Source organism: Euprymna scolopes, chromosome 6, assembly GCF_053919585.1.
Source record: "Euprymna scolopes isolate OS-2025 chromosome 6, ASM5391958v1, whole genome shotgun sequence".
Taxonomy (NCBI): Eukaryota; Metazoa; Mollusca; class Cephalopoda; order Sepiida; family Sepiolidae; genus Euprymna; species Euprymna scolopes.
In genome coordinates, this window is record NC_136487.1 from 136,403,234 (window position 1) to 136,547,412 (window position 144,179).

Genomic DNA, 144,179 nt, shown 5'->3' on the forward strand with positions numbered 1-144,179 from the left:
TGTTTCCTGCTCCCCTTACTGTACTGGCATGCAGAGATTAGAATATAATGTGAACAGACATTCCCCAGCCCAACTCTCTACATAGTGTCCTTTTAGACACGATCTAAATAATACCTTATTATGTCCAAGTAGCAATATAATGTGAACAGACATTCCCCAGCTCAACTCTCTACATAGTGTCCTTTTAGACACGATCTCAAATAGTACCTTATTATGTCCAAGTAGCAATATAATGTGAACAGACATTCCCCAGCTCAACTCTTTACATAGTATCCTTTTAGACACGATCTCAAATAGTACCTTATTATGTCCAAGTAGCAATATAATGTGAACAGACATTCCCCAGCTCAATTCTTTACATAGTGTCCTTTTAAACACGATCTCAAATAGTACCTTATTATGTCCAAGTAGCAATATAATGTGAACAGACATTCCCCAGCTCAACTCTCTACATAGTGTCCTTTTAGACACGATCTCAAATAGTACCTTATTATGTCCAAGTAGCAATATAATGTGAACAGACATTCCCCAGCTCAACTCTCTACATAGTGTCCTTTTAGACACGATCTCAAATAGTACCTTATTATGTCCAAGTAGCAATATAATGTGAACAGACATTCCCCAGCTCAACTCTTTACATAGTGTCCTTTTAGACACGATCTCAAATAGTACCTTATTATGTCCAAGTGGCAATATAATGTGAACAGACATTCCCCAGCTCAACTCTCTACATAGTATCCTTTTAGACACGATCTCAAATAGTACCTTATTATGTCCAAGTAGCAATATAATGTGAACAGACATTCCCCAGCTCAACTCTTTACATAGTGTCCTTTTAGACACGATCTCAAATAGTACCTTATTATGTCCAAGTGGCAATATAATGTGAACAGACATTCCCCAGCTCAACTCTCTACATAGTGTCCTTTTAGACACGATCTCAAATAGTACCTTATTATGTCCAAGTAGCAATATAATGTGAACAGACATTCCCCAGCTCAACTCTTTACATAGTTTCCTTTTAGACACGATCTCAAATAGTACCTTATTATGTCCAAGTAGCAATATAATGTGAACAGACATTCCCCAGCTCAACTCTTTACATAGTGTCCTTTTAGACACGATCTCAAATAGTACCTTATTATGTCCAAGTAGCAATATAATGTGAACAGACATTCCCCAGCTCAACTCTTTACATAGTGTCCTTTTAGACACGATCTCAAATAGTACCTTATTATGTCCAAGTGGCAATATAATGTGAACAGACATTCCCCAGCTCAACTCTCTACATAGTATCCTTTTAGACACGATCTCAAATAGTACCTTATTATGTCCAAGTAGCAATATAATGTGAACAGACATTCCCCAGCTCAACTCTTTACATAGTGTCCTTTTAGACACGATCTCAAATAGTACCTTATTATGTCCAAGTGGCAATATAATGTGAACAGACATTCCCCAGCTCAACTCTCTACATAGTGTCCTTTTAGACACGATCTCAAATAGTACCTTATTATGTCCAAGTAGCAATATAATGTGAACAGACATTCCCCAGCTCAACTCTTTACATAGTTTCCTTTTAGACAGGATCTCAAATAGTACCTTATTATGTCCAAGTAGCAATATAATGTGAACAGACATTCCCCAGCTCAACTCTTTACATAGTGTCCTTTTAGACACGATCTCAAATAGTACCTTATTATGTCCAAGTAGCAATATAATGTGAACAGACATTCCCCAGCTCAACTCTTTACATAGTGTCCTTTTAGACACGATCTCAAATAGTACCTTATTATGTCCAAGTGGCAATATAATGTGAACAGACATTCCCCAGCTCAACTCTCTACATAGTATCCTTTTAGACACGATCTCAAATAGTACCTTATTATGTCCAAGTAGCAATATAATGTGAACAGACATTCCCCAGCTCAATTCTGTACATAGTGTCCTTTTAGACACGATCTCAAATAGTACCTTATTATGTCCAAGTAGCTATATAATGTGAACAGACTTTCCCCAGCTCAACTCTTTACATAGTGTCCTTTTAGACACGATCTTGAATAGTACCTTATTATGTCCAAGTGGCAATATAATGTGAACAGACATTCCCCAGCTCAACTCTCTACATAGTGTCCTTTTAGACACGATCTCAAATAGTACCTTATTATGTCCAAGTGGCAATATAATGTGAACAGACATTCCCCAGCTCAACTCTTTACATAGTGTCCTTTTAGACACAATCTCAAATAGTACCTTATTATGTCCAAGTGGCAATATAATGTGAACAGACATTCCCCAGCTCAACTCTTTACATAGTGTCCTTTTAGACACAATCTCAAATAGTACCTTATTATGTCCAAGTGGCAATATAATGTGAACAGACATTCCCCAGCTCAACTCTCTACATAGTGTCCTTTTAGACACAATCTCAAATAGTACCTTATTATGTCCAAGTGGCAAAATGCTTTGTTTTTTTCCAAGAGATATTGTCTTTATTTCGATTTCGCTTCGAAATTTTTCAAGTCCTTGTTTTCAATGTGAATAACCCTAACAACTAGGATTTTATTAAAAATCGCTCAACCTCATTTTTCACTTCTATGACATTTGTCCAACAGATGATACAATAATAAATGCCTTCATATCTAGGTGTGAAAATTGCCAATAAGCTGACGGCTAAGGAAATTTTTTTTTTCACGTTCAGACAGAAACGCATAATAGGAAAAAGCTGAATGGAGTGTTTGTGTTTTTCTGAACTCTTCCTTCGATTCTGTTTACATCATATAGAAAGTGCACAGTTGGTCAAAACTACAAAAAAATAAATTTCATATTAATTTTATCTCATTATGTTATGGACACGTGGTGTCATGGATAAAGTACTTGGTAAAATTTAGTTGTAAGTTGCACTCTTCTGCTGGTTGAAGATCCAATCCTCCGTGCGGGCGAATTACTTAGGACTTCTACCCTATCATGGCTGACAGAACGAAAGCATGATGTCTTTGTTGATTAAATAAAGGGTTCCGTTTGAAATTCGGTGCAGATTCCTAAGTTTAACAAAAAGATTCTCGAGTTCGACACGATACACCAGAAGAATGCCAGAGGTTATATCGGCTGAAACGTTGTGAAAATAACACTCAATATGAGAAGAATCCAAATAATGCAAATCCGATCTCAATTCTGTTAAAAATTCTACCGTACCAAATGCTTTTACGATTCTGAAACTAACTGAAGAACGAGACGCATCTTTAGTTACACATGAAGACAACGAAAGGAAGCCTCATTTTAATATTTAAAAAACTACTTTGTTTGTCATCTTCGTTAGTAGCGTGTATATAAATGAGAAACGACTTAGTAGCTTAAAGTGTTCCCGTGCGTAAGGATATTATATTGAATATTATACCGACTTGTTTAAGGGGAGAGAATTGTTCAGTGTACACGTGTTGTAGTCAGTAGTAGTCGGGACAAAGGATTAGACCATCCCGAGACATAGATTAGATAGGCCGGTTAATGGAGAAAGAAAGAGAAAAGTATTCAGTGTGTTTACGTGTTGTAGTGGGTAATAGGAGTGCGTGTCTAGTCTATGTATCGACGTGAGCAGTCTTGTAGCATGATAAAGAAAGCATGTGTGTGAAGCACCTATGGACAAACGATTAAAGAGTCCCATAGCATGAGAAAGAAGGTTGTGTGTGAAGAAAGCCATGTTGGCTTATGGTACCCACGTTAGCCTAGGGCCAAAGGACCCAGCCAGTGTCTGCTGCCAGCCAGCAGGGAGAAAGAGAGAGAGTTTGTTACTGGTTTCACGTTTTATACACTCGGCCATGTGACTGAGAACTGACTTGTGATTGGACAAGCCAAGAAGACGGGCGATTTAAATCTCGAGTCGCGAGATTTCGCCCCTGCCTGCTATTGTAGCAAGTTTTGACTGCTATACACATGATATTTTGAGCGAAACGGGTTGGATATAACACTACTACTGAAATCACTGAAATCAATATATAATTGAAATGTAACGGTATAGTTCTTCTATCTTTATAAAGTTAGATATGCTTACATTTTTATATATTTTAATGTACAGAATTCACCCATAAACTAATTAACCAATCATTATGAAATTTGAAACACAGCATATAAGAGTGGGCTGTACTCAGTTTAATTTATGTTTCTGAATTTTTGTGATGAGAATTGATAATTTGAATTATTTGGATTATTTGGCTTTATCTGGAGTGTTATTTTCAGAATGTTTTAGCCGATGTAATCTCTGACACTCTTTCGGTGTATCTTGTTAAACTCGAGAATCATTTTGTCGAGCATGGGAACCTGCAATGAATTTCGGACATAACTCTTTATTGATTCCATGAACGGGTAGAAGGCTTTAGTCACAATTGTATTATCATTAGGTTGGCAAGAAGGTTTTGCGAAATTCATAATTTTGATTTCAAATGATGTATTTTCAAATAAACTTTCATTATAATGCATTTACTTTATATATCATTTTAAAGAGTGTTTTTAGCTCTTTCTAATCGTTTAAATTACAATCGTTTTAAAACAATTATGTCTTCTTTTCAGAACGTCAAATACAAGATAGAGAAAAAGCAAATTCGCACAATTTTCTTATTTCAATTCAAGCTATGCCGAAAAGCTGATCAAACAGCACACAATATCAATGAAACGTTTGACCCACTACTGAACACACAGCACAATGGTGGTTTAAGGAATTTCATGGCGTCGATGAGAGTTTTGAAGATGATGAGCCTAGTCATCGACCATCGGATGTTGACAACAATCAATCAAGAGCTTTAGTCGAAACCAATCCATGCACAACTGTTTGAGAACTTGCTTCTGAATTAGACGTAACGCATACGACGATTTCCAACCACTTGATAGAGATTAAAAAAACAAAAGAAAAACTTGATAAATGAGTGCCTTGCGAATTGAATGACAGCCAGAAGAAACGCTGTTATGAAATGTCATCTTCCTTTCTTGTACGCACAACCGGCGATGCTCAGCTCAGTGGTTAGATGCCGACAAAGCTCCACGAAATTCCTGAAGCTAGTTTGGTGGTCTGCGACTGGTCTCATTCATGACAGTTGTTTGAATGGAGGCGAAACCATTATGGCAGAAAAGTAGTCAACAAATGGATGAAAACGTATCAGAAACTTCAACACCCAGTATTAGTCAACAGAAAAAGCCCAATTCTCCTCCACGACAATGCCCGACCGCATGTTGCTAAACCGACACTGTAGAAGGTGAACGAATTGGGCTACGAAAGTCTGCCTCATCCTTTATACTCTCCAAACCGCTCACTTACTGACTACTACTTTTTAAGCATCTCGACAACTTTATATATTAGAAATGCTTCAAAAACCTAAACGATATCAAAAACGCCTTCAACGACTTCATCGCCACCAGAACGCAAGATTTTTTTGTTACTGACATAAATACACTTGTTTTGCGTTCGCACAAGTGTGTTGATTCTGATGGTGCTTATTTCGATCAATAACTTTTTGTTCGAGCCGAGATATGTTCATCTAAATTTAAAAGTCAAACATCGGAAGAACTTTCTTGTCAACTTGATAGTATCGCCGGCACTAAGAACTGAACCATTGTTTGGGTCGAAAGGTGAAGGATGCCAATCGACCATACAACTAAGAAATTAGAAACAAAACAAAAAAGTAACTGCAATAGTAAAGAGATTACAAGCACAGGTGATCGGCTAAAGATGATGTGTATCGTGTTTTATTTGCCACAGGAAAACGGTAAATCGTAAGACAATGGAAATCGTGTATCTGGATCGTTCGGGGTGAGAAAGGGTGCCTCATGGCGTTGAAATTCGTGCGTTCCTGAGGTAGAATTATGTGCATCAAGTTGGTCCGAGTCATGTAGACAAGATCTAATACTTGAAAGAGTAGCCAGATGTTAAAGGGGAACTGGACATTGACGACCACTGGAACAGGAAGCCGGATTTCTTACAGGCAAAAATATCTGCAGTATTTATTGACTGCATATATATATTAATCTTGGTCCATAATTAAAGTCGGTTGTTTTTGCTGGATGAGCGAGAAAAAAAGAGAAATTTGATTACTTTTCTTTATTATCAAAACAAACAGAAATTATTGCTATTTTTAGCACGCATGTTTGGAATGAGTTTGAGGAGTGTGAATCACGTATCTGTTTCTGCCGACAGGTGTATTTTTGACTGCTTGTAAACAAATGACACCGCTGCACCTTTAATCACCAGAAGATCTTCACATAGAAATTAATTTTACCAAGTACTTTATCCGTTACGCCATGAGTCCTTGCAGCTTTGGTTCCAATTTAAAGTTTAAAAGATTTCAGAATTGCATTTGTATTTCTATATTTCTTCTTGTATTTTACTTCAAATATTTTGACCTCTTATGCACAAATAATAACAAACTTTAGCTTCCCAAACAATACATGTTGTATATAACAATATATTCCGCACAGCAAAACAAATTGCAACAGCATGTATTAGGTTATAATTTTGCTGCTAGAAGTATTACTTCTATTATAAAGTTTAATGCGTTTTTACTTCCTTTCACTTTATTTGTTTTTACTTGGGAGTCACCACTTATAAAGGCCCAAAGGCTATTCGAGGATAAGAATTAATGCGTGTAAGGTGGTAAATGTTAATGGTGTAAATTCGGTAGAATTTGATTATTTGTGGAGCAGCTTAACAAGAACTTTACATTGGATTTGAAGGCTACCATGTTGTATTCAAACCGGAAGCAGACCAGTGGAACAGTGTTCCAAACGTGAGCAGTTCTGGGAAAGAAACTTTGTTCCTGAATCTGCATTTAGATTTATGCACAGATAATGAGTATGGGAAATTGTTTATACTGGTTGTAGCTAGTCGAGTGTTTTTTGTGAAAGTTTGGCAAGGGGGAACCATCGATTAGAGTTCAGTCGAGTGCTTGCCATGAAAATAATGATAAAGCAGAGACAGGCTCGCAACGTCTCTTCTGTGGGAAAGGGTTAGGGTTAGGGTTGCAGGAAAAGAAAAAGTTTATCACCTACTATGTTTTGAAGCCGATTTTGAACTCTATCAAGGCTGGATAGGGTGCGCCGACCAGCTCCTGCTCAAATGTGGCAGTAGTACTCCATTTTAGGGAGTACCTGGCTCTTATACAGACAGAGGATTGCATCGGCAGTGAGATACCTTATGGAGCGGTAGAGTGATCCAACCATTTTGCAACAGATTTAATGTATGCGTTACATTTTAGATCAGGAGTGAAACTCAATACCAGAAACTTGTCAAGACATGGAGCTTCCCCAAGACGGGAGCCATTCATTTCAACTGGGGTCAATGGGGATCAGAGTAATTATAAAAGGAGAGAAGCTTGGTTTTCGATTTATTAAAACTTTTTCCCCATTGCACAACTCAATTAAGATCAGAATCGAGAGAATCAGAAAGATCTTGTATTATACAATTGTGAAAGAATTACATGCAATATGAAGTTAAAGCAAAATAAATATTTTTGGATAATGAAAATAATTTCCAATGCTGTCGATAATGTTTACCCATTTTTATTTATTTTTCCTAGTTTTATTGCCGCATATTGGAAGCATACGTCGGTGTGAGAGTAACTTTTAAAACAAGATGTAATCCGAACTTTTAACAAAATATAATCAGACAACTGTTTGCCGTGGTGTGAGCTGCAGACATAGTAACTGGTTGTAGCTGCAGACTGGGAAACAGCCATGCACACCAATTTGATGTAGTGTGACGTATGCTCTGAACACTAACAGGCTGAGACCCAACCTTCTATAATCTCTGCAGCAATGCTAACGGCACTCCTACGTCGATCTTTCAAAGAAAGCATTTGGATGTGATGCTCAGCATGTGCGATCAACTTTTTTGGATGGCCTACCCAGGCCTGTTCTGAATGGACCCTGCTTTTTTAAAATACTGGATGATCTTAGCCACTGTGCTGCAGCTCAGTTTCAAGGTGTTAGCAATTTTCTTGTAGCTTTGGCCATCTTTATGTAGCGCAGCAATATGTTTTTTAAGATCCTCAGAGAGTTCTTTGCCATGTGGTGCTATGTTGGAACTTTCAGTGACTGGTAAGAGAGAGTGTGAGAGCTACACTACAAATTTGAATACACCTGCTCCCTATGAACACATGGCATAATTACACAAATAAGTCATGTGACATTTTGGAGGAAAAAAAAGCAGTACTCAATTTAGACGTTTAGGGGTGTAGGTTTTAGGATTGTACTCACTTTTTAGAGGTGTAGTTTCTTAGGGGTGTACTCACTTTTTTGCCAGGGATTTAGCTTTTAATGGCTATATTTGGAGTTATTTTGAGGGGAAAATAAATTAACTCTTCTATATATGCTGCAGACAGACTACTTTTCATTGTGCAAAAAAAATCATTTTTTCAACATAACACGATGATCTAATGGGAATCGGTGTCTCAACATTATTACGCCGTATATGCCGGCTCTGTAACAATCAATACGAAATCTGCATAAATTAAAATATGTTAAGCATATTTTATGACCAACAAGTTCGGACAGTATTAAATCTATCTAATATATAAAAGACAAAATGTGTGTGTGTCTGCATGTGTTGCAAAAACTTCTGACAGACGCGTCAAAACATGACAAAATATCGTTTTAAAGCTCAGTCTCTCAGATGACAAATATAAAAAAATTGGCCAAAAACGTTAATTCTCTCATTCTTAACTCGGCCGTTTTTCACAAGGAGGGGTTGCTTTTTTTGTAGACATCTTTGAAAGTAATCGTCTTCTTTCAATTGACTTGCCTTAATTCCAACGCTCGCGACTTCTGGTTTCGTGATGAACGCATCAGCTAGTTAGACGTTAGGTTTTTTCACCTTCTTTTCACCTTATGGGTTCAAGCCTGCCTGCTACCAATATTTTTTAACAAATCTCTCCACTCGGGCTGCCTACTGGGGTTTTGATTTCCCCCAACACCTCTCTCCACCTGATCTGCCAACCGGGTTCCTTACTACACCACCTCACAACACCCGGGCAACGCCAGGTACTCCCGCTAGTATATCTATAAAAGTGAGAATATGTGTGTGCTTGACAATATTTCTCAACTTATATACTCAACGAAATTTGGTATATAGGGTATTCAGATATGTGGAAAACTTTTTAATCAGCTTTCATCCGGAAAATGAGCTGCCTGCTAAAGGGTCAAAATTGGAAAATTGGTAGGGGGGGGGGTCATCGGATTTTTATCTGTTTGTCAACTGTTTCATGAATGCACATGCATGAATAGTTCATGTGACAAATTCCTTACGTAAAGAATAAGTAGGTTTGAAAACATTTTTGGGGAGCGTGTCAAGCTGGTCTACTTGACTCATTGTCTTTAGATTTTATTTTCGATCTTAGCTCGAGTATATTCTTTTTACTTACAAGAAGTGAACTGTTTAAAAAAATGTAATACTCACATACACATGTTTCAGTTTCTTTGCGGGTTTTTTTTTTTTTTTTTACATCATTTTATTTTTAAAGGAATTTCACGTTACGTTAAGTTTAATACCTACGGTATTTCTGTTTTTGATAAATACGAATTCTGCATTAATTAAAATATAATATTTATGCATATTTTACGACTGGGCAACGTCGGGTGGCCTACTAGTGAAAAATAAAGAGACATATTATTTTATATATTTCAAGAATATTTAGCTTAAAATAACAATTATTTTCATGGTTAAAGGCAATGGTTACTTAGAACAAGACTTGAACGCTAATATTAAGTTTATAACGTCTTAAGGTGCAAGGGGAATAACTCTTGTCAGCTTCGAACTCAAATGCTAAAAATGAATCAGATGAGTTTGAAAATATAAGATTTTGGTCAATGAGAAATTATAGAGAAATCTTTGTATTTACCTAAAATTCAGTTCTTTTGTTGGTGCTGGGAATGGCCCTTTGAAGTTTCTTCCGGCTTGAATGCCATCCTAGAAACATTACTGGAGTTCAAAGAATCGCTAGCTCCACAGGTTAACAACTGTTTGTGAAACGGACTCGATTGCGAGCTCTGCGGCGCGTCCTTTTATACAGAATTTTCTGATTATTTTTGATTGTATCTTTTTAAGTTGAAAAAAGAAGAGTTTCGAGTTTTCCAGAGCATCTTTTTAGATTGGTTTTAACATTAATTAAAAAGAATATTTATCTATTTATTTTATTTTATTATTTATTATTATTGCCGGTGTGTGTGCAGGTAGTACGGAACCACCACCACCACCCCACCCACACCCGGGGGGGGGTTAAAATTAAAAGGTGTTTTAAAAAAGTGGTATAGTAGCGGGGTTCCTCAGCGTTGCTTGAGTCGAGTAAGGACCTCCGGGGAGGGGGCGGTCATTTAAAAATTGGTAATAAGGGGGGGGGGGGAACAACAGCAGACAGTTTGAGTGGAGAAAGGAAAAAAAAGTGGTAGTAGGCAGACTGGCTCGAACTCGCAACACGAAGGAGGAAAGAAAAGAAAAATATGACGTCTTTGCCGCTGTCTCCACAGTTCAACCAAAAGTTCATAACGTTGAAATTAAGTGAAGTCAATCCCACCGATATACAATGACTTGCAAAAATAGCGACCCAAAAACTGACCCCCTCCTTGTAGAAAATTGCCCAGTTTAGGATGAAGGAATTAATATTTTGGGCCAGTTTTTGACAAGCAGCTAAATCCAACCCCTACATAATAGAGATCCCTAGATGCAAGAGACTACAGTAGTTTCTTCCCCAGAACCGCTAGACTTTGGAATTCCTTTCCAGGTCCCTGCTTTCCCAACTGTACTGACTGCAGAAGTTCAAGTGTAACGTGAACCGACATCTTGCTGCCCAACTCCCTACATAGTACCCCTGTAGCTTATGTCCCTGATAGTAGTCCCCTACAACAAAGTGGCAATGTGCCTTGTTTGGGGTGAAAATGTAATAAAAAAAAAATTAAAAATTAATAACTACTTATTTATTAATTATTAACTATATTATTAATCATTATTTTATTATAAAGTAAATATTTTAATATTTTATTCATTTTTTATAAAGAAAATGAAATGTCATAACAATCTTTATAAGGGATATGCTCGCTCACTCTCTCTCTCTCTCTCTCTCTCTCTCTCTCTCTCTCTCTCTCTCCCATGGCAATTGTTATTTACATGTTTCGTCCTTTTTACCTGGAATCATCAGATGCTCTACCGGTTACACGATTCGAAACCCTCAGTCCCAAATCAACATTTTTTTTTTTTTTTTTCATTCACCACCTGCCCAATTCTGTATTTTCTCTTTGTTTCTTGTGAGAAAATACATAAAGAATACATGTTCCTATTTGCTTTCCTCCCCACGAGGGCAAATAAAGTTAAATAGAAAGTCGGTTTTTTATTTGGAGAAAATCCAGCTCCTCAAAAGAGGTACTTTAGATCGGAACAAAAACTAAAATGGCTTTGGTCTAGAAGGGTTTCTTTTTTTTTTGCTGACCAAGAACAGAATAGACTAAGTGTAGCATTTTTTTTTAATTGCATTTTCACCCCAAATAAGGCACAGTGCCACTTTGATGTAAGGACCTACTATCAGGGAGATACTATGTAGGGAGTTGGGCAGTAAGATGTCGATTCACGTTACACTTGAACATCTGCATGTCAGTACAGTTGAGGAAGCAAGGACCCAGAAAGAATTCCAAAGTCTAGCAGTTCTGAGAAAGAAACTACCGTAGTAGAAAGGTCTCTTACATTTAGGGATCTCTACTGTGTGGGTGGGTGGGGGTTGGGGATTTAGCTGCTTGTCAGGTTTATCAGGGATATTTACAGCGAGGGTGTACAAGTGCTTGCAGTTTGTCAGAGCAGTCACCATTAAAATACTTGTAGAACAGGCAGAGGGATGCAACATTTCGTCGATGGGACAGAGGCTGAAGCTTAGATGACAGTTCAGGATTTATCATGTTAGCGACTCTCTTTTGAACCTTTTCTAGGCGCAAGAGACAAGCAGCAGATGCACCAGCCCAAATATGACAACAATACTCCATACATGGGCAAATGATGGCCTTACAGAGGTACAGTATACTTTCGGGCGTTAGTAGCTTTCTAGCACAGTTTTAAAACAGATACTATGCTTTTTGCAATAAAATTGAACAGATATCTTAAGAAATTTGGAAATTTAATGTAAGATCCACATCCGGGCCACTATGTTCGACCTAGTGTGGCATAAGATCATGACTGGTTATAATGCCGGAAAGTTAGATAACCATGCTTCTTTTATATTTAAAACCAAATAGCCCAAACAGATAATCATACTCATTTCCCTGACACAGTATATTTCTTCTTCTCTCTCCCCATCACTCTCCTTATGCCATCCCTCTTGCCGAAGGTAAAGTGAAAAGAAAAAGATATATTTATATATAGTGGATGTTAGCTGTAAGGGTTATGGCCCCTTATGACCCGTTGTTTGGTTCAGATCGGAGGTCCTGTTGCGGACCAGGATATAAATACCCTAACTCGCTACAAGAAAAAATAATTAAACAAATTGAATGAAGGAAACAAAGAAACCAAATGCTGGAATAAAATAAACATGTCATTTATTTTCTGTTGAGAAATGAAAGTCTTGGGTGTACACATGTTCATTCGGCCGTTGACGACTACACGCGTGGAAGGAAAGGGTAATGCAATAGAGAAACGTGAAGTGGCAAGCCGGCCTTTAGAAAGAGAGGACTAAGCTCAGTAGAGAGTCGCGCACATGTCTGTGTTGATGGACCAAAGCCGAAGGGGAGATAGAGTGAGAAAGACAATCCAGTTCATGGAGAGAGAAAGCGTATAAAGTGTACGTGCGCTTATCCCACATTACAGTAGCAGGGAAAGTGACGTTAGGGCATGCGGTCGGTTCGTCGACTCAACAGGTCGAACGCTGGTCCGAACGAAAAAAGGGAAGTTGACAGGTTTTGTTGACTTTTATACTGGAGTTAGTGTTCTGGGTGCGCATGTCTGGTTTTCACTTAAAAGGAAGTGACGTCACAGCTCGGGTGTATGTATGCGCATGAATGTGAGTGTGTGTATGAGGCTGTGTATATGTGTGCGTGTGTGTGTGCGTACGTGTGTGTGCGTACATGTGGGTGTGTATATGTGAGGGAAAACATGTTTGAACAGTCCTCATAAAATAATTAAATGAAACACACAGATGGAAATGACACCCACATTAAATGAAGATGAAAATAAAGCACACAGGTAAAAATGACCGAACACATTAACAACCAAGGGTTTATATATATAATACTTTTATTACAGAAGAGGGTTCAATCTTCCACCTTTTATATGCATACTCAGCAGGCCGAGAAGGGGGAGGGGGGTAATACAAAGGACCAAAGAAAAAAAAAGGAATATCATTATGATATTATGAGAAGTCATTGATTAAGCCCAGAAATAAAAAGAGAATTTAAACATGAATGTCATCGTAAAAATTAGTTTGGCTGTCCAACAGGCTTTTGGAAGGACTGGATAGGGGTTGGTTGACAAAAATATAAAGCACTTAGCTGGTTGGTGTAAGCCAAAATCAAAATACTTGGCATCCCAATAAAATGTATTCACTCTTTAAATGACCATAAAACCAACGTTTATTATAAGAAAGAAAAGTTTCATGCATCAAAATACTGTGGACAAATATAGAAACCAACTAATTATCAAAAGTGTTCAAATTATTGGCCATTGTGGTCCATGAACAGCTGACAACGCTCACTGATTGAATCGAAAACGTTACTAATCAGTTCAATTGGTATGTTGACACATTTTCTTTCAATGGTTGCTTTCAACTCATTCATTGTTGCTCGTTTTGTGGTGTGAACCCTGTGTTTAACATGCCCTCCCCCCCAAAGTGACTATCAAGATATGCTTTTACATCATGATGATAGTGGGGAAGTGCTAAACATCTCTTTAGAACATGGCATAGTGTATTCATGTAGCAAGTTGAGATGATTATATATATGTGTATACATTTTATTGGGACACCCTGTATTAAGAGGAAATAATATCTCCAATCTCGAAGTTTCCAATAAATCAAGATTTAGTGGTATAATCCAATTTTAACAGTCTTTTCTCTCGATTCCCCTTTGGTCAGATTGGTACAGTTTCTCCCTCATAAATATTCCATTAGCTTTTTATTCAGCAATTAGTCCCTTGTGGAAAATAAACAACATGTTTATTTTATTCCAGCATTTGGTTTCTTTGTTTCCTTCATTCAATTCGTTTAATTATTTTTTCTTGTAGCGAGTTAGGGTATTTATATCCTGGTCCGCAACAGGACCTCCGATCTGAACCAAACAACGGGTCATAAGGGGCCATAACCCTTACAGCTAACATCCACTATATATAAATATATCTTTTTTATTAATACCTTGCTAGGATTAGAGAGATATTGCCATTTCCTAGAATCATAGATTGTCTGTCTTACCTCAACATTGTTTTCAGTTGTCCTGAACTTTTTCTTGTCATTGGAATCAAGCAATGCTGACTCAAGAGACGAATGGTTAGGATTTGCGCAACGCTTGCTTCAAAATTCAGCTCGTGTCATCCATCATCCTTCCATGATGGTAAGATGGTTCTTTTCGTTCCGAGAGACAAACATCCTATGTCTTCAATGAAGCTAGTTTTGCTAGGTATCTAACCGGCAGAGATAGGAGATAGGATTGTCTTTCTTCGTGGGTGCCTGGAAGCTCTCTGTCTGCTCTGCAATACCCTAAAGGTCTTTAGAGAGTTCTTAAAAAATCCGATTGAAATTAATTTGCCCAAGAGCCTAATTAGCCACCAGATGACCAAACAACCTCGTCACTGTGGATGCTCTCCGCCAGAGGAAAAGAAAAGACAACATTTATGACTAATACAAATTTCCACTCATCAGTGAATGGGCAGCATAATTAATAGTAGTAGTAGTAGTAGTAGTAGTAGTAGTAGTAGTAGTAGTAGTGGTAGTGGTAGTGAAGATGATGACAATGACAAACGTAGAGTGGTGATTTTTAGATCATTTGATATTTGCTTGCTTTGAATGCTTAATGCTGATTGGATCAAATATTCAATTTCAATTGGTTGCTTATGTTGGACTTTAGCCAATTAGAAACAATCTCAGTGGAAGCCGGACATCTGCTCCTAAATCCTATATAATCAATCATGAATTGCCCAACGAACCACTATCACTCAGAACACTGCCAACACTCCTTCTTGTCCCATGATTGAATGCCGTTTTTAGCCTCTGGCTACTGGCATTGACATGTGCCACTTCGGCACATAAACTTACTTCCTAGTAATAATAGCACAAAGCCTGCTGGTCTCACAAACTCCTTACTCCAACGTATGTACGGTCTTAACGTTTTCCTCATCTAGGTTTACAGGAACACAAAAGGAAATTGAAAGATGTGGCAAATTAAAGATCAGACATAAAAAGTAAATATATTTAGAGTTGGTTTATGTGCAGTTTTGGGTGTGGTCGTTGGTTTTGCAACATTTCACGACAGTTGGGAGCAGTTTGTGAAGTCTGGGGTTTGCGGCAGTTAATGACAGTCAGAGTTGAGGACAGTTGTGAGTTGGATACAGTTGAACGCAGGTTGCGGTTTGGAAAAACTTTAAGAGATTGAAAAGAGATGAATTCATCAACCGAACTGACAAAATAGTGTAGACGTGAACGTTGGCATTTAGAGAGGCCATGGTGTCTCTTTCACACATGCTCAGAGTGTAACCGATATTTGTAGAATACAGAGTTTTTTTGTTTTGTTTTTTTTTGGGGGGGGGGGTTATACTTGTGAACACATGCGCATCCTCCCGATGGCTGCCAATTCGAGAAAGGACAACACAACTAGAAGAGAAGAAGAAAGAGAAGACTATGGTATAGTGATGGGCTCCAGTGATTGTCCAGCAGGAGGGAATGCACGTATTATTACGTTAAAACAAGATGAAGAGAAAAAGAAAAGTTGACCACACGGAGACAAGTAAAGCAAGAAACTCAAGGCAAGATGCAAAAGAGAAACAGAACTTTGATAATTCGTATTATTTGGATTATTCAGACTACTGTTCTCATCTTGACCGTTATTTTTCAGAACGTTTTGGCTGATGTAACCTCCAGCCTTCTTCAGGTTTATTTTGCCAAACTCTGCACAGAATTTAAAACGGAACCTTTTATTTAATCCACAGGGATAGCATGTTGTAACTTCACCAGCCAGGACCCGGTTACATAGTAGATAGAGTACTTGGTAAGAATTCAGTTGTAAACTTGTAAAGTTACACTCTTCTGGAGGTTGAAGGTTCCATCCTCAGTGCAGGGGACACTCAAAATACAATTGCGAATTATTTAAGACTTCTACCCAGTCATGGATTAAATAAAAGGTTCCATTAAAAATTCTGTGCTGACTCCCGAGTATGACAAAAAGAATTCTGAGTTCGATAAAATATACCTGGGGAAGGTGAGAGGTTGCATCGACCGAAACATTGTGCTAATGGCACTCAAGATGAAAATAGTAGTCCAAAGATTCCAAGTAATCTGAATAATCAATCCTCATCTCAAAAATTCAGAACCATAATATCTGATAGAGAGATAGACATAGAAACAAACAGGCGGGAGAGAAAATATTTGAAAGTTCAATTTACACAGATGTAATTGGTTTTCAGTTCTGTAACCAACTCCACATTTAGGATGTCTGTATAGGTATGACCTTTAATCAGGTTGTACCATTATATCTCAGTGGCAATGATTTACAAAGATTTTTTAAACCAAATTTATTCTCATTCAAAGAAAAAGAATTCATATAAATAAAACAGTAGATGTATGTATGTGTGTATGTCTAAATATTTAACCGATAGCACTGAAATAATCAGGAAATAGTAATCATACACCAAGGATGATTTAAAACGAGTAAAATCTTTTTTTGTATGGATGAATAGAACGTACAGAAATATATTGGCAAGTTGAAATGCAAAATGTTTACTTCAATTTGCACGACATGTTTCTATTACTTTTGTGCATGCGCAAATTCATTCATAGCTTAAATCTTTATAGCTCAAACAATAGGGAGCATGGTTAGAGCGATAAATGTTTTGGTTTCGATTCTAGCTGACAGCACCCAAATCATTTTCCTTTCTTTTTTTTTTTTTTAATCTTTTGAAATCATTACTATATATTGGGTACAATGTAATAATCAATAGATAATTGGCTCTGTAATAATAAATATGAAATATGCATAAATTAAAATATATTTAAGTATTTTACGATCAGGCAATCCCGAGCATCCCACTTCACCTGCTCATATGAAATAAATATATAATATACAGCATAATTACGTTGACCCACCAGTTCTCGCCAGATCACTGAAGTTAAGCAATGTTGAGCCTGGCCAGTATTAGATGGGTATTAATTTGGGAATCATAGATGCTGTATGTATAATACCTCGGAGCTGAACACCTTTGCCTTGCACTGTTCCAGATCACACTTGGGCAAGGTGTAGCACCCGTTAACCTTCCTTTGATATTCCAGAGGATTACCATGTAGGGGGATAGATGGAGTTCCTCAGCTGTGATGAAGGTAACCCGTCTAAGAGAAGGAAACTAATGGAAAAAAAAAATAAATAAAAAAATAGGAAGAGTGTCAACCTTCTAATGCAATCTTCTAGTAATAATGTCATAAACGAAACAATCACTTCCAATGTGTAATAAACCAGTACGGAAGTAGTTAGGTTTAGAAAACTGTCATGAGAATGCTTATGTTAGTGTGCAATATAGAGCAACTTTAAAATGGTCCGTTGGAAAGAGGAAAATTATGTTCTCAACTTATTTATTAACTTAGTGTCCGAGAGGTAAAGAACAATTTTAATGGAATATTCGAATATCTTGATGTCTCATGCTCGCCCCAGGAAAGGAGGCCTATCAACTTGAGAACTTGATGAAAGCAAATTAGAAATTCTTTTTTGTTTCTGCTGTTAGTCTAACATCTTTAATGGTCTCATATCTGCATTCCAAAAATAATGAGGAGGGGGGGGGCATGTCATATTTTCATCTTTGAATTGGCCATCCTCATACGTTATCTGTTTACTAGCATTACCTACACAAAATTGCCCGGGATTCATAATATCATTTTAAAAGTTATACAAGAAAATAAAATTAAACTTTTTTTTTTTTTAAATAGTTTTACTAGCAGGCCGCTCGATCTTGGTCAGTTGCAAAATACGCTAAAATATATTTTAATTTATGCTAATTCTTCTGTATTTATTATTATACACACAATTCTCTATTGATCATTATATATATAGCAGGGATTTCAAAAGTTAAAAATATGATTTGAGTACCATCAGCTAAAATCGAAAACAAAATATAGCTCTACAGTATCATTTGTTGCCATCTGGCCTAACTTCCTACACATATAGAACCTTAAAAAAAAAAAAATAACATTGATAAAGATATAAATGTATATTTGCACATGTGTAGAAGTAATATGTTTAGTGGACTTACACCTGCCAAGTTCCTATTTTTCAATTTTGATCCTTAGCAGCTATTTTTACCAGCTAAAAACCAAATTGAATTTGTTCCAAAAGTCCAAATCTCCTACATATCAAGTTTGATAGAGTAGTTTGGTATAGATAGTTCTACACAAAGACATATATATATAAGAGAAAGAATAAAAGAATGACAATATAATATACGAATACATATAGATTTAATCATTTATTCAATATGAATGTTACATCAATTAGGAGTGTAGGATAAGTAAACTCGTACCATGGTATTTCGAAGCCTAATGCTTTTCATCAGAAGAGGACAGAAGGTGCTAGGTAACATAAGAAATGCAACGTCTAGTGATAACTACATTAGGAGCGAAAATGAAACAATGATTAAATCTATATGCATTCGTATATATTTTCATATTGTCGGTCTTTATTCTCTATAAAAGCTCCACCTCAATTTGTTGAGTTTTGCATTATCCCGATAAGTCTCTTCTTAAAGAATTTCTAATTCTTTTAACTCTCCTCTCTATATATATATGACTTTACTAATTATATCAACAAAAGTCAAATGATGTGCACACCAAAAACAAACTAAATTGTCATAGAATGTTATCAATATACGAAAGACATTACAAAAGTAATGCCTCCTAATTTTTTTTTTTCCACCCGTATGGATCAGAGGGGATTGCATATTTAATTATACAATCATGACCTGAAGATTTCATCTGTTGCAGGTAGTGATGGTGCGAGACAAAGAAAGCAACCCGTTATGGATGTGCACCAGAAGCAGAGATGTATCATCGAATTCTTTTATGTGGAAAAAAAATTTGAACCGACCAACATTGACAGTGCCTGTTGAACATTTTTTAAGCCAATGCAGTTGATATCAGTACAGATGGGTTCGTTGATTTCAGAGTGGAGACATGTGAGTGATAAAGCACACAATGTTTACGAACATGGTATCGTTCATCGCCGGCAAACGTGCATCGAGAAGGGTGGTGAATATGTAGAAAAACAAATTTGGGGTGCAAAAGGTCACTTCTTTTAAAATGGTACCATTTCCACCTTTAAGGTTTTAGTTAAAGTTAAAAATTAGATCTTATTTTGGGAGAAAAGGTGTAGATATTTTTAGAGAAAAGGTGTAGATAAAAAAAATTCTCAATAATAAATCAAATGTAAGGGAACTAAATCATACTTAAAGTTGTTTATCTCCCCCCCCCCCCCCGTTTATTCCTTTGATTGATTATTTTAAATTATCTCCATCCTAACTGGAATTTTGTTTTTCAAACTCAATGGAAACATTTTTGTATTTTAAAACAGGCTTGGAGGAAAAGAAAATGGTTAGCAGAATTGAATATAAATGCACCAGATGAAATGCTATTTAGGTTTTAATTAAAAGATCAGACAAGATGACTATATTAGATACCTCACCTATCATTCGATCAAGTTGACTGATCAGGAGCGACCAGCTGGAACGTTGTTCTGTTGAAGTTAAAATACACCCTAAACAAATAGTTATTTCCCTTGGACTGAAGAGTTATCGCCCTTGGGAGATAAAAGCAGATTTTTGGAGGTAAACAAAATGTATTTCACGTTACAAACTTTAATAACCATTACACATCTAGCGGCTTCTACCTTAACATTTTATTCTACAAGTTAAATAAATTTAAGGATTTCATTTCATCCTCTGCTCGTTTCGATCGCATCATTACTTCTCAGCTATTTCTTGTTTCCCATTACATGAGAGTTCTAACTAGATTAAGTACAAGTGGAATTAATCTAGTCTATAAATCTAACAATCGAAAATCTATCAACCTTTAACGATCCAAGGAAAAATAAAATAAAATCGATTTTAACATATTCAGTTAAACATTCTACACACTGGGGTGTATGGGATAACTAAGAAATTGACTTTCAAAATGATCCCTCAAGCCACGTCCTTTTTTATCCCCCTTATCTATCAGGATCATTTCTATCACTTCCTACCATGTTTCCTTGGTCTTTCTCTGTGAACAGGACCTTCTACTAACCCAACAACTCGTCTATTCTTACAACACGGCCATACCATCGAAATCTACTCTTCTGCCTATATCTCCCTATACTATCCCAATTTAACTTCCTTTGGGGTCGGTCCTGGATATGACCTTAAACTATATCCAGTGGTGAGGCGCCAGCTTGTGGGCTTTGGGGAGCCACCCTTTAATTGCCATTGCTCCCAGGTCCACTGACCCGGAGTGGTAGTACCTGTTAGGGTCCCAACTATGGATTAAATAGAAACCGACTTTAAAACAACAAATATGTCCTAATAAATTTTCCTTCAAAATCTTTGGATTCGGCATTAAATAACCCGAAAAGGGTTGATATGCTGCAAAACAACCAACCAACCTTTGAGGTCATTAGAACTAACCTGGTCTTTACTATTCCACTATGCATCCATCGTATAACTCTTATTTTTCTCCATGCAACATGTTCTTAATCCTCACTCTTCAGGTTTTACTTTCCTAAATCACACTACATATACATGCCTTAATCACAAGTGGTAACGCTCTGCTGCTTAATAATGATCAGCAAGATCAACTTATTCCATCCACACCCCATTTCTTACAATCACAATGACACCTGTTCCAACTATTCTTATATCGCAAAAAAAATATATGCATTTCTTATTTGCCCCTTCCAATATATATCATCGGTTGTACCTAGCTGGTACTTTCTACTAATGGTGAAATTTGCAATTTGTTATTAAAACTAAGCTGCTTTTTTTTTTTATCCTAAATATTTTTTGTTCAAAGAGAAATAGCTTTATATTGGTGAATACAGAGTTATGGCCCTTTTTTTTTTTTTTGGGGGGCATCCATATGATGCTAATTCTGATCTAGTCAAAGTATTTTCCGGGAAAAATTAAATCAAATTAGATTTTGTTACGAGGTAGTGATCTATGAAAAGAACCAACAACTCAAATGTCAATTTTGTAAGAAAAATCTATCAATGAGAAAAAGACTTTATATGTTAAAGTTTTTAATATCACACTTCTATGCAGATAACACATCCTACTGATTAGACGAGCATCAAAGTGTGGCCCTCTCACATCACTGAAGAGCAATAAAAAAAATTATTATTCATGATCGAAATTGGAGCAGGTCGATGAAAATTTATTAGCACCAAATATGGTTGGATTGCAGAACAGATTGTGCATTTTTTTTTTTTTTTCCACATGGTAGTCGTCACTTATCAAGGCTCGGAAGCCACTAGGGGATAAAGGTTATTGCGTGTACAATAACCAATGGGATAATATTGTAGTAACCATTAGTAATGGAGATTTGATAAAAGGTCTTACTTAAGGGGCGGTTTATCAGGAATTTGTTTATGTTGGCCTTGAAGACATCCAAGTTGTAGTCAGGTGGGAAACAGGCAAATGGAAGAGTTCTACAGGCATGCACTTCTAAGAAAGAAGCTTTGTTCATGGAATCTAAATTTTGATTTAGGCACATGTAAGGAGTGGGGGAAATTATTGACAGTGGTTTCAGCTAGACGGGTGTTTTTGTGAAAGATTGGCGAGGGGGGAACAGAGATTGGAGCTCAGACAAGCACATGCCATGGAAGTAATGATAAAACAAAGACAGGATCGCAACGTCTCTTCTGTGGGAGAGATGTTGTAGGGAAGAGGAAAGGACATCCCCCACTAAGCCACGAAGTCTATTTTGTACTCTGTCAAGGCAGGAGAGGCTGTTTTTAGCATCTCTTGCCCAGATATGGCAGCAGTACTCCATCTTTGGACGTACTTGGCTTTTATATAGATGTGCTCAATATTTTTCAAAATTTTTCTAAATACATATTTGCATCAAATTACTTTTAAAGATTTACTTTAGAGTAAATATCATGCATGCATGCCCAGCTAAAAGTCGAAAACTATAGCACAAACAACCGGTTATTTTGGTTCCTTTACGCTGAATCATTCCCAAGGTTTCAATATAAAAGAGTTATGTGCATGCCCAAAAGATAAAGCATGAGCTGGACGGAGGGGGAAAGAGATAGAGAGGTAAAGGGATAGAAGTATGCTAACCGCCCCCCCCCCCCCGGGGCACAACCCTGCTTATATTTATATAAAAATGTGGGTTAGCTAAACGGCCAAAAATTATTTTGATTGGATATTAAGTGAAACTATGATTCCACACTAGAGTAGAACCCCTTGGTACGGTGGCCCTAGGATACCTTTTTTTTTTTCAGGTTACGATGTGGAATGCGATGTTCTTCCAGCCCCTGGTTATGGTATTTGCCCCGCCTTACAGTGTTATTTGATTATATACATGTGCATTATATACTGTAGTGTATTTTGTTATTAATTTTTAATGCTGTATCTCAGCGTTCTAATGTATACTGAAAAAAAGAAATATCAATGATGCTAGTATACATATACAGGGTTCGTACAAGTTTTCAATGTTCATTTTTCAAGGACTTTTCAAAGTTTTTCAAGGCTTTCTCCAGACAAAATTCAAGTTTTTAAAACAATTTTGGGTTTGTGTTACAATCCACGATTCATAAGTGGTCAAAATTTAAATATACAACAAATAAATGTTAATCATAGCCAATAACGGTTACTTTGCAACCTACCTGGCTCATTTTTTGGTGTTTTTAAGTAGTTTTAAATGCTTTGTTTCATCTCAACTCTTTACGGCTTTTATTTTTCAACTATGATGGTTGCTGTCTTGTCCATTTTGTTTTTAGCCGGCCTAATTTTAAATTATCAATTTTCTTTTTTTTTTTTTTTTAAGGGGAGAGAGGGGAGGGTCGCCCTTGGAGCGTCCTGTCCACACAAGGAAAGTATTTTTTAGAGGGCGGGGGGAGTAATTTTATTTATGGTGGTTGCCACTACTACTCCCACTTTGTGCTCCTATAAAAAAAATTAAAGGAAAATAAAAATCAAGAGATTTCAATCTTTATCCAGAAACTACCCAAGGTAGTTTTGTGATAAAGGGACATCACTTGGATCCACAATAATATGCAATTTCAATGTATTTCGATTTTATTTCAATAATTAGAAAATAATTTAATGGTATTTCTATTAAGAATTAAAAATTTTAAATTAATAGTATTTATTTCAATTTTATTTTTAATATATGTCAACAAATTTTTACTGGATAAATACAATTTTCAAGGCCTTTTCATGAAAGTATTCAAGACATTTTCAAGAAATTTTCCATACTTTTAAGGATTTTTCAAGGTAATAATAGAAATAAAGCCTTTTTAAAGCAAAAGCGAAAATGCAAGGACTTTTTTCAAGTCTGTACGAACCCTAATATATTATCAAAGAGCAAGTGTAATATTCGAGACAATCTTTCTAACTATAGATATCCATGAAAAATAGAGTTAATAATGATACTAAAAAAGAAAAATAAATAAAGGTCATGGGCACTTCATGGATTTCTTTTAAGGATTATTTTATCGAAGCTTCAGAATTTTTGAATTAACCTCTATTGTCACATCCAGATTACTTCTCCAAGAATTTTGGTTGGACTATCTTTAAATTTTTTCTCTGCTCATTTTATTATATGGGTCTATTTTAGTTCCTTTTACATCTTTTCTTTATGCCCTTGTCTGCCACCACCCTCACTAATGCTCCGTGTTTCTCAGCCTCTTTAATAGTCCATTAATTCACTCCATATTCTTTTGACTCATTTTTAATCTAAATGTTCAAGCGCATTTTATTTTTGTATACCCAAACATGATCATAAAGCTGTATTTTACCTCCTGATGAGAATTTAGCTTGAAAATGCTATGGTCTAAAAGAGGTTCCGTTTCCATTTTCCTTCCATTTTTATTCTTGTTGGCTTGACGATTTAATAAAGTTCTATGTAACTTACTCATCTTTTTAATTATATATAGGGTGTACATAAAGTCACTGAAGGGTTTTTTTTTTTTTTGTTTTTTTTTTTCATGGGTGTCACCACTTATCAAGGCCCAGAGGCCACTCAAGGATAAGGGTTATTTATTTTTCTTTTTGAACTTAAACAGATTATTTTTAATATCTTTCTCACTAAGACATTGGGAAATTTATTTTAAAACAATGCAAAATTCAAACAATCTTTATGAAAAATAATGTCTTAAATGTTGCTCATATTCGGCTACGTATATTTGCGCTCTTTCCAAAACATTCATGATGAATTGCAGAATTTTTGGATTGCGATTTAACTCGCATATTATTCCGCAGGCTGGCAGACCTCATAACCCCAAACCCTGTAAGAATTGAAGGAAAACATCAGAAACAAAATAAGGGAGTTAAATCGCATCCCAGAGATTCTGCAATCTGTCAGGTTTTGAGCACAAATATGCGAAGCAACATTGGCAACAATTTAAGGACACTTTTTATAAAGATTGTTTGAATTTTTTTTTATTTTTCAGATAATATTTTGGAAATTAATTATGGATAAGCATAGTCTTAAACAACCTACGCAAATTGTGAAATTGTTTTATCAAAATAAAAGGTCAATTTGGTGACAACATTATCTCTCGCTAGTGGAATGTCAAATGGCCACCACATTTGCCAAACTTGATTAGCACCGACTTTTCCTTGTGGGAATATCTTAAAGAGTCTATCTTAGCAAACCCCAAACCCTGCAAGAATTGAAGGAAAATATCAGGAACGAAATATGGGAGTTAAATCGCAATCCAGAGATTCTGCAATCTGTCATGTTTTGGAAAGAGTACAAATATGTGAAGCTGAAAATGGGCAACATTTAAGACATAAATAAAGATTATTTGAATTTTACAAAATTTCCCAATGTCTCAGTCAGATTGTGTTAAAATTACAGGAAAATAGCATCCAAAATAAAGAATCTATTTAAGTTCAAAACCTTCAGTAATTTTCTGGTGTGTGTGTGTGTAATATATATATATATATATATATCTAATAGGTAAACTCTTAAACTACTGGTCACATAGCACTGAAATTCTCAGGAAATATTCATGCACCAAGGATGGTGCATAGAGAGTAATATCTTTGCTTACATGCATGTATATCCCATACAGACATCGGCACATGTTCATTAACCATTAGCTGACATTGTTTTTTGTTTTTTTTTGCGCATGTATGTACATTTGGTTCATTCCTTCAATTTTTTTTTATCAGGCTGGAACGCTCTTTTTTTTCTTTTTTTTTTATTTCAATTCTAACTGATGACACCAACTCATTTTTTATGTATTTGTATTAAAACAAAAACGAAATCATACATAAACTTTACTCACGGTTTGAAATTTGTAAATATGAAAACAAAACCTATGTTTTTTTAAGATCTCATATTCACTTCATTTCATATATTTTTTTAAGACAGGGATGGGGAATAACACAGAATACAGACCATGCTGAACTAATAACATTTAGAAACCCATTCTTAATATAGGGAGGGGAAGGTATTATTTAAACTATTTTGTACTTTCACCGAACAATTTATTAAATAAGAAACCGACATATTTTCTATTTTTGTTTAGTTAACATTAAGTATGTTTCTCAATCCAATTTCTTGATTAGTTTATTATAAAGCAAGTGTTGCCTAATCACTAACTGCACTTTGAAATATTTTTTTTTAAGTGGCATGAATTTTAAATAAGGTGTTTCTACAGTGTAATACCCATATTAGAAAAAGAAAAATTTTATGAAATCATGTATAAAAAAAAAAATTTAAAAAAAGCAGTCATTTTCTGGAAGTGATGTCATGTGTTGATGCTGATGGGGTGGGGGTGAACAAGCACGATTATGTTGCTTTTAAAAGTACTTTTTTTTTTTTTTTTTTTTTTTTTTAGGTAAGGTTGAGGTGTAGTAAATTAGTGCCTGTTCATTCTCCCGGGCATTACCACCACTTTTTCTCTTTATGGAGAGGAGGCCAGTAGATTACACTCAAATTCTGCATCACATCAGAACAGATACTACACTTTGATTTTAGCAAAAAGGCAAAGTAAGCGTAATATAGTTTTCTACCAGGCATTACTTCTCTATATGATAAAAAAAAAAAAAAAAAAAAAAAAAGACAGCATATATTATAGAGGTGGGGAGAGGAATATGGAGTAAGTCCCGGAAATGGCTGAAGCAGTTTACGATCTCAAAATTACTTTATTTCACATATTTTTAACAGTGAGGAAGGGGGTGGGGGATATGGTGTCAGTCTGGGGAAATTGCTAAAACAGTTTATGATCCCAAAATTACTTTATTTCATATATATTTATAAGAGACAGGGGATATGATATCAGTCCTAGAAATGGCTGAAGCAGTTTATGATCTCAAATTTCCTTTATTTCATATCTATTTTTAAGAGAAGGGGTGGGGGGTGATATGGATTCAGTCCCGGAAATGGTTGAAGCAGTTACGATCTCAAAGTTTCTTTATTTTTTTTTTTTATCGATTTTTAAGAGAGATGGGACGGTATGGAATCAGTCCTGGAAATGGTTGTAGAACTTTACGATCTCATATTTATTTTATTTTATATATGTATTTTTTATGAGACAGGGGGGGGGGATGACATATGGAATACAGACTATGCTGAAATAACATTTAGAAAGCCATTCTTAATATGGAGATATCTTTTTAATTATTCTGTACTTTCACCTAACAATTTAATAAAAAACTGACATGAAATACGAACCGTGCTGAAATGTAATAATTTAGAAAGCCATTCTTAATATAGGGAGAGGAGAGTATTTTTGTAAACTATTCTGTACTTTCACCTAAAAATCTATTAAGAAACTGACATACAGAATACAGACTGTGCTGAAATAATATTTACATGTTTATTTGGAAAAACCTGCTGAGTCCTATTCTAGAACTTATATAACTTCGCTTAAAATTATAGTTGCCGTGGTGATTGTGATGGAAAAAGAAACACAGTAATGATAAATTTTCTGTTGAAGCAAGCGTTACCTAATCACTAACCAAGACAATGCATCTATTTGGAAGTTCTAATGATACATTTTCTAACAGTGAATTCATTTTTCTTAAAATTATGATGGCCTTGGTGGGAAGAGAAATAAGTTCATATATGTTATACCTGTCAAGTGTTTCATATATATATATATATATATATATATATATATATATATATATATATATATATATATATATATATATATATATACACACACACACACATACATACATACATACATACATACACATTACCCATCAGAGGCTAAGAAAGTTATTTAATGTGTTGTACACTATCTGTCTTAGGAATTGTAAAATTTAATATTCGTGCTGTTAATCACATGTCCTAGGGAAGTTCAAATTATTTTATGCATAATTTTTGTAATTCACGTCCTAGGTTAAGTAAAAAAAATTTTTTGCTCGAGATAGCAAATGATATATAGACATAAAAATACCTAAGAATGACATGTTCAAACTTCATTTTTATTGTTTTATATGGTCCTGGCAACGCTGGGTGGGCCTGCTAGTGTGTGTATATATATATATATATATATATATATATATATGCAAATATTATTGAATAGCATGGAGTTATTCTGTTTTACAATTTTCCTTTTTATCTTCTCCGAATAGTCCTTTTTGTGTTCTTGAAATTGTATAAGTTGGATCCATAATCGCAAGCACTTTCGACAGAACGTGACTATGAAAAAATGTATATACATGTAATTAAAAAATAATTTCTACATTTATTTCTGCAATATGTCTGAGGATGATAGAAGCACTTCCGTCGAAAGCGTTCACGATTATGAATCCAACTTACACAATTTCAAGAGCACAAAAAGGATCATTCGGAGATTGGAGAAGATAAAAAGGAAAATTGTAAAACAGAATAACTCCGTGCTATTCAATAATATTTGAATAAATGAGAAGATACTGCCTAAATATACACAATTTAAATTGCACGACGCAGCTGCTCAAAATGAAACCAACACTTGGAATTCCAGAGTCAACTTAATTAAGCGGCAAATTGCCATTGCCCATGAACAACTATAACTCTGAAATCCTCAATCTAGAAAACCAACTTAAAAATATGATCACCACAGATTAATTTACCTATATCCAACACAATCTCTCAGAAATTCTTAATCAATTTGAACTGTCACATAGAACAACTTTACAAAAGCAAGTGAACACGTTGTACAAAGGCAATATATTACTCCCCCAGCAAACGCAAAGTTATATTAATCTTTCCAACCAAGAACTAACGGAGCATCAAAAAGAATTTCTCGCACTCGGACCTAATTTTCATTTATTTAGCACTTACAACCACCAAAATAAAAAGGCCGAAATAGAACTCCTATATGAAAATCTTGTTAACCTAAAAAACGAACAGAAAATCACTACACATCCAGGAATTAAAGATATACTTAGGGCAGATGCTATGAAAAATAGATTCCAAAAATCTAAAACTATTTTAACCAATAATTTAAAAAAGGCTGCCAATGAACTAAGAAACCAACCAAACTTAATTGTTAAAAAAGGGGATAAAAACAATATGTATTACTTAATATACTGAATATTTTTGTAAACCTCAATCAATTTTAGACGATCCTAGAAAATTTAAGAAAGTTAAAAAAAGCTGTTAATGATCAAGTACATAAACTTATTACTGCGAATAATGCTGTAATAGACAATCTAAAACTCCCCCTAATAATAGACCCGGATATTTATATGGCAACATAAATATGCATAAACCTAATTTCCCACTCCATCCGATAATCTCACAGGTGACAACCCCAATATATAACTTAAATAAAAAAAAAAACAAAAAAAAAAACCTCATTGAACTCATCACATCATCACACCATATTTACTTGCAAATACAGTGTAAAATCTATGGAAGAACTTATGCAGATTCTACAGGCACTAAAATCAACAATAAAATCACTGCCTCTCTAGATGTTGAAAATCTTTTTACAAATGTTCCAGTAAATGAAACCATTGACATTATCATAGAGAACATAACAATCCGACCCTTCCTCCACTTAAAATGAGTTCAGAAATCCTAAAGTTATACAAGTATGTACAACTAAAGTTCCATTTTATGATTATCTGGGAAATATACACACACACACACACACACACACACACACACACACACACACACAGGTGGATGGCGTAGCTATGGGTTCCATATTGGGACCAACATTTAGTAACTTTTATATGGCTAATCTAGAAAAAGTATTTAATTTAATAGAGAAGCCTTCTATTTATGTTCGATATGTGGACAATATTAATTCTTGCCAATAACAGAGGAAATAGAATATTTAAACGGTATATTTCAGAATAATTCCATTCTTAACTTCACGTATGAACTAATAAAATCTCGTTTTTAGACGTTCTCATTGACTCTTGTAACGAATTTATCTCCGTTTTTAAAAAACCTACATCCGTTAATTTTTGTATTTTAAATTTTAAAAGCGAATGTCCATTCCGTTATAAAACGAATATAATAAGGAATCTTATACCTTGTGCAAAGGTGATTTTCTCAAACAAAAAAATTATTTAATGAATTAAAAATATAAAACAAGTGTTAGTAAATAATCAATTCCCAAACTCTTGTAGATAAAGAAATAAAACTAGCCATTAGCAATTTGAATCAAATTAGTAATATCCAAGAAAATTATCAACCTGTTAATATATATTACAGTAACCAGTTACACAAGAACTCAAAAATCGATGAAAGTATTCTTAAAAATATAATTTGTAGATACGTGGCTCCCAATAATAAAAAATAAAATTTATTATATATTATAAAAAAATACAGACAACAAGCCTTGTAATGAAAAACATTTTGCAGGCAAGTGACCTGTTGGAAAGGACCAATGTAGTTTACAAATTTAGCTGTCCAATAGGATATCTCCAATACTAGTAGTTACATTGGTTCAACAACACATTGTCGCGAAGATTGACTCTCCACCTCTCTGACTAGCTCCATATCATAACATTTGAAGGGACATGGCTGCCATCATTCGGAATTTCAAAGAATTATCGTAGAAAATACAAAAGTATTGCAGAGTGAGAGAAATGTAAATAGGCTAAGAATACTTGAGGCATTGTACATTAAAACAAAGAAGCCTAAGATAAATATTAATTATGAGTGCAGCCGAAACGTTTTGAAATGTTTGGGATAAATTTTGAATATGTGTGTGTGTGTCTGTGTGTGTGTATATATATATATATTATACAACGGGAAAATAATGTAAAAAAATTAAAGATTCTTGAAGCGTCGTACATTAGAACTCTTCAACCTAATATAAATGACATTGCATTTCAAAAAAGCAGTAACATTCTGAAATGTCTTGCGTAGTCTGTGTTGGACGGACTTCGTACATGGTGTCTACGAACTTGCTGGTTTTAACACTCGAATTTTTAATCGACTTTTATTCTTAATCGACTTTTATTTTAACTCATCACGGACTATATATATTTTAGTTTTCATTTTTAATCCTCATTTTTGCAATCCTGTATTTTTAACACCTGATGATGATTTGTGGACGAATCGAAAGCGCTCGTAACTGTAACATGTATGGATCCTTTATTAATATTTTTGATTTTGAAACAAAAAAGACAATACGAAAAATTGAAAAATTAAAAAAAAGAATTATAAGACAAAATGTCTCCGTTGTATTTAATAATATTTGCTTGAATGAAAAAATGCTGCCTAAATATACCAATTTCAAACTACATGATCCAGCGGCTCAACGGGATAGTAAAGTATGCAATTTTAGAATTGATTTAGTAAAAAGGCAAATTACTAACGCCCAAGAATTAATTCTTAAGCATACAAATGAATTAAATCAACTCGAAGAAAAACTGAAGGACCACATTACCAACGACCAATACACTGAACTCCAACAACGACTCACTGACATCACCACGAATTACGAACATTCTCATCGACTGATCATCCAAAAAAATTTAATTCTCTATACCATGGATCTATCATACTGCCTACTAACACAATTTTACGTTAACCTTTCAGACTACGAACTTACAGACGCACAAAAAAAATTCTTAAACCTTGGACCTAACTGTCACCTCACACCACAATTCAACCATCAAAACAAAAAAGCCGAAATTGAATTACTCTATGAACGCATTACTAACCTAGAAAAAGAAAACAAAATCACCACTCACCCTGGGTTAAGAGATATCCTAAAAGCGGAAGCTATAAAAACCCGATTCTATAAAAAAACACAACTCGGTACTCACTACCGATTTAAAAAATGCTGCCAAAGAACTACGTAACCACCCTAATATAGTTATAAAAAAAGCTGATAAATCCAATATTTTCGTCATTCTCAATAAATCCGATTATGATGAAAAACTTAAAAATATTATTAATGATAATACGAAATTTAAAAAAATTAGTAAGAATCCTACTAATACACTTAAAACGCAAGTCAATAAACTAATTACAGCTAATAATGCACAAATTGGTAATTATCAACTCCCTAAAATAATTGGAGACTATAAACCTGGTTACTTATATGGCACAGTCAAGACACATAAACCTGATTTCCCTCTCCGACCTATTATATCCCAAATTCCGACTCCCATCTATCGCCTAACAAAAACACTAAACGAACTTATCAGCCCATATATTCCTAGTAAATATAGCGTTAAGTCCACACACGAACTAATACAAATATTAAAATCAATGCAACCGGAAAACAAAATAATTTCTTCCCTTGACGTAGAAAGTTTATTTACAAATGTACCTGTAGTAGAAACAATAGATATAATTATCAAGAACATTTATAATAATCCATCACTCCCCCCACTTAAAATTAACAAAAGAGTTTTAAAAAAATTGTTACTAATTTGCACTACAGAAGTACCCTTCTATGACCACAATGGTAACATTTATACTCAAATAGACGGTGTGGCAATGGGATCAGTCCTCGGACCAACCCTAAGTGAATTCTACATGGCTGACTTAGAGAACAAAATATTTAAAAACAACATAAAACCCCCAATTTATGTACGCTACGTGGATGACATTATTTTAGCTGAAAATAATGAACAGATACACCAATTACAGCACCTCTTTCAAGAAAATTCAATTTTAAAATTTACAGTAGAGTTAAATAATAATAAAATTCCATTTCTTGATGTCCTTATTGATACGTCTAATAACACTTGTAATACATCTGTATATAAAAAACCAACTAGCATAAACTCTAGCCTCCTGAACTTTAAAAGTGAGTGTCCACAAAGGTACAAAATAGCCATAATAAAAAATTTACTAAATCGCGCTAAAATGATATCCTCCACAAAAAAAGCATTGCTAATTGAAATAAAAAACATTAAACAAGTACTCATCAATAATCATTTCCCCAATTACATTGTTGATGAACAAATAAAAAAAATGCTACAATCTTCCGATAACCAGAATAATAATGTTAGCCAACACCGCAATGCAAACCCCATTAATATATTTTACCAAAATCAAATGACGCCTAATTTCAGAATCGAAGAAAATGCAATAAAAAATATTATACGAAGATACTTGACGCCTGTCGACAGTAATTTTAAAATTAAATTTATTATCTATTATAGGAAATTTCGAACACAAAACCTTGTGGTTAAAAACAACTCTTCACCGGCGATAAAAACGTTGGAGCAAACCAATGTAGTGTATAAATTTAAATGCTCTATTGGAGAATGTAACTCCAAAAATAATACATACATTGGGCATACAACAACAACGTTGTCCCGACGAATAACTATGCACCTTAACGACACAAGCGCGATTTACAAACATTTAAAAAAAGAACATAGCTGTCCCCCCTCCAATGTTAGAAAGGTCCTCGTTGACAACACAAAAATTATACAACGGGAAAATAATGTAAAAAAATTAAAGATTCTTGAAGCGTCGTACATTAGAACTCTTCAACCTAATATAAATGACATTGCATTTCAAAAAAGCAGTAACGTTCTGAAATGTCTTGCGTAGTCTGTGTTGGACGGACTTCGTACATGGTGTCTACGAACTTGCTGGTTTTAACACTCGAATTTTTAATCGACTTTTATTTTAACTCATCACGGACTATATATATTTTAGTTTTCATTTTTAATCCTCATTTTTGCAATCCTGTATTTTTAACACCCGATGATGATTTGTGGACGAATCGAAAGCGCTCGTAACTGTAACATGTATGGATCCTTTAATATTTTTGATTTTGAAACAAAAAAGACAATATGAAAAATTGAAAAATTAAAAAAAAGAATTATAAGACAAAATGTCTCCGTTGTATTTAATATTTGCTTGAATATATATATATATATATATATAAGTCCGCCCACCTAACTTGTAACAAAACAAATAAATGAATAAAAATACAGAACCCAAGATGCCACCCTCTACCCCTTAAGTACCCAGTATAAACCAGTTAGGACGACTAATTCTTCCCTCTTCCTCGATATGAACTCGAGACCGCATGGTCAAACTCTTCCAAAAGCTAAGTTATGTCATTTTCTATCTATAATTTTGAAATCCACCTGTCTTGATATCGCAAAAATTTATGTATTGCAGGTTTGACTAAATTTCTGAACATTTCAACTGTACTTATCTTTCTTTTGCTCTTTTTTTCTGTTGGTTTTTTCTCCGAATTATATCTGCACTATTAACTAAACACTTTTCTCAGCAGTATGCATTATTTCTTAACCAGTCTAAACTTAGTACCTAAGCCAAATTGTTCTACTCTTAACCAGCTTTTAAACGGGTTCTTCCAAACTAAATTAATACAAAAAACGACCTCACAAATTGAAAGTTCCATTACGGTATCTTATAAGGTAAAGCTTGAATGCTCAAATCATTCTCTATTAAGGTTAAAGCAAAAAAAAAAAAAAAAAAAAAAAAAATATATTCACGCATAATTATGGGGAGGGAAGATTATTCTCAAATATTCTCCTAAACTGGGAACGGAGTAATGGACTTATATTAAGTAGATATTAATAAGTTTGTTTTTTTTTTAAATGGAGAGTAGATAATACACTGTGATTGTGTTATTGGCAGCTCCAGTGACACTCGCTTCTCCTTTTTTATCCCTCAGTCCTCATTTCCAAGGAGTGATTTTTCTGACAAAGGGTGAAGAAAAAGCTGCTTTCCAGATTGGTAATACTTCATGAATAGTAGCCCGAGATGTCGGAAATTTTTCTGTTTCTATGTCTATCCTTGTGGCCACGTCACTAGTAAGGGTGCTGGAGGTAAACGTTTTATCTGGGCTGACGTTACCCGCCTGATAGTCAGGGACCCAAACCTTGGTTAACCACTAAGGAGGCTGTCCTATCAGCAGGTGTAAAGTACTGGGGCTGCTGTATTGCCATTTGGTGAATGGATTCTGGACCATGCAGTAGTCTCTGGTGGGGCCTCTTGATGCCATACTAGTAGGTAATTGTTATGGCTTTACCTTATCCTGTGCTACAATAAAAAAATTTTCCTCTTTCTCTCCCTCTGTCTTAATCTAACTAAGTCTGTCGACTTGCTCCACAAACCCCAAAAACTCAACATGAAATATCTCAACACGAATAAACCTAGAACCCCATCCTCCAACATGGACCCCTACTACCATTCTCCTTCAACATCAGGGGTCTACGTTCCAACCTTCCAGAGATTGAAACACAATTACAGGAGACGAAACCGGACTTACTCTTTCTAAGCGAAACTGGCATAGGGCTGACCACTTCCCTAGATGAGTTCATAAAAGGATACTCTAACTTAACATCTAAATCTGACCCCCAAGATCGCCATGGACGTGGAATATGTGCCTAAATTAAAGATGGCTTCCCGTGTGGCAGGGATATCTCCAGAGAAGACTAATTTACCCTATATGTGCTTCCAGGTTGCACTTACACCACCGCATTTATATTTATTTGCTCTCTATCGGCCCCATAACAGCGGGGTTAGTGTCCTGAAGAGTATATCTGAGAAAATTGACGTCATCCTGTCTGCTCATCCTTCGGCTAACATTCACATTTGCAGGGACTTCAATGTCCATAATGTGGAATGGCTGACCCACTCAAATAAGACAGATGATGAGGGGAGGTTCTGCCATGATTTTGCCATTGCTTATGACCTCACCCAGATTGTTCACGAACCCACTCGTGTGCCCGATACTACTGGTCAGTATGCAAGCCTTCTAGACCTTTTTCTCACAACTTCCCTTGAGCTATGTTCATGTTTTGTTCTATTAAGTTAAGATAAAAATGAAATATAATAAGTCTTCAGATGTACCTCTCCACCGTACTGTATAGATACTCTTTGGCTAACTGGGATAGCTTCCGTACATTCATATCTGATCTACCTCTGCATTCCATGCTTAAAAAGGATGTATCCTCTATAGTATCAGACCTGACCTAATGGTTAATTGTAGGCATAGACCGATTCGTACCCTCAAAAAAATTCCAATAAAAACCTACCAGCCAGCCATAGTTCTCTCCAGAAAGTGTTGCTGCCATTGTGAACAGAAATCACTTTTTCCATAGTTACCAACGTAATAGATGTACCGAGACTAAAGCTGTTTTCAGGACTGCCAGCATCCACTATAAAAGAGTAATAAAAAATGCAAGAGAGCTATATGCTCAGTCAGTCAAATCCAAAGTAGCTGAGCAGCGGCTTGGTTCCCACCAGTTTTGGCAAATAGCAAACAGGATCCTGAACAGATGTGTGTGTTCTATCCCAACCATCATCAATGGACCTGAAGTCATCTCATCAACGTCAGACAAGGCCAAACTATTTGCCAAGAACTTTGCAGCTAACTACCCTCTGCGACGAAGGTCATCAACTCCCTGTATTTCCTCCTACAGACAACACCCTATATACAAATATTTGTGCATGAGGTCGCCAAACTAATCAAGAACTTCGATTCCAGTAAAGCAACTGGCCCTGACGGCATTCCAATTATAGTGTTGAAAAACCTTCGACCAGAACTTGCCCCCATACTTACAAAACTCCTTAAGCGTTGCCTTAAGAAGTGCTTTCCAACACACTGGAAAACCTCATCAGTATGCCCTGTATTTAAGAACTCAGATGATAAGTCATCTCCCTCTCAGAAGAGACTTATTGGTCTGTACTGTCATGAGTAAGTTACTGGAATCCATATTAAATGAAGTAGTCAACTACTTCAGCAGAAATAACCTCCTTAGTGACATGCAATATGGTTTCCGTTCTGCTAGATCTACAGCTGATGTGCTAACAGTTATATCTCATAGGATTAGTGAATCTCGACAAAGGCTTCCTTTCTAGGGCAATTGTTCTTGACATATCAAAGGCCTTCGATAAGGTTTGGCATAAGGACCTGCTTCACAAGATTTCCAGCTATGGTATAACCGGAAATGTTTTCTCAATTAAATCATTTCTCTCTCTGATAGGTTCATAATAGTGGTTGATGGGCAGAAATCAGAGGCCAACAGTATTAATGCTGGAGTCCCCCAGGGGTCCATCCTGGGCCCAACTCTTCCTGATCTACATCAATGATCTCCCAAAACATATACTTAAATCATTTGTTGACATCTATGCTGATGACACGACCATCTATGGCAACACATCAAAGGCCGTAAATGAAAAAGCTCTGATTCCCTCTCCTCTGATCTTGAGCATGTGGTACAGTGGGGGAAGAGATGGCTGGTTACTTTTAATGCATCTAAAACCAAGCTCCTAACTTTATATCATCAACACTGTTCTTCATCAATTGAAATGGATGGCTCTCGTCTTGGGGAGGCTTCATGTTTTGACAAGCTCCTGGGTTTGACCTTTACTCCTGATCTGACATGGAACACGTATACCAAGTATGTTGCCCGGGCCGCTGGGAAAATGGTGGGACCCTTCTACCGCTCCAATTCTCTATCTTTATAAAAGCCAAGTACATCCAAAGATGGAGTACTGCTGCCACATCTGGGCTGGAGCTTCAAAAACAGCCTATCCTGCCTTGACAAAGTACAAAATAGACTTTGTGGCTTAGTGAGGGATGCTCTCTTCTCTTCCCTGCAACCTCTCTCCCACAGAAGAGACCTTGCGATCCCGTCTTTGTTTTATCGTTATTTCCTTGGCAACTGTTCATCCGAGCTCCAATCTCTGGCCCCCCCCCTCGCCAATCCTTCATGATAAACACTCCACTCTTTATCTGTGCCTAAATCAAAACGTAGATTCCATGAACATAGCTTTTTTTTCTGAGAAGTGCATGCCTGTGGAATTCTCTTCCGTTAGCCTGTTTCCCCACCTGGCTACAACTTGGAGGTCTTCATAAACAAATTCCTGATTAATCCCCCCCCAAAGTAAGACACTTAATCAAATCTCCAATACCAACTATTACTACGATATTATCCCATTGATTATTGTACACAAGATAACCCTTATCCCCGAGTGGCTTCCGGGCCTTGAGAAGTGATCCTCATGTTAAAAAAAAAAAAAAAAAAAAAAAAAAAAAAATGAATTTCTACACTATACCTAAGGATGATAGAAGCACTTATGTCGAAAGCGCTCGCGATTATGTATCCAACTTATATAATTTCGAGAAGAACACAAAAAGGATTATTCGGAGATTAAAGATAAATAGGAAAATTGTAAAACAGAATAACTGTGCTATTCAATATTTGTCATATATATATACATACATGGCAAGCTAATTTTTTTCCTCCTAATTCCAACAGAGCCTTTGGGTCACATTTTTGTTCAAATGTTTCCATAAAAAAATTGTTATGAAAATTCAGATTTTCTTCTAAATGTATCCATAAAAAAAATTCCTGCAACTCCTTACACCATAGTTATTACCATTCAGATTTTATATTAAAGTTTCAGAAGTTTTGAAAATATTGAGGCCATATTTCACCTACCTTACTTGTCTTTAAGAAAGTCTTTTCCAACTACCGACAGGACGATGGGAAAGTTTTAGTCTTATTTCTGATTTAAAAGGTTTTTGCTTAAAAGTTATTTTTTTTAATATTGGTACTAATGATTAGACTAGTGATTTTAAACTTCCAAGAAAACTAACATCTACTGCTGATCATAACTAGGGCTGTGACAAGAGTATATTCTTTTCATTGTTTTGATTCTCGAGTATATATATATCCAACAGTTAATCAATCGAGAATCACATCACTATCTAAAAACATAAGATAGTAACTGATATGTACTCGAGAGTCAAAATAATGAAAACATTCTTTTGTCATAACCCGAATCATAACACTTAAATTGTACAAAATCTATATAAATAAAGCAGATGTATGTGCGAATACATGTGTAAATATTTTACCGATTAACTCAAACTACTGGACACTTAACACTGAAATTAACAGGAAATAGTAATCGTACCAAGGATGGTAAATGACAATTAAAATCTGCTTGGATGGATGTATAACGCATATAGTACCAGGCAATTTGAAATGCAAAATGTTCATTTCAACTTACCAACATTTCTATTAGTTTGTATATGCGTATATAATCACAGCTAAAAATCGTTTAAGCAATGATCTCTTTGATTAGCTCAAAAGGTAGCAAATGTGGCTGAGAGCTAAATGTTTTGGCTTCGATTCTAGCTGATGGCACTGAAGTGATTTTTTTTTTTTAATTAATTAATTTTTGAAGAGAGAATTGGTTCTTTGATAATACTAAATCAGCATGAATTATAATATATTAAGCATATATATATATATATATATATATATATATATAAAGCGTAGTTTACAACCAACAAAGTTGTAAAGATGCCCCCACCCCAACCAGTGAGAAATAAATCTTTAGTTGCCTGACTATTTTCAATCAAATATGCAGAGAGGAAAGAGGGGAGGGGGATTAAGAGCTGTGTAATGTATGTACTGAGTATTTTACTTTTGCGAAAAACATTCACACAACCTTTTATGATAATCAAGATGGGGGAGATTTATAAATTAAAGAATCCAAAATTGTGTCTGAATCAGAAATTTAGAATAGTATCGAAAAACTTATTAAAATTGGGAAAAATATTTGTATTGTTCTCTTACTTGAACTATCCATTTAGATCTGCTGTGTCCTTCCAGTTGATGTCTGAACTGAGCTATCCCATAGACTTTCTACCATTTCAAAACTCTACATGTAATTTCTAGTGAAAACCAATGTTGATGTCATTGCTCTTATTAGCTTCAGAAAAGTAAATGGTTGAAGTTTCTTTTGCTTTTAAACAAAGCAACATAATATAAAAGTAAAATAAAAAAATTGGTTCAAAATTTAAATTAGTCCTATACAATGCCATATTTCTTTCCTAGAAAATAGCTGTAAAACAATATAAAATGTACAAAATTTTATCTTAATTCAAGTAAACGAGTTCAAGTAAAAATTAAAATTGTTCTTATATCATTTAAATAAAAAAAAATTTTAAAAAGAGGTGGGATAAGGAGCAAATGAGAGAATTTTCTAAACAAAATGGTTTCCTTTAAGTTTGCTTTGCTAAAAGCTTTGAAAGAAAGCTTTCAACACATTGCAAATTAAGAGGGGAAGAAGAGGAGGGAACTTTGTGTGTGTGTGTATATATATATATATACACACACACACACAGAGTGTCAGTCTATTTAACAAATAGCAACAATTTGGTACTCTTGAGTTTTTATTCAATATCAGAATGTTAACTGTGTACACTCTAAATGTTCCCTTTACAGATATCCACCTGCATTGACTTAATATGGACTAACTTGCAGTTCAGATAAAGCATTATTAGAAATAACAAAGAATGTTTAAGTGTGTGGGTGTGTGTGTGTATATATATATATATATATATATATATATATATATACATACATACATACACACAAGTTAGCCACATATTCTATAGTTATAGATATTAAATTTTTCATGTTTAACACCTGCATAATCACCTTTATCGCTGTGCATGCTTAAAAATTAAAAGTAACTTTATAGTAAGAGAAGAGGGAAGCTTGCTTGAATCAGATACATAAAAAGGAACATTAAAAGATTGATGGATTTACCCAAAAATCCAAAAGAACTTAGACAAGTTTCATTTACAGGCAAAAAATAAAATTAGTGATCATCTGGGTATTTAACTTTGTACACTGGACGCTTAAGCTGATAACATTCATTAATCTATGTGGCTGGGATATTTTGCAGCACAAATTGAAACTAGTAAAGCTATGCAGAATTTTCTAGTTCAGTTTAAAATTTTTTTTTTTTTTTACACAAGCAAAAACAATTTATATATCTAAGATTTTCCTTCATATCTAATAGAAAGATTTTTTTTTTTCAATAAAAAATAAAAATAAAAATGTACAAACATTTCATATTCAGTTTGGGAAAGTACAGGAAGAGTTGTAGGGGGTAGTAAGGACAAGTAAATTTTTTTTTGGTTTCAGTTTCTTAAAAAAAAAAAAAAAAAAAAAAAAAAAAAAAAAAAAAAAAGTAAAAATAAAATGTTATTTGTATTTATTATATTTAATCTTTTTTCACAATGGCAGGATGAATAGTCAATTATAAACGACCCAGAAGCTTAGAACAAAATTGTTGCTACTTTTTTATAGAAATAAAGTCAGGTTTTTAGTACTCACTAGACACATACATTGTTTTTTTTTTTTTTTTCTTTTTCACATAATAGGTTAAACATTTATTCCAGTCTTGTAAAACCTCCAGCCAAGTTTTTTTTGTAAGTAACTACTAAAATATAAAAAATTGATTTTTTTTTTAAGGAAAAAAAAAAAAAAAAAATTCTTTGAATTGTATCACAAAGGGAAGGGTGTAGTCAAATTGGCAGGGGAATAATCTGCTGTACAAACTATTTTTTTATGCATTTCAAACTACTTTCTCCGAAACTTTTGACATCTTGCTTTGTATTTGAAAGGTGCCAAATCTCAAAGATTTCAAAAAGAAAAAAAATTATTTTCTTCAAAAATATATTGGTTAAAATATGCAACCAAAGCTTCCAAATTTGTTCCGTTTATCAAATGATTTTTTTTTTTTTTTTTTGATCAGAAGCAATTTTAGCCTCTAATCTAGTGGCATCCTTTCAGCAAAAATTCAATCGAGAAGAATCGTCAACACTTATTTGGGATTTCTCTCCAGATCTGAAGAAAAACAAAATTGAAAGTTCTAGCAAAATGGTATTCTGCTGGCAGGCACAGTCTATGATGAAATGGAGGAGTTTTTTGGGGGGGGTTTTTTTTTGACCTCGCTCAGTCTCAAGTTACAAATTTGGGAAAACTGACAAAGAAAGATTTCTCCAGACCTCAAGCATTTTTTTTCTGGCCGATTCCAAGACATGTTTCAATTGCTTTGTACTTACCAACTAATATTCTTTCATGTAGGGATACATGAAAGATTTCAGCGTTTAATAAGACCTAATATTTAACGTGCATCTATTATAAGTCTGGACCCATCATAAAAATAGTTCAAAATATCTACAAAGATTATCGTTTCAAAAACATGCATTGTATAAACATCAAGAAATGTGTGGTTATTCATAAAATGCCCTCACAGTGACAACTGCATCTTCATTTTTATGTTGGAACTTTGAAGAGATGATGCACTGTAGTAAATATTTGGATTATTTTGTAAATAATCATTATCCTTTATGCATCAAGACTCCCAAGACAGCACCGTGTATATGGCAATGACCATGCCATACTTTTCAGGACTTTTGTTTGTTTTTTCCAGTTCTTGTTGTAGCAATCAAATTTGGAGAGGACGAACTAAATTGTTTTTGATTTTTTTTTTTTTTTTTTTTTAAATGATCTTTGATGTTGAATCATATTTACAAGCGAGCAAACCCAGCAATCCATCTGAAAGTCCTATTTAGGACATATCAACCCTTTGTAGTTGATTAAATGCCGAAACAATTGTAAACAATTATTTTAATATAAGTTGCTTTTTTTTACCCATAGTTGGGAGGAGGGTCAATACCTTTCCTAATACAGATGAATATTATATAAGTGATCCAATTGGAATCAAACTGTTTAGATAGTTTAATAGTCTTTTATCGTATCCATTAAACCACTTATGCCCCCCCCCCCCCAAAAAAAGTTAAATTTACACTTTAGCATTAAAAAAAAAAAAAAGGAGGGGCACAAATCATTTCAACATATATTTACAAGTTAGAAATACTTTTCGCTACAAAATTTTTTTTTAAATTGTTACATGGTTAACTTTTTACATCAGCAAATTGCAAACATGCAACTTTTCAAATGCAGAAAGACGATAGATCATTTTTCTTTGCCATATCTATGTACTGATAATAAAATATACATCATTCAAAATAAGTTATGAAATTTTTTTATATTTCGAGATATGTCTATATTCATTTTTGAATCAACTTATCAGAAACCATTGTGTGGGCATATACATGTGTGTGTGTGTACATGGGTGTGTGGTTTATAAAGAGACCCAAATTTTAAGCGTTCAATATGTTTATAAACATTGAAAGACATGTTCCTCCTCGTTAATATTTTATCACAAACTGAATAATTACTTGATGCCTTCGAAAAAAATTTGTAAAGAAAAAAAAAAATGTAGAAATTGTATAAAAACTAGAGAACTAAAAGTAGTTTTTGTTTTAGCAAGAGATGTATGAACAGAAAAAAATGCTTCATAACCATATGCAAATGGTGTCGGTTAAGAAAAAAAAAAAAATTGTAGTTTGGGGTTTAGTCCCAAGGATTTTGGTGTTCATATAATTGTTTATGCTTCGTTACAAGTTTACTTTTGTTATCTTTAGAAAAGATGCAATGATTTTATTAGAAATTGATGAAACTCAACTGAACATGTGAAATAGTTGCAATCAAAAACGTATAATCCAGCAGAGTTTTATAATTTAAGTGTTGAAAGGAAAAGAATGGAAGAAAAAATATATTCTAACTAATCAATCATTAGAAACCAAAGTAGTTTTTAAAACAAATGAAACACGTGAAAATTCAAAATTGTGTGTCCTCTCCCAGTTGAATCTTTGCATTACTGTGACAGCAGACCTTATTTTGCTTTTTATTTTTTTAAATTTTGTCCTTATTCCAAACTATGTTGCACGAATAACAGACTGCCGACTTTCCTCGCTGCTATATTTCATAACTTCATTTTGGATAGAAAAGCATGGAAGCAGAATGGAGAGCAGATAGTGGGAGAAAAAAAAAAAAAAAATTGTTGAAGAGGGTATCATGAAAAGATTGATACACGCACACACATACACACAGATACACACATACATGCAATAGAGATGGATCTGCCCTGCAGCACGTCAGCTGAGATCACAACGCCTATAAAACAATAAATAGGGAATTCGATTGGGGACAAACTTCAGGACATGGGAAACTGGAATCTGGCGGACAATGCTGTCATCATAACGCACCCAACCATTTAATCCACTATGGTAGGCATCGGTTGTGTAGTGACCACCACTGGCAGCTTTGCCATGATGAAACAAAACTGGAAAAAAAAAAAAAAAAAAAAAAGTCGTCAGATTTAAATTTAAAATAAAAAAAAATTGAACATTTACATATCAATATCATCATAATACACACACATGTGGAACAGAGCACATACGAGCAAGTGAGAAAATCAGCAGCAGCCAAGGGATAGCTGGTTAGCGAAAATAGTAGCAGCCGTTAAAGCATGTACGCAAATATAGGAAAAAGAAAAATACAGCATGTGGTAGAGGAAGAAGCAAAATGCGTGCCAGAGAAGATGAACGCAAGAGTCTAGGAGAAAGATTTTTAAAAAGCATGTGTGTGCGAAAAGACTTGCCAAATAATGAAATGCGTTGTTTTGGAAGAGTCACAAATAAATCCATTTCATTTGCGCTTAAAAAATGTTGCACTTGATTTTTTTTTTTTTTTTTTTATTTGTTCTCTTGCAACGGTGCCAAACAGAATGGATGCAAGAGGTTTGCAATGCAACAGTTAAAAAGTAATAGCCACATTACATATGTACTGATACTGTATAATTTGTTCATGCATTAAGACGAGAATGTTTATTTTTGTACAAGCAAAACACACAAGTAAAATTTAGAACAGTTTTGCAAATTTTACAAAGATTAAAATCAATATACAATTCTAGTAAACCTTTTGTCTAGAATCCTTAATTTAATTTGGATCAAAATTCCTCACACACACATTTAATTCTAGAAAGTCATTCAGCTTAATAGGTCTTAAATTGAAATCAAGAGAATCTTGCTTACTTCATGTCTCATAACTAGAAATAAAAATTCAATGCAAATCTGAAATATTTAAATTTTGAAATGGAAGATTGTGCTTATGTGCCCTGAAAACTCTTCAAAATACTCAAATATTTAATTTGAAGAATTTTAATGTCATAGAATTTGTTAAATTTTAACAAATCGAAGGTATCTGAATGTTCACAAATGGTTTTCAACTCTTTGCCTCCCCCCTCTTTACAGAAAAAGGAGTTAAACAAAATAGAACCCACATTTGGAGCCCCCAAGTCTATTAGTTGTGTTCCAAAACCCATAATGATCAATTAGCTTAGGAATGAATCCTGTACATGCAAAAACACACACACACATATATATATATATATATATATCTCCAGCGCTGCCCGGTATTCAATGTAATGTTAAATTCCTATAAAATATAAAATGGAAAGAAACGGAGAAATGTGTATGATAGTATGTTTTTTTTTTTTTTTTTAACAGTTCACTTCTTGTAAATAAAAAAAAGTACAGGCTACAACCAAAACCTAGATAGAGAGTCAAGTAGGATAATCATTAGACCAGCTTGCCCCAAACTAAAAAGAAAAATAAGGTTTCAAACTCGTGAAACAGTTAACAGATGAACATCCGATGAACCCCAAGTAACACTATTTCGATTTTTACCCTTTAGCAGCCCTTTTTTTCAGCTGAAAAACGATTAAAATTTTCCACATGTCTGAATACCCTATATAGCAAATTTCAAACTTGTAAATCAAAAATTTGTCAAGTATGTAGGTTGAGAAGTATCCTCTCACACACACATTCACTTTTATAGATATATAGATTAAAAACTGCAATGTGAAATCCAAGTGTTTCACCTACTGTTGTACAAGCTTTATCAAGAGAAAAAGTGACACATTCAGTTTTTAGGTCTTCCCTATTTCCATTTTTAGTTGCTACATCTGATTTATTAGTCGCGTGCAAGCGACTATAAGTCACCTCGTCGATCCGTCTGTAATACTTTTGCTTGGCCTTTTTGGTTAAGATCAAAGATCTGTTAATAGATGCTGTTCTTAGCTTTTTAAGCTTTTCTTGACCTTTCAGCCAAGATCAGTAGTATCTGTTCTTACTACATGCTGTACTTATGTTTGTAACTTTGTGATATAAAGTGGGGGATCACTTTTCTGTATTAATTTAATGTAAAATAATCACCCACTTTACAACCAGTCAGTCTCAAAGCCATTCAAGTCATTCTCCAGATCATTCAAGTTGTTTTTGAAGGATTCCAGTTATTTTTTAAGCATTCGTCATTCTTAAGGTATTTCAATTCATCCTTTAAGTTCATTCTAAATCATTTACTTTTTATTTATTTAAGTCATTTCAGCCCATTTTTCGGTCATTTCAGTTTATCTTTAAGAATTTCATGTCAATCCTACATTCACGCATTCATTCATTACACGAGACCATGTGACTAATGGCTATCGGCCTTGTTTTTTATATCGTCCACTATTAGGATTAACATTTGTATCTATAAATATCTATCCAGTAACACAAAAGTAAAAACTAATAGTTTTAAAAAAGGTTGATAAATCAGAATATGAATATAGAACACTAAGATGGACTTTGAGGAATCAAGGTAAATTAAAAGGGGAGATAATGCAAGTAAAGAAATAATTATGTTCCTTGCTTTCTTTAATTTCTTAACAGGATCTTAAAAGCAAACCAACCCCATTTGATCTAAATACATAAAGTTAATTTAATAGGTTGTGCATCAATAAAAATGTGTCATTAAAAAAAAACAAATTTATATTTTCCATCTACACACCGAATTAAAAGTTGGGTGATGCAAATATACTTTGTTGATTTGCTCAATTTTGAAATCGGACAGATTGGTACAGTTTTTTTTAAAAGATATGGTTGCACCTACATGGACAGTTTTTTTACGTTTATTTTAGCTTTGCTTATAAGTCAGAGTGTAGGGGGCTCTGGGTAGCGGTACCTTTGGCAGCTTGAAATGCTGTGTGCTACCTGTTAGGGCAGATGAGCACCACTGGACCCCATCCATCTAATTTCATGTGTTGATTCCAAGCACCACACCCCCAATACCCCCACTTCAGCTGGCAAGCTAAACCACATGGGATGGAAAAGGGGGAGGGGACACTGTACCACTAATCTAGACGGAGAAACTGCTGCAAATAGTCAACAGCTAGAACCTACCAAAAAGGCGAACTGGTGCCAAACATACTACTCTGCTTTTCTTTGGAAGACACTAGCAAGGTCGAGAAGTGGTGATGGAGGGGGGGGGGGTACTGGGCAGATTAGAACACCCCATACACTTTGCCCAGGCTCGCGCCCTGGAGAGATCACTTTGACAACCTTCAGGCGCGATTCTCCATTTATCGAGATGGAAAGACGCCAACAAAGTCATTCAAGAATATTTTCTTGGAAAAATTCCAAAATAATACATATTTACAAAGAAATTCTATTTAAAATATGCCGTTTCCATTTGACAAAGTCATTATGTCATGACCTCTGTTCAATCTTTAGACAATAGATACCATTTATAAGGGTGGCTACATAGGTAATTGCAAAGCCAGGGTTGTATAATCTCCAGACGACTGCAAACAATGTTAAGATAAGTTAAGATTTGGTACTGCCAACTAATCTATTTAGTAGTGACTATGCTCAACATCGCTTAATTTCTGTGATTTAACAGCAATGTGTCAACACATATGCTGTGTCATTGTAAATTTAATTCAAACAAGTTTTCATAAGAGATTTAGAGAAATGTCTTACAAGAATTAAAATCATGCTGTTTCATATATTTGCTAAACGCATTCCTTAATTGCTAGGATGATTAGAACGTTACAATTTACTTTGTTTTAATTGTTATAACTGAAATGGTGCATGAAATTTAAATAAAAATTATTTGTTTTGAATGTACTATCAAAATCTAAACACTTTGGGAAGTTAAATTTTTTCACTCCAAATGAGGCATAAGGACTGCTGTGATTAGGTGTCAGGGGACATGTCAAGTAAAGAGGGAGGTGGGGGAGTTGTGCAACAAGATATTTGTTATTACATTTAAATTTCAGCCTTTTGGTAAAGTCCGAGAAATTTGGAGGAACAAGTTAACTGTTGAAAATTTTTTTTTAATACAAATAGAATTTTTTATTGGAACAGAGGAAGCAAAATCAAATCTAACTTATTTTAAAATTTTTAAATAAATAAAACAGCTTACCAGCAAAAAGTCTGTAGTTACGTTGGTTTGCAGGTAGTCTCGATCTGATTGGTGACAACAAATCTGGAGTAAAACAAAACCAATAATATTGATACCATAAACAAAAACTAGTTTTTATGTTGTTCAATACACAAATAGAACATTAAATTATATAAACATTAGAAAAAGTGTACACAGATCAACTAATGTTTTAGTATTAACACACCCATTGATTGTAAACTCTTCCTATATTTGCATTACATGTGTGTGCCTGTCCATCCGTCCTTGTCTGTGTCTAGTCACACTGATTAGTTGTAATATAGCTAAACAGGATAACAGCCTTTGTTTTCTGGGCTAAAGCTTCCAACTGTACCACCAAGCTTTGCTACTGTTTAATGCATCTTTCTTCCATGAGAGGATTGCACACTAGCCATGGTGACACACGGCGTTTCTTTCCCCCCCCCCCCTGAAACTCAACTACATTGGTTTCGATGCATCATTTGTTGATGTCATCTTTGACCGAATCCTTCATTTCAAGGATTTCTCAACCTGCAACCATATTTGTAATTGAAATATGTGTACATACATGTTGAAACACTATTCTTGGTAATCCTCTATCTTGATATATGAAAAGTGATAATGTATGTACATTCAAAAATGAAATGTTTAGGCATGAGAAGAATAATAGCATTCTTTGAAACTCTGCGGAATAAGGACGTTGTAAATTGTTTTTTGGAGTATTCAGTTGAACATATATATATATATGAGAAAGAAAATCAAAACCAAGTTGAACTTTACAATCAAAATTTATTGTTCAACTGAATACTCCCAAAAACAATTTACAACGTCCTTATTCCGCAGAGTTTCAAAGAATGCTATTATTCTTCTCATCAGAGGACATAAAGATGTCTTTATGCCCTCCGACTTTACAATAAGCTCTATTCTATTGTGTATTGAGCTTTTAATTTGGTTGGGATTACATTTTTTATATATAAATACTGTTATTTATATTAGTTTGAGGTTTACCATTGTGCATATCAGGTAAACACTACATCCCTTTGTTTTCATTATATATCTTCTATAATATAAAGCTGTGTGTGTGTGGTCACGAATAGGCTCCTATATGGTTGACTATTTTCAAAAACTGATTACATATGATAGATGTATTGAGACACAGGAATGGGGATGTTTGATCTGGCAGAACGGTGGTTCATTAAAATTGTGGGGTCTGCGTTCGCGCCTGGTCCACAAAGTATGGAAATAAATAATAAAAAAAAAAAAATGTTTACAAGTGTTTTTGATATAGATGTACAGAATACTTTAATAAGTATGTTTTAACTTAAATAGGGATGGTATAATAAAATTGTGAGGTCTGCGTTCGCGCCTGGCCTCCATAGAATGGAAATAGGCACAAACTTTAATAATAATTTTCATATTCATCTGCGTAAGTATACTTTGATAATTATGGTTCAGTTTGAAGAAATATGGTATAATAAAATTATGGGATCTTCGTTTGCACCTGACCTCAATAGAATGGAAATATGTCACAAAGTTTAACAAGGTTTTCTATATATAAATCCACAGAATATTGTGATAAGTGTTTCAGTGTGAACAGGTATGGTATAATAAATTATGGGGTTTATCTATATTATTTTTACTTTCATCATATTTTGCTTTGGTTTTGATACCCCCAAATTCAACCCAAATTTACAACCCTTTCTTTTAATAACCTATTATACTTTCATAAATCAGCATCCATTTTCTGTAGGCTGTTTTTGAACCCAGTCAACAACAGGTACTTTTGCTTTTATATATATATATATATATATATATATATATATATATGAGAGACAGACAAGGTACATGAAAAAAAAAAAAGGAAAGTAATTAGTAAGGGTAATTTTTTTTTTTTGTGTAAAAACAAAAATTGTAAAAAGTTTAGAATAATTTTTTTTTGTAAGTGAAGGCAGATTACTGAATGTAACAAAAAAAAAAAAAAAAAAAAAAAAAAAAAAAAAATACTTGTTTAGTGTTTGGCAATAATATTGAAGTATTTCACAAATTAATTCACATCAGTCAATCAGAACGCAACAAAATAAGTTCCTAAATCTGCGGGACCACTGTATTTACTGAGGGAAGTTGTACATGTTGAAAGAATATATAATGGAATAAGAAAAGAGAATTAATGACCTAAGCCTGGAAAAGGTATACAATGAAGGAGAACTAATGATTGATGGGAGAGTGGAAGTACATATTTTAGAGAGTAAAAATTATGGCACTTCCTCTATGACCATTTTGAGAATCAGGATGGACAGACCTCGTATAGAAAATTATGAAATCTAAAATTAAACAGGCTTAATTTCTGGAAATCTGAATTGATTATTGGTAGGAATCGGAATATTGGAATTATAGTTAATGTGTTTATAAGTCCTATGATGTCTGAATTTAGAGTGGGGGAGTCAACTATGTTTTGACGAGCAATTATTGTTCACTGTTATGCATATTGAATGTATTCAAAAATAAAGTTCAAGACCGTATACATACCTTTATTGATATCAAGATCAATTGGATAATCAATCTTCTTCAAAACCTTTTGAATGCCTCCATTTTTGTCGTAGATGAAACATTTCAGATGAAGGATGAGAACGGGTGGTAATTCTTCAAGAGTTAATCTCTTGGTAATCTCCACCTGACAAAGAAAGGAAAAAGTTTTTGGTAATTCAACATTCGTATGGTTTTATATATCCAGTTGCTTGATGAAGCTAAACTTTTGTTGAAAATCTGATCAATTGTGACTATTACTTATAGTGGAGTTCATGTTTTGAAACCTGACAAATCAAACCTATGATGTCGCACCAAAATTATTTGTTATAGCAATATTTTAAGCTCTATAATAAAGAGTGAGTGAATGAGTGTGTTTTACAGCATTTCAACCTCTAAGGGTCATTTAATGCCAAAAAAGTTTTGTTGATATAATAGGTCTTCAGTTTCTTGTAAAAATATTTTAAGTTTCTTGAAAAGTTTATCATCATTTGAAGCAAGATGTTTTAGGTTTTCCGAAAAATTGTTTTAGCTGTAAGAGGTTTGTTTTTCTAAAAATGAATTTTACTTTATAGGAGTTTGAATACATTTGTTTCTTTTAAATAGTTTGATTTGTTGGGGCTCCACTTCTTGGTACACTTTTCTAATGTTTGTTGTTTTAAAGTATTTCTTCCGAATGTGTTTGTTTCCTACATTTCATCAGTAGATGTTTGTTAGTTGCAGAGTGTACAGTTTGGTGTGTCCTCCCCTTTGATTAGGTAGGAATGAGTTAATTTTGTATGTCCAATTTGTATTCGGTTTAGTACAATTTCTTCTCTTCCCTTAAAAATTTGTCTTTCGTTTTTAATTATTGGTTGGTGTTTGTGCAATTTGTTTGCAGTGCATTTGTTCCATTCCTCTTACCACTTGTTTTCTATATATTCGTTGATTTTTCTTTTTAGGTCTGTGTGTGGTATTTTAATTTTTTTCATTTGGTGGTTTGTGGCTTCTTTAACCAATTTGTCTGCCTTTTCATTTCCTGGGATGCCGACATGGCTTGGTATCCAGGCTATTATAATTTTGTTTTTTTATTTCGTTGTATTCTTGTATAATTTCTGTGATAAAAGCGTGTTTAGACTTTTCTTCAAGGGCCATGATACAGGATAGGGAGTCTGTATATATTATGAATTTTTGTTCGTTGATGTTTTTGAGAGCTATTTTGATGGCCTGCAGCTCGGCTGTATATATTGAAGCCTCGTTGGGCAGTCGTATTTGATATTGATTTTGTCCATCTGTGTATGCTGCACTTGTTCCATTTATAATTTTAGATGCATCTGTATATTTCTATGTATTCTACGTATTTTTCTCTTAGTTCTCCGAAGTTGCTTCTGTTATATTATTTGTTTTTCTTGTAAGCAGTTAAGTGTTAGGTCAGTTTTTGGTTTGTGTAATGTCCTCTATAAAAAAGAGGACAAATACCTTAGCTGGTAGAACTTCAAAAGATTTCGAAATTTCAGTTTCAAACCATGGCATTGGTTTTATTTTGTTGAGAATTTATCTAAATTTACTTGTCCGGTGTCACATAAAAACATCGCAAACATTAATTAATGAGAAACGAATTACCTCCCTTTATAGTTCTTTTTAAAACCATTTCCTCACCAAATATTTTCAAACCAAAAAAATTTAACATGGCCGCTTTTTATGGTTGCAATTTTTTTTTTTTTTTTATAATTTTAAAGTTATCTTGAGAGATAACTAATTTTTTTTTTTTTTAATATATTATTTTTAAAATAAAAAAAGTAAAAATGAATTAACATTCTCCTTTATAATTTATATTAATTATTCAGAAGAAAAAAAAAATGTTTTGAATTTTCATTGTCGTACCAAAGTTATTGTTATAGCAATATTTTAAGCTCTAAGAGTAAATACCTTAACTGGTAGAACCTCAAAGTAAAGATTTTGAAATTTCAGTTTCAGACCATGGTATTTGTTTTATTTGTTGCAAATTTATTATTTACTATTAATGCAATATTTTCTATTTCTAAAAGTAGCTAAGATCTGATATTTCAAAATAAGACAAATTTCACAATGTATAAAATTCAATGATTTTAAAGAAAAGTTTAATCAAGACAAAAAATCAAAATAGCGAAAAGTTTATATTGTATATATCTGTTATGGAATGAAGTTCTCTAAAAAAAAAAAAAAAAAAAACTTCACTTAATTTCATCAAGTATTTTTTTTTTTTATTTTTTTTTTTTTTTACAGAAAAAAAAAAAGTTATATCGAGCAAAAGGTTCAATTTTTAGAAAGAAAAGATCGTATTAAAGTGTCGGCGCTGTAAAAATTCAAAGATGTCTACTTCAACGTGCTGTCATGAAAACGTTTTTCTGCTGTAAAAAAACACTACTATCAAATTAAGTGAAATTTTTCAGAGATCTGCAGTCCAAGACGGATACATACAATATAACTTATTTTTCGATATTTTCATTTTTTTTAATGTCTTGATTAAACTGTACAAGTACCAAAAAAAAAAAAAAAGAAAAAAAAAAAGGTGACAAACCGAATTTCATATAAGTTAATGTAAACAAGTGATACATGTATCTATGTTGCAGTTGAAACTTATGGAGTTTTGTGAAACTTTTGCAGGGAACCTTCTATAAATTTTACATCAACCAAAAAATATTTTGTTAGCAGTAAGTGAAAGACTTGCTGCAAAATAAAATTTGGGAAGAAAAATCGCATATATCGTCTATTTTTGTTTATGTTTCACACATACACTGCATTGTATACAACCATACTAAATAGCTATATCATCTTATTTTTGTAGTATCATATTAACAAAGACTGCAAGAATACTAACCTCACTGTTTGTCTTTGAGCAGGTAAAACCATGTACAGCTTCTCTGCTGACAAGACCTTCAAGAGCATCTTTCACGGTTAATACATTAGACGACTGAAAAAAAAAAAAAAAAAAAATTCATGTAAATTGATTTAGTAGTTTTATTTTTAAAGTTTTACGGCTAAACAACTTGCAACACCATTTTGAAAATCATCCGAAGGAATGGTGGGGGACTAATTCCAATTTTTGGAAAATCTAATTCCATTAAAAATGAATTTAAAAATAGAAGTATCTGATCAATTTATGTAATTTTTGGTGTACAATATTTTTTTTTCACAGGTATGTACACTATATAGCTTTATTTTTGTTTAGTTTTTTTGTTTTTTTTTTGGGGGGGGGGTCTGGATAATTGTCGATTTTTTATTTAAATCTCATATTCCAAATGAGAACAACATTCTTTCAAGACAAAAATTGCAAACCATATTTGAAGTTATCTTCAAACAGCAATAGATCTCCAATGATAAATACCAGAAATATAAAATAAACAGTTCAACTGCTCTATAGTAATATATTATACAAATAAGCTTTAATTTGATGTTATTCTTAATAGATACAAAAATAATGTAGAGTTATTTCCAATAATTAATGGGGGGGGGCCTTATTCACATTGAAAATGTTTTTCACTTGCAGATTTCCAATTTAAAAACTTGTTCTATAACCATTAACAGATGATCAAATCATTCAAAGCAGGAAAAGGTAATAAACAAAATTAATATTTTTAAATAAAAAGAGAAAATTACTTGAATATCTAACTGCAAAGTGAAGAATGGCTCCAGAGTAGCTGATTCTCTGGAAGCAGTTTGGTAGACGGCTGATCGGATCTGGCCAGCAAAGATGTCTGCAACTAAGGTCTTTGAAAAGCTTGCCTGGAAAAAAAAAAAAAAAAAAGTTTAAATATTAGATCAGATATAGCATTTGGGGGGGGGGGAACAATCTGAGAACTGTCAGTATCATGGAAGGAATCTATCACATTGATGAGGAAAAAAGGTGCAAAACACCAAGAACCGATTGAGAATGTTGAGAAAAATGAAAGATCCATAATTTTTTAGAAGTTAGTTGTAGGAGGTTTTGTGAGTTAGTCTATGCAGAGCACTGAAAAGAAAGGTATAGTGGGAGTAGAGACGGCCTGTGCTTTAAAAGGAAAAAAAGTTTTGTGTCCAAATGGATTTAGAACCCGGGAAAAGAATTTAGGAAATAAAGCAATGGACAAACTCAAAAGTAATTTTGAATTTATTTTGTGTATTCTTCATTTACATGTTACATTGTTTAAGCTGATTGATGTTTGCCGACATGTTAAAAGGCAGAAGATTGTCAGAACATGTTTTTGTAGTGTTAGCAAACATAGTTGATAGCTTTTTAGTAGTTGAAAACTGCTGAGTCCTTCAGCCTCTTTCTCACTTTGAGCCGGAACTTTTTAGGGAAGGACTTTCCTCTCCTCATTTTCTCCGCTTGAACAAAAAGCACAGTCGCCTATCCGTCCGAATCCGGTCTTTTATTCCTCTCAAATCTCTGGAATTCTTCCAGTTAGTCTCGCCCTCTTTCCCATAAAACCAATCACTTCTACCGCTGCTTCTTCCTTTTCTTCCCCTCCCAGCTCCTGTGTATTGAAAGCAAACAGAACAGGCTTTCTGTCTTTAGGTTGAGTACATTAGAAGAATTACTACTACAGTAGTCAGGCCAAAGTTGCTTGCTTTCTGGGCAGATATGAAAAACCAGAGATTGGCAACACTGAAGATTTCCCTTAAAACATTTTATAATCCTATTTCAAGATTAAACGTTAAGATGTTAAAAATTGCCAGTTGCTGAAATTTGGATTTTTCTTACAAAAAAGGTATTTTCGTTAAAAATGTGATATTTACCAACATTAAAATAAATTTATTAAACTCTTAGTCAAAGTTTTCTTTTCATTGGTTACTACACAGATGTAGGCGAAAGCACCACTCCTTTTCCTGGATTATTCCATTTACCCTTAATCTTCAATTCATAAGTTTTTAACAAAGAGGCATCAAGTACCATTCCATTTTTTTTGTGTTTAGTAGGATTCCCAGACTATTAGCAAACACTTATGCTAAGCGAATCCAATATTGGTAAATGTCACAGAAGCATACAGATAAAAATTCAAGCAAATGATCATTGCAAAACCTTCTAAAGAAAAAAGGAAAAATTAAATTTATTTCTAAGCACATAGAAAATGCAATGTTCTAATATACATATCAGAAGTTATTCCAGTGTTGCCGCCTCTTCAATTTGATGACTTTTTGTCAGGTAAACGCCAAACACAGGGTAAAAGGTATTTATTCAGTTATCTGTTTATCTGTCTATTTCTCTAGCGGAGTAAAAATAACAGATTGAATCGTGGGAAACAATAAGTTGAGCAAGCACGTAGGTGCAGAAAAGGTCAAAAGGTCATGTTGTGACATGTATCGAACTTAGTTGACCGATCAGTTTGCACCAGAAGTATCCGAATAGGGATCCACCGTTAAAACTTCAAATTGTACTTGCATTTTGAGAAAAAAAATAAACAAGTTTAATATTTTGACAATTGTTAGAGTTCCTATTTTACTAGGATCCCTACAGATTTAGACATTTTTTTTGTGTGCAAGCCAGAGAAAACTCAGCTTCCCAAAAAAGGGATACTGAATTGAAGCAAAAATAGACTGCAGCACGAGATCTATAATTAGATAGATCTGCAATGTGAAATCTGATCAAACCCAACACATTAAGTCAGTAACAATATATTGATCCTGTGAAGTCATTTAATGCTATGAAAAGTTACCTATTGTAGATTCTTATGTGTAGGTTATTTACTATAGTATTAGGTCATGTTTTTTTTTTTTAAACATCTAGTGATATGAATATTTGGGATATGTATAAAGAGATCTTGTGACTTTTAGAAAATTGAATATGTTGTTTTCATGAACTTTGTTAAACATTTTCTATTTAGTAATACTTTTGTCTAATTTGGAGATCTTTACAGGCAATGAGTACATATTTAATGAAGAATGATTGGCATGGTATGCATGTTCGTGGTTCTTCTCCCTTAAGATATATGCTGAAAGCATTACATTTGCTCAATAAAAAAGAGTTGCACTAGTACAGTCATGTGGAGTGCTCAGCCTCCTTGATAAAATGTTGCAGATGTTTCCTGCCACAACGAGAAACATTATCAAGATAAAAAACTTGAACATATGCTATCGCTTACCCTTCTAGTAAAGACACTTTTGTTCTTAGGCCCAACTTGCTCCCAATCATCAGTATTGGAATCTTCTTCTGGATTACAGTTCTCATCAAGCAGAAAACCATTAGCTGGGTGGCGTTTGGTATCGGAATCTGAGATTAAAGTTAAAAAATTATATTCATAGTAAATGCGTTTTAATAAAACTTCCACTTTTTTTTAATGCATGAAATTTAAAAAAAAAGGTCATAACACATCTTTATACTTAAAAAGTTAAAAATTTATTGAACCCATCATGTACAGTTTATAATTATTGGATTAAGTTCTGAGAAAATTTTATAAGATTTTGTTACGTCTGATAAGTCAGTTTAATAACAGCTCAAAAATTGGAAGATAAAATAACTTAGACATTTATTCAACAGTAAGAAACCACTGGATTTTGTTTTCTTAAACTAATGGCAGATCTGACCATCAAGGTGATAACTTTTTGATTCAAGGGAAATACTTCATTTTTTTTTAGGTTATAGCTAACAAGTTTAAATATGTTGAAAAATATAACTTACCATGTTTAGAGTTATTTCCAGGAAAATTCATCACACCCAATATTTCCTCATGCAATCGGTTAAGGACAAAACTCAAAAATTCCTCAGCATCCTCTTGTTTACCAAACTGAAATGCAAGTTATTATAGAAAAAATAAAAATGGTTCAAGTCAGAAAATCAAAGATATTGCAGCTATGAAAATTAGAAGTGTAGCTTTGCACAGAAAGAGATTTAAGTCTAAAAATTTAAAGATTTAATGTTACAGAAATCAATGCATGCTAAAAAAAAAAAAAAAAAAAAAAAAAAAAAAAAAAAAAAAAAAAAAAAAAACTCTGCATTGAACATCACCTGCCACTAGATCACCTGAAGCTTACCAACCTGTACCTCCTCACGGACATTGCCTATTTAAATTAGAGACGGGAAGTTACCAACTGAGTAAAGATCACAAAAGCTATCAGTATCTCCTTCATAGACACAACCTTACAGTCCGACATTAGAAGTAAAATCTTCCAAGCCATGTTAAACCCCTAACAACATTTCAGGAAGATAATAGACTACTAAAGAATGTCACCATCATAATCTCATTCTGTCCTCTATCCCCGTTCAGGAGCACCCTGGTTTCAGTGGAAACAATCGCCCAAGAACAAGTGTTGAGTGTTGTATGTGTGTGTGTGTGTGGTGATGGGTCAAAAGCTACAAAACTGACTGAACCATCTGTAGAAGGTGGTGAGAAAAACAACATTGCCTTATCTGCCATCTACTAGCCAACTGATGCAGCTTGAAAAATTTTCAATACATGTATGGATTCTATTCTAAATTCCTGATTGCGATTACACATTTTTAATTAAAAAAAACAAAAACAAAAAAAAACACATGTAATATCTACATTTATTTTTGCAGATGTAAAGAATACACTTGGGGAAGGCGACGAGTAAATCTTTCTATATTTAAGTCCCCCCCCCCTCTTGTAATTGAAAAATGTGAAACTAAAGATTACTTTCAAAAACAGCAGATTTTTCGTTAGTTGAGAAAATGCTATTTGAATTTTCATAAGCAATCGAAAATAGTTAACATCTAATATACAAAATGAGTGTATAAACAGAATAGTTAAAAGACTTTCATGTAAAGGAGTTTCTCAAACGTTACTATTAAATAAACTCCATTTTTAGCATGAGGGCAAGAAGAGGCTTTAACTATTATGTATTTACTATCTCAGATTCATATTTTTATATTTAATTAAGATTTGGTCAAATACTTCTACTATAAATATAACATACGCAGTAGATCAATTTATTTTACTGTAAAAAAGATATAAATAGTACTGATACTGAATATTTGCAGATTAATACCCCCAGCTAAATCATTCTCAAATTGATTTTTTTCTTTTTGAGGTGATTGTGTGAAAAACTTGGCAGAAAGAAATTTTCGAAATTAGAGTGGCCAAATTATTTTCATATATAAATGAAAAAATCATTGAGACATTTTAAACTTTTTAGGAATGTTTACTAAAAATGTTATCAAGTCCAATTGGCAAGATAAAACTATGCACAAATCACTGAAGTAGACCCCCCCCCTCCAATAATTTAATACAGAACTTATTTTGTAGAGAAAATTAAAGTTAACCGTTCTAAAATGCAAGGATATTTTTGAAACCCTACTACTAGTATGCGAAGATGGAGAGTTAAAACACTTTAATATGTTCACCTTACCTTGAAAGACATGGTAGATTCAATCATATGCAACATTTTATACACATATGAAGGTTCAAAAGAAGAACCAGCAGTCAATTCATACTGATGTGGACGTTTCTTTGCATTAACTGAAAGAGAAAACAAATAAACTTTAACATTCGTTATAAACAATATGATTGTTCTAGTTAACATCAACCAAACTTAAAATGAAATATTAACACTTTTTAATAGTTAAAATATATATATATATATATATATATATATATATAAAAGCAAAAATGTGTGTATGCATCTGTGTTTGGATGTTTCACAAACACTTTCGACAGGCGACGGATTTTCACGAGATTGGTATCATTTTGAAGCCCGACATCTTGGACGACAAATATCGAAAAATTGGCCAAAAACATTAATTCTTTCACTATAAACTAGACCCTTTTCTACAAGGGTGCTGAAAAAAAAAAAAAAATCGTTCTTTCATTTTCTCTCCTCCTGCACTACGACAATGACGTCATGTTTGACCTAGAAAACATTGACGTTAGTTTAAATCACCTGCAGGTGTTTTTAAAGGTTTAATTTTATCCGTTCTCAATTGTATGTCGCTTTAGCGTAGGAGTAATGTGTCAGGCTTCTTTTTTTTTTTGCCCTAGCCTCGATGCTAGCTTCCTCCCTAAACTTTTTTTCCTCTTTTACACCTTTCCCACCCCCCTTTATTTTGATTTTTTCAATTTTTTTTAATTAAAACAGGGTCACCCTCTCTTACACACACACACACTTCCAAATACCTGGGCAACGCCGGGTAACCCCACTAGTAAAAAATAAAATGCAAAACAGATTTTAGTTGATAGAATTTCTAAGTCACCATCCATAAGTATAATTTAGTAATTTATTAAAATTACAAAACTTCACTTTACTAAGTTCTTAGAAATCAAGTTCCCTTCCCTTGAGATACAAGCACTTGTACACCCCCCCTCTTCGACGTAAATACCCCCGACAAACCCAACAAGCAGCAAAACCCCCACCCCTACACAGTAGTAGACATCTCAAGGTGTCAGAAAGCCTACTCCAATAGCTTTTCCCCCAGAACTGCTAGACTTTGGAACTCCCTTCTGGGATTCTGCTTTCCCAACTGTACCGACATGCAGAAGTTCAAGTGTAATACGAAAAGACATTTTGCTGCTCGTCTCCTTACATAGTATCCCTGCAACTCATGTCCCCGATAGTAGCCCACTACATCAAAGTGGCACTGCGCTTTGTTTGGGGTAAAAAAAATTAAAAAAATAATACGAGTTTCAGATTCTTCTTGGGCTAGAGTTTATATATATTTATAATTTTGACAGGACACACAAGTGCATGTTTTTCCCTGAAATGCATTTGTTCGAAAATGCATGATTGGATTGGACAACACACTAAAGTTGCAAATACAGTTATGAGTGACTCTTCAGTGATACTTTTTAAGATACATGATAATCGTAGGAAGACATGTCGAAAGGATGCTATAAACATTCTAGTATACTTCACGCTAACCATATAGTCAGCTTTCAGCAATGGTAAATATCCAAGGGTTTTTTTATTCTGTACTATATCTACAATATATTTTAAAACAATGTTTTTAAACATTAATGTTGTATTAAGTTAAAATGGTAATATAGAAGCAATCCATGAAAAGAAATTTTGCATTCATTTAGATCATGCTAGCTTTATGCATTTTAGGATTTAAATTAAAATATAAATACCTGGAAAATGAGACATCACATGGAATTCATTCACTAATCTGAACCTGAAAAATTAAAAACATTTGACCATCAATTTTTGTGCCATGCCAAATGTACAATCTTTGTTATTTTGACCTTTGTATAAACAACCTTTCAAAATTGTCAAACTGAACTAGTCATTTAATCTGCAAGGTTTTGACAGAAACTCAAACGTCTACCATGGAAATACCAGTAGAGTAGTAATAACTAGCACTAGGACAACAGCATTTCATTGTTTTGACTCGAGTGTATCCGTTGATATCTTATATACTTTTATATAGCCATATGGTTCTCAATTGATTAACTATGTTGGATATATCCTAGAGAGTCAAAACAATGAAAAGAATATTTTGTTGTCATAGCCCTACTCAGAACATCACTTTGATAAAGAGACAGTTGAGGAAAAGATAAAGACTGATATGAAATACATTCAATGTTTATTAGAGATGATTGCATTCAATTAGTAATCATGACTAGATATTGGCCTTTTAGCAAGCAACAAAGTATAATAACTGTTCTTGTATTACACTGTTCTTGTATTACACTTCTGTTAAACTTAAAAAAACTAGTCCTAATTCATGCTTTTGTGAAGAAGCAAGTTGAAAACCTGAAATATCTATGCATGTGTGAACAATATAGACGTAACAGAAAAACAATACTCACCCATGAGAATATCTAAACTTGAATACATACATGGTTGCATGGACAGTAAATGTACTTGTTTTCCATGTCATCTTTTATGAGAATTTACAAAAAAGTTTCTTAGGAGTTTCAATTTTCGTTAAAAAGCACAAATGGATAGAATAACAAATTTTTTTGAAAAGGGTTAATCCTGCTTTTAATTCACAATCATGTGGGAACAGAAGTCCAAAATCATACAATAACGCTTCCAGTCTCAAGCCTTTTATTCCCAGGGAAGATAACCGATTTCAAGAGTATGAAGAAACAGCAGCATGCATTTTTTTTTTTTAATACTTAACTTACTGGAGTTAAATCAGTATGTTCAAAGATTTTTCCCTAAACATGAAGGCAGGATTGGCTTTTTTTTTTTAACAAGAGTTAGAGTCGACTATGACATAAATAAAAACTAATTCTAATCTTAAGTTCTTTAAAATAAAGCTTACGCAGAGCACAAACGATATACCAATAATTAAGTGAAGCATGCATGGTCCCCCATGAGTGCACAGTGAATGAGGCATAAAAAATAGTTCAGCATTTGCCCCCACCCCATTTAGCCCCAAAAGTCCCCAGGGGACATCAAATCTTGGTGAAAATGAATAAATGGTGTAGTTTTAGGCCTTAACATATGTAGATGTGGTGGGGGGTTTGAAATAGACTTCATTTGTTTTTGCATGGTGCAGAACTCAAATTTAGGGGCTAGGGATGGGGGGGGGGGGGCTAATTTAGCCCCAAAAGTCCCTAAGGCCTTAACATTTAAATTTGAGTTCAGCAGCATGCAAAACTGCTAAATAGAATAGACATACAGAAAATTTTGGACAAATATGGTTATAAAAAAAAAAAAAAAAAAAAAAAAAGGAATGTTTTTATTAGCTTTAAAATAGCCCCTAAACACCCAAGAATTACTGCGAAGTATAGACAAACAAAATTATATAGAAATCAGTTATAACTTTTCGGAAAGTTTTATAAAAATCCAAGGCATCAATTTTTTTTTTTTTTTTTAATAAGCACAAAAGTGTCACTTTTAGCCATTTTAACCCAAAAGGCACCCTTGGGGAGGGGGTGGGAGCTTTTCCCGGAAAATCCGTTCTGTTACTTTTTTACTCATATTGTTCAATGTTTGTGCAAAATTTTTAAAAATTCCAAGGCGTAGTTATTGAGAAAAGTGCGGACAGACAAACAGACAAGAGTGAATTTACAGGTCCACCTTCCTTTTGTTGGGGGGACAAAAAAGTAAAAGTAAAAAGGTTAATAATTACATTGCATCCAGAACTGGTGTTGAGCTGGGCCCACGGAGATCAGGTGTCCTAAGAGGTAATTGCTTTATTAAATGATAGAAAGGAGGACAAGCAACCAAAGCTTGTAATGTCTGTAAAGTCAATTAAGAAAAATCCACCAACGTACAAGAAAAAAAAAAAAAAAAAAGTACACAAATGTTCATTTAAAATTTTGATGCACACAAAAGGTCAATTTTGATAAACTATCAATGGAAAAGTTTATTTTAAGATTTTTAAATACTTTTAGTGTAAGAAAGTGTTAGGCACAGGCCAAGATAATAAAAATATTACAGAGTTATTTTTTGTGTTAGATGATTAATCAGAATCTAAAAAATCAGAACGTTGGTCACTAATTTGGGAGCCAAAAGTAACTCATCACCAACTTCATAACAAATCGAGCAGCTCCTACATTTGTTTTTACAAGAGAGCCATCACTAAGCAAGGCCTGGAGACCACCCGAGGATAAGGTATTGTTAAATTATGTTAATGGTTATACTTAGTCCTTTGATCATTTTTTTTAAGTTATTAAACCAACCACATTTATTAAAATAACAATTGGAATTTAACAGGTCCTTATTACTAGTATCACTAGTTATGCCCATACGTTTTTACTTTTAATTTGTTTTGCTTTTAAACTAATTTTGTGTTATTTTATCAGTTATAATTATTACAGTATCATTTGATTAGATTAATTGAACGACATCATTATAAAATAATTTTTTTTTTCACTAAAATAATTTGGTGCAACTTCTATTTTCTATCTTTTAATGATTGTTTGCTAAGATTTTTAAAGACAAATCAATTTCTATTCAGCAGTTAAAATGCTTCCAAATTCCTTTAAAATTTTGCAAGTATACAAAATTTGTTTTTCTTTCAACTATGCCAAAAATTGGCAAACCAAAATGCATTTTGGTGGATTAAGATTTTTATTGTGTTTCTAATAAATCTGATTAAAAAAAAAAGAAAATGCAAACTTGTTACAATCAGTTTATCAAAATTATGATACCGCTTGTTTGTAGTTGACCTTGTTAGACTTGCTATCAATTATTAGTTAATAAAACCATACCATAATTTTTAGAACAAAAAAAAAAAAAAAAAAGCTGCGCATGCATGGTCCCCCTGTGGTGCTGCATGTGAGGAGTTGACGCCACAAAAAACTAAAGAAATGATGAATGTGAGAAGTGTGAAGTGCCAACGTTGCCTTCACATTTTTGCCAAGTTTCATAAAAATCTAATGGATGGGGCAAAAATTATGGGGTAAAAAGTGTCATTCTTTGCAATAGGTGCATTTGTGACCCCTTTTCAGCTCCTGGGAATGCAGAATCCCAGTGAAAATAAACGGTGCAGTTTCACGCCTTAAGATGTATATTTGAATTCAGCACCATGGAAAACCACTATACAGACATACATATGAAGTTTTTTTTAGTAATATGAAAAAAAGAGCTCCAAAAAAAGCATTTTTTAACCCTAAAAGTCCTAGAGGGATGTGAACCAGAATTTTGCCAGGGTCACCCATACTGAATTTATATTAACAATGACCTCCACATTTTGGACAAGTTTCAGGAAAATCTAATGGATGGATCAAACGTTATGGGGCAAAAAGTGTCATTTTTTTTTACCCTTTGAGCCCCTGGGGACAACAGGAATTTTCGGAATTTTTTTTTTTTTTTTTTTTTTACTGCGCACATCTATTTAATGAAATACAATTTGCGGCAAAATTTCAGGAAAACTAATGGACGGTTATCTGGCAATCGTCTGGAATAACAGACACCACTGAAAACAGATCCCTCTACAATAAATTGGGGGGGGGGGGGGCAAAAAAAAACCCTTAATTCAAATGGCTATATTGGGTTGCTGGATGAAGAGAGTGACCGAGAAGGAAGTGGCAGCAGGACTTCACTTTATGTTACACTTTCAGGAACACTAAGAGCTTCCACAGCTTGCCCGACGTTAATCTCCTATGCAGGGTGCAGTTGAGAAAGACGAATGTCACTAGAAACACCAAAGAAACTGATTGCCACATTCAAACTGATGGTCAGTCATCTCTAAGGACCCATGAAAATAGTCTGCTCCAGATTGAAGTCTCATCTGGAGTGTTAGAGGTTAATGGCAGCTTCTTTGAGCATGTTGTACTCAAAAACATCTGACAGTTTGACTTTTGAGAATATGCTAATAATTGGCCTTTTAATTTCAAATTCATCCCTAACACCTATAGCATGGAGTATGGTTTTTAAACTGGTTCTTCATATCAACCATTCACAAAATTATAACACACAACATAACAGCATACATCTTTAAAAAGTTCAAATTCTTCAAACTATCAAGTAATTTAATATTTAAATTACTTTTGTTAAAAGGATACAGCATTAATATAACACCAATTGCCTTTGTTGATAAGCCCTCGGGGCTGCAAAGAGACTGGTTTATAAGTCAATGAAATTTTCCTCAGGCTATCTGAAATAGAAAAAAAAAAAAAAAAAAAAAAAAAATACAAAATTATTTACAAGCAAAGATAATGATCTATTTTAACTACAATAAAATTTCCATGATTAAATTGACCTAATCCATCATATATATATATATATATATATATATATATATATATATATATCATGTGCACATACATATACATCCGAAAAATTAAAAAACTGCCAGACAAAAACCTATTTCAAAATGGTTAAGGGAAGGGAAGGAAATAGCAAGTTCATTATTAATATATTCGTGGTGCAAAGCAAGGCAAGTTAAAATATGACAGAGGAAGTAAGAAAAACAGGAAAAGAGAAAGACAAAATGAGAAATAAAGACAAACTCAAACCAAATTCTGACAAGAAAATTATCAAGGGGAGAACTAATGCCAACAATAGAATCGTATTCATGTCTCCCTATCTTTCTAAGCTCATTAAGTTTCTCTAAGACTCATTACACATCCAATTAATCCTCATGCAACATATCCTCAGCACTTACTGACCCAGTTTCATTTCCATACACCATACAATATACACATGGTAACTAGAAAATTATAAAAATTTAAAGATGGAAATATTTCTATTAAGAATAAAAATAGATTTAACACAGGTAAAAAGTAAACATTAAGTAACCAAATTGCTTACCTCCAAGTGTTTTTGCCAAGCTGTCATCGGCAGGGCTGACAGGTGCTGGTATCGGTGTATTCTCTTTCACCAACTGATGATTTGGACTAGTTCTCCGAGACGAAGGAGTCACTGACTGGACCGGACCAGTATTAGATGCTGGAGAGGACACTGGCATTGCTGAAGATACTTCCTTGTTTTGGGACGACTCTGAGTATACAATAATACTCCTTGATGTAGACAAAGTGTTCTTGAACAGACCCGCCCAGGACTTCTGGGGTTTGGGTTGTTGGATTAGGTAAGCCGAAGCCTCTTTAGGTGTAGTAGTAGTAGTAGTAGTCATAGTTCTAGCAGTGGAAGAAGTAGTAGTTGTTGCTATTACAGTGGTAGCAGTGCTAGTCACCGGAGGAGAAGCATTCTTTTGGTTTTTGGCTTCAGTCTTCACCGTTTCTGCTGAGCTCACATTGTCTGCATCAATTTTGGTTTCTTCATCAACACTAGATTCAAAATGTTCTTTGTCGCTATCACCCGCATCAATATGTCCGTTGGGTTTGCAACTACCTTTGCCCTGCTGCGCACCAGCAACAGTTATATCACAGTTAATAGAATTTTCACACACAAATTCTTCGTTGGGTTTCTCGCTCGGCTCTTGAGGCTTAGAGCTATTCAGAGTCGTCAGCTGATCTTCACGTTTATCAGCAGATTCAACTTTTGCAGTCATCGTCTGATGTCTGCAGTTACTATTCTCTTTCTCGTCAAAAATATCTAAAGGATCCTGCTTGTGTTTATCAATTAAAAATTCTAATGATGGACTATCACCTGGGAGGATCCCATTCTCGGAAGAAATATCCGTGTCAAAAAAGCTAATAGTATCAGAGAAATAAGTTGGGTTAGAATTTATTTTCTCAGAAGGCACGTTATCAAAGTCCACGTTCGGATTTGCTGGAGTCACGAGGTCACTACTTGGCTCGTCAGTGCGAGATTCGGTCCCTTCAAACTTCTTATAGTAGTCCTTAGGGCGTACTTTTTTATTGCGTCGTTCACGGTTCTTCAAATCTGCAATGATCTTGGCAGATTTGGATCCCTCATCGTTGTTGTTGTTGTTGTCTCCCTTTGGGTAATTCTCTGGATTAGAATTTCCGCTGTTCGGAAAGGACTCCCTATTTTCACCGCCGACTTCAGCTGAGGTGACACCACTGGCTGGCATATCTATATTGTTACAGAGAGGAACTATTTGAGGGCAAGGAGGAATAGAAATGTTCGGAGATATGTTCATCACATTAGGATGAATCTCTGCGAGTCGCGGCATTGTAATCTCATTCACAACAGTCAAACTAATTGGTATTAAACCAGGTGGTGGTCCCAACGTAGATGTTCGGGTGATTTCGGCGGCTGGAAGGTTGACTGGCGGTGAGAACACCAATGGCACAATTGGGGAAGAGAAAATGGCTGCTCTATGTGGAAGATGGGGTACTGGGCCAGAGCCAGGATAAAGAGTGGCAACTGGAACAACCGAGGCTGGTGCGGGTGGAGGATTTGCATAGGCATCATCACCATCATCATAATCTATGAAATTATCTGAAGAAAAAAAAAAAATTACAGAAAATGTTACAGTATACTACGTTTGCTTTTAGTCATTAAAAAATTGGGCATAAACCACAAATCTAAAAGTTGGGCCCATTCTTATACTAACAATAAAGTCAAAACGCCTTCAAGTTAATTGAACTTTAAGCGATGCACTGCCGTTATTATATACTCTATGTGTAGTATTAGTCATTTGTACATTTGTTTTGAAAAGCGACATTTTATAAATTAACTGAAGAGTAGAAAGTGGACTGTTGGTTTAATTTCAGCAACTTTTTTTTTTTTTTACATAGGAGTCAACACTTATCAAGGCCCGGGGGCCACTCAAGGATAAGGGTTATAGAGTGCACAGTAGGTAATGGGATAGTGATGTAATTGTTAGTGGAAATTTGGTAAATTGGATTACTTAAGAATTTGTTAAAAATTAACTTATTTGTTATTGATCGTTTTGATTTTAATGACAGTTTCGCAATATTATTTTATTTCTTGGACAAATAAAATGTGCCTTAAACAAGTTTCCAGACTTTTTCATACAAGCATTTAAATTTGTCATAAGACAATGAAAAATTCAGTATGTGATTGCTATACATACTGACCAATTTTTGATTTCAGGGTCAAATGAAGAGATACAGCAGGAATTGGAATACACCCTACTAAAGCCCGATTGTCACGGTGAATTCCAATAATGAAATCTGGGCGTAAGGACACTTTACAAGAGCAATAGGCAATAAAATTGTTTCAAACTTTGAAAACGTGCCACAGAAATATATGAAAGGCTTCACACTGTTTTTAGACCATCTTGCATAAATAGAGCATCAGTTTTCGAGTGATACGAGATTCAAGGAAGGCAGGGAATCTGAGGCATGAAGGGTGTGGAAGGAAGGAGCCAGAACACCAGAGCAGATTGGCCAAATAAAGAAGTTCATGGACAAGGACAGTTGTTTGTCTAAGCTTCACAGAAAATACTAAACAGTAAAAGTGTATTTTTTCACAACTTACCGAGTTCATTTATTCCAGCACCGTCTGTATCCCAAGGAAACTGAAAAATATAATTTACAACCGATGTCAAGTTTGGATAGACATATTAGATTTTAAAAACCTTTATATGTTAAAGCAATTTATGTTAGACATTGCTTATCACCTCTATAAAATACGAGATTGCCCAATACAAACAATTTTATTTTTAATTTCATCTGATGATGTGTTGAATGTGAAACTGACTAAAATACAAGGTGAAACAATAAAACTGTCGCTCTAGAAAAGATGACATTATTCCATTTGCATTTAATGAAAACTTTTGTGCAGACCACCTACTAGTTGTCCAGTTATGTACAGATCCCAAGAGCGATAGGAGTCTTCTATCATGTCTGAAAGTGACTATGTTCAACGAACGAGATCAGAGATGCACCACTGTATGACAAGAGGACCATTGCACGCATCCTCAAGATGCAAATCCGGACAGTTCATTGCTTGAGGGCACAGCTCAGTTTCTGGTCACAGTTATGATCTTTGGTGTGGTTTCAAGTGAGGGCCACATCATGCTACCTCACATCTTCGAAGTTCGCTTGAAAGACAACACCAAAGTGTACCTGGATGTGTAGAGGAGTGTGGTGATGCCTCAGTGCAATCAGGTGTCCACCGACAGACATGTGTGACAGCAGGACTTGGTGCCAGCCCACAAATTCAAAGAGACCCAGGCTTGGCTTCAGAAGTGCTACGACTGCCTTTCTCACACTACCTGGTCCCCCTACTCCCGACCTGAACCCGCTGGACTACTTCATTTGGTCATACGTCAACATGATCTTCCACGACACCAAAGCCAGCCTGACCACTGCCATCTGCAGAGTATTCGTCGAGCTCATTTTGTGCTTGTGGAAAAGGCTAGCTCCCAGTTCCAGACTCGTATAGAGGCAGTGATTGAGGCTGAAGGGGACTATATTAAATGTCAACTCTACTACAGAAGTTATCTGAATTGATTTTTTTTAATAAGAGTTAAAATAAAGTTGTTTTCTTTAGGGCACAAATTTATCGTTCCACCCGGTACATGTTCTTGACCTTCAAGCTACGATCAAAAGATATTAGGTTGGTGCAAAAATGTTTAACATTCAACTACATATATAAAAACAGCATTATTTTTGCACCAACCTAATATCTGTTGTATCCAAAGATAGGATAATACTATTGCAGGTTCTGCATTTGCACCAGGCATCTACAGAATGGTAATGTCAAACTCCATGCAAAGTAAAAGCAGACCTTCACATGATCTTTATAACTTGAAAGAAAAAAATGTCTACATATGAAGTACCTTCAATAAGTTTCCAGACATTTTTATACAGAGATTTAAAATTGTCAGACTCTTAAAAATTCATTATGTTATTGCTATACATCTTTTGAGATGACAGACCAATTTTTATGATTTCAGGTTCAAATGAACAGCTAGAACAGGAATTGGAATACACCCTACTAAAGCCCAATTGTCACAGTGGATGAATTTCAAAAGTGCAATTTGAACATGAGAACACTTTAGAAGAATGATATGCAATAAAATGGTTTTAAAAATGTCAAACATATCGAAGGCTTTAGACTACTTTTGGATAATCTTATACGAGTCTAGCATCAGATCAGTTTTTGAGTGGCATAAGATATTCAGAGAGGGCAGGGAGTCTATGAGGGATGATGAGGTGTGGGAGAAGTCAGAATACCAAAGTTGGTTGACCAAATAAAGAATTTCATGGATAAGGACAGTAAGTGCAGTTTGATGTCAGTATAGGAACAATACACACAATTATTTGCGAGGAACTGAAGATGTGGAAGATTTGTGCGCAATTCTTGATACTGTGGTAACCTGCAATGAAAACTAGATCTAATGCCATCACTCAGTTTCCAGTGGAAGCATGCTGGCTCTCCCAAACTCAAGAAAACCAGAGCAAATCCACTCAAACTTATGATCCCTTTTGACAGCATCTACATGCGCTAGGTTCCTACTGGACAAACAGTTAAGGAATATGATGTTGAGGTTTTCAGAGTTCAAGAAGAGATTCCGTTGGAAAAGGCCAACATCCTTTAAATGCGGTCAGTGGCATTTCTACCAGGGCAATGCACCAGTCCAAACTATTTAACCATGATGGACATCAAGAAAGTTCCTCACTTTCCCTATAGTCCAGATCTTGCTCCCCATAATTTGGTTCATCCCTATGCTCATGGAAAATCTTAGAGGCTGTCGTTATGAGACAATTAAGATGAAAGAGGCTGTAACAATAGTAATTGACACTTACACAAGAGGACTTCCATGGGGCCTTCCAGAAGTTGTAGGAGCAGTACAAGAAGTGCATTGCAGTCGGAGATTACTTCAAAGGAGACTAGAGTTTCATGTGTGTACTATCAACCAAAGTGCTTATACGAAAAATGTCTGTAGACTTCTTTAAGGCACCTCATAATAGTACCTATTTACTATGCCTCCCCACGGGAAAGAGTTAGACACCAGGGTCGTTTTTTAACATGGAGAAAAGGTCATAATAGTACCTATCGTCAAAGATAATTTAATTCATTAAAGCAAGAAAAGGAATAGTCCTGTCTACTCTATTCTTCATCTGGATTTAACATCCATTTTAGATGCTGGTAGGTGTTGGAACAAATTTTGGAAAAAATTGCCTTCCAAACCAACCAAGTCCTTTAAGTCCATTTCTATCACCACTTCCCAGGTTTTCCTCACCTCGACTGTTTTTACATTTCATAAAAAGAACTCCATTCTTTCAATGTGGTTATACCACCACATTCTCCATGTTCTTTGCACATTCTCCATATGCTGTCTAGATTTAATCTTAAGCTGAACTTATCAGAACTAAGCCCATCTTTAATACTCACATTACAATCTTCTAACTCAATTTCTCTCCATGCAACGCAATCCCTCAACTCACTGTTAGGTTTGACTTTCAGATGACATCACTATTTTACTGCATTAAAATTTGAAACATCGAATTAAACACAAGGAGATTAAAATGTCCAGACAATCGCAGCCAAACTTTGAAACGTTCACATCATGAGCATGATGTCATGGTTATGGTTGAATAGGTGGTTACATTTGTGTACAGCCAAGAGTTCACATCGTTTGACTAATTGCCAAATTCGGGTAAAATATCCGTCATGAACAGATTTCATTTTGGGGTGTCTAGATCAGGATGGCCACAAAAAACAGTGAATATTACATTTTTTACTGATACTCCTGTTCATCACAGAGATCTACTACTTGGCCCATATTATAGCCAATTAAGTTCCACATTTTATACAACCTTTGATCATAACCTTGAAAAGTTGTCATTGTTGAAATTGATGGAATTTTAGCCCACAACTTTTCAAAATTTTGAAGCATAAACCAGAATTTCTTTGATAATAACCACAATGCAAAGGTTCAGCCATAACCTTGTCTATAACTTGAATTCCTACGACACTATCCTCGAATATCTAAGGCTTTCCAGGCAACAGAGATTTGCCAGAACAACCTGGTATGAGGATACTTTTTTCTATAGAAGTAAATCCTGACCAAATATTCAAAATCACATAGTATTCGCTGCCCAAATAAGATCTCACTATGGCCAACTTACATTAGCTTTTACGAGAAATTGCGCACCTTCCCTAAGTGATGTTACCTCAAGTAATAGCACGAAGCTGGATACTCCACCAGACAAGATAAATTCTGGTCCTGAAATCCAGTTAAGACAAGAGACCAAAATGAAAGATAAACATTAAAATGGTTAATTGGGAAGAGGAAAATTATGTTCTCAATTTCTTTACTAACTCAATGTTTGAGATAACTTTAATGGAACATTCGACTATGTATCTCATATAGAGTTGAAGTGTTAACCCCATGTAGTGGGCCCTTTGATATTTGCAAACTTTAACTGAAGTAACATAAAACAATGAAGTAAATATTTTGGTTAATAATGTCAACTATTTAATTGAAATATATAATATATATAAAAGCCAAGTACGTCCAAGGATGGAGTACTGCCATATCTGGGCAGGAGCTGCTAAAAAACAGTGCCTTGACAGAGTACAAAATAGACTTCATAACCTAGTGGGGGATGCCCTTTTCTCTTCCCTGCAACCTCTCTCCCACAGAAAGGACGTTACGAGCCTGTCGTTTTATCGTTATTTCCATGGGAAGTGCTCGTCTGAGCTCCAATCTCTCGTCCCCCCTTGCCAATATTTCATGAAAAACACCAGTCTAGCTGAAACCACTCAGTGTAATTTTCCCCACTTTATCTGTGCCTAAATCAAAACGTAGATTCCATGAACAAAGCTTCTTTCTTAGAACTGCACACCTGTGGAACTCTTCAGTTTGCCTGTTTCCCACCTGACTACAACTTGGATGTCTTCAAGTCCAACATTAACAAATTCCTGATTAACCGCCCCCTTAAAACACTTTATCAGATCTCCATTACTAGCGATTACTAGGATATTGTCTCATTGATGACTGTACACGCAATAACCCTTTTCCCCACCAAGTGGCCTCCGGGCCTTGATACGTGGTTACTTCCTTGTGTGGAAAAAAAAAAAAAAAAAAAAAAAAAAAAAAAAATCGCTTCAGACAAGGTACAAAGCCAATTAATATAAAGAGCTAACAGAAAATGATTATCGCAAAGACAGGAAATGTCTATTGGCCATAGTCTTGAAAAAGTCTACAGGTAGGAGAAAAACAGTCTTATGAAAATGTCTGCAAGCCTGCAGTTCTTGAAAAAAGCTACTGGAATAGGAAGTTGTATTATAAAAACAGTGAATTGATGGATACTACTAAAGCAACGAGTCAAACAATTTGAAATAAAAGAAGCAGGGAATAAATCAATTCTGAACACCTGTCATAATAGCGTTTATAAAAACAAGACTAGAAATGTAATATTTGTAAGAGGGTGTAGAAAAGATATTTCTGTACTTTAACCCTTAAATTGGGCAGAGATTCACCAACCCAAAGATGACAACAGTACTTCATGCATGTTCTAGTAATAGAGTTAGAGAATAGCTTCAGGTGTGAGTGTGTTAAGAGATAGAGAGAACCAACATTACGAGAAGCAGAAAGAGCAATGGGTCTAATATATGAACTCCAAGCAAAGAAAACCACTAACAAGTTTCAGAGTAGATTTCTTAATAGCAGTCATCCATCAAAATCTCAGAAAAGAGGCACACCTACAATTGTGTCATGTTCACAAACTATAATCAAGATTAATTATTTCAGTAAAGTTTTACAAAAAAATGGCTGCATTTATCTGGCAATTGTCCAGGGAGAGAATTTAGAACAATTCAAAATATTCACATTTTTCAAATACAATTTACATAGTTTACTTTAATTTTTCCATTATTTCATCTTTATTCAATATTTGATAGAAGAAAATGTTTATCAATGTACAGAATACAAAGATACCGCAAAAAAAATTGCCATTATCTTTTTGTTGAAGATTCACAATCCTCCAAACACTAAAGTAACACAACTCTTATCTGCTTCAAGTGGTTGCGTTACAAAACACATTTGTAGCTTTATCAGCAGTTCCACATGCCTTATGTCTTGGTTCATTTTAGTAGCACATAAGATAAAACAATACAATTTTGTCTTAGTTTTAAGTAAGGGAGGGGGGGGGGTAAAATATGCATAAATATATCTTAATTTGCCCAGATTTTGTATATATTAGTGTTGTGATTTCAAAAGTTAAAAAAAAAATTTAAATAAATAAATAAAAGCATTTGGGTGCAATCAGCTAGAATCAAAACTGAAAGCAAAGCTCTAGCATTCAAAGCTGGGGATGTTATCACTGTTCCGTGACAACTGATTAAAAATAAACTAAGATGAATCTACAAACTGTATAACAATTTCTTCAAACTTTTGAGCCCTTAAAAAGGATTTTAACCATCTAAAAACCCATAAAAGAACGGTCCATAAAAAAAAAAAATTTTTTAAATCCAATCATTTTAGGCCTCTAGTGTCGCTCTGCGACAGTTTCAAAAGAGATGGAGTTTGAAAATATGGAGACGAACAGACAGCTTTTTATATATTAGATTTATTAATGATCAAGAAACACAGTAACAAAGTCTGGCGTTAATTTTGTAGATGCTTCAGTGATTAGACTGCTACATGAATATTTGCGAATTTTCATTTAAAAGATTTGTTTGCATGTGCATAACGATGTAAGCAGAATGACTATAAGTCATGTGCTTGTCTGCATAAATTTGTTATTTGAAGAGTGTTCCCTTGACTTGTTTCACTTTCTGTTAGTCTGTTTTTTTTATCAATCTGTTTTGTTACCTTGGTGATACCATTAAAGTGCAGAATAGAGCAGATGTTAGTGTGGTTATAAGAATTAGGAGTGGATAAAGTAAGTTAAGAGAACTGCCATTACTAACCAACAGACCATTACCACTGTCAACCAAGAGAAGAGTCTATTAAGCATGTGTACATAGTGATGATGAAAGCGAAACTGGGTCAGTAAGTTTAAAAACACACGATTATATCATTTCTCTGTAGAGAAATGATATAATCGTGCGTTTTTAAACACTGGCTTAGTTCTGATGTCCACAGGTGAGGATTAAATTTAGATAATATAGAAAGAGTTGCGCAAAAGAGACTTTAATGGTATGGTTACCTTGAAAGAATGAGAGTTCCTAGGTTAGTTGTAGAATACTAGAGTTAGTTTTTCTTTACTAAGGAGTCACCACTTATCAAGACCCAGAGGCCACTTAAGGATAAGGGTTAATAAATGTATGGTAGTTAATAGGGCAATATCATAGTAATCATAAGCGGAATTTGGTAAATTGGATTACTTGTTTACATTGGACTTGAGATGACCATATTGTAGTCAGCTGAAAAGCAGGCAAACAGAACAGTTCCACATGCGTGTAGTTCTAGGAAAGAAGCTTTGTTCATGGAATCTACATTTAGGTTTAGGCACAGATGAAGAGTGGGGGTGGGGGATTTATAGTGGTTTCAGCAAGATGATTGTTTTTTGTGAACATTTGGTGGGGGGGGGGGCATAGATTGGAACTTAGGGGAAAGCTAAGGAAAACATGAAATAATGGATTTGAAAGAGATTAATAAAAACCTGGCCAGAGATTGAGCAGTTTGAAAGGCAATTTTTTAACGCAGGCCAACGTGTAAAAAAGAACATTAAACAATGATAAGTATCTTTTTTTCAACTATACCAATTCTTCCTGCATGTGTAATAATTAAGGTCATATCCTATATTCCATCACAATTCTTCATTCTTTTCCCAAAAAGATGCAGATACATATGTGCTGTTAGATTTTAAAATTGTATTTGTTTTTAATTATTAAACTATTCTCTTACATATGTTCATTGAAAACATCAAAATTCATAATTGAATTTTAATATTTTCTTTAAGAGGATTTGTCTTTTTCGAATATTGTGTAGTGTACACAGAGTGTAAAGAGACAAAAGTTGCCAATAATTTTAAAAGTTAAGATTTCTGAAATCTACCTTAATTATCTTTGCTTAAAATGTAAGTCTACCATGTCTAGAAGAGAAATTATAGATGTTTGAAGTTTCAGAAATAGCTCCAAAATGTTAAAAAATTGCTTAAACTTAAATCCTTAAACTTAAAATGGCTCAAAAAAAAAAAAAAAAAAAAAAAAAAAAAAAAAAATTGGGGGTATATAAACTTTTCTGAGTTTATTCAAAACATTCAGAAAATAGAACCAAAATTACAGAATGCTGTCAAAATTTCAATTCAGTGATTTTGAATATTCCAGATAATTGCCTTTTCTTTGTCAGTAATATATATATATGTATATACATATACATTAGGGTTGGGACAATTTGAATCAGAAATCGGAAAAATGTGTGCTTATTTTCCAATGATAATAATTCCCTTATCTTTATTTGATTTTATTTAAAATCTTCCACTGTTGGTAGTAATAAAATATTTGATATTAATCTACTAGTAAAACTAAAATCTAGTCCCTTCCTCCACACACCTATGAGTGGTTTTAAATTTGTGAAAATATTTGCACATTTAACAGGTTTTCACAGTAATCAGGAAAAAAATAACTTTATAGTTAAATACTTGGTGATTTATAAAGAATCAGAATCAACAATTATATGGGAATTGGGAAAAATGTTGGACTCATCCATCATAAATATAATGTAATATATCCAACAGCATTTATTGACAAAAATAAAAATTGTGAAAAACTTACTTCAACTTTCCTCTGATTGGATTCCACATTCTCCCCATGCAAAATATGCTGTAGAGTATTTTGCTCTTCAGGGGGTAGATTGCTGAAGTCACCGAACGAATAAATCTCCTGCAAATAGAGTTAACAGTCACATCTTACTAAAAAAAAAAAAAGGTACATTTTAGTTATTTCCAACTTTTAATCGCATTTTCAGCACAGAACTAGATTGAAGTGGTAAAAAAATAAATAAAAGATTAAAAAATATATATATCTTGTATTAATCAAAGAAATATCCTTCACAATTCAAAATATTTGATCAGCCTCTAAAGCTATCATATTTGTTAATGAAACCTATCAGAAACTATCAGATATGAACAGGATATTTTTTTTTTTAAAATCATTCCTCAACACTCTTGTGTTCAAGTGTCAAAACAATTGACGAAAAATGTATACAAATTCAGGATTAATGCAATATTAATACTTAATGCATAAGTGCTGTTTTCAGTAAATTTTATCCAACATTTTTGATAAAGATTTATGGCTTCATATCAAAAGCCTAGCAGAAGGTGGAGAGAACGTTTTTGATTGGATGTTTCAACAGTTGGGTGTCCATCAATCAACTTGCCAAGGATCAAAAGGAATGGCGAAAAATAAATCACATGGATTCACAATCCACACCAAGCAAAAGATGCGACTCATATCGTTCCCATACTCCTGCATACATCAGACCTCGATGGCATACCATTGGGATCTTATAGTACTCTAAAACTAAAGACTAGACAAGTCTGGTTGCTTTAGTATAGAGGCTTCACTTGTTAATCATTTGAGATAGGCTGCTTATGTAGGGATGAGCAACCAGTCCTATCCTAAGAAACCAATTGATTCTTAAATGTGGGAGCTAGGAGGATTGTAGGAAGAGGCATAAGGACTATTTGAAAGAGGATAGGAAGAGACGTGAAACTGAGCACAACATAGAAGACCAGTGTACGTGATACACAAGGATATTTTTATTGTGACACATTATGCGCATTTTGATAAATAGACCATAAATTTAAAAACCAACCAACTAAATATTTTAAAACTATCTGAAATCATGGAATCTGAGAATACTGGAATCATCTCATCTGTGGTTTTGAATTCATTGTTAGTGTGAGACATGGATCAAAGCATTGCATTCATTTTAGAAGTTGTTTGAAATACAAAAACTATCATTTTATTTCCAGATTGTGATTAATAAAAAAAAAAATTTTTAGATAAAAGTTCAACTAAAGCCTATATTACACAATTGAAGAAACAAATCGACATTTTTGCCAAACCTACATAGACTGGAAGCAATGACCAATTGAATAAAATGAATTTATACTCTTGGGAAAACTGGGCACATGGGATTTTCTGAATGGCATGCCAAATTACAAAAAGAAAATTGTTCCAGTTTGTAAAGAATTATTTTTTTTTTTCTTTTAGGTAAATGAATAAGTGTTCGTTCAATTCACATAACTATTTTTTTTTTATTTAATCAGAAATTGAAAAACGGAGTTACAAAAGTGTTTCCATAACCAATATGCAAATATCAGTTTAAGTGATAGCAGGTTCAAGGAACTCCCTCTAATAATGGAGATGGAAAGGCACTCCAAGCCAAATCAATTCACGATGATTCCAGGTATGGCATCTCTAATAGTCCAAAGCTGCTGAGGAAGTACCATGTACTCAGCCGCCTATCAATTGGTTGGAACATAAGTGTCGATTTACATGAATTTTGATGCATTTTATAACTTTAATTTTCAATTTAAAAGTGACAAAAGAAATGTTAAATTTCTAAATATGCATTTGTAATTTAAATAACTTACTTTAACATTCTGAAATTCCCGCATATAGACCAAAATTAGGTTTAATACTTTTAAATATTGATGGTTACACAATTCACAAGTATTTAATTGAAAACCTTCATTAAAAGAAATTAAGGTCATAAGCATTATGGACTAAAAGTGTCAGCAAGATTAAAGAGGTTGACCTTTCTGGCAAATTTGTCCTCGTGTGGGGAAACAAGTTTAGCAAAAGTAACACTGGATAATCGATTTAAGATAAGTCAGCATGGAAGGTTCAAACTGAGCAGATTGAGGTAAGAGGTCTTGCCAAGCATTAAGCGTCACAAAGTCTGGCACTTAAGCATTTCCTTCAGTCTTTCTTTGTCCTGTAGATTAAAGACTTACATGCCTGAATAAATTTTTAAGATGCTCAGTTGACTAATGATAAATTAGAGGAAAAATTCATCTTAGAAACCAGCTGAGGAGGATCAAGGTATGTTTTAAATTAAGTTTGACTTTATCCGTTATGACAAAAAGTATTATGGGCAAAAAGGGTCGATATGCAACATTACTGATTTTGAGCATGATAGTTAAACTCCAGTATTAGGTTCAATACTACTAGGTCATAAGGTGATTCATTAGTGTATCTTAAAGGCAATAACTAACACTTTCACCCCGATTGTGATTAACTGAATATGACTAAGCTACTCCACAGAATTAAAAGATGGGATTCAAAATTTCATACAAGTTTACAAGTTCGGAAAGTATCTGAGGGTCAGATTATATCAGCCAGAATAATCAAAATCATACTTCGAATTACAACTTTTCTTCAAATAAAAATATATGCGATCAGTTTGTTTGACTTTTATTGGATACTAATGGGGGGACCCGACATTGCCCGGATGGAGAAAAAGCTGGTATACTAAGAATATTGAACAATCCCTAGAGAAAAAAAAAAAAAAAAAAAAATGCATAAAAACAACTTTTTGTTTCAATCAAAATAGCGAGTACCCGTGCGAGTGAAAAAAATAATTAGCCGCAGTAGGCAGGCTCAAATCTGCAACAGGGTCATTCCGTGTCAAATCATCCAGAAAAAATGAGATTTTGAAACCCATATCCTCAGATCTGGCTGTAGTTTGCACTCCAGATAGACAATATAGAAATTAAGAAATCCTGAAAATTTGAGCACATAACTCCAAGTGGTTTCAGATTTAAAGCATTTTTTGTTTTGTTTTGGTGTTAGGCGCATGATGTGACACCTGGATGACAATTTCGTGATGTCATTTCTTTGAATATTTTCTGATTGAAAGATCATATGGCCCTGAAAATTCACTCTGGTAAGTTTTTTGACCCAAGGAATCCAAAAATGGCATCAGATTTTCTCCAAAAATGAAGCCTTATAGAGATATTAAGGGTTTGTGGATTTTCCAACATGTGCCCTAAAATCGAATAAAAAGGTGTGGCTGGCATGGTAATGCATTGCTTTTTTTCATATATTTTTTTTTTTTTAGATACAAATTGTCTTTGGACCAAAAATGGTTAAAAGTTCTTGTTTTGTTCACTCAGTCTCTGCTGAAAGTCAGATATATTTTTTATGATAATGAAAAATATTCCCTCCCCTATTGGATGTGATAATCAATTTAGACATGTGTTAAATTCACATCACACCTTTATTCCGGAATAAATTTCCTTAATTCTTCAGACTAACATTTCTTTCAGTAGCTTCGATACATTTATGTCTATTTTACACTTCAAAATAGAAGCATTGTGATTATGCAGAATAAATTCAGCATTACGATTTTCATATTTCACTTTTTCAATACATTGACAAAATGATTATACTCATTTAAAAGTTCATTTAAATATTTACTTTTTTGGTGCACTATTCTAAGCCTTTTCTAACTGTAAAATCTAAACAAATTGTAACAAATATAAGAGGGCCGTTTTAAAAAGTTTTTTTTAGTTAAAAGAGCTACAAAAACGGGAGTGGTACTATTAAAACAAGCAACCGTTTGTACTACAAAATTTATTTTTCTACAGTCTCCACCATTCTTAGTGCCCTTTGACCAGGAATTTAATGACAATCTCTGCTTCTGATGCACGTCCATGACAAGGGTTGTTTTCTGAATGTTTTACTGTCAATATCTTCAGAGATAAAACTTTCAGGTCATGAATGCATTAAGTTTAGTAATCCTAATACAGTTTGCAATAATCTCCAATCCATTCAAAAATAATAGGAGGCATTACTTTAGAATGCCCCGCACATGTTCAAATATTATAACAGGTCTTATATTGATAGGATCTCAGAAAAAAAAAAAAAAAAAAACTACAACTATAAATATAAGACAACAGGTGTTTATATAAAAGATGTAAATGGTTTTCTCATGAGCTTATTTTCAAATAGCATTTAGTCAAAATTCATTGTTCAAATTGATTAGCAGCAATATAAAACTAGTCTGTTTATGCTAAAATGAATTTTTAAAAATACCAGATTTATGTGAAATTTGAATTTATAATCATTTATCTAGATTATATCTATGAAATTTTTTTATAAACAAAATTTATCTTTGCTCATCTTTTTCAAGTTTGTTTAAATCTATATATTAATATGATAGTGTATGTTATTTTCTGTGTCACGCTTACATCCGGGTCATTTATGTACTTTCATTTCTTGTAATAATTTTACCAAGAATTCTTCATAATTTTGGTTTTGATTATAGCTGATGGCACTCAAGTCATCTATTTTTTTTATAATTTTACCAAGAATTCCTTATAAGCTTTGGTTATAGCTAATGGCATTTCAATAATCTTGAAAATAATTTATCAATAATTTTTTTTATAAGTCTTGGTTTCGATTTTAGCTGATGGCACCTTAGTAATCTATTTTTTTTATAAATAATTTTATCAGTTCTTCAGAAGTTTTGGGTTTTGGTTATAACTGAAGGAACTTTTATAAGTTTGGGATTCGGTTTCGATTCAAGCTGATGAACCCAAGTCGTGGATATTTTAAAAATCGCAACTTTATAATATATAAAAAATCGATAGAACATAAACTATAACATACGAAATCTGCAAGAATTCAAATATATTTAAGTGTACTTAACGACAGAGCTATGCCGGGTGTCCCTGCTAGCTAAGATAAATACTTTTGCAGGTTTAACAAAAAAGCTACAATAATATCAGAGCGTCTCCATTTACGCAGAACATCTACAGAATGCCAACATCAATATATTACATATGAATGAGTCCCCTGTGGAATTTCCACAGATCCCGCAAGTTAGGTAACTATTTTAATAGCATGTGCAGTTGAGAATTTTTAGTCCTATTTTTTAACATGTCATTCAAAAGGTTATTCTTCAATTTGTTAGGACAAGTATAGAATTTGAAGTTAGTTTTCATTAAAGATTTAAGTTTAAAGCTGTAATGAATAAAATAGGAGTGAAATCAAAAACCTAAAATCATGATAGAGAACTCATTTCTCATATGTCTCAAAACCTCTGGCCTTGGAGTTTGGTAAAACTTTCTATGGTTTCAAATCATCTGAAATACCAACAACGGGGGACTTGATTCCAAATATTTCTCATATATCTCCCTCTTCTGGAAATAGAGTACCATTAAGAATATATCCAATATCAAATAATCTTTATACATTGAAATTTACTTTATGTATGAAAAACAAAGAGGGGAGATATAACACATGAGAAATATTTGGAATCAAGTCTCCCCTTGCTGTTATTTCAGATCATTTGAAACCATAGCAGCAACTTTTTGTAATTCATATGCAAAACTAGGAAAAATGACTGAAACCTTGAAGGTGTAGTATCTTTCTACCCTCAAAAAATCCTATAAAATTGCCACTAATAGGTTTTCGAAGGTGCTGAAAATGAAAAGAATGTATGAAATTCCAGGAAACAAGTAGTTTTCAAGATATGAAGAAATTAGTTTCAAAAAGTGAGGGATCACTTTTCTAATGTTCATTTAACGAAAAATAACATTACATTTACAACGATTTAGGGGAGGGGGTCTGTTTTATTTTTGTTTTTTAAAGGGTGGTGTTTATTTGGTAATTAATTGTAGCCTAGCAGACCAACACAAAACCTACCTAAAAAAACTTGTTTTCCATAGGCTTTCAGGTGTGCTGATAAATATCGCATTTAAATTTTTCGCAAATAAGTATTTTTCCGGGTATTAAGCAATGTAATTCTTTGTTATAAGTCGTGGTCATTACTGTATGTGCAAGCACGCATAGTTTTGTTTAATACCCGGAAAAATATTTGCAGAAAATTTAAATGATATTCGTTTTCAGCATACCTGAAAACTTACAGAAAACAATTTTTTTTTTAAAGTAGGTTTTGTGTTGGTCTGATGCCACAAACACCACACCTCTTATAAAAAAAAAAAAAAAAAAAAAAAAAAAATCTATCTCCAAAAGAAAAAAAAAAAGGATGGCCATAAAAAAGTAGGTGTTCATTTTACGTTGAATTAATATAGAAAAAGTGATCCTCACTTTTGAAACTAATTTCTTCATATCTTGAAAACTACTCATTTTCTAGAATTTCACACGTTATTTTCGTTTTCAGCACAAAAACCTATAATAGTGATAATTTTAAAGGATTTTTTGGAGGGTGGAAAGATACACCTTTACCAGTCAGTATTGTAAAAAGTTTTAGCGACACATACATACACACTAACAGACAGGTGAGATTTATATAATAGATGATTGTAATAGTTGTACTTATAAAATAAGTTTGTGTTGATTGATTTTACTAAATTGTTATATTAACACCAATGTTAAAATTCAATCTGTTAATGATGCACACTATTGGCCTGACTTGATGTTTGTTTGCGACTAGTTGGTGTTTTAGCAATAGTCCAGAATGAGTAAGCCATATACTGAAGCCCTTCCTTTTGGTGGCTTTGTGAACTGCAGTCATGATTTTATCAGAAGTGAGATTGTTTTAAGTAGCTACTGACAGCGACAAAACCACCTGCACTAAGCAGTTTCATCAGACAATGGAGTTGAATGGGTACCCCAAGAATCCTAATACAAAAATAAAAAAATTTAAAAAAAAGCTTTAAATCCAACACTACGCAAAAATGTCGAATGAATACTATGGACATTTACCAGTGCATACATATTGTTCAGGTACAGATTAGATTCACCACTTGCACCAAGTTTTACATGTATAATACTATGAGATATCTATACATCAGCATTAAACATTCATTTTTAAAGCACCTGAAGTTTTACAACACTAACAGATTAATCAAAGCCTCTTGACTACAGTGGAAATCTTTGTAAATAGGAAGCTGTATTCCTAGGTTATACCCTGGAAAATTAATAGCCTCGAACTATTATTATGTAATATTTAACTTTAGCCTATATACATAGCAAAAATGAGAATTCCAATTTAAGCAAAAAAAAAAAAAAATTACCTGTGCAGGTGTCACAGTTAATATTTTTTGGCTTAATAAAATTGGAATTCTCATTTTTGCTATGTATATAGGCTAAAGTTAACTGTTATAAAATTAAGCGACCTGCTTATGTGTGTGCGCACACAATTTTTTAGGGGGTGGAGATTGACTTGCATTTCTTGCATGCAAACTATGTAGATAGATGCAAACTCAAATGTGTGCAAAGTATTTTTTATGGCAAAGCTTTTGGTGTTCTTTGTAACCGTGATACCATTGGAGCACAGGAAAATGCTGGTATGATAGCCAGAGTTAGAAGTCAATGGAATAAGTTCAGGAAAACAACAGTTGTGTTGTTTAAGAACATTTATAAGGGCTCTACATTATGAGTGAAACAGTCACATTTGCAAGTGATTTTTCAAAGTGGCGACTAGAAATAATAAAACGCTTATCTTTGGCGATTGTATTTCTTTCACTGACAATTTTCCAAAGCTCACTTCTAAGTGAAAAATATTTTCTCAACTTTTTAATAAAACGAACAAAGTTTAATTTTTTTTTTTTTAATGAAGGTTGTTTAAAAAAAAAAAAAAAAAAAAAAAAAAAGATATCTGAAGAAATTAGAATGTTTGTACCTTCAAGTATAAACATAAAATTTGTATATTTGGAATTACACTTAAAAAAATATATTTATGACGTACGAGGGGCATGCAATAAGTAATGCCCCTGACCCACTTCCCATAGAAGTAGAGCAACAAAACTTGGTACAGTTATTAGGAACCACCCAGAGTTATGCATTTCTCCCATCATTTGATGCAGCTCTGGAGACCGTTTTTGTAGAACACCCCAGGTTGGTCCTCCAACCATGACGTGACTTCAGAAATCAAGGTTGAATCATCTGGGAAACGCTTTCCTTTCAAAAACAACTTCATGGCTGGGAAGAGGTGAAAGTCAGAGGGTGCAAGGTCAGGAGAGTAGGGAGGATGGGAGAGACTTTCATAACTACACGCCCGTGCTTCTGATCTGGCCACATGCGAGTTGTGGACCGGAGCATTGTCCTGCAGGAGGAGGGTACCTTTGCTGATCTTGCCCCGCCTCTTGATTTTGATAGCTTCCCTTAATTTCCTCAAAAGTGAAGCATAAGCTCCTGTAATTGTGGTACCCTTTGCCAGGAAATCTGTCATCACTACTCCGTCCTGGTCCCAGAAGACTGAGCATGACCTTGCCAGTGGAGGGCTGCACCCTTGCCTTCTTTGGAGGTGGTGAGTCCAAATGCTTCCACTGCACTGACTGGGCTTTGGTCTCTGGATCATAGTGATGGATCCAGGTTTCATCCTGTGTAATCAGTCTTTTGAAAAACACTCATCTTTTTGGCACATCTCCAAATTCATCCTCGAGCACTCGACGCGTTCACTTCTGGAATGGTGTGAGCAACCTGAGAATCCATCTGGCAGACACCTTATGCATATGGTCATGAATGATAGTTTCCACAGACCCTGTACTAATCTTGACATCTTGAGCTATTTGGCGAATAGTAATGCGCTGATCTTCCAAAATGGCTGCCTCAACTTGACGGACAGATGCCTCATCAATGACAGGAGGGGGGGGACAGGTCTGGGAGCTGTTTCCACAGACTTCCAGCCATGTTTGAATTCACGATGCCAGCGTTTTACAAGGTCATATGATGGGGCATTATCATCATAAGTTTCATTTCATCAAAAGTCTCCTGTGGTGTGCTTCCTTTCAACTACAAAAACCAGATCAATGCTCGACATTCAACAGACTCCATTTCACACCTGACTCAGTTCAAACACCTGTAAAACAAACCACAATTAGTTCAAAGCTGTAATTTGCCACATAACCCAGAGATAAATCATTGCACATGCAAAATTTCAGCTAGATCAGACAACTGGAAGTGGGTCAGGGGCATTACTTATTGCACGCCCCTCGTACATACTCGTCACAGAACAAAGATGTCATCCTAAAAATCATGTAGGTTTGGCTAGTAAACAAAAATATTTAGTTGTCAAAGATCAACTAAAGATAAATTTGACTATAGAGCTCAGTTTATAATTAAACCTAAACTGCATCAGATGAGTAAAGTTTGTCTTTTGTTTATTTTTTCTCTATAATTAAAGATATCACTTATTCTTTAAAATATGTACAATATAGTTTAGTTTATAAAAAACAAATTTGTATGTTTTTTAAAACACTAGCATTTCAGCCAGGCATTGCCCGGGTGTTTTGAGGTGTGTTGAGGGGAAAAAAAAAAAGTGGTAGTAGGAAGGCAGGCTCGAACCCATACCGCGAAGGAGGGAAAAAAAACATGACGTCTTTGCCGTTACAACCACCGCCAAACCGGAAGTGACGTAGGTTTAAATTAAGGCTAGACAATTGAAAAGAGGGGATTACTTTCGAAAATCAGCGAAAAAACGACCCCCTCCTTGTAAAAAAAAAAAAAAATGTGCCTAGTTGAGGGTGAAGAAAATGTTTTTAGCCAATTTTTCGGTATTTGTCTGAAGGATCGAGCTTCAAAACAATACTGATCTTGTTAAAATCAGTCGCCTCTCGTGAAAGTTTTAGGCAGACATGCAGACATATACATTTATATATTGGTAGCTCAAATTTCCGACCCAAACTGATTGCTCCATCTCTAAAATTTCAAAGGTTTAGACCAGAAATTGTCCGAGTAATTTGGTAGAGACCACAGGTCAAATTTTTTGTAAACTTTGACCCCTATTATGACCCCTTAACAATTCAAGTTAAGTTAGATCCATGTCCAAGGAACGTACATCTAAAATTTCAAGTGTTTATACCCAAAATTGGCGGAGGAGTTTGGTAGAGTTCTCAAAGGTCAAATCGTTGAACTTTGACCCCTTAAAAGCGAAATTTCTGGCCGAAAACAGATTACAAAGATTTTCCCAAATCTCAGTACCCTGTAGTCTGTAGACTCAAATTGACAGAGTTATTGCGTAGGAAATGTACAGACATGTTCACTTTTATAGATATATATAATCCAAAACACTTTCCTCCCTTTGAAAACAGGAAAATAAATTCATTTGAAGTTTCTTCAAAATGAAGATAAACATACATCAATAATGAAGTTCAATGTTTGTATTTATTTTTTTTTTAACTTATTACTGTGATAAAAATAAGATCTATTATTTTGTTTCAGCACATCATACTAAAAATAGACAAAATTGTCAGTTGATTTTTTAAACATAATTTTAATAAATATTCTAGGTTAAGATTTTTGAACAGAACTGGCAATTAATCGGGGGGGGGGGGCTTAAATTTTGCCATTGTTAGTATTTATCACAATGGGACTACAAACGCTTGATTCACATCCCCATTTACTCCACTATTGGGGCATTCTTATTTCCTATCTTTTCCTGTGGGCTGATCCTGTTACCCCAATTGTTGTTCTACCTCTAATCCAGGAACTCTTATCCATTCAGCATGGCCATATTCTTATACTGTCCAGACTAAATTGTAACAGGTTATCAGACCTAATGGTTTTTAAACACAGATTACACATCCATATTTTTAATATTTCTCTCCATATCCTTAACTGACCAGGTTCCATTTCCATACATCACAATGCATGCAGTTCTAATAGACTCCTCCCTCTGCTGGTTAATAATGACAAAACTAGCTTCAATTTTTGCCTTACAAAAATACCTGCAATATCTACCTAACTTTTCCATAATGGATATTGTGTTGCCTCTGATAAATGTTTAGTTTTCTCCCAACTGCAAGAACTTAGAAACCAGGGTCGGAAAATAGAACTGAGAAGTCAGCGCCCCAGAGGAGGGGCACTGACCGGCAACAAGTGCATGAACATCCCTGTCAGCATTCCCCAGTAAGGGCGCCTCAGGCGATTAGCAATAAACCCCTTCAAGAAAACCTGAGAAGGTAGAACTCCTAGAACTGCATAGAATTAAGCCCCCACCACAAAACCCACACAGAACGAATTATTACAGGAATGGTCAAATCTGATTTTGAAGACCAAGGATAAAAATCCCTAGCCAAATGATAGCTACAGAGATTTACTGGAACAAGCCTCTCAAGGCTTACGAGCTGTTATGATCTGTCTCATGAGGACCCAATTTATTTATGACATCACAAAAAAAATTTTTTAAATAGTCATGTGACCACAGGAAAAATCCAAAGAGATTTTGAGATCTTTAAACTGTCTGGCAAGAATTTAAATTTAAGCAAAAAGAGTTTTGTTTGTGCTGATTAAAAAAAAAAAAAAAAAAAAAAAAAACTTCCTGAAGAAACAAAAGTGAAATTCAAATGAATGTGCAACGCTCAGAAAAGCATGTTTTTGTTTTAAATTGCAGGATGGTTTATTATAAAAAATAAATTTTCTAAAAAGTTTAAAATATTCATGTTTTTTTTTTTTTTCTTTTAACGATCGATATGGTTACAAAATATTTTAACATCTGTTGCATGCCCCTCTACTATCACTTTAATAAATCGGATTTTTGCAAAGTTTTATTATTGATAATATTGTTTCATTATATTATAAGCTAGTTCTAGAAAATCTATACATTTCTGAATTTGAGATGAGGATTGGTTATTCTAGGTACGTGCAAAATGAATGCCAATGCTCAAAAAGTATAAATATTTTGACCCCTCCCTTTACTTAAAAATTCAAAAATCAGGAAATTACCCAATTTTAATGAAATTTTCAGTATTTATAAAATAATCACTGAATATAACAATGAACTCATTTTATTTAAATTTTAGTAGACATGTATTTTGTTTAAACAAAAAACACCTTTAAAGTTATGGTTTTCTGTAGTAAAAAAAAAAAAAAAAAAAAATTTTTTTGCTTTTTTATGAAAAAAACGCATTGTAAATTATTACAATTTTAGAAATATTTACAGGTACATTACAAAAATTGCCTCTAAGATCCATATTAATAAATTCGATATAACTCTAAAAACTAATTTCTTGAACTACCGATATTATCATTGAATTAAGCATTGTTTATTTAATATTTTCACAAAAAAAATAGCAAAAATATTTCTACTTTTGAAATTAGATTTTTATATGCAAGATTTTAATTTCCTTGCTCGCATGAATGTGAAACTTTCAGCATAACAATTTTTATATAATCTTAAACAATTAAAAAAAAAAAATTAAAAACATGAACATAAATTATTAGATTAAAAAATGATAAAAATGATACAAATGTTCAGGATAGGAATGTACGGATGCATGTCTGGGAGAAAAAGAAAACTGGCACTCATACCTCCTTTTAATATCATGACCTCATTTTGAAACAGCGTTTTGATTGGCTGTAATTTTGGGCTTTCATATAGTGTTTACAAAACTATTTGTTGCGATTTTGCAAACAGCAGAATTACTAGCTTTTTGGGGCTAATTAAGCTATTTTTGTACAAACAAGGTGTTTTTTTTTTGTTTTTTTTAATTCAATATCTTACGACTTCATAAATTATCTTTGAAATAGACCCAGAAAACTAACTATCTTTTAAAGGATTTTTACAATGAATTTAGCTTAAAAAGCTAGTTGAATTGGTTAGCTCGCTGTGAAAACATTTTTCATAACTTTTTTCACATGTACAAATATTTTTTTTCCTTTTGGAAATTAACATACTTTTCAAATACAACCAAGAAGTAGTCAGAAACCTACAAAAAAATGATAAATTGGCTTTCAAAACTAGGTCTCCCTATCTTTATTCGTCCATTTTTTTGCCCGTACCTAGGTTACTCGTATTTGGATTCGTCAAACTACTGTTCTCACATGGAGTGTCATTTTTACATTTTGGTTGATAATAACGACATTCAAAATTCCATACAAATTCCCAAGTTTAACAGGATACACCTGAAGACGGTCAGAGGTTACATTGTTACACTCCAGATGAGAACAGTAGTCTGAAGAATCCAAAAAGTTATGAATTGTCAAACAGAATTTTTCACAACTTTTATATGAACATAATTATTTCAGTAGAGAAACGTAGGATCTTGAATCTATATATCTAAGTGAGAGGACACTTTTTAGCCTATATACTCAATGGATTTTTGATCTACAAACTTGAAATTTGGTATATAGGGTATTCAGAAATGTGGAAAACTTTAATCGGGTTTTCATCCAGTAAAATGGGCTGCTTAGGGGTCAAACTTGAAAAATTGGTTCTTGGGAGTCATTGGATTTTTACCAGTATCAACGGGTTCACAAATACGCATGTGCGGCCGTGAAACCTGACACTGTTAGGTTAAGAATAAGCAGGTTTGAAAATTTTATATATTGTACCAACCTGGCCTAATGATTATCGTACTTAACCCATTGTATATTTTGGTGTCGATTTCAGCTAGTTTTTTTTTTTTTTTTTTTTTTTTTTTTAATTTGCAAGAAGTAAACCGTTAAAAAAAGCAAAAAAAAACAACAAAAAAAACATACTCGCATGCACATCTCAGTTTCTGTATTGAATATTAATATGCATATTTTATGACCAGGCAACGCCAAGCGACCTAGTATTCATATAAAACTAGTCATCCAACTTTAGTGATTACTTAAAAAAAAGTATTTTTATACACTACTATAAAAAACTATAAATTGATAAGCTGATAAAACAAAATGACATTCTAGGTTAACATTTTAAGGTAGATTAGATTTTACAATTGTCCAATGATACGGATTGAATATTATTAAGACAAAGTTTCCATACAGTTGATTGCTTTTAAGATGTTATTTCTACAAGAAATAAAATTTGTTCATAATCTACATTGCATCCATTATGCTGCTGGCATTCTCCTTTAAGAATCTGACAAACATTGCTATGGATTCAGAGTCTAAGAATTCACAAATTGATTTAGGATTTAAAATTTGAAAGACAAAATTCTTCTTCATAATTCTTACGTGGTGCTATTTAAAAAGTGAGCAATTAATGACAAGACTGATACATAATAGGAGAGAGTGTAGCTATTTTAATGTATAACTTAATTCTGTACAAAAACTAAAATAGCACCAACATTCAGAGCTTGAATGAATTTTATAATACCGTGAAGCCGTGAATTTTAAACTGACGATTCTATTCTCTTTAATTGCAAATTTGGCAACTATCAATTATTCCGAGTTCAGAATAGTTTGGCAATTCCTCATTAAGCAAGCTGACATCTGAGCAGCATTTGCGAATATGATCAATTTACCGAGGGGAACATTTAACAAATTTCACAAAATGGACCTGTGAATTAACCTAATTAGATTATTTTCTTTGGGGAATAGGTAAAGTTTCATGTCTACACTGATGTTAATATAAAAAAAAAAAAACAAAAAAAAAAACACTTGCAAGATAATATCTGACACATTGTTAAAAAACAGCCTAATTTAATGCATGGTTTCTGAAAATTGGACCTCTACATTACACCATATACCTTAAATTGCATTTAAATTATAAATGCCAAAAAAATAATCTTTTGCAATTTATTTTAATTGCAAGTTTGCCACCTCTAGGGAAAAAGAAAAAAACTTGCATATAGATCTTAGCTGTATAATGATGATTGCAACGTCTTGTCAGACAAGACCCACTCCCTCAGTCACTAAAAGTCCATGTGCCCGAATATGACTTTTTAGCCCTGCCAGCGACTTGCACACCTTCAAGCAGACATGACACTGAAAACGTTCACTGGTTTGGATGAAACTAACAGCAGCGGAACCTGTATTATCGTGGGCTTTCATGTGATTAACAAAACCTGCCTTAGACAATAGAGCCCGATCACACACCTTACAGATCCAGAGATCTCCATGGTTGGGCAGCAAGGTTTGGCATTTCCTACATGCTCTCTTAAGCTTCGCTCTGTCTATCTTGGCTGCTTCAAAGTGTTCTGCACCCCTGTATATCAGTGTCCTCCACTGCTTGCGATTATACGCTAGGGACTCCCAACAGGAATATGAAAGCTCACCAGACTCTCCTTGATGCTATCACGAAAGCGTTTTTTGGACTTGTACTAGGGTCTTTTTTCCAAGAAAGACCACCATAGAACAATTGTTTTGGGAGTCTATAGTCTTCAAACCGGATGAGATGACCCACCCAACGCAACTGGTTCTTAATAACAATGGTAGCAATACTGGTTGTTTTGGTCTTTAAGACATATGTATCAGGGACAAAGCTATACCACTTTAAACCAAGAATGTGTCTAAGGCAGTGCTGATGGAACCTCTCTAGCAATTCTATATGTGACCGGTACAAGGTTCAAGTTTCAGATGCGTAGAGTAGGGATGGTACTACACATGCTTGATATACTGAAATTTTAGTTGTTAGTTAGCTCACTGTCAGACCAGACTATCTTGTAACTTTCCTAAAGCATCAGATGCCTTGCTGATTCTGTCTTATTTCCGCATTAAGAGTGCCATCATTTGATAAGGCACTCCCAAGGTAGACAAATTTTTTTACGACTTCAAGGCGCTTTCCACAGACGAAGATATCAGGTTCCACATACAGATCAGGAGCGGGAGTGTACATGACTTTAGATTTCTCAATGCTAACTGTCAGCCCAAAGCAGGTACAAGCATTTGTAAAGAGATCCATCACTAGTTGCATATCTACTAGGGAGTGTGTTACCAGGTCAGCATCATCAGCATACAACAGTTCCCTAACAAGTCCATCACTAACAAGTGTTTTGGCTTGGAATCTTCTGAGGTTGAACACCTTTCCAGTCGTTCGGAATCTAATATAAACATCCACATCACAATCGTGGAAACCATACCAGAGCACAGCAGTCAAATAGAGCGAAAACAATGTTGGTGCAGCTATATCACCCTGCTTCACACCATTATCAATGGGGAATTCTTCCGAAAGCCAACCATTGAAGTTGACGCGACCTTTCATACTATGATGAAGTTGCTTGAACTTGTTTGTAACTGTGTCAAACGCCTTGGTTAAGTCCACAAATACCTGGCAAAGAGGCATACGCTGTTCAATACATTTCTCCAAGAGCTGTCTAGCAGAAAACACCATATCCACAGTTCCTCACCCACCTCTAAAACCAGACTGGGACTCTGGAAGGATATTAGGACATACATACTTTTCCAATCGGTTTAGCAAGAGCCGTGCAAATACCTTTCCAACCGCACTCAGCGAGATACCTCGATAATTTCCACAATCAGACCTTGCACCCTTTCCTTTGTATAACATAACCAAGATGGCATCTACCCAATCTTGGGCATCCGGGTCACTGCTATACTGACAGTATCAGAGTGGACCACACAATGTACATTGACACCACCATGTATCAGCAGCTCAACAGGGATGCCATCCAGCCCAGGGGTTTGGTTGAGTTTATCCGTTTTATGCAGTCAACCGTTTCCGCAAGAGTCAGTTCAATAAGTTCCAAACAAAAGAAACATTGAGGGATACTTTCTATTGCAGCAACATCAACATTGGATGGGTTATGAAAAAGATCATGAAAGTGTTCATGCCATCGATGCATAATTTCATCTGAGGTTTTCAGCAAGGTTTTCCCGTCCTTCGCCAGAAGTGGTGTAGTTGAAGAGGATTTCAGACCATAAGCCTGATGAAGCAGAGTGTAGAATGTCTTGACATCTCTATGATTGTAGGCAGTCTGTATCTCCCTGGAGAGGTCAGACCACCATTTGTTTTTTTATTTGGCACACACAACACTGAACCTCACTCCGCATAGAAAAGTGGGCAGCGAGCGCTGGCTTGTTCAGAGGTGAAGAGTTGAAAATTTTTAAATAAGCTTTCCGCTTTCTATCAATTTGAGGCTTAATTTGATTGCAATTATCAGCAAACCAATCTATGTCTGGGAACCTACAATCCAAGAGCTTCAACACTTTTGGTATATTGTATCTCTTACTGTCTCCCAGTCACAATCTGAGAAATCCACCTGGTTGAAAGCAGATTTCAAAGAACTTTGTACGACTGGGTCCTTCAATTTGGAAACATCAATACTTTTAGGCACTTTGACACCATTGGAACGGCTTTTGCAAACTAATTCTCAGTTTAGCTCTGACCATTAAATGATCAGTACCACAGTCAGCACAACGCATTACTCTAACTTTGCAAAAATTTCCAAGATCACATCTACACAGTATGTAATCAAGCAAATGGCCATGTTTAGATTGTGGTGGAACCAGGTCTCCTTGTTTTTCTGGTGGGAAAAAGTGTTGGTGATAACAAGATTTAGTTCACTGCAGAGACGGAGAAGCAACATACCATTTGAATTGACTCTACCAATGCCATATGGACCCAATGGAGACCAAGTCTCATTGTCTGATCTAACCCGTGCATTGAAGTCACCAAGAACCACCAAACTCTCAGCACTTGGCAAACCGGTGATAACAGATCTAAGCATATGAGAAAAGGAAGTAATATCGTCTCCAGGCGAAGTAAGAGTCGGCGCATAGACAGAAAGAACATTCATACAACGACCAGCAGCAAGGGGCATTCTCAATGTCATTGCACAGTCATTTATGCCTACTGGCTCTTCGATCTTGTCAATTAAGGAGTTCTTAACTGCAAAACCAACACCAGCCTCACGCCTCTCCTTTTCAGCTCTACCAGACCAGAAGATTGTGTAGCCTGACTCGTGCTCAACCAGTTGATCCTCACCTGTGAAACGTGTCTCAGAGAGTCCAGCAATGTCTATATTGTATCTTTGCAATCCCTTAGTCAAAATTGCAGTCTTCCGTTCTATATAATACGCACATACCTTCATCACCTTGACATCCATGGTCAAAACATGGTCATTATGGCTCATTTGTGCTAGACCAGTCATATCAAAGAAAATGTCATAAAATTGAAGGTGAGGGGGAGGGCATTCTTTAGCTTATTTTCTTAAATTCAGGTTTCAGATCTAACACATCGCATTTTCAGATACCAAAATTAGTTATAGAAATTCAAGCTAGAAATAATCCTAGTTAATGGAAGTCTAAAGACGTGACCAAGCCAAGTTCATTTCAGTCGGTAAAAACAGCCTAACGATCTTGTCAATTAACAAGCATTAAAAAAACCTGATCAATCAAAATCATGATGCAGAAAAATTAAAAATGATACCAGATATTAAATTAGTACAGGATAAACTAAAAACGTGAGTACAGATTTTAAATCATTTGCCAAGTTACAATCACATTCACCTTGGTCAGGTTGAGCCGACTTCTTCCTTATCCTGCACATTTGTGACTAACAGCATCCACTCTAAGTGGGTGGAGTCTGCTCCAAATGAGTTCACAGTATCCCACATCGTCAGTCCACCCACACCAATCAACAGAGTCCTTGACACGCTTAAGCCATTACCAGTATCGGTCTTGTTTTAATACAGGTCTTTAGTTGCTCACTTTTGCATTTTCTCCAGCCAGTGGATGCAATTGAAGTTACCAACTCATAAATGAATTCTTCCTCAGGACATCAAATAATGGGACACAATCAATGAAGTCCTTTTCAAAAGGATGTGATATTGGTTGCATCTCGCACAGATGATGCAGTTTAAGATTTGACCAACAAGGCAGATGCATAGGATGTGTGATAGGCAGTAAATGCCAAAGAGAGTTCCAACCTTTGCACCATCATCGAAACAGCCTCCTTGTGTTTTACAAGTATTTCAATGGCAAGTGCTCTGACAAACTCAAAGTACTAGTATCCCCTCAACGACAATACTTTCAAACCCGACAAGCAGCAAAATCCCACCTCTACACTAGAAATCCCTAGATGCCGGAAAGCCTACTCAAATAACATTTTCCTCTCGGACTGCTGCACTTCAGAATTCCCTACCTGGCCCCCAGCTTCCCTGACTACCGACATGCAGAAATTCAAGTGTAATGTGAACAGACATGCTATCCAACTTCTGCAAATCTGGTCCCAAATAGTAACCCCTCACGACTAAGTGGCTCTCTGCCTTGTTTAAAGTGATACGACAAAAATAAGAAAATTTTTGCCGGAGTCAAATCTTTAATGATACAATATTGTGCAAATTAGCACTTGGCATTTTCTCAATTTCGTTGAATGATGGCAGCACACGCAGAGATCCTAAGCAAGGTTGCACAAGAGCTGGCTAACAAATCTTGATTCCACCATCAAAAGTCAACCATCTGTGGTCCTCCTTGATGACTTGTAAGATCCTCAGCTCGACACAAATTTATGCCATCCAGGTAGAAAAGATTACATTGCAAATAAATTTACACTCTGGGCAACGAGTTGCATGCCAGAACTACCAAAGACATCTTTAGCAGCAAAATCACATGCATTTTCTGTAGAGGTTCTGAGATGCCGAAAGATTTTTCACTTTGATAGAATCTTTCCTCCGACTACTTACCTTTGGAATTCCTTCCCCGCTTCCATGACCATACTAAGATGCAGAAATCTAAATATCTAAACATCTTGCTGCCCAATTCCTCACTCAGATCACCCTCACCTAATAAATCTGTCTCTTAACAAATTTCAAATTTTTTATTAGTATTTTATTGCAAAAAAAGCAAAATGTTACTAAAAAGTACTCTTCTACCTACCTGGAAATTTTTATTATAAATAGCATTTTCAATCTAAATTTAAATGTCACATTTATTTTTATCTAATTGTTAGGTGAAGGTACAGAAACACAGGTACCAAATATTTGAGGAAAAATTAAAATGAAATTCAAAATCATTAGCAAAAAAAAAAATGTTAAGATATTTTTAACTCGTATACAACAGAACTCATAATTTTTAATAGGATCACTAGGTGTATCAGAATTTTTGTAGGAATTTGACATTAACACGAAACTGCAAATAAAATATAAAAAACTCGTAATTTCTTTTAAAAGTGGGTTCTTTATGGATTATACTTCCAAAATAAACTATTAAGTTGTATAAAAAGTAATAGAAATATTTTTATTTTTTAAACAGTAATGAAATTAATTGAATTTTATGAGTTCAGTATTTTTCAATTTTTAAACTTTAAAAATCTATCAATTTTTCTATTGATTCTATTTTTACGATATTTCCAGGGTCAATGTGAAATTTTATGCTCTTTCCAATAAACCGAATATATTTTAGACAAACGTTTTTTTAATTCACGCCCCCCCCCACCCCCCAGTTTGAAATTAAAAAGTATATTAATTTACTCAAAATTTTATATATCACAAATTGAAGATAAAAAGATCAAATAACATTCAAATTTAAAACAAAAAGTTTTTTTTATAGAAATTTACCTGTAAAGTCAGAAGTTTAAAACCTTTAAAAAACCACGTTTTTTTTTTTTTTTAATGAAACCTTGGTCCTTTAATTGAAAAAAGATTAAGGTTTGAATTACATTTTTCGAGTAGTTATAAGCTTGGAGAAAGACAGGAGGGTCGAATTATTCAATATTTTTCAGAAAGTTTTTGACACACCTAGATCATCACGTATCATGTACAAGTCACAGTACACGGCCTCAACAGACCATTTCATGCCCCTTGCTGATCCTGAAACATTTCAATCATCTTTTAATACGGGTTTAGCAGACACCAGTCACTTAGTTGACAAAATTGTCAAGTTTTGAGTTTCTTGTTCATATCACAGTCCAAGTTGCTGTACATCTATTCATCTGTGTGTGTGTGTGTGTGTGTGTGTGTGTGTGTGTGTGTGTGTGTGTGTATATATATATATATATATATATATATATATATATATATATTAGAAGTTAGTTTAAATTAAAAATTGCTAGGAGTTTGAAATTGCAAATAGGTTTCATCTTTAAAAAATAATTTTCAAATACTTTAAATTTTAGTTTAAACAATATGCCTTCTGTCTAGCTTTGCTCTATTAGTAGGCAAGTTAAAGGGACATTTTAAAAGGCTGTTTAAAAGCTAACTTGACCGTATATATTTTTATTCAAAATTATTTAATATTTATAACGCGTATCAGCTCCAGCCACCATGTGAATCCGTGAGGATTGTGCCGTTAAGCCAATAAACGATTGAAGGGGAGAAAAATACAATAAATATTACCATAGCCAATAAAAGGTTACTTTTATTTTAAATGCGCTTCATATAGCAAATACTCCCTTTTTATGAGTCTCAAGTCAAAGATAAAAATTGAATTTATGTTAAATGAAAGTACAAAATAAAGCCACATTTCATGTTAATGGATTTCTAAATAATTCAACACCGTCCGTAAACTGCAGAAGTAAAAATATTTTTAAACGCTAATAGATCACAAATGGTTAGCTTAAAAAATTGTTTTTTTGATTTATTTTCCAAGTTTCCAATATTTTCTTTAAAATAATTTATGTCGCTAATGGTAACGTTTACTCTAAACGGAAAAGAGATACAAAAGGGGAAGGGGGATCGCAAACAAAATAAATCAAGGTTAAGATGGCAAAAAAAAAAAAAAAAAAAAAAAAAAAATCCGATACGAAAATCGGACAAAAAAAAAAATGTTCTGTTTCTATACCTGGTCGGCATCTCCATCCAAAATACCACGTTAACTTAAGACATGGCATAAATTTGGTTTTATGATTAATAAATTTGGTTTTGTCGATGCTACTTTCGAGTTAATATTCCTTGTTTCGTTAGAAAAAGCACGTCAACCCCCGAATTTTTCAATTCGGTAAATATGTAGTTAACGTTTGTTTTAAATATAGATATTTAATAAGTCACAGTAAACTACTTTATAACGACCTTTCATCCTACGAATTAAACTAAAAATGATCACTGTAAAGGAAACTGGTGCTTATATTTTAATGTTCTTCCCGACACTAGAGAAAAAAAAACACGTGTCTATTGATTAGTCCAATTAGCTTAGTTTTATTTGAAAATTATTTATATATATATATATATATATATATATATATGTATATATATATATATAATATATATTATATGTGTGTGTGTGTGTGTGTGTGTGTTACTAATATATTAACTCCAATTTAATTCCGTAATAAGAGGGGTTAGATCAACTTCATGGTTGTCCAATATTGGTTCGGTAAAAATCCGTTGCGAAAAAAAGTTTAAATTTCAAAATTAAACCCGAATTCCGAAGAAAACGAAAAAAAACATTTTCTGTAAATTAATGTTTATTTTGTAATAGTTTTGTAGTGGATAATTTGATTTTATAATTGTAGAGGTATGAAAAAAAAAAAAAAAAATGGCCGCGTATTGACACCTTAATATGTAAAGTGGGTTTGTATTTCTGTACACAGATTCGAAAACGTCAAAAAATCTAACAAATAAATGTTATCAAAGGCAAGATAAGTTAATTTTCTACCTAATTGAAATTCTTTTTAGTGTTTTTATTTAATGTAACATGTTTATTCAGCTCGACAAAACAGTGTTTACCGATGGTGTTGGAAAATTCAAAATGATTTAAAAATAAAAAATATACAAAATACCGTTAGAAATCCCCCCAATATGTCACGGTAAGATTGAGTGGATTTTTAACAGTATTTTGTAATATTTTTTATTTTTAAATCATTTTAAAAACTTTACATATTTAGATGTCAACTCGCGGCCATTTTTCTTTCCACACCGACCGCAGTTAAGTGACCCGCTTGGGCGCTTGACACCGTTTTTCGAACCAAATAAAAGTTCGAGTAAAACCACCAGAACCTTTTTCCAGATAGGTAGAAGAGTAACTTGTCTATGACATTTGTTGAACATTTGTTTTCGACCACGTTTTCGTAACTATGCATTGTTAGGTGTATCAAATTTGGAGGAAATTTTGACACCCCTAACAGAAAACTGCGAATAAAATATAAAAAACTCGTAATTTCTTTTTAAAGTGGGTTGTTTATTTTCTGTATGGAATATACTTCCAAAATAAACTATTAAAGTTGTTTAAAAAAAAAAAAAAAAAAAAAAAAAAAAAAAAAAAAAAAGACATTTATATCCCTTGGACGAATCCGTATTTCATAAATTTCATTTTAGCAGGAGCATGTCTTTACATATTTGCGCAAAACACGTTGCGAAAATGCGATTTTCTAAGACCCTCGGCTTTAAAAAATCCTTTTATTTAATACATGGAATTTAAAATATCAATATGGATAAATTCTTAATTAAGGGTGGAACTACCCATTTAATAGCATATTTTTTTGAAGTGATTTTTTGGCATTTATATATATATATATATATATATATATATATATATATATATATGTTGATTTTCTTTATTTTTTTTAAAAACAGCTTTAAAAATAAAAAAAAATGCATGATTTGCTATTAAACCTGTTTTTAATTTGGTCTTTGCTCCTTTAATTGAAAAAAAATTAGGGTTTGAATTACATTTTAAGTAGTTATAAGCTTCGAAAAATAGTAAGTTGAATTATTGAAGTTATGATTATTTTCAATGGCCACTTTCTGATACACCTAAATTGCATTGTATGAAAAACTCATTTGTTGCATTTCACGTGGTCAATTTAGTTTTGTAAAAATAAAGTGATTATGTAGAAAGGGCACTTTGTTTTTTTTTTCATTCAAGTTTTACGATATCTGGTTTATTAAATTGTTAGATGAAAGTGCAGAATAGTTACAAAACACCATTCTTAAGTTAAGAATGGGTTTCTAAACAACATTTCAGCACGGTTCTTTGCATAAGTACAAAAAAAAAAAACGCAAATAAAACGTAGCTTTTTTTTTATTATTAGAAACCGTTTCATTTTGTGCAGTCACCTTTTTGTTGTAACTCTTGCGGATTTAATTGAATTAAAGTATTTCAGCAGCAGCACCCATGTAGACCGACAAAGAAAAATATGTCTATATTGGTTAAAGTCATTTTCAATACGTTTTTTTACTTTTTAGAAAAGAAAAAAAAATGATTTCGCTCCGCGCCTGTGCGTAAAATTTAAGATTCTAGTCAATTTTTTTTTATTTCAATAAATATTCGATTAATAGCAAATAAAACAAAATTCAGAACGTATCAAAGTTCTGGACTTGTGCAGTATAGTCAAGGAAAAAATAACGCGAACGTAACTGTTACTGTTTTTGGTACTAGTCCTGCTCCTGCAGTCCTGCTCCTGCACTTATTGATCTGTGCTGAAATAACGTTATTTAAAAAGCCATTCTTAACATGGGGAGGAGAGGGTGTTTTGTACCTATTCTGCAATTTTGTACCTATTCAATTGTAAGTGCAGAATTTCTGCACTTACAATTGAATAAAACAAAACTTTAAACTTGGAAATACGATTTAAATAATAGCGCCGGAGAGCACCGTTTTTAACCTATCTGCATTAAGTATTTGTGATTAAAGTGCTTCAAAATTTTTTTCTTCAATTCAAAATTTTGTTAAAATACGATGTTAAATTTGGTATTTTTTTTTTTTTTTACGAGAGTAACCAGCGTAAGTATAAACACCAACTTCCCCATCGCCATGAACGGCTTTAGGAATAAACACCCAACCTCGAAAGCCGTTCTTAACATGGGAAGGTTGGGAGTGTTTATACTACGCTGGTTACTCTCAAAAAAGTAATAAAATACATACCAAATTTAACATCGTATTCAAACCATTTTTAATTGAAATAAAAATTTTCAAATACCTTAAATTTTGCAGGGGCCGACGGCCCGACGCCGGTTTTCAGAAATAATCGAAGTTTGAGAGATGAGTTTTCCATCAATTAGGGTAAATATGTTTCAAACGCAATAAAATTTACTTTTCTGTCTAATTGAAAGAAAATGGGGTATTTTTTTTTTTTTTTTACCCAAAATGGAAAAGTGTTCACTTATGTTTCTGTGCTACTTTTTATAATCGTATTTACAAATTAAAGTTTTACAATATTTTTTACTAAATTGTTAGGTCAAAATACAGAATAGTTACAAAACTCCCTCATGTTAATAGCTTTCTAAGAAAAAAAAAAAAAAAAAAAAAAAAAGACTTTATTTTCGCGCGGTAACATAAGTGCATAAGTCCCAAAAATGTTAAGACTTTGGTGATTTCCGAAAAATCAAAAGCAGCCATTTTTTATTTGCCCCGGTAAGATCTTATTTTTAAACCAAGTGCAAATAAAGACGGTTTCAAAAACTGAACATTAAAAACAATTAGAAAAGTAAACGTTCTTGAGTTTGGTAAGAAATATTTACCGACTATTTTTTTAGCCCACTTTTCCCGTTTAACTGTAAAGCACAATCGCTGCTAAAGTTCGTATAAGCAAGAAACAAGTCATTAAGATAGATTTTTTTTTTTTAATTGACCGTATACTAATAGAGAATATCCTGAGTAACAAATTTTTAATTACTCGATCCATTTTTTATAAGGAAATGGATAAATTTAAGTTTCCTACAGAATCTAGATTGGGGCACGGGTATCGTCCTCATTCTTACAAACGAAGTAAATGGAAGTTTAGATGGCAATGCATGTGATGATATACGGTTCTTAAAAATCTAAAGCGAATAAACAAAACGATCACAAAACTCGTATTGCCAATAACTAAAATGCAAATCCAATAGAGAAAAATATTCAATATTCAAAGAATTTATTTAAGAAAAAAAAATGTAGCCTTGCGAAAAAAGGGAACACTTAACATGTGTTCGCATAAAGAGAACACGAAATATCTTTAATAAAACTATCAGACGTGGTACCTCTTGTTTCTTGCATACAACTTTAATACACATAATTATATTCCATATTTACTATTGAATCGAAGTTGAAATAAAAATATCCACTTTCTGACTGCCATATCGGGAATTGCGAATCGGTGTTTTAGTTTAAAATGACAAATTATAATTCCAGATAGGATTTTTTTGTAATAGTTTAACAATTAGAGAAATTCAAATTGTTCCTTTTTTTATGTTTAGTTAATAAAAATTTGGGCCAACGCCATGTCGACTAAAATAATTTTGGGTTTTACAATCCAGATTCGAAAAAGCGATTAAAAAAAAAAAAAAAAAAAAAAACAATGGGTGCTAATGCACTTACTGATCCGCGTTATTTTTTAAATTGTATTTCCAAGTTTAAAGTTGTTTTTTTTTTTTTTATCCAATTGTAAGGTTAAAGTACAGAATAAGTACAAAACACCCACCCTCCCCATGTTAAGAACGGCTTTTTAAATAACATTATTTCAGCACGGATCAATAAGTGCACTAGTACCAAAAAATGTTACCAAAGGCAAAATAATTTACTTTATCTAGCGAGATGGGTTTTTATTTAATCTAAAATGTTTATTCGGTTTAAAAAAAAAAAAAAAAAAAAAAAAGTGTCGAGTGTTACACAAAACAAGAAAAACGAAATGGCCGCGTGGTATCTCATCTTTGAAATCTCGACAATTACCCCCCCCCCCCCACACACACACACACACAAAAAAAGTCTAAATGTTCCCATGACATTTATTGGGCGAGTTTCTAAAAGTATTTTGTATATTTTTTTAATTATTTTTAACTCATTATCGAGACTTCAAAGATAAGAAATATCACGTGGTCATTTTCTTGTGCTCGCGTAACGCTCGGCACTTGTTTTTCGAACTGAATAAACAAGTTACATGGTGCTTATGCACTTGTGTTACCGCGCTATTTTAAAATATTTTCCAGGTTAAATTTACGTTTCACGATATCTATTTTTTTTTTATTAATTTGTTGAGTAAAACACAGAATACTTACAAAACACCCTTCCCATGATAAGAATGGCTTTCGAAATAACATTTCAGTACGGTAACAAAAGTACCAGTTACATTAAATAAGACCACTAAACTTATCCAGCCAAGTAGAAGAGTAATTCATCTGGCCTTTGGTAATATTTATTTGTTATTGGCCATTTTTTCGAATCTGGATTAAAAAAAAAATTTTTTAAGCCAGAGTTTTATTATCGGTTCTCGATATAGTAGTCATGAAGTGGGTACTTCATGTTCGGTATTTTTTTACAACCTGTCCCAGCGTAGTATAAACGCTAGTGGTGTGGTTGGGCCAACCACCTCATTGAAAACGGCTTTCGGAATAAGCACAGCCATGTTAAGAACGGCTTTCGAGGTTGGTGTTTATTCCGAAAGCCATTCTTAACATCGGAAGGTCGGGGTGTTTATACTACGCTGGGGCAGGTCGTAAAAATTTACCTGTTTTAATAGAATATTTATCGAATTAAATAAAATGAAAAAACTACGATTTTATAAAAACCATCGCGCCGGGCAACGTTTACTGAAATGTTAAAGTATTATGCAAAAAAAAAAAAAAAAAAAAAAAAATATATTGTTTTGAAGTAGCAAATAATTGAACATTTTATTAAACTTGAATTTAAAAATAAAGTTTACATGAATATTTCTGGGGGTCTACCTGATAAAGTGTTTAGTTTTCGATTTGCATTTCATTCGTATATATTTTCATGTATTATTTCCTAGTTTTATTTTTTTTTGTACATGAAATTTATTCAAGAAATTTCAAAAAAGTAAAAATTATAACCTACTCGATGTTGCTTGAGTCTTAAGTTTCATGTTTTTTTTTTCTTTTCAATTATTTAAGACTTGTTTACGAAATGCATCCTGGTGGATTTAATATTGCAATATTTATGGGATTTTCTTTTTAATTTCATTTTACGCAGTTTTGATTTCAATGTAATCGATTAAATAAAATAAGGGTTATATTGAAGATTTCAGCTTTAAGATGGCTGCCACTGAAACATTACCGGAATTTCTAACAATTTTGTTAGATTGATAATTTAATTACCAAATTAAAATATAACCGGATTTCGGCATTATTTTGCCATTAAATCAAGTGAACTAAACTGTTATAAAACATTTCGTTAAGATTAGTCAAAGGCAGCCATTTTAAAGCTGAAAAGTTCAAAATAACAAAACGTGCAAGTTACGTAGAGGCGAGCCGTCTTAATTTTTTTAGATTTTTAAAATAATTTACCCACTTTTGCGACGAATGGAATAAAAAAAATCGCACCTAAGAAATCACAGAACGCAGTAGTTGAATTAAACAGAGATGAACTCTTTGTTAATAACTGATAAAAATAGGATCGCAACTATATTTAAAAACAGACTAAAAATAACAGTGGAAAATGTAGGCTTCTTGCCGGGATTTTAAGCGAAACTGAATACTTAGCACACGAAAAATCGGACATTCGCATCGAGCACGAAGCCGTCCCCTCTTTTAACATGCAAATAAATAAAAGAACGGAAATCGGTATGCGAGATATGGTCGTTTAAAACGAACAAGCTTTCGTATTAGCTGTGATCGGCTTACCTGAGCAGTGTTGGCCATGTTTAGGAGATGAGTTAACACCAATCCATTGCTATTTGATTTCACGCTATCGCTGCCATGTTTGCCACCATGATACGGCAAGTACATTATGCCGTCGACACGCATGCTCACCAGGGGAGACAACTCCACGTGACTCGAGTGTTGGCCGTTAGGAGGCGACACGATGGCGGCCATTGCTTAGAACACACGCACGTGCGCACCAACCGCCATGAGCAACACAAAAAAAAAAACACAAAAAGAGCAACAGAGAAGAGATAAAACCGTCGATAAATAACACCTTCACGGTTATTACAAATTCCTTACTAACAGAATAGAGGGGTGTGTATGCCTCAGTAATTACCGATTTGCTCTACCTACTTGGTTATCATAGACCCGCCGGTGTTTACAGGAGTATACGATAACGACCACCAAATGAGTATATTTAACCGCCTCCTACTGTAAAAGAAAGTTAAACATGAGGTGAACTTATAGTGGGAAATCTAGCCCGGCTTATCCCCCATCAACAAATAGCAAGGGTTTACTGGATGGGTGAAAAATTCATCTTAATTAACTCCATTTGCATTCCTTGATGAGGTTGACTGGCGATAAATTAATCCGGAAGGAGGAAACAATGCCTAGGAGAACGAACGGCCTCCTAGAATCGAAGACACTCTAATATAAGCCTTAGACTATAAAGTTATATTTAAGTAAGTTAACTAAACAAAGATTAAAACTAACAATAGCCAACAAAATAATTTTTTTGTTTTAAGTGGGAAAGATACAAACAAATAAATGTCTAAAAGGCAAAATAAGTTACCTTTCTACCTACCTGTGTGTGATATTATATATATATATATATATATATATATATATATAATTTTTTTTTTTTTTTTTAAGTGATTTTTAGTTCTAAAACAGAAAAAATGGCTGATAGACGATCACGTGGAGCTTCAAAAAAATCGAAAATTACGCAAAAATAGTAATAATAGAAACCTACAGCTCGGTCGAACGTTAGTTTTGTACGATTTGTGAGTTATTAGCGGTGATGTTTAATTTTCGACTTTTAAGCGATTTTCGAAACTTCAAGTGATTGATTGTCTAATGTCAGCCATTTTGACACTTATTTTTGAGAATCCTGAGAAAACCCCCCGGCAACAAAGCTAACAGAGTCTGGCTTATTATTTCTTATTGATATAGGTATCGTGTGCAGTTATAGGAGGTAGGTGTACCCAGACTCTCCCAGACTTTTAGTTCGTGCTTGTGCACTTTTGCCAGCGCGCTATTTTTAAATAGTTTTTTCATGTTAAATTCAAACTTCACGATATCTTTTTTTATTGTTAGGTGGAAGCACAGAATAGTTACAAAACCCCTCCCTTCCCCATGTTAAGAATGGCTTTCAAAATAATAACGTTATTATTTCAGCATGGTGGCAAAAGTGCACAAGTACCGATTAGTTTGTTGCTGATCGCTTTGGCCGCCTCTACCAGGGAGCTTGGGCCAATGGAGCTGCCCAGGCATTTTTTCCAGGTCAGAGTGCTACTGCTCTGCCACTTGGGCGCTAGTTCTTTAAATCATACTTTCCGACTCTTGTGTCACATCATCTCACACTGGGAGGGAAATAACTAGCGTGACATTAGTTTCATATTGAACTAAAAGACGTTTTAAAATTGAACACACAAAAAAAATTAGCAGTTTTTATTATAACCAACAAAAAGAGGGTGGAGCATGCATAGTCACCCGTGAGTGTACAGTGAACGAGGCAGAAAAAAAAAATGACTACGTTCAGCATTTAGCCCCAAAAGTCCCCAGGGGACGTCAAATCCTGGTGAAAATGAACAAACAGTGCAGTTTTTTTTTTTTATTACATTTTCACCCCAAACAAGGCACATTGCCACTTTGTTGTAGGGGGCTACTATCAGGGACATAGGCATTAGGGGTACTGTGTAGGGAGTTGCCAGCAAGATGTCTGTTCACGTTGCACTTGAACTTCTGCATGTCAGTACAGTTGGAGAAGCAGGGACCCGGAAGGGAATTCCAAAGTCTAGCTGTTCTGAGGAAGAAACTACTGGAGTAGAAGGCTCTCTTACATCTAGGGATCTCTACTGTGAAGGGATGGGATTTAGCTGCTTGTCGGCTTTGTTGGGGGTATTTACGTCGAGGGGGCACAAGTGCTTGCAGTTTGTCAGAGCATTCACCGTTAAAGTACTTGTAGAACAGGCAGAGGGATGCAACATTTCGTCGATGTGACAGAGGCTGAAGTTTAGCTGACAGTTCAGGACCTATCAGATTAGCGACTCTCTTTTGAACCTTGTCTAGGAGCGAGAGACTAGTGGCAGATGCACCAGCCCAAATATGACAGCAATACTCCTTATAGAGGTATAGGAGACAACAATACTCCTTATAGAAGTATAGGATACTTTCAGGCGTTAGTATCTTTCTAGCACGGTAGACAGAACCTACCTTCTTCGCAGCGGTCCTGGTGATACTCTCAATGTAATTGTTCCAACTCATGTTTCCTGTGAACGTTAGGCCGAGGAGTTTAAAAGATGTACTTTCAGATAAAGAGTCATTGGCCATTGCTATTGGTGGTAGAGAAGGTTTCTTGTAATTATTGAAGGAAACTAGTTTAGTTTTGGCAGCAGTGAATGTGACCATCCATTTATGTCCCCATTCTACTACAGATCGGAGGTCATCCTCTAGTGTTTCTACTATTTCCTTAGATATGTGTTCATTTGTTTTCCTGTCGTGTCTGTTATAGAGCGTGGTGTCGTCAGCATATATACCCATCTCACAGGCAATTTTGTCAGGGAGGTAATTTATGAATATTAGGAATAACAGCGTTCCAAGGATAGACCCCTAAGGCACTCCCACATTTATATCATATTGTTTAGATGTACGACCATCGAGGACAACCTGGATTTTTCTCTTATCTAAGAAGGATTTAATTATGTTATGTATTCTTCCAGTGGTACCATATCATCTGATTTTCCTGAGAAGATCTTCATACCATACCCTGTCAAAAGCCTTAGATATATCTAGAGCTACCTCTCTACCCAGTGAATGGTATATACGATCTGAGATTACAGTTAGGATGTCTGCTGTGGAACGGGCTTGCCTAAATCCATTTCAGTCAGAAGTTTAGCATCTGTAAGGTGGTGGACTACAGCTTGGTTAATTATGGTCTCAAATATTTTGGCAAAAAGTGGGAGGAGGCTAATGGGGTGATAATTTACTGGGTCAGTTCTTTCGCCAGAATTCTTGAAAACTGGTACTACAGAAGCAGTTTTCCAGCAGGCAGGAAAGCAAGATTCATTAAGGCATTTGTTGTAAAGTTTGGAGAGAATTGGAGCTACTTCAATGGAGCACTTTTTTAATAGCATAGCCGGGATGAGATCAGGTCCACATGCTTTTTTATTTTTTTTTTTTACATGGAAGTCACCATTTATCAAGGCCCTAAGGCCACTCGAGGATAAGGGTTATTGCGTGTACAGTAATCAATGGGACAATATCATAGTAAATCGTTAGTAATGGAGATCTGATAAAGTGTCATACTTAAGGGGGCAGTTCATCAGGAATTTGTTTATGTTGGACTTGAAGACATCCAAATTGTAGTCAGGTGGGAAACAGGCAAATGGAAGAGTTCCACAGACATGCAATTCTAAGAAAGAAACTTTGTTCATGGAATCTACGTTTTGATTTAGGCACAGATAAAGATTGAGCAGAAAATAGGGATGGAATCATTTGAATCAGGTAACAAGGTTGTAAGTCTGATCATCGTGTTTCGTTTGAATAAAAACAAAGTGTAGTATCTGTTCTGATACTACACTTCACCTTTTCTGTCCTCTGTCAGTGGAGGAGAAATCCTTCTAAACCGAGAGTGCCCCTTTTGGGACAGCTGGATTTTCCCTACATTAAAAACAGAACTTGTCTAACTCTGCCCTTTTGTTGCCGTGTCAAGATTTCTTATGATAGCATGCACCTGAGAAGGGGTGATTTTTAGATCATCTAGTGTGGCGTCTGTCCACAAGGGAAAGTCAGGGAGGGGGTGGTTGGTAGGGTCCAGTGTGGAGTTGGAGGCAAACCGACTGGCAAGCATGTTAGCCTTCTCAGTTGCAGAGCAAACAACCTCGTGATTGTTGGATAGTGGGGGAATTGTTGATTGCCCATTATTTACTACACTGTTGTAGATTTTCCAGAAGTTGCGGGTTCCTAATTTCTGTGCTTTGATACATTTTTTGTTGGTTTCAGTAAATTCTCTCTTAGCTGTCGCTATTTCTTTCTTACAGTTACTTCTGGCTTTTATATACTTCTGTCTGTTTGAACTGGACTTATGTCGGTTAAATCTGCGGTACACATGCTGCCTTTGCTCTATTGCAGCTGCACAAGTAGAAGTAAACCATTGAGAAGAGTGGGGCTTGCTAGAAAATTTCCGCATGGGAACATGTGCTTCAATTGCCGTTTTGAACCATTCAGTGGCCTCATTTGCGCAATGTTTAGCAGGAAGTGAAAAGATATTTTGCCATGGGGCGTCCCTGATGAGATCCCTGATGGCTTCCCAGTCAGCCTTTTTATAATATCTCATTGTTTTGAGCAGTGGCTCTTCAGTTTTGTCTCTAAAGTTTAGGGCTATTTCAACCATTACCACTGCATGATCGGCGTTCCCAAGTGGGCTGTGGACATTAGTTACACAGTCATCGGGAACTGTGGTCAGAAACAGATCTATGCGTGTTGTTCTTGCTGGTCCGGGAAACGGGTTGGAAACGTAACCATCTGTGATAGAGAATGAGATATACAGAAGTTACGTGTTGTGGTACCAGCTGCATCTGTGTGAGTAGAAAACCCAAGCCAGTTGCTGTGGTGGACATTAAAGTCACCAAATACATGCACTAGTGTCGAGGGAAAGTGATGTATCTATGCTGTCAGAGACTTTGTTTATTAGGCCTTAACATATGTAAATTTGAGTTCTGCACCATGCAAAAAAAGAAATGACTAAGTCCATCATTTGCCCCCCAAAAAAAAGTCCCCAAGACCATAACATATTTAAATTTGAGTTCAGCACCATGCAAAACTGCAAGACATACACAGAAAATTTTGGACAAATATGGTAAAATAGTCCCAAAAATGTTTTTATTAGTGTTTTTATTAGCCCACAAAGAGCCCCTGGGGCACACGCAAGAGTTATCGCGAAGTATAGACAAACAAAATTATATAGAAATCAGTTAGTTACAACTTTTCAGAAAGTTTTATAAAAATCCAAGGCATTAATTTTTTTTTAATAAGCACAAAGTGTCAATTTTAGCCATTTTAAATCAAAAGGCAAACCTAGTGGTGGTGGTGGTGGGGGGCAACTGGAGTTTTCCTGGGAAATCCATTCCGTTACTTTTTTACTCATATCATGTTTAATGTTCGTGCAAAATTTCAAAAAATTCCAAGGCATAGTCATTCAGAAAAGTGCAGACAGACGAACGGACAAGGGTGAATTTACAGGTCCACCCTCCTTTTGTCAGGAGAACCAAAAATAAATATACAACAAATAAATGTTACTAAACACGAGATAAGTTACTCTTCTCTTGGATAAGTTTTTTTTTGTGTGTGTGTTTTAACTTATTATAACGCATTTATTTACTTTGAAAGAAAAGTAATATCAAGTCTATTGTGTTAGAACAAAAAAAATTACTGTCTCGCTGCATCCAAATCCCTTGATAATTACTCAAAAATCGAAAATTAACCAAAGTTTTGATAGAATATTACGTTTTCGCACAATTTGGGGGCATTTTTAACAACACAAGAAATGATGGCTAACATAAGAGATTCACACGGAGAATCTCGATAATCGTTCCAAAAGCGAAAAATGAAACAACATCACAGCTAATAACTGTCATCAATCATGAGAAAATGTAATCTTCAACCTAATTGTATATTTTTATTGCCAGTATTTTTTATATGATTTTTCAATTTGTGAGCAATTATCGAGACTCCCCAGTTGACCATTTAATGTCAGCCATTTTTTTTTTCTTGTTCTACCTTAACAGAGTTGAAACCAGTTGTGTATTAAACTAAAAAAAAAATTTTTTTAAATAAGTTAAAACAAAAAAATGATCATGGTAGATAGCAACGTAACTTATGTTGCCTTTGGTAACAGTTATTTGGGTTTTTTTTTTTTGGTTTTTTTTTCCTCATATTCACACCAAACTAGGTAAATATAATGCTGCCAAGACTAAGCTTGTTTCCTTCTATAATCACAAGACACCTTCTCAACCAACAATAGCTACAACTAAAGATACATTACCTCAAAGTACTTCTTCAAACTCCTCGGCTTAACGTTCACAGGGAATATGAGCTGAAACAGATACACTGAGAGCATTGCCAAGGCTGCTGCGAAGAAGGTTGGCTTTCTCTATCGTGCTAGAAAGCTACTTATGCCTGAAAATATCCTATATCTTTACAAGGCCACCATTCGCCCATGTATGGAGTATTGTCACATTTGAGTTTGTGCATCTGCTACTTGTCTCTCACTCCTGGACAGGGTTCAAAAGATAATCACCAACCTGATAGGTCCTAAACTGACATCAAAGCTTCAACCTCTGTTCCATTGACGAAATGTTGCATCCCTCTGTCTGTTCTATAAGTATTTTAATGGTGAATGCTCCAACGAACTACAAGCCCTTGTACCTCTTTGATGTAAATATCCCTGACAAGCAGCAAAATCCCACCCCTACACAGTAGAGATCCCAAGATGTAAGAAAGCCTTCTACTCTAATAGTTTCTTCCCCAGAACTGCTAGACTTTGGAACTCCCTTCTGGCTTCCTGCTTTCCCAACTGTACTGACATGCAGAAGTTCAAGGGTAATGTGGACAGACATCTCGGTGCTCAACTCCCTACATAGTGTCCCTGCAACTTATGTCCCCGTGCCTTATTTGGGGTGAAAATGGAAAAAAAATAAATAAATAAATAACAATGAAATGTAAGGAACTAATGTAAATTAGGGACCATATCTACAAGGACATTCTGGGTAGGGAGTTGAGCAACAAGATGTCTGCTCACTTTAGACTTAAATTTCTCCATGTTAGTACCATTGGAGAAGCAGGATACAGTGAGAGAATTTCAAAGTCTACCAGTACGAAAGAAGGGTAGAAGGCTTACTGGTGTGGGGAGGGGGGTGCTCTGCGGTGAAGGCATGGGATTTTACAGCTTGTTGGGTTAGACAGGGTTATTTACTTTTATGGGTTACTAGTGCTACGATTTTGCTGGAGCACATTTCATTAAAGTGCTTGTAAAACAAGTACAAGAATGCAACATTGCAGTGATGGGACAGGGGTTGGAGCTTCGTTGATAGTACATGACCTATTACATTGGAGACTCTTTTTTTAGACTCTGTCTAATAGAAAAGGACTAGTCATTGATGCACTGGCCCATATGTTGCAGCAATATTCGATGCATGGCCGAATAGTGGCTTTGTAGAGATACGTTTGAGTATTTTTCAAGCACAGTAACAGGAGCCTACTTTCTTTGCAGCAGCCTTGGCAATGTGTTCAATGTAATTTGTTCCAGATCATATTACCTGTGAATGTTTGGTTAAGGAGTTTGAATAATGTACTGTCAACTGGAATATTATTCATGGCAATCGTTGGCTGAAAAGGTTCTTTGTAATTATTAAAAGGAAAGGAGTTTTGTCTTAGTAGCATTAAATGTTACAACCTGTTTGCATTACCATTCCACTATCGACTGGAGGTCATTTTCTAAGGTTTCATAAATTGCCTTGCATGCGTGCGCATTCATTTTCCCCACATGTATCATCAGCAAATATACCCATCTCTGACACAATTTAATCGGGGAGATTTTTTTTTTTCGTAACAAAGCTGGAATTCTCAAATTTTCAAATGCATGTTTTTTTTGTTTTCTTTTTTTGTTGAGAAAGTTTTATTTTATTACACACTAGCGGGGGTACCCAGTGTTGCCCGGGTGTTTGTAGGTGTGTGTGGTGTTAAATAACTGGGGGGGAGGGGATCGAACCGGAAGCCCTGAGGCGAAGTTTGAAAATAAAATCGGCCAGCTAGAATGAGTTAGTGAAAGATGTTTGAATTTATTTAAGTAAGAACCAAATTGATAGGTGCGCGCCCGGAAATCATCGAGCGTTACGCCGATGACGACATCAATGACCAGGTTTGTTTGTTATAAGTGAAGTAAAAAAAGAACACAAAAAAAACTAAAGTAAGGTAAACGAACGATGAAAACAGAAAAATGAACACATGAAAAATGGCTTAAATAAACCTGTTTCGATATTAAAATTTAAAAAATCGGTGGGTACCCGGGTGTTTTGGAGTGTGTGGACAGGGGTGGATAAGCGAAGTAAAAAAAAAAAAAAAACGAACGTTACATGAAAAATGGCTTAAATAACACTGGTTCAATATTTAAATTTAAAAAAATCGAAGAAAAAAAAAGGCATCTCACACCACGATTCGAACTCAAAACGCACTAATCAACTGACCTAACGCGACATACATGAAATTTGTTCAGTTTTTCGACTATTTAAAGTAAATCAGGTCATGACGTCATCTGACGCATGCGTAGAACGTCACGAGAAGACCGTTTTTATTGAGTCCTCCCCCCCCTGTCGAAAATTGTCGATTTCGGGGTGAAAAAAATTAACGTCTTTGGCCAATTTTTCGATATTTTTTGAGCAAAGGATGGGGCTTCAATATGATACAGAGTTTGTGAATTTTCGTCGTGTCTGTCGAAAGTTTTTAGCAGACACACAAACATACACACATACATACATACATTTTCGCTTTTATATATATAGATTTATTGAATTAAAACAAATATAAGAAGCTTATAAACATAAAATAAAGTTTTCTGCCCCTGATGTGTGCTTGTCTACCCTGCTATGCCCTCTTCAAATGTTCCAATTGAAAACCGAAAAAGTTGTACCTTTGCACGAGTGCCAGAAATGCAGTTGGGAAATTAGTCTCAAACAATTTATTTTTGATTTACCTACTCGTGTGATGTCTTAGCAAAAAAAAAAAAACAAAAAAAAAAAACGATTTAATAAAAAATATAAGCATGTGAAGTTACTATAGGTCGTAAGTAATTATCCGTCGGTCATGTTATTTCTTTTGGAAGTAGGTTTACAATTGGACTCAAAAGGGTTAAATTTTAAGATAAAGGAGGGCCAGATACTTGGCTTTTAATTCAATCTATTAATTAAAAGAATAATTAAAAATGGGTTTTTTTATATGACAGTGGCCCTTGTTTATTTTAACATTAAATGGAAGAAATAATATGGGCATTGGAATATAATGACACAAACTCAAAAGCTGGATGTATCAAGTTCGAATCCAGTTTGTTCCATAAACTTTTATCAACCCATTAACTGACCTTATGTCTAACCTGTTGACGAGTAGGTAAATAAAATGATGTGGTTTACTTACCAACCAAAAAATATTCAAATAATATTCTGCCCATATTATTATTTTTTTTTTTTTACAAAGGAATCACCACATATCAAGGCCCAGAGGCCACTCGAGGATAAGGGTTAAAGCGTGTACAGTGGTCAAAAGGACAATATCATAGTAATCGTTAGAAGTGTAAATTTGGTAAATTGGATTACTTCAGGGAAACGGCTCATCAAGAACTTGTTTACATTGGACTTGAAGGCGGCCATATTGTAGTCAGCTGGAAAGCAGTTAAACGGATGAAAGTCCACGGGTGTGAAGTTCTAAGAAAGAAGCTTCGTTCATGGAATCTACGTTGATGTTTATGCACAGATAAAGAGTGGGGGAAATTATTGATAGTGTTTACAGCCAAAGTTTCCAAAAACTAAATAGTTCGCTGTTTTTTTACAAAAGAGTCACCACTTATCAAGGCCTTGAGGCCACTCGAGGATAAGGGTTAGCAGTCAAAATGAACATGTACAGTGGTCAAAGGGAACATGTCATAGTAATTGTTAGTAGTGAAAATTTGGTAAATTAGATTACTTCAGTGGACGGCGCATCAAGAATTTGTTTACGGTGGACTTGAAGACAACCATATGATTGGAAAATTATAACCTTCAGTTATGTGCCCTTTTATTATGCCCTTTTTAGCGTTTTACCTTTTAGTAAACGACTTTTGAGAGGGCCGGTTTTAGGAAAACAATTTTAAGTGAGCGTGAGGGAACAAGAGAAATATTTGATAAACATATACAAAAACAAAGGCAATATTTTATCTATCTATTATATCTTTAAAAGTGAGAATGTGTCTGTGGGGAAACTTAACCTATATACTCAACGAATTTTTGATCTACAAACTTGAAATCTAGTACATATGGTATTCAGACATGTGGAAAACTTTTTAATCGGTTTTCATCTGGAAAAAAAAAAAGCTGCTCAGGAGTCAAACTTGAAAATTTGGTACGTGGTGAATCATCAGATTTTTATCTGTTTATCGCCTGTTTCACGAATGTGCCTGCATGAATCGTTCACGTGACAGATTACTTATGCTAAGAATAAGTAGGCTTGAAAACACTTTTTAAATATTGTGTAAAGCTGGTCTAAAGATTATCGAACTTGACTCATTATCTGTAGGTTTTGGTTTCGATTTGTATTTTTTTTTATTTACAAGAAGTGAACTATTAAAAAAAAAAACAATACTTGCATGCACATGTCTCAGTTTCTTTCCTTGTTTTTTTTAACTTCATTTTTTTTTTTTAAGGAATTCAACGTTACGTGTAATACCTATGGTATTTCTGTTTATAATAAAGAAGAGTGCTGCATTATTTAAAATATAATATTATGTGTATTTTATGACTGGGCAACGTCAGGCGGCCTGCTAGTATATATATAAAAATGACTGTCTGTCTGTGTAAAGAAAAGTCTCTATCAAACTCCTCTCTGAATTTTTGGTCTACAGATTTGAAACTTGATATATAGGGAATTTGAACCTGTGGAACAAATTCGATTTGGTTTTTAGCTGATAAAAATAGTTGCTAAGAGGTCAAATTTTTTTTTTTAATTGGAACTTGGCATACCTAAGTCAACTTCTACACATTTATACGATAAACAATGTTATTTTTTAACTTTTTATATGCATATGGACGTGGCTCAGAAGATAATGAATAAAGCTGGAAAGCAATATGCTTTGGTTTCGATTCTAGCTGATGGCACACAAGTCATATTTTTAATTTTACTTTTGAAATCATTACTATGTATTGGGTACAATATAATAATCAATAGAGTATTTGCTCTATAATAATAAATATGAAATCTGCATAAATTAAAATATCATATTTATACATTTTATGACTGGGCAACACCGGACTGCCTGCTAGTATATATTTAAAAGTGGAAGTTCAAATAGGTAAGAAAAAAGAATGTTTGTTCATAGTTTGAGAGGTTTTTTTTTTTCAGAACAAGTGGGGAGGTGTATTTACTGAGATATTAAGGAAGCCTGGATCAATAATTTAAGGGCTTCGAATTATCCACGAGCCTGAAAAGTTGTAATCAAGACTTCCACGTACAATTACAGAATTTACATTTGATTGAAAGTTAATAAGAGAGTTGATGTTGATTTTTTTTAAGGAAATCGCTCCAGACAAGGCATAAAGCCATTTGATGTAAAGAGCTACAAAAGAAAAAAAAATAACTCAAAGTTAAAAGCTAGCCAATGATTAGTGTTAATGTAACATCGTTTGGACGCCCACGCATGGCAACTGTATGCAAATGATCGAGCCGTGTGTGAAATGACGTCATGGCAAGAAAGAACGAAAAAAGATTATAAAAAGAGCGTGTGTGCAGACCAATGATCACATTAGAGACACGCGGGTGGCGTCACACCCGAAACGTGAATCTACACATGGTTGGAGAAGGAGAAATAAAGGTCTTTTGTTAAAACCGAAAACAGCAAATTGAATTTCTTTCCTATTCCTTTCTTATGTTCCTTGCGACAGAATCTACAACGTGTTGGGTCCCTGCATATTAACACATGTGCAATAATGTGTAACGTTACATTAGATGGATAGAAGCCAACACAGAAAATAGCAGTTCTTCCCCCTTGACGAAATGGGAGGACTAAGGTACAAAATAAGGAAATGAGAGTTACGAGGCTGTCAAAAGATTACTCTTCTTAAATTTGTTTTTCATTGTTAGAAATGTTATAAATTTTAAAATAAATATATTTATAGATTCGTTTTCAATCAGCACGAATCAGCAGACAGCAGTGTAAAACAGTTAAGGCATGGTGTATGTGTATTGCATTAGTATTATGGTGTGTATGCATATGAATGTGTGCATGAGTTGAGAAATTAACTTAGCCTTCCCAAGCCCAACAGAGGGGTGAGGGAATGCTAAGCGTAATGTATATGCTAGCTCTGTCATGGATTTTGACTGAACATTTGACTGAAAGAAAAATCTGGCTTTATATGCACTTTTGGTTAATCCAAAAGGCAAATTCGAAAAATTCAGTGAAGAAATCTAATTGACTCCAAATATTTTTAGTAATTCAGAAAGATGTATGCTGAAAGTCATGTGCACAGAAACAATTTTAAGCATCAAAAGATAAACTTTGCTGCTAATAACTTAATTTCAGCATCTTTTCAAGTCCTGGCCACATTTTCCGGTCTAGTTTTCATGCTGCAGAGTTGTAGCAGAATTCTGTTCTTTTATTTATTTATTTATTATTTATTTATTAATCTATTTATTATTTATTTTGTTAATCCAGGGAAAAAAGGATTTCTGCTTAAATCGTTAGATCCTTCTATCCATGTCAGTTCTCTGATATATTTGTTTTAAATAAGAAGAAGCTATTCATTTTAAGTGTTAGAGTTTTACTTCTAGTTTTACCTGCAGATTTATCTATAGTTTTACCTGTGGATTTATCTATAGTTTTACCTGTAGATTTATCTATAGTTTTACCTGTAAATTTATCTATAGTTTTACCTGTAAATTTATCTATAGTTTTACCTGTAAATTTATCTATAGTTTTACCTGTGGATTTATCTATAGTTTTACCTATGAATTTATCTATAGTTCTACCTGTAAATTTATCTATAGTTTTACCTGTAAATTTATCTATAGTTTTACCTGTGGATTTATCTATAGTTTTACCTATGAATTTATCTATAATTTTACCTGTAGATTTATCTATAGTTTTACATGTGGATTTATCTGTAGTTTTACCTGTAGATTTATCTGTAGTTTTACCTGTAGATTTATCTTTATTTTTACCTGCAGATTTATCTATAGTTTTACCTGTAAATTTATCTATAGTTTTACCTGTGGATTTATCTATAGTTTTACCTGTAAATATATCTACAGTTTTACCTGTGGATTTATCTGTAGTTGTACCTGTAAATTTATCTATAGTTTTACCTGTGGATGTATCTATAGTTGTACCTGTAAATTTATCTACAGCTTAACCTTCAGATTTATCTATAGTTTTACCTGTAAATTTATCTATAGTTTTACCTGTGGATTTATCTATAGTTTTACCTGTGGATTTATCTATATCTTTACCTGTAAATTTATCTATAGTTTTACCTGTGGATTTATCTATAGTTTTACCTGTAAATATATCTATAGTTTTACCTGTAAATTTATCTATAGTTTTACCTGTAGATTTATGTATAGTTTTTCCTGTAAATTTATCTACAGTTTTCCCTGTGGATTAATCTATAGTTTTACCTGTAAATGTATCTATAGTTTTACCTGTGGATTTATCTATAGTTTTACCTGTGGATTTATCTATAGTTTTACCTGTAAATTTATCTATAGTTTTACCTGTAAATTTATCTATAGTTTTACTTGTAAATTTATCTATAGTTTTACCTGTAGATTTATCTATAGTTTTACCTTTGGATTTATTTATAGTTTTACCTGTTGATTTATCGATAGTTTTACCTGTAAATTTATCTATATTTTTACCTGTAAATTTATCTATAGTTTTACCTGTAGATTTATCTAAAGTTTTACCTTTGGATTTATCTATAGTTTTACCTGTGGATTTATCTATAGTTTTACCTGTAAATTTATCTATAGTTTTACCTTTGGATTTACATCTAGTTTTACAACTAACTTTACCTCTAGTTTTACCTGAAATTTTACTTTTAGTTGCTATTTAGCGTAATTTTATTTCTTTTTTCTGTGGTACATCAACAACTCCCCTCTCCAAAGAGGAACAAAAGAGAAAGAAAAATATTTATAGTGTATGTACCCATGACAGGAAAGAAAATATCATACACCTAAAATCACATAAAGTGATCAGATTGCTTTATTTCTACAAAGAAAATCATTTTGTGAAGCAATGGGAATCCGTAGGCATTACAATGATGCACAACTCTTATTTTAAGTTCTAGTTCTGAATAGTTTTTTAAGGGTAAGGGGTTACCCAGTGATAAATTTGATATTTTCAATGCTTCTCCTCATGTTAAGAATGGTTGTTTAAAACCTTACAAAAGTTTGAATTATTAGGAATTATTTTCTTTGTCCTTCAAACTATTTACAAAATGACATCAAGAGATCGTCGATCATCATTTAACCATAAAATCTGATATTCTTTTTTTTTTTTAAATGAAGCTACCTGATCAATTTATTGACGTGATTTTTGGTATACAATATTTTCTTTCCATCAGAGGTATGTGCACACACCCCTCAACCACTTAACATCGTTGCTAATGTAAAGGACCATGATACAGTTGTGGATAACTATTTCAAACTAGCATGCCACCGTATCAAGATGGCAAGCAAAGTCAGCCAAGTTCTTTACTTGATCCAAGCGTCTTTTCTAAGTCTAATAGCAGACGCTTTCCATCCCTAATAAATAAACCGTGGTACAGCCCATTTTTTAGTATGTCGTCCAAGTAACAAATCCCTATTTTCAAAAAGATATCGTACACCTGGAGTGCATTCAACAGTTGGAAACTTGAGCAGAAAAGGGATTCAAGAAGACCTGATTCTGGCAGACAGCATCATTAACAGTTATGTAAATTTACCTCTCGAGGAGTTTTTCACGGATGATTAAATAGTAAGTAGCTCTCAGGAGGTCAACAAGCACAGTAAGGTTCGGAGACCCTGATCTAGAGACTTGTCAGATATGTGTTTAAGTATGTCTTTTATTTGCTCATTTGAATTAAAGTTGGATACATATCTGACAAAGGAAAGTGCACTCGAAATATCATATCATGCAAGAACGTCTATCAGACCACACTGACGCTCATAAGAGTCTTTGTATTAATTAGTGTTGGGTCAATTAATCAGAAACATAATCGGGAATTAAAAAAAATCGGAAGTTTTGGGGGTATCGGAATCGGAAAAATTTGTGCCTATTTTCTTATGTCAACACCGATTCTTTTAATCGGCTTTTTTATTTGATTTTCTTCAAAAAAAAAAAAAAAATTCCACTACTGATAGCAATACTAAAATAGTGAATATCTGTTGATTTTAACCTATTAGTAAAATTAAAATCGATAGATCATCCCTCACAAGTGTATCTACACATTTACAAAAATATCTGCACATTTAACACGTGTTTTTACAGTAATCGTGAAAAATAACTTATAGTTAAATATGTCGAGATTTAGAAAGAACCGGAATTGGAATTGGTAATTGTATCAAAATCAGGAATTTAATACAGAATTGGTAATTGTATTGGAATCGGTAAAAATACTGGAATCGTCCCATCCCTAGTATTAATGCTGTAGTACCTTTAATGAAACCATAGCCACAAAATAAAGACTAACTCAAAGAATACAAAAATATCCATGGAGCCAGTAACTTTTCTCTTTTCTTTTCTAAGCAACTAACATGCCTGTGGACGGTCGAAGACAAATCCGATCGAAACGTTACGCAAATAACACTCAAGATGAGAACAATAGTCCAGTCAATGCAACTAATATAATCAATCAGCCCTCATCTCAAAAATTCAAAACTTTAACATATATATATTAATACTGTAGTACCTTTAATGTATGTACGCGTGTCACAGTTTCCAGATTATAAATTATTCCACCGGGAAATCCTATTTATTAAAAAGGTAGTTAAAACGCGATAACATACTACAAACATTAAATTAGTATATAGACATGCTAATTTAATGTTTGTAGTATGTTATCACCTGCTATCCTCCTTTTTAATAAATAGGATCTCCCGATTACCAAAGACGCAATGTGAAAAAAGAAATTAAAATTTTTTAAAATGATGTCCCGTTTTGTCTGTACCTGAAACTAAAATACATCTTCTTGATCTTCTTGTTAAGATCCAAGGGTAGTATCTGTTCTGTCTAAAGATGATATAATGATATTGTGAGATTTCCGCTTGTGCCGGACATGTATACGATGAAAATATGTCACTGACACCTATAAGCATATTGGAGATAAGCCGTAATAAGCAGATATATTCTGATATGATATTAACCAGATTACTTAGATAAATACTTTTACAGTTTTAACAAAAGGACTACAATAATATCTTGGGTTTCCATTTACGCTGAACGTCCACAGAATGCCCCGCCGAAATACATATGAAAGATGCCATTGCGGAATTTCCACTTCAATTTCAATTTCTCTTCGCTGCAACCTCTATCTCACAGAAGAGATGTTGCGAGTTTGTCTCTGCTTTATCGTTATTTTCATGGAAAGTGTTCGACTGAGCTTCAATCTATGGTCCCCCCCCTCGCCAAACTTTCACAAGAAACGCTAGACTAGCTGAAAACATTATCAATAATTTTCCCCACTCTTTATCTGTGCCTAAACATAAACATAGATTCCATGACCAAAGCTTCTTTCTTAGAACTGCACGCCTGTCGAATTGTCTTCCGTTTTCCTGCTTTCCAGCTGTCTATAATATGGTTGTCTTCAAGTCCAACGTGAACGAGTTTCTGATGAGCCGTTCCACTTAAGTTAGCAAATTTACAGAACTTCCATTACTATCGATTACTATATTGTCCTTTTGACTACTCTACACTCTTTAAACCTTATCCTTGAGTGGCCTATCAGCCTTGATAAGTGGTGCCGCCTATGTAAAAAAAAAGGCCTGATAGTATAATAAAATGTAATTAAAAGTTTTTATTATTTTATTCCCTACCTATATACCTATACTTTTCTTTATCATTTATTTTCATTTTTATTTATTTATTAATTTTTTTTTAAATTTATATATATTTTTTGTGTATATATTTTAATTTCTAATCTAAATGTTCTTAAGCCAGTTTTTGTTTGTTTATATATTCTTATATCCGTATAATGCCAGTTTTTTCCTCTTCTGATGAGAAGCATTTAACTTTGAAATGTCATGGTATATGTGAAAATATGCTTATTCAATTATATTTCACCCTTTTATACAAATCCTTTTATTTATGAAGCTCGATATATGGTTAATATAATTACAGAGCATATACAAATAAATGATAAAAAGTCTATATTACAAATTCCAAGATGTTGTTTATCTTGCCGTTTATTTCTTTCAGCATGTTAAAATGTTCAATTCTTTTAACATATATATATATATATATACTAGCATGGGTGCCTGGCGTTGCCCGAGTGTTTGGAGGTGTATGTTCAGCAAAAAAAAAAAAAAGGTGGTAGTAGGAAGGCAGGCTCGAACCCGTACTGTGAAGGAGGAAAAGAATGGGGAAAAAAATGTGACGTCTTTGCTATGACGACCACCGTCAAACCGGAAGTGATGTAGGTTTAAATTAAGGCTAGACAATCGAAAAGAGAGGATGACTTTTGAAAATATCAGTGAAAAAAGCGACCCCTCCCTGTAGAAAAATGCCTAGTTGAGGGTGAAGAAATTAATATTTTTAGACAATTTTTCGGTATTTGTCGTCTGAAGGGTCGAGCTTCAAAACGATACTAATCTTATGAAAATCCGTCGCCCCTGTCGAAAGTTTTAGGCAGACATGCAAACATACATACATACATTTATATATTGGTAGCTCAAATTTTCGACCAAAACTGATTAAAAAGCTTGCCCTATCTCTGAATACCCTTTATGTAAAATTTCAAATGTTTAGACCAGAAATTGTCTGAGTAATTTGGTGGAGACTGCAGAGGTCAATTTTTTTTAACTTTAACCCCTATCATGACCCCTTAACATTTATTGTTTTGGGCTCAAATCAAGTTATTAAGTTAGATCCATGTCCAAGGAACCTATATCTAAAATTTCAATTGTTTATACCCAAAATTGACGGAGGAGTTTGGTAGAGTTCTTAAAGGTCAAATCGTTGAACTTTGACCCCTTACCAGCCAAATATCTGGCTAAAAACGGACTACAAAGATTTTTCCAGATGTCAATACCCTGTATATCAAATTTCGAATCTGTAGACTGAAAATTGACAGAGTTATTGCGTAGGGAAATGTGTACACACACACACACACACTTTTATATATATATATATATATATATATATATATATATATATATAATATATATATATATATATATATAATAGAAAAATGTGAACATGAAAAGTAATATGGTTAAGCTTAAACATGGAAAAGTAAAGGACTAGTTGTTAAAACTAGAAAAAGAAAAGGACAAGATATTCTAGTAAAAAATATAACAAATTTATAACTTAAAATATTGCAGCATTAAGAATTGATTATATACTGTTATAAATTGAATTTTTTAAAAATATTCTTAATGCTGCAATATTTTAAGTTATAAATTTGTTATATTTTTTACTAGAATATCTTGTCCGTTTTCTTTTCCAGTTTTAACAACTAGTCCTTTATTTTTCCATGTTTAAACTTAACCATATTACTTTTCATGCTCGCATTTTTCTATTGTAATCCATGATTTTTCCAGGCTTCAAATAAGTTAATTTGTTCTTTGTTTAATTTCAGTCTTATTTTTTGCCCCATAAACACATATGTAATAACAATGTATGCTTTCAATAAAATACTCCCGATTATCTCCCTTTCATGCTTTCATTCTGCCTGTTTCATGAGTTACTTCTCTTTTTACGACAGTAGTTGCTGAAGCAACGTGGTTTCTATGGAAACCAGTCATAAAAAGCGTCGCTTATGGGCTTACAAATTTTTACAATTTTGAACTAAAATTGAAAAAAAATTTTTCACAATATAGCTGAGAAGGTGATCTATGAACTGTAATAATTGTTTGAAATTGGCTTGAAAAATGAGGGAGTGGGGAAGATTTAAAGCGGTTCTAAATGATTAAAACTGCCACTTAACTATATATTCAAACACGGTAGTGTTTGAATGATATATATATATATATATTTACAGGGTGTTCAAAAAGTCACTGAATCTTTGCCATTTTACCATTAATGATTATTGTTTTTCTCTATTTCAGATATTTTACAGATAATATTTTGGAAGTTAGTTATGGATAATATGGATATTGAGCAATATATGCAAGTTGTGAAATTATTTTGCAAAAATCAGGCAATGGTTTGGCGACAACATTATCTCTCGCTATGGCAATATCAAATAGCCACCACGTTCCCCATACTTAACTAGCTCCGATTTTCCTTTGTGGGGATATCTTAAAGAAAGAGTCTATGTTAACAAACACCAAACCCTGCAAGAATTTATGGTGAGCTACGATGTTCACTCTTTCGCTGCCGGAAATTCAAGTGCCCCGAGACGTTTTCTGCGCAAGCGGCTAGAGGCGCCCTTTTTCTTTTTACTGAATTGCTCTGGAGGTTCAATGTTTTGATTTTTTTTTGACCAATCAGAGAGTTTTCCGGGCTGTCGGAAATTACGTGTCTGGGAGCCGGTGAAAATCTTTAAAAACCTCTGTATTTTCCAAAAAAAGGCAGTTAACAAAATTCAGAGATAGTGTTGGAAGATATATATATCACTACTGTCTGCAGCTAAAAACTAACGCGACAACACTGTGAACGTAGCAGGCGAGTCGGCTGATAAAACAATGTGGGCGAACACACAGACACAGTAACTAACTTTTGTATTCCCCCTTCTACTATCGCATGCTCATTTTTAATTAATTTTATGTAAACAATTATTTTAAAACTTCCTTAATCTCAACTAATTCCCCCCTTTTGTTCACTCATAAATGAACTATTATTTTCATTGAAATATTTCCTAAGAAGTAATAAATCTTTTTTTATAAATTGAGAGTTAACTGTATTTATTTTGTTGATATATTTTCTACGAAAGAACATCGTAAATTCGACTCTCTGTCTTGCTCTCTTTACTTCTTTTCCCCACAATAATAGTAAAATTAATTAATAAATAATAAACAAATGTAAGAAACATTGGAAAAGGCCAAAACTGGTGACCCCGACGTGATCATTTTGAACACGCAAACATTTCTATAAAAAAAAAAAAAAAAAAGGGGCGCCTCTAGCCGCTTGCGCAGAAAACGTCTCGGGGCACTTGAATTTCCGGCAGCGAAAGAGTGAACATCGTAGCTCACCATATAACTTTCTGCCCAGTAAACGGAGTTTAAAGGTTCATCGTTCATGATAAATAGCTTTGGGTTTGTTTTTTTTGTGAAGGAAAGTTTGGTAGTATATTTACATGCAAATGTAGGTTGGGAAAAAAAAATTTTTTTTTTTTTTTTGTTTAGAAAATTTTTACATCATTTTTATTTTTAATAATAAAAATATGTGTTGTCCTTCTTCCACCTGATGGTTCTCCCGGACTTTGATTTAGTTTGTTTCTTTTCAACCTCTGTATCAGAGGAAGATACAAAAGTGTCAGATACTGGAAGGGGTGGAACAAAATCTTTTGACGTTGTTGAAGAATATGCAGGCTTCAATCTATCTATGGAAACGTTACTGTGTACATCATCAGACATTTTAATAGTAAAATATTTGCCATGACGATGTACTACTTGGAATGGACCTGTATATGGAGCTTCCATAGATTTTCGAATCCTGTCTGTTCTCAACCAGACGCTGTCACAAATTTGAAGATCCTTAGGAATGTACACAGTAGGTAAAGAATGGAGGTGTCCACTGGATAATCCGTCTGTGTCAAATTTCCGCATCTCCTCAGCTAGAGCTTTTATGTGAGCATCTGTTATATCAATGTTTGCATCCTCGTACGCATCGATTAACAATCTAGGTATCTGTGCATTAGCAACTGCAGTAAATGGTGAATAATTGGAATCGTTGGGTGTAATCCTGATACCTAGAAGAACTATAGGAAGAGCAGACAACCAAGATTCTCTTCTGGCAATAATTGCTGTCTTTAATGTTCTGTGTGCTCGCTCGATCATTCCGTTTGCTTGGGGATGGTACGAAGTCGTTCTCAGCCTGTGAAACCCTATAATTTTTGACAGTTCTGAGAACAGCTCAGACTCGAATTGGCTACCTCTGTCTGTAACGACATGGAGGGGCACACCAAATCGCGATATCCACAGATCAACAAAAGCAGTTGATACTGACGCTGCAGTTATTTCGGTCAATGGACAAGCCTCTACCCATCTCGTATTTCTATCGATGCATGTTAATAAATAACGATAGGGAGAGAAATACGGGTCTGTTTTGCTCTAGACTGGTGGTAGAGGGCCAACAATGTCAATGTGTACAGTTTGAAATCTGCTGGATGGCAATTCAAATGGATGCACGTCACTTTTTGTGTGTTTGTTTATCTTTGCTTGTTGGCAATGCTGACATTCCTTGCACCATTCCTTTATTGACTTGGCCATTTTGGGCCAAAAATATCTGGAAGTTATCATTTTAGTTGAAGCAGCAATTCCAGGGTGTGACAAGTTGTGTAAACTGTCAAAAGCAGATTTCCGGAGCTTTTGTGTGACAAAAGGTCGTGGAAAAGGTAAAGACACGTCACATAGGATTGTATTATGTTCATTAATCTGATACGGCTTCAGTTGATCACATAGAGTTTTTGTTTCTTCATCAGTGGTTTGGTGATTGGCCATCTCCTGTAAGTCACAAATATCAATTGTGATTGCATACGCTGGTCGCGATAAGCAATCAGCTACAATGTTCTGTGAACCTTTTATGTGTGAAATATCAGTCACATATTCACTCAAGAAACAAAGGTGACGCTGTTGTCTATCGGATTTTAAAGGTGTTTGGCTTTTAAAGGCGCTGCAGAGCGGTTTATGATCTGTTAATAACAACAAGTTTCTGCCTTCCACCTGATGTTTAAAATACAAGACTGCTAAATAAGCAGCTAGCAATTCTCTGTCAAAGGTAGAATATTTTTGTTGAGTTTGTGATAACTTTTTTGAAAAGAATCCAATAGGAATTGGTTGATTGTCAATCATTTGATGAAGTGCTGCTCCAACAGCGTAACTGGAACTGTCCGTAACAAGCTGATAATTAGTAGCTTTTGAATCGGGATAAGGTAGAGCGGTTACACCTGATAAACTTGTTTTTATCCTTTCAAAGGATTCAACTTCCTCCTTTGTAAAATCTATTTTCTTAGATTTTTGATTCAACCGAATACACTCGGTGAGTGGTAAACTGATTTCACTGAAATTTGGAACTAATTTTCTGTAAAAATTTGCCATGCCAAGGAATCGACGCAGTGATTTTGAATCGTTTGGTTGAGGAAATTCATTTAATTCGCGGATTTTCTTGTCACTTGGCTTAAGACCATCAACAGATATGTGAAATCCCAAAAATTCAAGTTGAAAAACATTGAAAATACATTTAGAAAGGGAAATTTTAAGGTCGTACTCACTGAGTTTCTGTAAAACAGTATCGAGGTGTTTGGAATGCTCTTCTTCACTATTTGAGAAAATAAGAATATCATCGATGTATATAAAAATACAATCGATGTCGCGGAAAATATTGTCCATCATCCTTTGGAAAGTACTAGATGCGTTCCGCAAACCGAAAGGCATGTAATTATACTCATATAAACCGAAGGGTGTTGTGATGGCTGTTTTGCATACATCATCCGGATGGACTGGTACTTGGTGATAAGCAGAAGATAAATCAATTTTTGAAAAAACTTTCTTACCGTGCAGTTTTGATGACAAGGAATTTATGTTTGGCACTTGGTATCGATCGGGTTTTGTTATAGTGTTTAGTAACCTGTAGTCACCTACAGGTCTATAAGTCCCATCAGATTTATTCACCATGTGCAAGGCCGAACTCCACTCTGATTTAGAGGGGGATATAATTCCGGCATTCTGGAGTTTCCTGAATTCCTCTTTTGCTATGTTGTATTTCTGGGCTGATAACTGCCTCGTTTTAGAGAAAGATGGAGGGTTACTGCCAGTTTCAATTCTATGAAACACTTTAGGTTTTGTTGCATTGGAATCGCGATGTGGAGAAATTAAGTTGGGATATTTTTGCGAAATTGTGTGAACTGTTGTGTCGGCAACGTTATCCGAGCATAAAGCAATGTTCATAAGTATTGGTGATGGCTGTGCGTTTGAATATCTTTTGGTTGTTTGATCAATCAATTTGTTATTTGTGCAATCAACTATTAATCCAAAATGATTCAGAAAATCATAACCTAGGAGAGGTCTGGTAGTTTCTGCAATGAGAAAGGTCCAAGTGAAATCACGCCTCAAGTTACGAAGTGCCAGGTTTAATACTGCTTGACCGGAACATTCAATTTTCTGACCGTTAGCTGACACAATTGAGATGTTTGTTGGGTATATAACTATACCGCTTATATATTTTCTTGGGATTACAGATATTGCAGCTCCCGTATCCACAACAAAATTCAATTTTATAGCTCCTAACCGTGCGGCTACTTCAAGAAGCGGCGAAGATGTGGAAGCTATCACGCTTCGCCGGGTTAGTTTTCCGATGTTTTACTAAAAGCAGGGGAGGCAGGACGAGAACTGGGTTGCATTTGCACATTCCGTTTGTCTGGCCATTTACACCATGGTTTGCAATATTTTGCACGTTCGGCAAAATATAGATGTGAACGGCAGATTTTGGGTCTCTGATCCTTGTTAAAAGGACGAACTCCATTTGGACAATTATATGATTTTTGTGACGGATTACTTTTTCTTTGAGATCCGTCATCACTCTGGTTACGATGGTTTTGGTTCCATGATATCTGTTGTATATGCGTGGCTTCCTGTCTATTAAAATATAACAGCAGGTCATCGGACATTTTACCAAGTCTTTCCAGATCGAGATCAATTTGTGCTGCTACCACGGGTTTGATCGAATGAGGTAGGGCTTGGATGAACTTATGTCGGACAATGTCTTCTCCAACACCAATTCTACCTGCTAACGACATGAGTTCGTTCAAATAAATCGAAGGACGTCCTGTCATGATTGAAGATAACATGATTTGTCCAGCATTTCAGGCTTTGATTTTTCATACTGATTAATCACAGCATCTTTTAACTTATCAAAGTCTTTTGATTCCAGTATGCTGTTTTGTAATTTTCCAACTATATCCGTTGGTAGTGACGCGAGAATATGATAAAATTTTTGTCTTGGTTGCTTAATGTTCATAATACTGAACTGGGCTTCCATTATTGAAAACCAAACTAGTACATTTGAATCAATAAATGCCGGAGTTTTCATCGCAATTGACTGCACTGGTTTATCTTGTTCTGCTGCCATGTCGACTTCGTTTTCTGCCATTTTAGTTTTCCCTTTTGTTATTCACACTTTTGCTGTATGTTGTCTTTTATAATTTTGTTATGAAGATAGGTTTTTATGTTAAAAAAATTTTTTTTTTTTTTTTTTTTTTTTTTTGAAAAGTAAATTTATTACTTTTAGGAAATATTTCAATGAAAATAATAGTTCATTTATGAGTGAACAAAAGGGGGGAATTAGTTGAGATTAAGGAAGTTTTAAAATAATTGTTTACATAAAATTAATTAAAAATGAGCATGCGATAGTAGAAGGGGGAATACAAAAGTTAGTTACTGTGTCTGTGTGTTCGCCCACATTGTTTTATCAGCCGACTCGCCTGCTACGTTCACAGTGTTGTCGCGTTAGTTTTTAGCTGCAGACGGTAGTGATATATATATCTTTCAACACTATCTCTGAATTTTGTTAACTGCCTTTTTTTGGAAAATACAGAGGTTTTTAAAGATTTTCACCGGCTCCCAGACATAATTTCCGACAGCCCGGAAAACTCTCTGATTGGTCAAAAAAATCAAAACATTGAACCTCCAGAGCAATTCAGTAAAAAGAAAAAGGGCGCCTCTAGCCACTTGCGCAGAAAACGTCTCGGGGCACTTGAATTTCCGGCAGCGAAAGAGTGAACATCGTAGCTCACCATAAATTGAAGGAAAACATCAGGGACAAAATAAAGGAGTTAAATCGCAATCCAGAGATTCTGCAATCTGTCACGAATAATGCTTGGAAAGAGCACAAATATGTGAAACTGAAAATGGGCAACATTTAAAAGACATTATTTTTATAGATAAAGATTGTTTGAATTTTGCTTGTTTTTTTTTTGTTTTTTTTTTGTTTTTTACATGGGGTCACCACTTATCAAGGCCCGAAGGCCACTCAGGGATAAGAGTTATTGCGTGTACAGTAATCAATGAGATAGTATTGTAGTAATCATTCGTATAGGGGGTTTTGATAGAGTGTCTTACTTAAGGGGGCGGTTTGTCAGGAGTTTGTTTATGTTGGACTTGAAGATGTCCAAGTTGTAGTCAGGTGGGAAACAGGCAAGTGGCAGAGAGTTCCACTGGCGTGCAGTTCTAAGAAAGAAGCTTTGCTCATGGAATTTACGTTTGGATTTTTTTTTAATTTCTCAATGTCTTAGTCAGATTTTGTTAAAATTACAAAAAGATATCGTCAAAAATAAAGAATCCATTTAAGTTCAAAATCTTTCAGTGACTTTTGGGCACCTTGTATATTGTATTAATAAAATATAAATCTGCATCCCTCATTACACCATTGTATGTATTAATTTGTTTCAGTTTGTGCCTACGCGTGCATTGTATTGTTTTTTATAAATTACGTTTATATACATACTACATAATGCTTTAAGCAAACTACATTAACATATTAAATGTTTTTGTCTTTGTAGAATGCAATAAGTGTTAGAAATATGTGTGTTCAAAGTTGCATTTCTGTGTATGTGTAGATGTATGTTCGTCTTTTTGGATTAGGCTATGATTGTCAAAAGAGAGCGGTGGTACTTAACTAATTTTCAGCTCAGCGCAAGTATTTTTTGGTTTTTTTATAGAGTCACCACTTATCAAGGTGCAAAGACTACTCGAGGATAAGGATGTTGAAAGTTGGTCAGAATTTGATTACTTAAAAGAACGGTTCAATAAGTATTTATTTACATTAAACTTGACTATGACCATGTTGTAGTCAGCTAGGAAGCAGCCCCGCAGTATTGTGTTCCACAGACAAGTAGTTCTAAGCAAGAAACTTTGCTTAAATTTTCGTTTAGTTTATAGGCACAAAAGAAAGAGAAAGAGAACTTATTGACAGTGATTATAGATAGATAGGTTTTTGTTGTGAATGCTTTATGAAGGGAAGGGGTGACTATAGATTAAAGCTCAGTCGAGCATTTGCCATGAAAATAATGATAGAGTAGAGAAAGACTAGAAACATCTCTTGTGTGAGAAAGAGATAGTAGGGAAGAGAAACAGACACTGCCCACTAGATTTCGAAGTCAGTACTCTTTCTTAGGACGCAGTTGTGGTTTCGGTGTCTGCCTGTAATAATCATAAATATCAATATTTATTTCTTTATGCAGTCACAACAGGAAGATATGACACAAGGTCAGAAGGTGGGGAGAGTCAAGCCAGGAGTACTCTGGCCTTTTAAAAATTACCTGGGTAGCTCTGTCGGCATTCCCTCATTAGCGCACTTCAGAGAGTAAGCAAAAAATAGAAACGTGATTTCTGGAAAATATATAACAGTGTAGTGAATAAAGGGTAATCAGTAATTCTTCCACTATCCAACAACCAGAAGGTGGCAAGGATGGCAACTGAGAAGGCGGAACTGCTTGCCCAGCAATTCACCACCAACTCCACTTTAGAGCCAACAAACAACTCCTCCCAAATTTTGCTATGCGAACTGAAGCCACACTAGATGATATAAAAATCACCCCTTCTCATGTCCATGATATCATAAAAAACTTAGACACCTCTAAGGTGTGTGGGTCTGATTTCATCCCTGCTATACTAATTAAGAAATGCTCAGCTGAGCTAGCCCCCGTACTTTCCAAGCTCTGCAATAAATACCTTGTTAAATCTTGCTTCCCTAATAGGTAGAAGATGAGCTCTGTGGTCCCAGTGTACAAGAATTCTGGTGAAACGACTGACTCTCTCAATTATCGTTCTATTAATCTCCTCCCCCTCTTCGTTAAAATCTTTGAGACCTTAATAAATCAAGCACTAGTCCACCACCTTGCAAAAGTAAATCTTCTCTCTGACAAACAGTATGGGTTTAGGCAATGTCGTTCTACTGCAGATATTTTAACAATCATCCCTGAACGCATATACCATGTACTGGATAAGGCAGGCAAAGCCAGGGCTGTAGCCCTTGATATATCCAAGGCCTTTAACAAAGTCTGGCATGAAGGGCTGCTAATGAAAATTAAATGCTATGGTATAACTGGATGTATATTAAATATAATTACATCTTTCTTAGACAATGGGACCATCCAGGTTGTCATTGATGGACATACATCCAAGCAGCATAACATTAATGCGGGAGTGCCTCAGGGATCGATCCTTGGACCACTATTATTCCTAATATTCATGAACGACCTTCCTAATAATATTGTGTCCGAGATGGGTATATTTGCTGATGATACAATGCTCTATAACATGCTTGAGGGAAGAACAGATGTACATAAATCTAAGACAATGTCAGAAGCATTAGAAAATGACCTCCAGACTGTAGTGGAATGGGACCGTAAATGGATGGCAACATTTAATGCTAGTAAAACTAAGTTGCTCTCTTTTAACAATTACAAGACGCCTCTCCAACCGCCTATATCCACGACAAATAACTGCATATATCGATGACAAATAACACACTCCCTGAAAATTCTTCCTTCAAATTCCTCAGCTTAACATTTGCGGGCAATATGAACTGTAAAAAATACATTGAGGATATTGCAAAGGCTGCTGCAAAAAAAGTGGGTTTCCTCTGTCAAGCTTAAAGACTAATCACACCTGAGAATATCTTGTACCTCTACAAGGCCACCATTAATCTATGCATGGAGTATTGTTGCCACACCTGGGCTGGTGCATCTACCACTAGTCTCCCCCTCTTGGATACGATCCAAAAAAGAGTCTTCAATCTAATATGTCCCACTTTGTCAACTAAGCTCCAATCCCTGTCCCATCATCACAGTGTTGCATCTCTGTGACTGTTTTACAAATATTTTAATGGAATGTGGTCTGATGAACTCGTTGCATTTGTGCCCCCTCAATGTACATATCCTCGACAAACCTGCTTAGCAATAAAATCACACCTCTTCATTGTTGAGGTCCCTAAATTTCAGAAAACTTTCTATTTTAATAGTTTCTTCCCTCAAACAACTAGACATTGGAATTCCCTTCCTGCTACCTGCTTCCCTGGCTGTGCTGATATGCAGAAGTTTAAATGTAACATAAACCAACATCTTGTTAATCTTTCCTAGGCATGGTCCCAAACAGTAGCCCCTTAGGTCCAAGTGGCAATATGTCTTGTAAGGAATGAATGTGAATAAAAAAAAAGCAAAAAACTCAAAGAGAGGAGACAAGGCCTGTTTGTTTTTTTTTGTTGATTTTTTTTGCTGCCTCAGCCGAGATAGAACTCACTACACCCTTCCAGTATTCCCTATCTGTCATAGCACCCAAAAGATCTTCCTTGGAGATGAATGTATCTCGTATCCTATCTGGAAAAGTTCATTTTCGTGATCAATTGTGAGATGATGGGTGCCTCCACAGCACAAATGATGAAACAAGAAACAAGTTCTTCTGTGGCACGTGCACAATTCCCAACAAGCTGAACATGTCTCCTGCAAACTGAGGTTAATACTCTCGGTAAGTTTCCATAGACTATTTTTAGAGTTAGGTGATTTCGCCATGAGAGACTAAGTACTCTTTTCAAAAGACCTGTGTAACATCCATCCAAACGATGCTGTTGTTTTGCTGAAAAAGCCCAAGTTTCAGTTCTATAGAGTAAGATTGGCTCAATAAGTACGCGGAAAACTTGGATTTTGAATCTGCGAGCAAGATTGGATTTCCAGATCTTATCCATTTTAATACAAGCAGTCCATAACATGCCCTTTCTAATGTAAAAGTCTTTCTCAGAGTTCCTGATGTGTGATTCTAGATACTTGTAGTCTTCAATACATTTGAGGATTTTATTTGTGAGGATTTTAATTTTGTGATTTTTGCGAATATTAATTGGCATACACTCAGTCTTAGTAGCATTCAAGTGAAGCCCTGTACAGTTTGCTGCTGGTTCAAGAAAAGATATGAGTGCCTGGACGCTAATGAGATTGTCAGACAACAGCGCAATGTCATCAGCAAAATCGACATCGGTGATATAAAGTGCAGGACAATGACAGGATTATTAAGGCAAGGCCTGAGGGGATAGACCTCCTAGGACTACCAAGAATGAGTACATCAGTCTGCCAGATAAAAGCCATCGAAATGGCCCAGTTGTGATAACTACACTGCAAGGTGATTGTTTTCGTGTGGCTCAATCACCTCATTCAAAGAAAAGTGGCAGCCAATTTTCAAACCTTATTACTTTCTTCTAGTGAAGAATAGTTTTGCTTGGCTGTTCCAAAGACAAATGCAGAAAAGAAGATATAACATAGCATGGATAGAAATGCATGCGAAATGACGTCACCGGTAGGGAAAAATAAAGATCTTAAAAAGAAGATCACGTTAAAGAAGTGAAGAACATTCAAGAACATATATGAGAAGGCAATCACATGAGGGACGTCACAGCGGTAACAAGAAAATGAGGAAACAACTGTTGTTGTACAACAAAAAAGTGAGTTGAAGTTCTTTCCTATTCTTTGTCTGCTTTGTGACTGAGGCTATAACGTGTTGGTTTCCGAACTACATTACAAAGACATCGATGTCTTTCTTGGCTGATGCCAGGAAACATTCTGACTGTTATCTGCAAGTTCTGATGGTTGTTGTCATCTTCACAGAATTGAGACGTGTTTATGTGACTTTGCTTTATTGGTTATCACATAACTGCTTCTACTAAAACAATTGGCCTTATGTCAGACCATTGAGGAGGTTCAGAGAATGAGGAGGAAAGACCTCAGCTGTCAAAATTACAATTACCAAGGTAGCAATAAACAGGGTCCATGTTTCTCTACAGAGACATACAACACATCCTTCACCAAGCTGAATCAGATCTCTTATGCTGCAGGACTCTGCATAAAAACGGTCCCTAAATTCCAAAAGTAAAATTAATGGGAGTCTCGTGTACAAAACAAAATGCCACACTGGAAACAGAAACTTCAAAATCAGCCGACCCTTTGCAGAAAAGAATTGTCTTTAATCAAACAATTTCTTGTTGCCCCTGCAGTGTAGAGACGGCTGAAGAACATTATCTACAGACTCAGTAGAAAATATGGAACAAAGTAGGAGAGCCAAAGAACTCAAGGGCAGGATCCCAACACTCGCCAAAAAATTTAAAAAAAAAGGAAAACAAGAATAGGGTAGAAACCGAAAATAAACAGCTTGACAAATGCATGACTATTCTACAGAAGCTTAATAAGAGACACAATAACAAAAAAAAGCTGTCTGAAAAGAAAGAGCTGGATAATTATTGGTAGCCTCTGTTTGAGAATGAGGGTACCTACAATCAAGAGACCCAATGGAGCCGAGATGTTGCTAAAAGCAATGAAACAAACCCAAAATGTCAGAACCAGAAATAATAGCTGACAGGATAGAACAAAAGCTGAATGGGTTCTAGAATTACATGCAAGGACCCATGGCGCAGTCATTAGAATACTTGGAAAATTCAATTGTAAAAGTGATATTCTCCTGAAGGTTGACGGTTCAATTTTCAGTGTGGGCGACCGAAAAATACAATTGTGAATTGCTTAGGACCTCTATCCAGTCATGGCTGACTGAACAAGAGCATGCTACCCCCGTGAAATAAATAAATGGTTTCGTTTGAAATTCTGTCCAAATTCCCAAGTTTAACAGAAACATTCCCGAGTTCAACAAGATACACCTGAAGAAGGTCGGAGGTTACATTGACTGAAACTCACACTCACTCACACTCAAGATGAGAACAGTAGTCCGATGAATCCAAATAATACGAATAATCAATCCTCATCTCAAAAATTCAGAAACATTAAGATTATAATGGCTGCCCAAGACCAAGGTTTGATGACCAATGCTTTTAAGAAGACGAGTGGTCTCAGCAATGACAAGCAGGTTCTTCCGCACAAAAGTAGAGAGTATGAGAAAGCTTTAAGGTTCTGCAAGGAGACGGCTACTATACAATGCGATGCAATGAAATGTGTAAACATCTCCACTGGACGATCTGTAAAAAGTTGAATATCAAATGCAGTAGCACGTCCTGGAAACATATATTAGAAAGAACAGCAAAAAACAGAATGATAAGAAAATTGAAAAATATGGAGAATAAGCTTGTTCGTATGATTTTGCCAAGAGATCACTCTCCTATGTTGAAGCATCTAGAAGTTACACTTTTATGTATAACTAGAAGATGTACCGGGCATATTGAACATAACATTAAATTCCTTTAAAAAAAACTGAAGTAAAATAAAACAGAAAGAAACTGAGACATTGTGCATGCGAGTATTATGTTTTTTTCTCAACGGTTCATTTCTTAATTTATTTATTGCGGACTATTATTCTCATCTTTATCAGTTGATGTTTCACAACGTTTTGGCCAACTATTCCTCTGGCCTTCGTCCGGTGGTAACCGTGATGGATAGGAACTTTGAATCTCCTAACTGCATTCTCAGCAATCACTGTCATCTCATCGCGTTTTTGGCCAAGTAAGCCTCTGGCCGGCTTTGAGTAGGATTGAAACCGCTATCTTCAGACAATTCTCATCTGGAACCGTAGAGATTCAACGTCTCTATCAACTGCGCCACAATTAATATAAATAATACTCATCTCAATAATGAATTCCAATTGTAATAATGTATTCGGTATAGACACAGCCATAGAAGATCAGATAATAAATAAACATGGATTTATAAGATCAAAAAATCTAACCTTGATCGCCCTTCGGGTGTGGGGTATATGGTTAGAAAAGAAGAAAAAGAAAAAAAAAAAGAAACGTACCGGGCGTATCTGCATCGCTCTTTGGAAAAGAAGAAGGAAAGTATGGCCAGCACATTTGTATACACGAAGGGTAACTTGGGAAGGCAGAGCATGATGGGAGAAGCTATTTTTTTTTTTCCTGTCTCTTCTTTTTTTTTCTAGATAGGAGGATATAAAAGCTGGGAAAAATTCCCTGGGGGAGCAGAGAGAAAAGAGTCGTTAATATCTTCTCTTGAAAAGAATTTCGTATTGCTGACGTTCGGATTGTGCGGTGTGACATTGGTAGCGAGAGGCCAGGTGTGGTCGATTGGAAAAGAAGAGGGCAGAAACGTGCTGTTGTCGAGAGAGTGACTCACTCTTTCCTGAACCCCAGAACTGAATCCTGATTATAACCCTAGATCGGGGCCTGTGGCGCAGTTGATAGAGACGTGGAATCAATAAATTAATATAAATAATACTAATTTCAATAATGAATTCCAATTAAAATAATATATATACAGTTCACTTCTTGTAAATAAAAAAAATACTCAAGCTGAGATCGAAACTAAAACCTAAAGACAGTGAGTCAAGCACGATAGCCATAAGACCAGCTTGCCACAGTCTTTAAAAAGTGTTTTCAAACCTCATAAAACAGTTGACAAACAGATAAAAATCTGATGACCCTCAAATACCAATGTTTCAATTTTGACCCCTTAGCAGCCCGTTTTTTCCCCCCGGATGAAAACTGCTTTAAAAGTTTTCCACGTGTCTGAATGCTCTATATACCAAATTTCAAGTCTGCAGATCAAAAGTTTGTTGAGTATATAGGTTGAAAAGTATCCCCCCCCCCACACACATTCTCACTTTTATATAAATATATAGATAATGTTTCCTGTTTATATTTCATGGTTGTTTGCTATAATTGTGTGGACGTCAGAGAAAGCAATTGATTTGAATGCATCCAATTTCTACTAAAATGAAGAACCGAAAAGGAAGGAAGAGGAGTGAGTAATCTGGATGGAGAAATAAAAAGAGTAGCTTGCATATAAGCTTGTACCTTTTTCACATTTGCTTGTCACGAATACCTACTTACTACGAGACCACACATTAACTCCTTCTCTTGATATATTAAAGTTGGTGGTATTGAATTATCTAACCAAGATGGCGATATTTTGAATTCATGGCCGTGGGTTGCCAACAGTGGACTTTCTTTTGAATCAAAAGTCCACATATTGCTACACATTGTCTCCTCCTCTGCCTTATCAAAGTGGGAATTTTATGTGTCTCCATGACTCTGAAGGCTATATCAGCAGGAGACTGTACTCCTGGCAGGTAGATTTAGCCAAGTCTGACAGCTTTCAAGATTAGAGGGTATATAAAAAGTAGTGTTTGGTTGCGTGTTGAGTGTGAGCCTATAACCACACCGCCCTAAAAAAAAAAAACTCTAACGATTTCCAAAATGTAACAAAAAAAACTTTAATGAATCAATGGCAAAATGGATGGATCTCCAGCTTAAATACATATTATCCCAGCAGATACTAACTTTCAGTGTGATACTATGGATGTTTTCAACTCTCAGAACCAGGCCTTTAAGGAGTGTTAGGAAGTGATTCATGTTAAGAGAAATAAGAAAAGGTGTTAAAAGTAAAAAACACCATGACCCTCTCTGAAGACAACCATTGCCATTAGTACAGGAAATATCAGAACCAGCTTTGAGATTAGTAAGACAGTATAGATGGTACCTATTTACAATACCTCCCCACGGGACAGAGTTAGACACCAGGATCGTTTTTTTAACGTGAAGAAAAGGAACAAAAATAAAAAATTGTCTCAGTCGTGAAGGATTTCTCCTCCACTGAGAGAGAACAAGACAGTATAGATGGTACCTATTTACAATGCCTCCCCACGGGACAGAGTTAGACACCAGGGTCATTTTTTAACGTGGAGAAAAGATACAAAAATAAAAAATTTTCTCAGTCGTGAAGGACTGCTTCTCGACCGAAAGAGAACAAGAAATGGAAGTGCAGCATCTGAAGAACAGATGGTATTTATTTGCTCCCCCACCGAGCAAATTAGGCACAAGGCCAATTTTTAATGTGAGGAGTGAAGGGAGGGGGAAAGGAAAAAGGGGACCAGCTCCCGAGAGGTGGGAAATGGGAGCTGGTTAAAGGTCAGGTATGTGGGGTTGCCCCCACATCTGGTCTTTGCTTGCAGTATCTGCCGGAACAGATGCTACACTTTGATCTTGGCCAAAAGGCCAAACAGTATAGATGGTAGCCAAGTATCAAAAATAACTGTGGAGAAGATCCAGACATTTATCAACACCTGCTTTTGATAGGTAGTCGCTAACAGCAGTGTGACGTCATGAAGGCTGACTGATAGTTGCCAAAAGCTGTGTGACATCATTAAGGCTGAATGGTAGTCATCAATAGCAGTGTGACGTCATGAAGGATGTCTGGAGGTTGGTAGACTGGGATGCTGCTCCTAACAACTGAAAGAGTGGTCAAAGACTGCGATAAGTGACATAATTTTGTTTAAAGTTTGTTTTTTTAAGGTTCCAGTTTGAGAGGACGATTTTTGGGGAGAGCAAGTTTTGGAGAAACATTCTAAAGGAAAACTGGGTAAGACCCCATGAAAGTGGACTCTGCACACATGCATGTTTTGTGTAACGACACTTTAACGATGCTCCCTTGCAGTAGAACTTGCACATGTGCAAGCAGTTTGGTCTGTTTTATTTACTCATTCTTTCATTTTTTTTTTTTTACTTAAATAATTTTTCTTTAACTTAAATAAATTTAGTTCATTTTCTTTCTTTTTTTCGCGCGCGCGTGTTTATTTTATTTTTAATAAAATAAATTGTTCATTTTCTTGGAGGAAAATTGATACACAGCTTTTTTCATGCGCGTGTTTATTTTAATGTTAATGTTAATTTATTTCCCTATTTTTAGGTCATACTCAGATATGAGAGAGTGGGAGAAATGTAATTTATGATAAACGCAAACAAAATAATGAATACAAAAACATAAGTCTAGCAGAAAACACTATAACTAGTTTCCCCCACTCTTTATCTGTGCCTAAACCTAAGCATAGATTCCATGAGCAAAGCTTCTTTTTTAGAACTGCACGCCTATGGAATTGTCCTCCGTTTTTCTGCTTTCCAGCTGACTACAATATGGTTGTCTTCAAGTCTAATGTAAACAAGTTTTTGATGAGCCGTTCCATATGAGTTAACAAATTTACCGAATCTTCATTACTAATGGTTACTATATTGTCCAATTTCTAGTGTACACTCTTTAACCCTTATCCTCGAGTGGCATCTTGGCCTTGATAAGTGGTGATGCCTATGTAAAAAAAAAAAGTCATAAAGGAGATATTTTATTGTCCTCCGTTTTTCTGCTTTCCAGCTGACTACAATATGGTTGTCTTCAAGTCTAACGTAAACAAGTTTTTGATGAGCCGTTCCATATGAGTTAACAAATTTACCGAATCTTCATTACTAATGGTTACTATATTGTCCAATTTCTACTGTACACTCTTTAACCCTTATCCTCGAGTGGCATCTTGGCCTTGATAAGTGGTGATGCCTATGTAAAAAAAAAAAAAGTCATAAAGGAGATATTTTATATGTTTAAAGATGAAAGAGAATCGACCATATGTACGTCTTCAAGATTCTGATTTTTGCGTTCAATTTTATGTTACTGTTTTATAAGATGTATTGTGCTGTGCCTGCTATATAACCGTGTCTTTGTACGTCTTGGTCTATTATGTGTGTGTGGGTGTTCTTATGGCCTCTATGTGATCGTCTCGTGTATATTGTGATCGTTTCTTCAGGCTCACCTGCGTGCATCTGTTCCCATTTTATCATATACAAGTCTTATATATACAGTTTATATACATTTATGCAGTCTGGTGTGTATACACGCGGTCAAGCCCCTTTAAGGACCATTAAATTGTGTAACTACTTGCTGTGTTACCCCCTCGACTTAAATACCCCCCGACAAACCCGACAAGCAGCAAAATCCACCCCTATACAGTAGAGATCCGTAGATGTAAGAAAGCCTTCTACTCTAATAGTTTCTTCCCCAGAACTGCTAGACTTTGGAATTCCCTTCCAAGTTCCTGCTTTCTCAACTGTACTGACATGCAGAAGTTCAAGTGTAATGTGAACGGACATCTCGTTCCTCAACTCCCTATATAGTATCCCTGCAACTTATGTTCCCGATAGTAGCCGCCTACATCAAAATGACACTGTGCCTTGTTTGGGGTGAAAATGGAATTAAAAAAAAAACTGTGTGTGTGTGTGTGTGTGTGTGTGTGTGTGTGTGTGTGTGTGTGTGTGCGTGCGCGCGCGTTAGGAGTTCACCATACCTTTTTTTTTTTTCATCCTTTGTTTTCTACAGTACTGTCCTTCCCGTCAATAGTTGATGATCTGTAAAGAAGCATTCAAGACGAAAACACGACGCCAATTTTATGACAAGGATCTCTTTATTTGTCTATGAGCGAAGTGGAGACACCTTCCATTGCTTACTTAAGCTTTCTTTCGTCTTCGTCGGCGCATTTTCTGTCTGACTCTCCTAGTCTCAAATTAACTCTATCTCCGATCAAATCTGACTGTCCAAAAATATCCCATGTGCATTTCTATTTATATCAGGTTGTATGTGTGGGGGTGGTAACCCCCGTTAACCATCCTGCACTCAAAACACACTAACCTACTTTCAAGCAACGCAAGTGTATGTTTTGTCAATGGAAGTCAATGAGTTTGATATGTGTCACCAGCAACCCCTTGACCTCCTTGCATTTCCCCGACACAAGGAAGTTGGGTTCAAATCAGTACCGCATTAACCGTATTACTGATACACAACATATATAATCCATGCTATGGGAGGCGAATTTTGCCATAGTGATTCTTTTCTTGATTTCCATGTCACTCTTACCATCAGATGTAATAGTACAACCCAAGTATTTGAGTGTATCTACCTGTCTAATGGTCTCATCTTTATATTTTGGTACTTTAGCTTTTTTGGAGATTACAATGCATTCTGTCTTCTCAACATTAGGCTGAACCCCTTTTTCCTCACTTTCATCCGTCACTATTGTCAGTATTTGTTACAATTTGTCTTTAGAGTCTGCAATGAGGACAGTGTCATCTGCATATCTTAAATTCAATTCAGAAAGATGCCCAGCAAACAAGAGCTAGGCAACTAGAGGCCGATTGGATTGGGGATATAGTTCAGATATCAGACCAAGCCTAAAATGCCAGAGGCAGGAGTAACCTGCTATTATAAAAAGAAAAATGGAACGATTCCAGAATTATACAAAAAAAAAACTAACATAGACAGCATATCCACTTTCTAACTAAACCAATTAATGCACCTTATAGCCATAATGGTCGTTGCTTCACGAGACTGTTGAGGGATAAGAAGACCTTACCGGCATGGCTAGTAAAAGAAGATGATACAAGTCTTATACTCAAAACGAGTGAGACATGCGCAAGCCTTTTCTAGTCTCACACAAAAACACGTGTTCACATCTCAAGCTATATTACTTGTCATATACATACGCGCACACAAACATACCCGCGCACGTCCACACACGTACATATATTCACGTTTGCGTACATACACACACATTCACGTGTATACACACACACGCTAACATACACACATGTACGCACATATACGCACACATGGGCAACGTCACTTCCCCTTTCAAAGGAAATCCACACATGCGCAAAAGACCACTGGAAACAACTATAAAAGCAAGAGCAATAAGCAGCTTCTTTTTTTTCAGACCAGCTTCCGAGCTGAACGGTCTACGGAACAACAGCGCGCACCTCACACCACCCGCTACTATGTGTGGGACAGAGTTAACAGGCAGTACGTACACCTTATACGCTTTCTCTCTCCATGAACTGGATTGACATTCTCACTCTTTCTCTCTATATATATATACAACTTGTGCCTGAGAATACCTTCGCGTAGCTGACTACTAACATGGCGCGCAGCTTTACTGATGTCAACCCTCTATCTTTTTCTTTGTCTACACGCTGGACTGTCATTCCCTTTTCCACTACATTGCTCACTCCTTTTTCCACGCGCGAACAAACGATAGTGACCCGAATGTGAGATGAACACACATTTCCTTTCCTTCTATACTACCAGTCCCGCAAGAACGATGGTGACACCCGCGCAGACATGAACACGTGTTACACCTAAAACAGTCATTCTTCAACAGTAAATAAACAGCACATCATTTTATCCAGCAATTGAGTTTTTGTTTCCTTCATTCCATTTGTTTCATTATTTTCTTTTGTAACGGGATTAGGATTTATATATCCTGGTCTGCAACAAATGATGGTGACCCCGATGTATATGTCCTGGTCCTCTACAGACACAACGACATAATAAATACAAGCTAATCTACAGTTTCACTATCACCTCTCAGTTCTTCACTGGCTTGGTTGCAGACAGCATCTGTGAATGCTTCTTATCTGGAGAATGTGTCAAAAAAGAACAAGCAGGATGAAACGGGAAGTGTTTTGGCATCACAGCCCTGTTGTTAATTAATATGACCATCCTTGAAAACTGAAGTATATGGTAGAGAAACCTAAACATGGCATTGATAGATTACCAAAACGCATATGATAGTGCAGTCTACTCCTAGCTATTTCAATGATCCATCTTATAATATAAAAAAAAACATGGCTACCCATATAAAGATACAGTAAAGAAGCTTATCATTAAGCAACGACAATGAAAAAATAACAATCCCTGATGTCAAAATTCAAAGAGATATTTTCTAAGACGACAGCTTTACTTTTCTTTTTTTTTTTTTACTCCTTTTTTTTTTTTTTTTACTCCTTTACTCCTTTTTTTTTACTCCTTTACTCTTTTTTTAAAAATTTTCTTATCATTTTGTTTAAGCTGGATATACCCCACCCTACCGGATGCCAGACATCCACCCACTATCTCATACATTTCAACAGAGAGATATTTTTAAGATTCTAACCATCCCTTTAAATGCAATTGTTTGCATCTCTTTTGCACTTGGTTCACAGGGTATATTTTCCAGGTAGTTTTTAAAATTCTTTTTCATGAGTTCAGTTGTTCCTATGATTACTGGAAGGATGGAGATCTTCCTAAGATTCCAGTTTCTTTTCATGTCGTACATAAGACCTCTATATAACATGTGGTGATGCCTATGTAAAAAAAACAAAAACAAAAAATAACACAGTGTCATTGGAGACTAACTTTTAATAAGCTTGCTTTTTTCTCTTTTTTGTCCCATATCACTATGTCAGGTTTAATAGTAGTTTTCTAGGTGCATTGCTGTAGGAATTGCATGGTCATAGCATTTAGTGTATGACTTATTTCTAACTGTTCTTTCTGATATATGTTCTCAGGACATGCTGCTGCATGCATGGCAATAGATCCATTTTGTAAGATACTAACTAACTGTTGATTGGTTGGTTTTTAATGGCATTTCATTTTTGTTGGGTCGTTTAAGGTTATTTATCATGACTTCTAATGAGGAGGTTATGTGATTAAATGCCTTAAAAATTGGTACAAACCTGTTTTTTATGCACCCTGTAGTGTCCATTAGCAAACAAAAAATAATGAAGAAAAGAAAAAAATGGCTACTGCTTTTCT

At 34.6% G+C, this 144,179-nt stretch overlaps 1 protein-coding gene across 1 annotated transcript; it reads right to left on the bottom strand.

The window, feature by feature from the left end:
- Positions 1-42,465: 42,465 nt before the first annotated feature.
- LOC145277974 (uncharacterized) lies at positions 42,466-104,668 on the bottom strand. The gene is made up of 15 exons (XM_080130109.1): positions 104,458-104,668; positions 76,157-76,264; positions 67,958-67,997; positions 65,396-66,952; positions 64,648-64,739; positions 62,268-62,377; positions 60,313-60,356; positions 58,598-58,707; positions 56,910-57,015; positions 56,374-56,501; positions 53,912-54,037; positions 53,133-53,225; positions 50,297-50,441; positions 47,774-47,836; positions 42,466-43,811 (listed from the first exon to the last, which is right to left on the bottom strand). The coding sequence occupies exons 1-15, from the start codon at positions 104,647-104,649 to the stop codon at positions 43,624-43,626; spliced, it is 3,102 nt and encodes a 1,033-aa protein (XP_079986235.1). The 5' UTR covers positions 104,650-104,668; the 3' UTR covers positions 42,466-43,623.
- Positions 104,669-144,179: the final 39,511 nt, after the last annotated feature.

Excerpts from the sequence above, each read along its gene's own strand:
- LOC145277974 (XM_080130109.1), bottom strand. The coding sequence starts at position 104,649 with ATGGCCGCCATCGTGTCGCCTCCTAACGGCCAACACTCGAGTCACGTG. Across the intron at positions 67,998-76,156 it reads CCAATCAGAGGAAAGTTGAA|TTTCCTTGGGATACAGACGG; the intron begins GTAAGTTTTTCA and ends TATATTTTTCAG. Across the intron at positions 50,442-53,132 it reads GCTCAAAGACAAACAGTGAG|GTGGAGATTACCAAGAGATT; the intron begins GTTAGTATTCTT and ends TTTCTTTGTCAG.